The sequence below is a fragment of the Canis lupus genome, chromosome 1 (assembly GCF_048164855.1).
Source record: "Canis lupus baileyi chromosome 1, mCanLup2.hap1, whole genome shotgun sequence".
Lineage (NCBI taxonomy): Eukaryota > Metazoa > Chordata > Mammalia > Carnivora > Canidae > Canis > Canis lupus.
In genome coordinates, this window is record NC_132838.1 from 119,946,253 (window position 1) to 120,090,431 (window position 144,179).

Here is a 144,179-nt window from a genome sequence, read left to right on the forward strand (position 1 = left end):
AAATATCTGAGCCCCCACTGCCAGTTTCTTCTATCTGGAAGTGAACTAGTCTATTTCTGCTCAGAATTTCAGTATCTGCTTTGAATAATGTAACGGTCAAGCACATTTATCCATGAATTCTTACCCAAATATGGACTACCACCCATCTTCCTGAATCACTGAAGACTAATAATTTAATTGACAAGTAGAAACAATTCCGAAGGTGCAAACAGCTTTTACCTCTTTGAGGATAAATTGTGCTGACATCAGCCTTCTCTTTAGAAATACAAACTATAACCCTGAGTTTCAAGTGAAGCAAGTAAGCAGCTATCAAATTCCATGAAAAAACAAACTCCTTCGACATTAAGCAAGTCCAGCTGAGACCTTGGAACATCCATCTCTAGGGACCAGAATTTATGTAGCACGTATTTAATAACTTCAGTAGCTGGTTCCTTGGTTTCTGACCTTCAAAGAAAGGAAAAACACTCATCTTGTGTACTTTAAAAGAGCTTTATTTAGTATATAATCTCCGTACAATTCAGTACAACAAATTATAAAAGCTCTTCGTAAGATTTTACCCATAGGATGTTAAATACAGAAAATCAATTGCCAATTGCCACAAGAAAGCAAGCCACTCTCATCTTAAAAGCTTTTTTCCATCAACAGATAAGCACTCTCTTCTAGGCCAAAAAGGTTGTCATATATAAAGCATTTGGGAGCATATTAACCAAGATACATGATCTGGGAACATTTTGTATCTTCCTATTTAATTCCAAGGTTTCAATTGAATTTTAAAAATGGGAGTATTTCTATGTTAACTCAGGTAAGTTTTGGCCAAAGATAAGCTAAAATTGGTACATCTTAGACAAAGTTCACATGGAATGAGAGTAAACATTTTTAGTTAACTGTGAAGTAAAGATGCAGACCAGATGAAATATCTACATAAGTCCTAGCCCTCCGGCAGCACCAACCCAACACACGCACACGCGCACATGTGCACACACACGCGCACCCCTAGCTGACCTCACAAAGAAAGAAAATCGTCTGCAAGTGGACAACAGATGGCCTACTTAACACCTAATTATGCTCCTGGCCAATATATCTGAAATGAATCCCTATTTCTTCGGACTGTAATAAAAGTGACTGGAACCTTTCAACTATACTAGAATCTCTAATAGCCACTGTGATCAGTATCAGTCATTTAATGAAGCCATTTAATGAAGTAAGTAGATCTAAGTAGGGAATCGTAACTTTAAATGTGTAATAGTCCATTCATTTGCTAATCTTCTGCTGTGAAGCCAGGGTCTTTCCTTTGCAATAAGGGTTCAATGATTCCAGTTCTATTCTTGCATAAATTGTACCAGGAATGTGGTTTGGGTATGTTCTAATACCTCTGGTCAGTAGAGATGTTTTTAAAGGTGCAACAGGTACTTAAATCTATAAAGCAATCTGAGCTCTGAAATTTTCTTGAATTTCATGTTCCCAATATTTTATAATTTTCCCAACCACAGGTAATTTACTCAAAAGCAGTTTTTATTAGTGACTCAACCTTATCAAGCCTTACCAAAGCAGTCAAATTAATTTTCACAGAAATAACCCTTTTTACCCCATTTCCTATGCTTGTGTTGAAGTGTGTACTTACTATAAGAAGGGGAACTCGCACAGGGCAGTTTGGTACGAGTACAGAACTCACGGGAGGGAGCTCGGGAATGAGAGGACACTGGGGAGCAGCCTGGTTCGTCAGCTCACAAGACGGGTGGAGACAGTCAGGGAATCTGGGGAGTCACGTAAGTAGAGGATCATTAAGAGCACTTATTGTACTGAGAGGTTCTTCTAGCTAGCTAGCTCTGAAGCAACATCAAGGGGTTATCCTCCCCATAAAAAAACAGCCACGTTTGAGGCCACTACCAAACATTAACACAGCTGCTGAGATCTGTGTGGTGGGAGTGACGGCCCCCGGTGCCATGCTCTGGCCTGGTACAGAGCCAGGCATCAGCCACTCTTCCCCTTTCCTCCTGTGGACTCCAACAAGAAGATCATACAAGAGAATACTGATGAACGCTAAGAACGTTTAATGGGATTTGTTGACAGACTTGTTCATCAGCAAAGAAAAATGTCTACTACACATGGTCACAGTGTCTTGGAAAGAGTGTATGTATGGACTCTGTCTTGCAAGATTTTTTTTTTTTGGCACTTTGTATTTTTCGCTGAAGACTAAACACTAAATATCTTGGCAACAATGGCACCTACACTAGGAGAAAAAGATTCCTGCGTGCCATCAAGATGGTGATAAGCATACACATTTAAGGACGTGTTTCTTATGCTGAGACTCCACGTACGCAAACGCTTAGATTAGTGCATATAGAAATCTTTAAAATAAAACTGGAATATATCTGGAAGGTGATCGAGGACTTTAAAAACAAAACTACGTAGTCTAACATGTACCTTACGTGTGCTTCGTTTCAATGAAAAGTAAGGCACTCGCCGAAGGATGTGCTGACCCATGCTGTCAGCCACACCAGGCATGCATCATTCCTGGCTTAAAGTTCTCCTACTGATTAAAGTGTTTTGTTACTGTGTTACCCTAAACTGCAGTGGTCTCCAACCTTCTTACAGAATACAGGAAAGACATAATTCAGGAGTTTCAGCTGCATCATTTAGTAACCCAGCCATTTTTTTTTTTTTAATTTAAATAAGTTTGGATAAAAAAGCCGAGTATCCTGGAGTCCAACATGACAGTCTAAAACTTCTTTTTTTGAACACTGTTTAATAAGTAGTAACTGAATGTGAAATAACTTGAACGTGTGATCTGTCTAGCTTGATGCCTAGGGTACTTCAGTACAAGTGCAAGGAGAGACCTTTCCATCATTTCCAATTGGCAAGAACAGGGGAGAAAGTTAATTTCATTAGCCACCTTGATTTAGTTAAATGTGCAATATGCTTTTATCAGCAACTTTTACATGTCCCCCTCATTAGAAATTAATTAGAAAAGCAATTATCAAAAAATGTTTGAACAGGTATACATAATCCTCTTTGTTGTTTACAAATAAGCATGACTTAGAGGCACTTAGTTACCTTTTAGTAAGAAAAAGAATAACATTACCCGGGCCCTCACAGTTAAGATTGGAGACCACAAATCAAATTTGGTATGAAAATGCTCTCTGCCAAAAATATTGTATTCGTGAATTAGTTAAGATAGAACATTTTAAAAATATTCAGACTTTGCAAGGTTCTAGGCTGTAAAAAATACAAAGGCTAAAAACAAAAAGTTTAGAAAATTTTGCAAACCCAGTAAATTTAAATGAGTAAGAAATGAAGAAAAATTTTCTTACTTGCAGGATAGGCTAAATAGTATCAATAGATTTTAAAATAACACTAAACAGTAACAAATTCTGCTCGGCTACATAACATTTCTGCTCCTTTCATGACTTACAATAAGGAATTTGTCACACTTTTCTGTATCCCACATTAAAACATGCACCTGCATGCATGCGCGCCCGCCCGCACACACACACACACACACACACACACACACACATACTGAAGTGCTAAACTTTACATTTCAGACAGGGCACAACGAAAAGTTTTAGATATATATACAAAGACCTAACATGATTTTTTAAAAAAAATATTAAAAGCATGGCGATTGGAAAACATTATAAAATGTTTAGGTCAAACAGGACGATAAAGAGCTTTTTAAAAAGCTCCCCGTTGGTCTTCACTAGTGAAACGATACTGAAGAATTTAACTATGCATCCCCTTAATTCGACTCAACCGTAGCTGTCTGAAGTCAATTGAAAGTATTTCAAATCCCGAACAGCCTCTGGATTTCCTGAATGACGTGTGGCTGTTCAGGCTACCTGTGGCACACTTACGTTTCTCCCCAACAACAAAATCTGAGACCATTCCTAGAAAGGTGAGAACCTTTAGGCTAAAGAACATTAATGAAACGAGATAAAAAAGAGAAGCTTGTGTTAAGATACTTTTGAGGACGGTAACGCTTGTGTAAACATCTCTACAACTTCCTCCTATCACAGCTTTGTGGTACAGGCTACCTAAAGACATATGAAATGTTACTGTTGAGTTGCATTAGGATGGAATTTCAATATCAAAAATAGAGGTTGGACAGAGAGCTTGGTTACTTGTTTCTAGATAGCTTGTAAACATGGAACGTCTTGTTCTGGAACACTCTAGTGAAGTATGCTGTGTAGGGTGGCAGGTTTCTCTTTATCTCTTCGCAGAAGCGAGGGTGGCCTGCAAGTTTCAAGTCGGGATCGTTCTCTCCTGGGCCATCCATCATCTAAAGCCAAAACAAAACCAAACACGGTTTGGGAAACAAAATCGTATTGATAGGAGACGAGAGAAGTAGGAACAGGTGTTGGGTTTCTTTGAGAGTCATGTGTTACGGCTACGTAAGTTGTATTATTTCAATGTCGGCGGCTACTTCAAGATTATCTGGTCTACCTCTTCCCCGTCGGAAGTTTAAATCAAGGCTGAGAAGGGGAGCTGACGGTCGCACAGTGACCACCTTTAACTGCAAGGCGAGAAGTAAAACTTGGATCTCCTTGTTCTTCGGGACGTACTACACTGTCACTCTCACAAAAATGAGATGCAGAGTGCTCGCTTTGGCAGCACGTATACTTAAAAAAAAAAAAAAAGTGAAATGCAGAGAAGAATTACTATGACCAGAGGAAATCCTCCAACTCATCAGATGGTCTAGTTAGAGAAAGTTACACACAAATCAAAATTTAAATGCAAGTCTTGGGTCTGTTATCTCCTCTGAATTCAAGATAGTTATAGACAGTTTCTTTCCTTGGGCAGAAATTTGAATCTCATGTTCTCTTTCCCCCGGATTTACTGAGGCGTAATTGACTAAACTGCATACAGTTAAGGGCTACAACCCGATAATCTGATACACACATACATGGTGGAGTGATTACCACAATCAAGCTAATTAATACTTCCACGTCGGTCAAAGGGACAAACCTGCAGTAATAAGGTGAATTAGGTCTGAGGCTCTGACCGCACAGCATGGTGACCACAGTTCATGGTCCTACCCACATGCCTGACGTATGCTAAGAGAGGGACGCCCAGGTGGCTCAGCGGTTGAGCGACTGCCTTCAGCTCAGGGCGTGATCCCGGGGGCCGGGGATTGAGCCCCGTTTTGGGCTCCTTGCAGGGAGCTTGCATCTCCCTCTGCCTGGGTCTCTGCCCCTCTCTGTGTCTCTCATGAATAAATAAAATCTTTAAAAAAAATATGCTAAGAGAGTAGATCCTAAGCGCTCTGAGTCTCTAATTCTGTATGGTCAAGTTTTCTTTTCTGAGAATTTATTATTTCCAAATGGCTTATCATTTCTCCCCCCTCATTTTCAGCACACACGGCCTCTTGGTGCAACTCTTCTTCTGTGCTCTCATCTGAGGCCTGGCGGGGTTCTGAGGCCAAGTTCCTCCGGAGGGAGGAGGGAGGGGCAGCCTGCTGCTCGGGGACACAGGCTCGGGGACACAGGCTCGGCCACAGGAAGCCGTGTCTGAGGGCAGTGCCGGGAGCAGCGTGGGTGTAGCCCTACCGTCCCAGCCACACTCACGCGCCGGCCCAGACGATGCTCCAGAGCTCAGGTCTTTGGAGGCTGAGCTCTTGTTTTTAACGGCAAAGCCTTTAAAGATGAATTTTATGCAAAGCCCCAGGACGCAGATCAGCTGAAGGCAGAGCTGCTCTGCTGGACGTGAAGTTAGGGCCCGACACCTCCTTACCCGCCGCATCTGCCAGGCCCCAGCCATGACCCAAGCGCAGGGCCGCAAGTCCCACAGGATGCAGTGAGGCGGGGGATGTGGCTGGGGACATCCTTCTAGGAGGTACAGACACCCGGGTGGCCCCCGCATGAAGCGAGGGGACGACATGCTTACGTGCCCGTTGGCGACGTCCAGCAGGTCCCGCAGCCGGCAGCCCCGCTGGTGCCTGCGCTCGTAGCAGATGCTGTCCTCCAGGATGACGTAGTCGGTGCCGAAGGACCTCAGCAGGGCGTGCACGTCCTCCGGGGACCTCTTGGCGTATATCTGATACACCTGCGACGAGAGTGACGTGGAAGGGGCGGCAGTGGCCCTCGCTGCCGGGAGTGAGCCACGTGGGGGGATGGGGGTCCCAAGAGGTGGCTGTCGTCACGGAGCCTGGGCCGGGGGGAGGGGGCAGCCACCCCGCAGACACAGACTCAGGCGTCCCCGGGGTCCTGCGGCACGAGAGGCCAAGCGCAGGTGGCGCAGGTAGGACAGCGCTGCACCTTCACAGAGACGGTGGGGGGACGGGGCGCCTTAGGCATCCCGGGGGAGCGTGCAGTGCCCTCACCGCGAGGAGCCCAGCCTGTGGCCTGGCGGTCGCGCAGGAAGAGCGCCGTGGGCCTCGGTGCTAGGTGCCCGCTGCGTGGTCTGGGGAGCCCACCCCGCTCTCTCGACCTCCCGCTCGCCACCAGCGTGGCATGCCGGGTGAGCACCCACGAGGTGAGCAACCCGCCTTCTGGGACTCGGCACCGGGAGGACGTTCTGCGTGTGCACGTGTGCAGGGGGCTGGGGGAGTGACAGGGAGGGACACCAGCCGCTTTCCTGCACGCAGATGTCCACGGATGTGTCAGCCTGCAGGTGTGTGGGGGGGGCAGAGGGGGGCCTCGGCCCTGCGGCTGGAGGCCGTGGGCCATCCTCACGCCCGAGGCGGCCCTAGGACTCGAGGGCACCAGGACCTTGAGGGCGTGGGTTTTGTGAGTCCCCAGACGCGGGCTCCCGAGGCCCAGCCCCACGGGCCCAGCCCCAGGGCCCCCTCCCGCCTGAACTCTGGGGTTGAGCCAGGCACCCTCGCTGCCTCCTCGGCTGACCTGGGCATAGACAAGGGGCCAGGATGCACCCCTCGTCCTCTGCCTTCCCTCCCCGACGGGTTTGTTCTCAAAAGCCCCCTTGTCTACACCGCAGGCTGGGGCTCTCGTTACCCTTCTGAGCAGGAGGAGGTCTCCGGGCGCCTGTAGGGGCTGTGGGCAGGGCAAGGCCTCGACTCAGGAGATGCCAGGGGCTTCAGGCCCGCCTGGGCCGCCGAGCTACCCGGGGCAGGGACCCCCGCGCCCCCCCACGCCCCCCTCACCGCTTTGGTCCGCTCCCTCAGGCTGTTGTCTTCGTAGTGGGGGTGGTTGGTTAAGGTCCTGCCCGTGCACAGCTTGACCCCGGCCAGCAGCTGCATGCTCCCGGCGAACACGGCCTTCCTCGGCGTGTTGGAGCTGAAAGGTCGCGAGAGCCTGGTTAACCCCACGGCTGCGATTTCCTCACAGACGACAAACAAGACAACCGCACGCTGCCGGACTCACCCGGCTGCGTCAGGAAGGCCTGAGACTTGGGGGGAGACGCAGCACCTGGCTGCCTGACACTTGCACTCAAACTGTTTTATGAAACTTCCCCTGGTTGTGACAGCGGGCGGGACGCTTCTCCTTGACGCTTTGCTGGGCTTCCTTACAGTGGACGGCCCTCGGGCCTTCCAGGCCAAGTCCCCCGGTCCCCTCCTGGTCTCGCCCCGGAGGGGCAGATCCCGACCACACAGACCTCCACAGACGGTCATCGCCTTCTGTACGAGACTTAACTAAGAGGCTGACTTAACTAAGAGACTTAACTAACAGTCAAACGGATGACAAAGCCAGAGACTGCCGCGATCACGGGTTCCTCCCAACTTGGTTTTGTTCCAAACAAGAAAATGGACCATAGACACGTGATAAATTACTTTCCAGAGAAAGAGAATTACTAACAACAAAAGGACACAGAAGATTCTGGAAAGCAGGGAATGTACTACTCCGTTTGGGGATGTCCACCATTTGTGATGTGGCAACGCAAGTGTTTCCTACGTTCCTTTCCTTAGTCCTGATGATGAAAGTCCAAGGACTGTGGGGGAACACGGGGCACTCCTGTTGTTAAATCACGACCCCCTGGCTCTCCGAGGGCCACCAAGCTGCGATTCTCTGCCTCCGCGCGGGGCGTGAGGGACAAGGATGGTGGGTCAAGGAAGGACTCCCTGATGACAGTGAAAGCATTTTTCCTTCCCGCCCCCCGGAAAGAAAGAATCTTAGTAGTGGATTTTAATTCCCTTCCATTTTTTTGGGACATGGGAGTCTCTTGCAAATCAACGAGGTGCCGGTTTACTGTGAAGAACACGAGCGCCCTTCTACGACTCTCCGCTGAGGCCCACGGGGAGCACCGCAGCCCACACGGGCCCTTCCTGGGCTAAGGAAGAGGAGCCCCGGCCTGCCAGGGGGTGTTAAAAGACGGAGACGGTTTTGAGAAGGAGTCTAAGTGCAATCATTAAAACTCAGCATACTCTGTAGAAAGAACCAGAGCAGGCTGTTCTCAGCGAATCTGGAGATCAGGGCAGAAACCCCAGCGCTAGGTTTCTGGGAGAGGCTGCCATCGATCCCCATGTGGCACGAGCAGGTCTACGTGCGTCAGCGTAAGGCTCAGACCGCGGTGCGAGTGCCATCCAACGGAGGCCTCGGGATGCCTGGAAGACGTCCCGCAGTCCAAGCTGCAATGCTTACAAATAATTTCCTTGAAGAACTCGGGGTTTTCTAACCATGACCCCCTCGTTCACTTGGATTTCAAGGAGCTGTCTCACACGACGGAGCGTGGGTCCAAGCGCAGCGGGCACCCGGGGAGGACACACAGCCTGCATCCCTCCCGACCCTAAACCCCAGAGCCCGGCGCGTGGACTGCCACGGAAGAGCGTGTTCCGAGAGCGTGGCTGCGCTCGAGGGATGGTCAGTGTTCTGACAGGCAGGCCCAGGGGCCCGAGGACAAGCAGATGTTTGCTCCGTTGCCTTGAAGTGGCAACTTACAGGGAACTCTTGACATCGGCCCCATGTGGTCAGGGGGACAGGAGGGCTTCAGGGACAACACGTGAAGGTGGAGTGAGCGCTCCTCAGCAGGAGACTTAGCTTAATGCAACTGACCCTTATTAAGCAGCTCGTCGGGGCCGCCCCATCCCCGCATGCTGGAATTGCCAAAGACGGTGAGCACCGACAAATACTCATTACAGAGAATGTCAATGTTTTCCCAAGCCGTCCTTCGTTCCTTTTGTACACTCCGGACTGGCTTAAGCCATTCCACTGCAATAAATAATGCAGTTAATGCCACGTAGTAGATGGATGCCAAAAAGTGGCTCTTTGGGACCACGGAACCGAACAGACTGAGGATGCAGGAAGAAATGCAGTCTGGTCTCCCCATCTGGCAGAGCACGGGGTAGAGCGAGAGTGAGCGGTGGGGGGCAACCCCGGCCTCTCCAGTCCTACTGCCCAGAGGGTGCCGAACTGGCCTTTCTACCCAAATGACAAAGCCCGTGGCTGAGCTGAGAAGATCCATGCAAATCTTCAGACTCAGCATCACTATTCTGAATTCTAACGGGGGGCGGCAGCGGGGAGACGCAGAGCTGTTTCTAGTATCTATTTTGTAACTGTGGCACATACCGATGACTGGCCTGTTCTCTATTCGTGGCTCACGACCAAGGTTTCGTCTCCCTTCCTGGGCTATGATCCCACCACTTGGAGGAACTTCACAGTTCATAGAGGTCTGAGATGTCAAAAGGCCTGAACTGCTTGCCGGAGAGCTACAGGCTCATTCTCTGTCCAAACGACAGTGCTGAGGGCCTACTAGGTGCCGGGCCGCAGCGTGCTAGCTAGTCAGCCACCAGAGCCAGCCTCGGCTCCCTCTACAGGCAGACACTTCTGAACAAATGAGTCGGTGCGGCGCGTGTTTGCCAGTGCTCTGTGGGCCTTCAGCTATCCTGGGAAACAAAACACACAGACAAGGTCCCATCGTGGCCAATCTTGCCTCTCTCCTCCGGGGGGCCCGAGCACACTGGAGTGTCCCCTTGCCCACAGTGGGTGCAGCCCCCGGGAGGGCAGGGGGGTAGGTCACATGACTGCTTAGAGGCGCTGAGGGAAAAATGAAATAAACTGCACTCATCTGTCACATGTTTTAGTGTGTGGCCCCCCCATTAGTAAAGAGTCAAAGTTTAATGTCATCTGTTTCAACTGTTGGTGTAACAATCTTCTGGACTGTTAACAGTCTTTCACCAAGATCATTGGTTTTACTTTTTTTTTTTTAAAGATTTTATTTATTCATAAGAGACAGAGAGAGTGAGAGAGGCAGACTACACAGGCAGAGGGAGAAGCAGGCCCCATGTAGGGAGCCCGACTCGGGACTTGATCCCGGGACTCCAGGATCAGGCCCTGGGCCGAAGGCAGGCACTAAACCGCTGAGCCACGCAGGGATCCCCCTTTAGTTTTACTTTAAAGTAGCAAAATACAAGTATTCTAATGCCTATAAAATGGACTAGAAATAATACTTCTTTGAAAACTACTGACTTCCAAGCATGGCAGAGATGAGGTTTATTCGCTTTCTCCTACGGATTCGGTTTGATATGCCAGCCCCATGGTAAATCTGGGGTACACTTCTACTACTTTAAATATTTAAGTTTACTCATAAAGCAAAGGCAAAGGAAAACAAGCAAAGGGAAACAAAAAACAAGGACACACTTTCTGAACTTTAAAAGCCTAGATCCACTGTGTTTTCTATTTTCTGTGGTGAACTCAGCAGGCAAAGCGGAAAGGCGTTCTTTGTCCTTCAGATATGCAGCACGGCAGGTGTGACGCTGGCTACTCCTCCTTCAGAGATACTTCTGCTGACACAGTCTGTGGTCTGTGTCTAAAATAGCTAATGTGCTTTTAACCACTGAATGACACTTCTCTATTATAGGAAAACAAAGCAATTTTTACCAATGTTTGAACAAATGATGTATAAAATGAAAGGATAATTTGTTTTTATAGCTCTCTGCCAAGCTCTGTAGCAGGCTGCCCAACCTGCAAACAATTTATTCCGTAAGAAATGTCACTAAATAATGACAAGGACTCACAGGTCAAACGGATTTACATTACATAATTTAAATGTCATTCCAGGAAGACCTGATGGCATTTTGAACAAATAATCTCATTTATTTTTGAAGCTCTAAGCTTCAACAAGTTAATTACTGTTGAACTAATGGGTAAACTGAGCATTATAATATAATGTGTGAACATTTGCTTTATCTACACTTCAAAAATTTATAGAATTATGCAAATACCACAAAATGATTCATTAAATATAAAAGAGGCTTATAGGCATTTAAGGTCTGAACTTAACCTTCATCATATTTAAAATATCCAGTAATTCTTTCTGCTTTGATAAAATGCTAAGGAAGTTTGGGCCATTTTCTTAGTTCCATTGAGAAAATATGGCACATGCAGGCTTCATCACTGAAGAGAGCCTACTGCCAGTGGGAAATCTTCTAAAGCCCCATAGTTAAAATGTTACATCTCAAAATCTTCAAATCTATAGGAGTGTCTTAATTGCACCACGTCCAAGAAGAATTTCAGGAACCAAGAATGAAACCACTTGGGGTCACAAAGGAATGAGGTACGAAGCACTGCTGTTGTGGCATTTGGCCTCATGGAAGGAGATGTGCTTCCCAGACACACATAAAGCCCAACGAGCACCCCCTGAGTCCGGCTCAAAGTGATACCAGACCATTAAAAAAATTGACACCCCAAAACCAAAAGGCCAACATATTTGTATTTGGGAAACATTATCAGCAAAAGAGTTAATATGAACACGGGCAAAATCTGCTGGGGAGCAAGGCCTGTGGCACGTCTGTGTCAAGTGGGACGCAGGCCACCAGGTGAGCATGCCGCCTGGCGCCTTGCAAGGGAAGGACCGAGTGGCCTCTCCGTCCTCCCAGGGAAGATTCTGGGGCTGATGTCAACTAAATGTCCTCGCTGATTAATGAGAAATTGAATCTCAAAGTGTTCTTAATTTTATACTTAAAACTCCAAGGAACTGAAGCTTGGAAATTTCTATCACTAAAAATTAGAACTATAAAAAAAATTTCTCTTGAAACCCAGTAAGCCTCTAAAAATCTTTAAATGGAGTCAACAATAAGAATACAGAAGAAAAAAAAGAATGGAGACAATATAGGGCTGACATGAGGCTCAAGTTTTGCTTCAGTGAAGAGAGAGTTAAAGTGGATGGAGGGGCACCCGGATGGCTCAGCTGGTTGAGCGGCTGACTCTTGAATTTGGCTCAGGTCATGATCTCAGGGTTGCGAGGTGGAACCTGACTTAAGATTCTCTCTCTCCCTCTCCTGCCATTCCCCCACCTCTCTCGCTCTCTCTAGCTCTCAAAAAAAGAAAGAAGGGACAGCCACCCCATTTACAAACACTCATCATGTCCCGTGCTCCATAAACAGCTGTTGAATTGTATTCCTAAGTATACAGGTTCTGATATAACTTCATGTTGGGTGCCTGGGTGGCCCAGTCGATTACACATCTGCCTTCAGCTCAGGTCACGATCTCAGGGTGCTGGGATCAAGCCCCGCATCAGGCTCCCTGCTCCGTGGGGAGTCTGCCTCTCTCTCCTGCCTCCCGCTCTCCCTGCTTGTGCACGCTCTCTCTGTCCAACAGATAAACAAAATAAAATCTAAAAAAAAAAAAAAGATATGACTTCATGTATTAATGCTTTAAACATTTTCATAGAAATCTAATCCCTCCACTACAGCTCCTGTCATATTAATAAGTGGTATCCCAATATAATGCCCTTTACCTTCCCTGGAGGCTGTCTGGTTAGCCAATAAAAGGTCATAACTGAGCCCCTCCAAACAAAAGAGCAGAACCTACTCCTGCTGAGGTGATGGGATCTTTTTCCCATTTACCCGCCAAGCCCAAGAACCCCAAGTGGATCCTCGGCAAGACCTAATCTGCAAATGGAAGCTCAGCGTCCCTGGAGCATGAGCGTGATGCCTAAGGCAGGTGTGTGGTCTGCTCCGGCGTCAAGTATAGGAACCAGAGACCAGGACATGGCAGGTAAGCTTCTTCTCAACACTTCACAGGGGAAGTGCCCTGTGCCATCATGGAGGGTCACTTGAAGTGTCCCCCCAGGTTTCTCCAGGTCACTGTTTCTCATCCTGACCCATGAAGGGCAGCCACCCTGTATCAGAAGGTACATCCCCACCCCGGTAGAAGCTGTTGTGACCACTTGATGGAGGACAGATGTGTTGTCACCATGGTGGCTGTCTGACAACAGCAGCAGACAAAGTAGAGAGGAGGAGGCATTCCTCGCTGACAGGGTTGGATCCCCACCGGAAGCTGGTGGCTGCCTTCAGACAATTACAGACAGACTTTCAGATACACGTCATGTATCCTTAGGCCACGGCCTATTCCCCAGCACAACTCAGACCTACTAATGTCGTGGGCACATGTGACTAATCAAAGTACTAAAATGAAAGCTGAAGGTCATATTTTATGTTTCAAAAACAGAAGAAATCAAGGCAAGTTAAAAGAATATTAAGTACATTCCTTTGTGTTTGGAATTGAAGGCGACAGACCAGAGCCGACTTAAATGTTGATTTAAACAAATACATTTTGTGTCTAAATAGACCCTATTTTGGCATATATTCATCATCACTTAAGCTTATTTCACAAACATGCCCAGCAGCTATTTTTGCAAAAACAATAATTTGGATTTGAAGAATTTCAAGGGAAAACAAGCAGGATTAGATCACAATGGAACCAATATTTTGGAAGAATACAAAGCTTTCCAGTTGCTGAGGATTTTTTAGAAAGTAAAAAGAGGATGGTCTACATACGGGGAGAGAACCAGGTTAATGAGAGGAGAAAGTAAAGAGCAAAGATTGCTTTCCCAAATGAGAGAAATAACAGACTAACAGACTGCCTTCTTTACACCCGGAATATAATCTCTCATCCACAATTTTTCAGAACCAGAAATGTTACTTTAAATAATTTTCTGCGAGGACAAGCACGAGAATAGAGGCTCTACAGTAAGTATGCCCAGCCCGACAGTGCCAAACACAACCCCGGCTCTGCTGGAGTACATCTTTATCACCGACGCTACCGTTCGTTCCTGTAGGACTGGCCAGTGGAGGTGGGATGTTTACAACAACGATGTAGGTAGATCCACCAGGCCCCCCGGCCTCAGGAGTATACCCGACAGCGGGTGCCCTGCACCATTCGTAGCAAGAGTGCAATTTTAAAAACAGCAAATATCAGCCTCACCTTCAGATGTACGTGTCATAAATTTCTAGTTGACTACAGTTAATGCAAAGGTAATTAGCTTTTCTTTACATGAATAACCCTCTTCCCCCCCCCACACACAATAAATACTGAAGGAATTATTTACTCTATAATTGTCTGCCATGATTTAAAGTTAAATAAATAAATAAAGACAAAGCCCTGCTTTGTAATCTCAGCACTGGAAATATATGAAAAATTATACTTACCACATCTAGTCAGAGCCAGTCCGACATTGGGACCAAAGCCACATATATATATTTTAGGCATAAATCTCTATAAAACCCATGTATTACACTCAGGAGACCTAAGCTATCAAACATTTACCATCTCTTAATACACAAGCGGTGCTAAACTGTACTGGTTAGTAAACATTCGTCATGAGCAAGTGCCAATATGGCTACTAAAATTCTAAGTGATGGAGACGACACAGCCGATGCCTTTGGAGTATGTCACACAAGATTGGTGACATCTATTTACATGTGAATAATTACACCGCTGCTTTTTGGTTATAAAGCAGGGAAATACAGCAGCACAGGGCCCAGGAACAGTGCTCTGGGTAGAAAAGTTTATTTGTGCTGGTAGGAGGCAGGTTTCACTACCAAAGCTGTGAAGCACACAAAGTTCATCCTGATGCAAGTGCTGAGGCAAAGCAACAAAACGTGGGCAACGGTAAAGACCAATGTAATGCTGCACATGACTGTGTTCAAGAGAGAAAAGACTTTGCGTTTTCGGTTTCCTTAGGCCTAGGCTTGGGAAATGTGCTTAGTTGAAATGTGCTTGGAGCTAGTAGGACTCTATGGTTTACAGTGTAATTTTTAAATGATCAACAAGGAAAAAGAATGCTCTCAAGTGTCAGGCGTCACAGAAAATCTGAATGGTGTTAAAATGAAAGAAATGAGAAAGGTGGAATTGGCGGAGAGTGTAAAGCTTTCTTTCCATGGCTGTCAGCGGCCTGGAGTATGTCCTCCAGCTCAGTTTCCCTCTCCTTGTGGGTTTTTTCCCTTCATGAGATCGTGGCTAGAGAGACTATTTCTTAAATGGAAAGAAACTGTTGCCAAATAGAGTTTTAAAGAAAAACTTGAAAATGAATATATCTTCACAATTAGATTCAGAAAGAAGAAAACACCAAATGAGGTCTATAGTGACTCTTAAAAGGCACTTTACAGTTTAAAGGTTAAAAAAAATCCTCTTACTTAATCCAGTTCATCAGCTCCACTGTATCTGGATCATAGAATTCTCTCAACTCGGAGAGTTCATCCATCATTCCTGGCCAGAACTGAAATTAAAAACAAAACAAAAACAAAAACAAAATCCACCCCCACACCCACAACTATCACTAAGGTTAAAATGAAAGAGGAGAAACTGCATATGACTTGTGAACTAGACAAACAGGGCAGCTGCGGCGCTGGATCGACCTCACCTCCACAGTCCGCCCTCCTAGCGTCAACGAGCCAAAGTCCAAGACCAGCTCGCCAAACTATCTTGAGCCAAAGCTAGTAAGGCCTAGAGGGGTGGTCAACTTTTAAAACAAGAGCTTTCATTTTCTCTAGTAAAAATGCTGCCATAGGTGGGGTTAGTATCTAGGAAAACGTTAATTTGGATGTGACAGCAATGGCAACCGCGAGGAAGCTCACCGGGTACTGGAAACTGTGACTTCCACTGTGCCATCCACCCTTCAAGACAGAAAGTGCCCTTACAGGACAGCACTGCTTTAGAGCTGCAGACATGCGCTGGAACACAGAATCTCATTTCATCCCCGCAGCTACCCTGGGAGAAGGTGGACACAGAAGGCGTCCTCCCTACTGCTATTTCACTAGTCTGCAGACAGTGGCTCAGACAGATGACTTAGCCAGGTCACAAAGTGGCAGAGCTACCGCCTGCAGCCTGACTCCAAATCCATCCCCCCTTCACTGTGATTACACGGTTCCCACTAGAAATCTGGGCAAATGCCTTGTTGTATTTTAATATAATTACAGGTACAATGGAGAGAGGAGTATTTGAAAGTAGGACTCTCCAGGAAAATCTGGTGCATTTGAATATTCTATTTATGCCACTGGTGCCTCCTACTCAACTTGAGAGAGTTAGGGTGATGCAGAGAGAGTGTAAATATCCCACTCTGAGCCCACGGCTTTTCTAACATAATTGCCTGTTTAATTCAACAATTAATTATATGTTCACTGCTGTATCAAATGACAATTGGCTAAGAAGCCTTGATCATCTATATACATCCTAGAGTGAACAGCAGAATTCCTATGTTGGAAGAAGGCCATTGACGATGGGTCTGTGCTTCACTAAAGTGGAAAATGTAATAATTTTATTTAAGAACCAGGAACTGGAACCAGAGTGGCACCGACCGGTTGGTGGCTGTATTTTAACCCTGTCACTTTCCCTTCTTCTCATCTCATCTTTGGCCATTTTTAATGCTCATTCTCATCTTGTTTCCTGGGTGCATGAACCAGGAAAGATGCTGGTGATAGAAAATCACTGCTGGCTCCAAGTTTTAGAAGAGATGTAATCAGAGTGATTCAATGATACCTGTGTAATGTTCCAATTATTCCTATAAATTGGGATAATCAACAGAATGCCTATTTTTTAATGACACGTCCTCATTCTTTTGGTATAAAATATATTTCAAAATCTGTGAATTCAATGGATGTAAGATATTTTTCTAGCGTGGGAGTTGCTGTTGTTAATTCTGAAAATGTTCAAATCTAGTAATATCACCTGTAAACTTCTTAAACAATGTGAATATAAGTGTTAGATTAACTAACTGCTGTTTCTAAATGATAGGAGATTTCAGCAACACTAGTAAGTTAATCAACACGAGGGTAGTAATTTCACTAAACTCCCGACTTTTGAGTGAAGTGCATGCTTTTCCCTTTTAAACAGTATTGTCCTAAAGAGACATAAAGCAAAATTGCTACCATTAACAAGAAAATCTGAAATCCTTATTACAATCGCTCTGTAAAACTCAAAATCAGGCTTTGAAATATAGGAGTTCATTTTACTTAAAGGTAGTTCTGTTCAATAGTTGGAAAACAGCTTCAGTTTCAGGGTACTTCTTAATATACATAACATCTTTATTGTCTTTGTGATTTTAAATTTTGAGAGGCTGGAATATCTAAACCATTTCAACAGTCAAAGCTGGATGCATCGGTGTCTCTCCTGAAGTCCAGTACTAAGAAGGGCTATGTGGATCAGGCCAATCTTTGGAAGGAGTCTTCCAAGTTACTGACTCTCTTACTCAAAGAATGTCTACATAGATTTCCTGGAAATGACGGCTTTTTTGGTGCTATCATTTTTTTTTTTTTTTTTTTATAGTAATGGTTTTCAAGAGGGGTGGGTGGAGGAAAAGATTTTGCCCCACCCCTAAGGGGATGTTTCCCAATGTCTGGAGACTTTTGACTGTCACGATTGGAGGGAGGTGCTACTGGCACTTAGGTGGGTAGAAAGTAGGGATGTTGACACCCAGGACAGCCCCCTAGAACAAAGATTTATCTAGCCAGAATGTCAGTAGCGCCACTGCCAAGAAGCCCCGTTCTATGCATTAGCCCCCACCCAGAGGGCCATGGAAAACACATTTCTAGACTCCCAAAATTTTTGATTCAGTAGGACTGGTCTGGAGTGAGCCACAAACCTCTGTATTTCTAACAAGTTCCTAAGTGATGCTAATGCTGCTTGACTGGGGACCATACTCTGAGAACCAGTACTGTATAGTGTAATTTATTCTATACAGTCCTTCCTCAATTTCACCAAGAACAAGAGATTTAAGTCCCCAAATAGCTGTAAAAAAAAATCAATAAAATTCCAAATACATGGCTGAGACCTAAGAAGTCAGTCTACGCACACAGAGACTCAGGAAAAAAGATTGTGATTGTGTGCGTATATCTTTAGTGCGAGACAAGAAACATGATGAACTCAATCTTTCCTGCGAGGAGGGCGTTTTATCACTCAGAACCAATGTGAAGAGGTCAAGTTACCTCATTCGTTACTAAACATATATTCTATTTAATCTTTAGTTGTTGCCTTCCAGAGGTTTTAAGGAAGTTTCATTTATTTACATTTAGGGTAATAAAATTCCCAGGGGCAGGGTGGAAGAAATAACCTGTTTCTATGTTTTCTAGTATCTGAGTAGGCACAGTGCTCTACCTGCAACAGTAAATGTTTTGATAAATAGGAACATGATAAATCATACTTTTTGGAAATATTTACAATAGAATCATCCCATATTACCAAACATGACTTTTAGCCTAAAACCTTGGCTTCAGATAAAATCTTACGTGAAGGGCTAAGCAAATAAAACCAGAAGCTGAGCACTGCTCTAGCTGGGCCTCTCTATGGGGGACCCCCTCCTCCTTGTAGCCTCCGCCCAAATGAGGGGCTGGACACAGTAGAGTATGAAAGTAAGAAAACCCTAAACTTAGAAAAATATGTCAGATTCTTTAAAAAGAGAGGGTGAAAGCTCAGTTGTATAGCAAAGTCTGGGCTCCCTGCCCAGGTACAGATTCGAGCCTCTAAATCTCAAAGACATGACAAAAGGGTCACCAAACAGTCAGCCTGACTGGCGACTCCCTGTCTCTTACAGAAGATTCTCAGAACTGAAGCACACAGTTAAAGCTATTTCAGAAAGCAGTCAACTGAGAATATGAAGAATTTCACAATTTCCTATTGAAACTGAAGGACAGCTAACAAGGAAGGCTAAGAGGCTAATCTGGGACTGTACATATTTACATACGCCCAGGCTCTTACAAAGATGATCGTAAGCATCTAATAAAACATGCAGGTTAAAGTAAGATGCATTTCGGTATCTCTTACTCTATAAAACAGGTAACGGGGGTAAATTATTTTTCTGCTTTATTCATTTCAATATAGGTCAGAAAATACCTTTATTTTCAAAATTTGCATTAGCTGAATAGTTAAGTCAAAACCAAAATTAATTAGAAAAATTAAACTGGTTCTTTTTGCTATAATGTTTTTACTTGTTAAATTCTATTTGGGAAACAGATTGTTTTCCTGTCAGTGCCAAATGCCTTCATGAGAAGCGAAGGAGATGTCTGTGACCTCAGCAAACCATTCTATTTGCCAATAACACACAGAATACAATGAATCAAAGCAATTATTCTGCTAAATTAATGATGGCAAGAATGAGGAAAATCAGTCTTACCTTATAGCACAGATACAGCAGTATTAATATCGGTACTGAATATCGCATTATACATATCTATATAAGAAAGACATTATTTAGATCACAGGTATTTTTGCCTTACAGTGTTGCTTTGTAAACATATGACTTTTTTCTTTTTAAAACAACAGAAATGTACTTTAATAGAGCCCAATTCTCCAACTTGCCCACCATCTAAGTCAATGTAAGGGTTGGGTCCCAATCACTCATGAGATACTCACAGCTTCTATCATGTTGCCACCTTGTGAAATTACACGGGAGAACAACTCAAAACTGCATTTACAGCCTATTAATCATAACCATGCACTTATTAATATTTGTTCTAGGTATAACTTATAATAGTGATAAGTCTGGATAACTGTGGGGTTATTGGTGATTTTTAATTTTTCCTGGTGTGCTTTACAGTATTTCTAAATTCAGTATAATGAGCATATCTAACTTATGGTCTGGTTAAAAATAAAGGATTTAGAAATAAAATTAATAGTAAAATTATTTTAAAAATAACTCCTTATAAAATCATGTGTCAGGGCACTTGATTTTGGTTCAGGTCATGATTCAGGGTTCTGAGACCGAGCCCCACCTCTAGCTCTGTTGCTGGCCATGGAGCCTGTTGGAGTTTCTCTCTCTCCCTCTCCCTCTGCACCTCCCCCTTCCCCTGCTCACGATCACTGTTCAAAATTAAAAAAAAAAAAAATCATAATGTGTCCGTTATTTATTTTCAGCTTCAAACTTTAGTTTCTGTTTCATCAGGCAACTACTGAAAACAACAAGAATTGGTATGAAAGAAATCCTAAAACTCTTAGCAATAAAAGTGAAATGGCAAAGGGACAGCACTGACCCTCTTTGGTTTATAAAGATGGATTGACTTCAGAAGTAATTCCCATATTTCAGGGCTGCATAAACCAAACGACGCGAAGACACACATGTGCGACGTCCAGAGGTACTTCATTCTGTAAGAACAGAGACAGGCGAAGTTCGACAAGTGCCAGCTGCGGACAGACTGCAGTGTGACATGCGACACAGCTGTACCGTCTGTGATAGGAAAATCTGACTAAAGCTGTGCAGGAACCATCTGCCAAAGGGTTAGTTATGAATATTATTGCCTTTCGAGAAAATCATATAAGTAAAAAGAGAGGAATGTTGGTAATTAGGGGGAAAAAACTGGTTATTAATAATATTTTGTACTGGAGAAGATGCTAAATAAGGACATTTTTATGGGAAGCATAATTATCAATGAAGAAGAGTGTTAGTTTCCAAACCACATTGCAAAAATATGTCAGATAAAGAAAGGGTGGTCGAATAAAAGACTTAAGCAAACAGATAAAGCAAAATACCTCATTGTACTCAATGCCAGGAATCCAAACAGAATGGTATGTATTAGGTTGTAGGCAGTTTCTGGTTTCAGGATGATCGTGCACTTTCCCGTCTGACCCGTGGATTGCTGGCTTTTGGAGTCACTGAATAAAATAGCACACATACAAAATTAGAGCTGGATACATAACTTCAAGTTAGTTAAATCTTTTTTAGAGATAACAGAAACTTACGCCTTCGTGATTTAGAAATGTGTTATTGCTCTAAGATAAAATGAATCAGCATCACTCAATTCTGAATTCGTGAGGATAAAACTGTTATAACTTAATGCATTAATAACTAAACTTCAACCAATTTCATTTTAAGTAAAAATTTAGAATGTTCAACCCTTTAAGTTACAGGAAAATAGAAAAAATTCTTTTGGAATCACTTAAACTGCAAGGTATCTTTAAAGATACTTCATGAGTTACTAGCATTTTACAAGTTTTTACAAATAAGAAAAAAATAAAAATGAATCCATAAATGTGGAATTCACTTCCTTTATGAACAAATGATCACATTTTAACCAAACAATACCTCATTAAAGATGTCTAACATGATGTTTTAAATCAAACGTGGCTATATTAAAAGTAGACCCATAAAATAAACAATTCCTTATCACTTAACACCCAATTCTTGCTCCATTTTCCGTTGCCATTGTTTTTTTTTTTTTTCAGGGTTTCTTTGAATTAGGACCCACAGCTTTCACACTGCATTACATCAACATCTCTTTAAATTATTTTCAATCAATAAAAGTATCCTCCACTTGGAGGCCGTTTACTGGCTGAAGGAAACATATCATTTGTCCTTTAACTACTCCCACCTTCTGGATTTGGCTGATTGTCTCCCTGTGGCGGTGTTTAATACATTTCTCTATTCCCATGCTCCTTATAAACTTGTAATTAGATCTAGAGGTTAATTATTAGAGTCAAGTTCATTTATTCTGGCAAGAACACTGTATGGGGGATATGCTGTACTCTAAATTGCATCACACTGGGGAAGTGCATACTGTCCTATCTGGTTGTCTGAACTTTAGAGATGCTAAAATGGGCAAGTGGGTTTGGATGTTGTACCATTTGTTGTCAAGGGAGTGAGGAGAGAGCAAGAAGGGCTATCAATTTAAGATAAAAACAATACCTTTTACAGAGGCCTCACTTACCCTTCATAAAATCCCATAGACTTGGAATATGTATGATGGTTCCATGTAACTAGAGAACTCTTCTTTCCTAGAAATTCTTTCATCACCCTAGATTCACATGAAAATTAAACTGATATTCTAGGGTAATTTTCACCACTGGTAATAATCTTTACTTAGATGTTATATATTACAACCCAAACTCTGGCTTCTATGCTGCTACTAAAAGATTGCTCTAGACAAAGAGAACATATGTTCTCATCTTCCCTTGATACCTAAGAGAATTTCGCAACACCTCTCCCCATCTCCCCGACCAAGCTGGAAAGCTCTGATTAATCCCATAAATACAAAGCCCATGAGTTAATCCCCTTGCAATCCTATTCTTCACACTAATGCAGATGTGTTGCATAAACATAATAGTATCATCCTTCCTAGTACTAAAATGGTAGAAATACTTCAAGTACTTGGCACTGATAAAATATCCTTCAAATTATTTAAAAGCTAATTAAAAATAAGATACTATAAATCTTAAATTACTTTAATTAATGTAATGCTTTTCTTCTAATAAGGTTCCAATACCCCTACCTGGTAGATGAGGATGCTCTAAAATTTTTTTTTTTTTAATTTTTATTTATTTATTATTTAGTCACAGAGAGAGAGAGAGAGAGAGAGAGAGAGGCAGAGACACAGGCAGAGGGAGAAGCAGGCTCCATGCACCGGGAGCCTGACGTGGGATTCGATCCTGGGTCTCCAGGATCGCGCCCCAGGCCAAAGGCAGGCGCTAAACCACTGCGCCACCCAGGGATCCCTAAAATCTTTACCTACAATCATACACCAAGTCAGCTTGCAGAGACAGCTCATAGATTCACATTGAGCATGGCAGACATTTTCACAAAATACTGCAGGCCAACTGAACTTCCTGCTTTGCATGCAGTCTAGAGTCCTGTCGACACTTGGCGTGTCTGGAATAATATTAAATTACACTGTCTAGAATAATTTCCATCTATTTTCACAGGGCTAAATTTTATCTTGGGCTAGATATCGGGCTAAGAACACTTCTGAAAGATACTAAAATAGTTTATAGTCAATGAAATATTTTCATGGTTCAATGTGGCTTCACTCTTAATAATCATAAAACATCTCAACTGATCTGGACTCATTTTAATGCCCTTTCCCAGCACAGCTCTCTGGTGGCTGCGAATCACAGCTCACCAGCACCTTAATTGGCAAGATAACTACAGAGAAAAGGGCTTCCTTCTGAGCTTCATTAAGTTTTCACAAATGACAGTAGCTTCAATTTCTTACACTTAATTTTCTTTCAATTTAACATGGATAGTAAATGCAGAAACCTCCATCGGCTTTGTAGGTAGGTATTCTACAAGCTTTAAAAAAAGTCTTTATACTCCTGTGCTCTTTCTTTTAGCAGATTAGTAGACATGTGAGGTTTTTTAGACATAGTCAATTATTACTGAAGACTTTGGTGCATGCTAATAGTTATGGTCCACTCCAACTTTATAAGCCCCTTAACGAGACACAACAAAACAAACAATAGTTAACTCTCAATATTTCACGAGCAATAAAAAAAGGCAGCTAGATGAAAAGGAGAAAAAGAATGGGAAACTAATACTGAGAACAAAATGGAGACTATGAGTCAGTAATAATACCAGTTAATGACAACTAAAATCTACAAAATATTCTAGAAGTGAGGTACCATTCTAAGTACTATTGTTTGAACTTTCGTGTTTCTCACAAAACCCCATAGAGGAAGTCCTCTGAGTATCCTCATTCCATAATAAGCATAAGGCGGAACTGGCTCGAAGAGGACAGAGTTCCCAGACCTGTTTTTACTGCATTGCCTGCTGTCTGCTGTCCCTTAGCTGGTCGATCCTTAATTACTGAGTGTGTAGTCCACTCTAATCTGATTACAATCCCCTCCCTTGAGCTGGACAATACTACCCTATTTGTGTGTGATATTTTGAATTTCAACCTTGTAGTTTTTCTGCAACACAGACCAAGTTCATTAAGCATGGGATAGGTTTCTGGAACATGCCGTACCTGAGGTTATGGAAGGCAACCGCTAAGGCTGCTATCACTGTGATGCATAGAACAAATATGTAAGCATAAAAAAGGAGAGTATCTGAAAGCCTTCCGAATGTATTAAAAGGTAAGAGGCCAAATGCTTCTTCACACAGATACAGATTTGCATCAAAATCTCTAGGGAACAAATGAAAACAAAGCCAAGTATTAAATTCAGTACAAGACAAGTACACCACAAATTTTCCCTCAAAATCAGCTTGGAATTAATAGTTGAAGGCATAATGACAACTTAAGTTTTAAAGTCCCTGTAGAATTAATATAAAAAAGCAAATTTTAAATTCGGTCATACCTTGTTGCTCCAAACCCAAATTTTGCCTTCAGAAATTTAAATATGTGTTCGTCTGACTTCAGATTAAGAATTTTCTATCAGGGAGGAAGAAAATGAAAATTGTTATTAGTGCCTTATGCATGGTTTCCTGATAATTTCCCATTGAATACATGTATTTAGTGTCTAGTTTCACTGAACTGTGTGCATATGTTTATGAAATCAGCAAATATTCTCAATAGTTGTTAGAACTGAGGAATTCTAACACAGGGACTTTCAAGCTCTCTCCGTTCCTTTTTTCTTTTTTTTAAGCAGAATCATTTTTTAAAATATCTTACATGTTGAACTTAACATGTAAAATAGATAAAAGGTGAGCTTCTTTGGTCTCAGAGGGAGAGAGCTGAACCCCAGTAGAGTACAAATTTTTTGATCAGAAAACCAATAATATGATGATCTGAAACCTCAAACAGATACAGAGCCCACAGGGCCTGTCTGGCTTTGGGGTTTCTGTCTGCAGGCACGACTGACAGAAGATTTATCCACACAAAGACAACTAAAGGCCCCATGGTGGCCCTCAGGGTGAACTGACAAATGCCAGTGCCTATCATTAGTGATTGTAATTTTAATTCATATAATTTTATTTTTAATATATAGCTTATAAAAATCCATATAACATAAATGGGTGAAGAAATCCTGTCAGAAGGAAAATGAAGATAGAAAAGAAAAGAAGATGAACCCGGAAGTAAGGTTAGTACATAAAATACATTCACTAGAGATGATCCACAAATTTGGGCTTAAAACATTCAACTAGTAAATGCAGACAGAGATAAAAGCATAAGTTCTAAGATTAAAACAAACCAGTTGTTCAAAAGAGATGCTAGCCCTCCTAGAACTGAGACTCAAGAGAAATTTTCCCCATGGGTACAGTAAAAACAGCAGGAGTCTCAGAGAAGGTTTTTTTTTTAAATTCCTCTCATTGTATGTAGTTGGCAAGACATCAAGTACAATTCAATAGATGTTATTCTTTGGGAAGTCAAGAATCAATGGTCCAGGCAGGCAGCTCTCTACTGGCTTAATCCAGGCACAGATCACTGAATATCTAGAGCGGGGGAATGGATGAACTGCATATCTTTCAGCCAATCCTTCAGAAATGCTGATCGCTCAGCTCAAATAAGCTTTTGATAAGTACTGAACTGTATGGGGCTTAAGAACATAGTGGCAAGGACCCGGAGTGGTAGTGTTTAATGTGGCTGGATGAGTGAGAGCCTTTGATAGTCAACAGACAGGAAGAGGGACTGCCATTCTCTTATGGAAGAGAAGGAGTCTGTCTTGTACATGCAGATGTCTCCTGTTCTGAAACCAGCCTTCTAGAAGGGGCAAAATCATCTTAATAAATCACTGTGGTTCTGACAGTAAAATCAGTTTATTATCTCTCTTTTTTTTAATAAGTAATCTCCACGTCCAACATGAAGCTCCAAAGGGCCATACTGAGACCAAAAGTCGCATGCTCCACCAACTGAGCCAGCCAGATGCCCTGCCACGTTATTTACCTTAACCCAATAACAAAAGAGTCATTTTTTTTTGTACCAGAGTGCAAGAAAATGCTCTCTAAAAAGCAGAATTTTTAAATTTAGAGAAACACTTGTTTAATGCTTTTAAAGTTGAGCTTTTAAAAAGTTTAATAACTCACAAAGTGAGTTCAAGTTAGAACATATTAAAGAGTGAACAGGGGCGCCTGGGTGGCTCAGTCAGTTAAGCATCTGCCTTTAGCTCAGGTCATGATCTCACGGTCATGGGATTGAGCCCTATGTCAGGCTCTATACTCAGCAGGTAGTCTGCTTCTCCCTCTCCCTCTGCTCCAACCCCCACCCCGCTCATGCTCTCTCTCTCAAATAAATGGGTAAAAATCCTTTAAAAAAGAGTGAACAGAAATCCATGATTAAAATCAAGAAAACTGTTATTGAGACAAAGTTAAAGCAGAGCTTGTTACAAGTAAAACTGGTCACTCTGTAGTAATGTAAATTAAGGGTTGTTTTATTAACTTACCTTAATAATGCTGTTGAGAAAAAGTGTCAAACACAAAACTGCAAATAAATGTAACAATAGTTTCCCAAGCCTATTAAGGAAGCTTCCAGTCTTCAGATTTTTCTAGAAATTAAAACAGTTGAGTTTTAATTCTTAGATTATTTTATAAGCACTTAAAATGAGATTACTTAAGGATTTAAAATATCAGATCATGCAACATACAGAGAAAATATGTGGAAAATATAACCTAATTTCTATGAGGTTACAATGTCTTAGTATTTGTAAATTTCTAATATAATAGTAAATGAATTCCTTAATATGCTTCATAAGACCAGAGAACTGTCCTAGTCTTCCTTTTTTTAAAAGACCTTTGCAACCAGAGCATGGCGTCTGCCAGAAGGTACTCAGGATACACGGACTGAACAAATCTTGTGATCATTGATCCAGTAATTCAAATAGCACAGACATAGCCATAACCCAATTAAATAAAAGAGCTGTCAGTATTAAAGAAGGTAAATTGTGCTCTTTGATACATAATAGTTTTCTCATAACCCTTAGATAACTTTACAGATTATCAAATATCATCTAAGGAGTTAAATATGCATGATTTTTATTTATAATTAAAGTTAGAAGGATGAATGAGAACTACTGTTTTAGATAATCAACTAAAGCCTGTTTTTAAAAATCTTTGTGACAGCTTGTCCATGACAGCCTCCCTCCAAAGAAAAAGGATTTATTCTTCCCAAAGCAGAAAGTAAAACAGCTTCTTGATATAAAAGTGTTTATGAGAAATGTTTCTCATATGCTTATGAGAAAGAAAACAGGCTCTGTGACATTATATGAAGAAAAACAATGGACTCTTAATTAAATCTCATGTAACTTTAAGAAATTTGAATTATTTAATAAAGCCAAAAGATCGGGTCAATGTTTTCAAATGTTTTCAATGTTTTCAAATGTGACACTCTATGAAGTGTCCCCTTATTTCTAAATGTATGTATTTGGATTCTCAAAATTCTCAGAGTTAATTTTAAGTCACTTAAAAATGACCATGGTATGGAACGATGGGGTAAAGAGCAGTGCTCAGTGCTGTGATATCAGTAATAAGGTGTCCACCAACTTGAAGGACACTGTGATGAACATATTTCCCCAAGCAATGGGTTCTTTTTACTCTTGGATTCACACGCAAAGGTTAAAGATTTTTGCTCTTTTACCTTTATATCGATGGCATTCAAATAAGCTTTTTTGGTTAATCCCTGAACTGAGATTCCTAAATCTCTAAGAAAAGATGTCAAAACAAAGGGATGGCCCATCAGAAAGCTTGAAAACAGAAATGCTAGACCATGCATGTAAAAAACAAACAAACAAACAAACGACCCACATAACACCTAAATAATGTCCTCAGTGCTTTTTAGTAGGAATTTGGTCATAAATCTTCCTTTCTGCGCTGTATAAAAATAAGGCCCAACCAACCACACAATTAAAAAAAAAAGTTTGCTTTAAGGACCAAAAAAAAGTCCTACCTGAAGTTTTCTTGCAATTAATACTGAAAGATTAAAACTGATAAGCAATGATCCAAGAATCATAGAATTAAAAAACTGAAGAATGCAGACCAGGAGCAAACCTGTCATTTGGATGCCATACAGCCAGGTTGCCTGCAACAAGCAAAGATTAGATGGTGAAATGGATTTTACTAAGAGACTACCACATGCTGATATGTTTTGGCCACTAGCTGGATACATTTCAAATTACAAATAAAGCAGGAAACACACCTAGCTTCACATAAGTCAGTAAAAAAAAAATCCCCAAAACTAAATCATTTACATACTGTTTATTTTCTTTTAATTACACAGCACTTTAAACTTTGTAACTTTAATTATGGAGGAAACAAACAGATAATATGAGGTATAAGAAGCAACAAACAATGGCATAAATATATTCTGGAAATGGGCAAAGGAGTCTGTAGCATTCAATTTTCTTCTGAATTCTTTTACAGTTACTGTGTACGGTATTTTTTCTCATATTTTGTTATTTCTGATTTTTCCAATATTTCAGGACTGTGCCAAATACTGCTTTATTTTCTGTGTGTGCTTAATTCCATTAGACTGACAACTCCTCCCAGAGCAAGGCCTTTGACTTTCCACCTCATGGATCTAGAGCAGGTGGCAAAGAGCAGCAGTCAAGAACACAAGCCCTGATGTGAACGGCACCTGTGCTAGAGTGCTGACTCTGACATAAACCAGCTGTGGGTCCTTCATGTGCTAGAACACGTTCATCTGTAAGAGAGGGATGACTACACCTTCTTCGGAGCTGCCATAAGGGCCTGGCATAAGGACCAGATGTGGGGGATCCCTGGGTGGCGCAGCGGTTTGGCGCCTGCCTTCGGTCTAGGGCGCGATCCTGGAGACCCGGGATCGAATCCCACGTCGGGCTCCCGGTGCATGGAGCCTGCTTCTCCCTCTGCCTGTGTCTCTGCCTCTCTCTCTCTCACTGTGTGCCTATCATAAATTAAAAAAAAAAAAAAAAAAAAAAGGACCAGATGTGGTAATGTTTTAAAATGCCTAGCACATAATGAGCACTCACTAAAGACTGCTCTTGGTGTAGAACTGTTGACAGGCTGATACAGAGAGAAGCAAAGCTCCTAAAATTTGTATGGAACCAGAAAAGACCCTAAATAGCCAAAGGAATGTTGAAAAAGAAAACCACAGCTGGAGGCATCACAATTCCAGACTTCAGCTCTTCTGTAAAGCTATAATCACCAAGACAGCATGGTACTGGCACAAAAACAGCCAAAGATGAATGGAACAGAATAGAGAACTCAGAAATGGACCCTCAACTCTATGGTCAACTAATCTTCAACAAGGCAGGAAAGAACATCCAATGGAAAAAAAGTCTCTTCAACAAGTGGTGGACAATGGATAGCAACATGCAGAAGAATGAAACTGGACTCCTTTCTTACACCATACACAAAAATAAACTTAAAATGGATGAAAGACTAAAATGTGAGACAAAAATCCATCAAAATCCTAGAGAACACAGCCAGAAGCCTCTTTGATGTTGGCTGCAGCAACTTCTTGCTAGATACATCTATGAAGGCAAGGGAAACAAAAGCAAAAATGAACTATTGGAACTTCATCAAAATAAAAAGCTTTTGCACAGCAAAGCAAACAGTCAACAAAACCAAAAGACAACCTACAGAATAGGAGAAGATATTTGCAAATGGCATATCAGATAAAGGGCTAGTATCCAATATCTATAAAGAACTTATCACAACACCCAAAGAAGAAATAATCCAGTCAAGAAACGGGTAGAAGAACAGACATTTCTCCAAAGAAGATATACAAATGGCCAACAGACACATGAAAAAATGCTCAACATCACTTGGCATCAGGGAAACACACATCAAAACCACAATGAGCTATCACCTCATTCAGAATGGTGAAAATTCACAAGTCAGGAAACAACAGATGTTGGTGAGATGCAGAGAAAGGGTGGCCCTCTTACACTGCTGGTGGGAATGTAAGCTGGTGCAACCACTCTGGAAAACAGTATGGAGATTCCTCAAAAGAGTTAAGAATAGCACTACCCTGCTATCCAGCAATTGCACTACTAGATATTTACCCAAAGATATAAATGTAGTGATCTGAAGGGGCACCTGCACCCTAACGGTTATGGCAGCAATGTCCACAATGGCCAAACTATGGAAAGAGCCCAGATGTCCTTCAACAGATGAATAAGTAAAGATGTGGTATAAATATACACAATGGACTACTACTCAGCCATCAAAAAAAATGAAATCTTGCCATTTGCAAAGACGTGGATGGAACTAAAGAGTATTATGCTAAGTGAAATAAGTCAATCAGAGAAAGATAATTATCATATGATCTCACTGATATAAGGAATTTAAGAAACAAAACAGGATCACAGGGGAAGGGAGGAAAAAAATAAAACAAGAAAAAATCAGAGAGGGAGACAAACCGTAAGAGACTCTTAATTATAGGAAACAAACTAAGGGTTGCTGGAGGGGAGGGGAGGGGAAGGGAGGGATGGGGTAACTGAGTAATGAAAGGAGCACTGAGTATTATATAAGACAAGAATCACTGAACTTCACCTCTGAAAATAATACAATATATGTTAATTAAGTGAATTTAAATTTTTTAAAAAAGAAGCAAAACTCAACCAATGTGTACACAGAACACATGCCACACAAAAAAAGTGACAGCCCCTAATAAAGAGCTGACACTTTCACAAAAAAGATTTAGTTATTTACTTGACAGAGAATGCACGTGAGAGCATGTGAGTGAGGGGAAGGGCAGAGGGGGAGAGAGAATCTTTAAGCAGACTCCCCGGTGAGCATGGAGCTCGAGGCAGGGCTTGATCCCAGGACCCTGAAGTCATGACCTGAGCCAAAATCAAGGGTTGGACGCTTAACGGACTGAGCCACCCAGGTGCCCCAAGAATTGATACTTTCTTTCCTCTCTGAAATTGGACAACTCCATATTTTACTGGAATATGAAAAATTCTGCTTTTATTTAGCAGCAAATTAGATCTCCCTCATAGTTTTGTTTTCTTAACCTCGAAGGAAACAAACCTATTATCAAGCATCTAAGGGCACAGTCTGCAATGGTTCAGTGCTTTTGCTTGGTGTTAACAGAAACTCGGATGTTAAGATTATAAAGACACAATATTTTATTGTTAGAGATTTAGAAGATCTAGGGAAACATAAGAAAGAAACAATAATGGATAGAAAGGTGGGCTCTAAAATCGAAATCCAACACCATTACCTACAGAAATAATATTGATTTCAGAGTGGTGTATGATATTTCATGTAGCATTTTACTTATTTCACATTATATTGTATCCTTTTCTCACATCAATGACTATTCTGTGAAAACTTAATTTTAAATGGCTACATAACATTCTACCATATGCCATAATTTGTCTGCCAGTGGACCATTTGTTTCCAGCTTTTTATTACTGTCTAAATTAATGTTATGAACATCCCTTAAAAAACAAATCCTCAGATCATAGTATCTGATTACACTCATCCACCCTTATCTGCCATGGATATGTTCCAAGACCCCCAGGGGATGCCTGATATCATGGACGGTACTGAATCCTATACATAGTACGTTTTCCCCTGTACGTACATACCTGTGATAAAGCTCAACTTATTCGGCACAGTTAAGAGATTAACAACAATAATCAATAATAAAAGAGAACAATCATAACCAAATATGGTACAAAATTTATGTGAATGTTGTCTCTCTCAAAATCTCTACTTATGCTGTACTCCCTCTTCTTGTGAGGTTACGTGGTAAGATATCTAGGTGATAAGATGAAGGGAAGTGAGTGATGCAGGTGTGGTGACACAGCATTAGGCTACTACTGGCCATTTATCAGAAGGTGGATTATCTGCTTCTCACCGTGGCTGACTGCACATATGAAACCGTGGATAAGGTGGGGGGTGTGACTTCTGTAGCTACTTAACTTGCTCACTGTTGTATACTTAGTGCCTAAAACAACACCCACTAGATCAGTGTGGCTCAATACATAAGGAATGAATGAGTGAATGAATGAATGTATTTCCTTAGGAGAGATTCCTAAAAGTGTAATTACTGGTTAGTGAAGAAATAGCTTTTCCTTTTTAATAACTTTATTGATATAATTCATATACCACAAAATTCACCTATTTAAAGTGTACAATTCATGACTTTTAGTATTAATAGAGTGGTGCAAATATGACCAGAATCTAATTTTAAGAGATCCTCGTCGTCTCCCCAACACCCCACCCCCCACCACCAAATTCCATAGTCCTCCCTCCTTACTCTCTTCCCCTCATTCCTGGCCAACACTTACCTACTTTCTGCCTCTAAGGATTCGCATATTCTAGACATTTCATATAAATAGAACCCCACAATATTTGTTTTTTCTGTGCCAGGCTTCTTAGCACTATGTTTTCAAGGTTCATTCATCATGCAGTAGCATGTATCACTACTTCATTCTTTTTTGCTATTGAACGATATTTCATTGTACCACATTTTGCTTCCCCATTTATCAAGTGTTGGGCATTTGGGTGGGTTCCACTTTCTGGCCATTACAGTCATGCTTCTATAAACATCCATGTACAAATTTTTAAGTGGATGTGTTTCCATTTCTCATGGGTATGTACGTGGCAGTAGAATTGCTGGATCACATGGTAACTCTATGTCTAACACGTGAGGAGATGCTAAATTGTTTTCCAAAATGGCTGCACCATTCTGTAATCCCGCCAGCAATGTATGAGAGTTCCAACATCTTCACAACCTTGCCAACATTTGTTATCATCTGTCGTCGTTGTTGTTGTTTTTAGATTTTAGCCATCTGAGTAGGGGGGAAATGGTATCTTACTTTGGTTTTGATTTGTGTTTCCCTAATGAGTAATGAGGCTGAGCATCTTTTCATGTGCTTGTTGGACATTTACATATCTTCTCTGGAGATATGCCTATCCAATCTTTTGCCCATATTTTATTGTTGAAAGAGTTCTTTATATATTCTGGAAGTGCCTTATCAGATACAGGATTTGCAAATATCCTCTCCCATTTTGTGAGTTGTCTTTTCATTTTAATGGTATATTTTGAAGCACAAAAGTTTTCAATTTTGATGAAGTCCAATTCATCTATTTTATCTTTAGTCACTTGTCCTTTTGATGCTGGATCCTAATAAAAAGGCTTGGCTTGCTCCGAGGTCAGGAAAAATTATTTCTGTCTTCTAAATGTTTTATAGTTAAAAAAAATAAATGTTTTATATAAAGTTTTAGCTCTTACAACCAGGCCTATGATCTATTTTGAGTTAATTATTGTGTATGGTGAGAGAGAGGAGTCCAACTTCATTCTTCCGCATGTAGATATCTAGTTATCCCAGCACCATTTGTTGAAAAGATTCTTCTTTCTCCATAATTATCTTGGCACTCTTGTTGAAAATCAAATTGACTGTTTATTTCTGGTGAAGATTTATTTCTGGTCTCTCAATTTCATTCCAATGATTGATGTCCATCCTTCTACTAGGATCACACTGTGTTGATTACTATAGCTTCAAAGTAAGTTCTGAAATTGGAAAGTGTGAGTCTTCCAACTTTATTCCTCTTTTTCATGATTGTTCCAGCTATTCTGAGTCCCCTGAGTTTCCACATGAATTTTAAGATCAGCTTGTCAATTTCTGCAAAAAATTAACCTGAGATTCTGAGAAGAATCAAGTTGAGTCTGTACAACAATCTAGGAAGTACTGCCATCTTAACAACAGTGAGTGTTCCAATCCATGAACATGGGGTATCTTTCCAATTTATATAGGTCTTTAAAATTCTCAATGTTTTACACTTTCCAGAGCATAAGCGTAAGCACTTCTTTTGTTCAATTTATGCCTAAGTATTTTATTCTTCTTGATGCCTTTCCTTCTAGGAAATATTGGTATTTTTTGCTCCATTTCCTATTGGGGTATAAATATTTTTATTGATTTGTAGGACTTCTTTAAGGATAACAAATCACTCATGAATACATTTAAGAAAATAAATATTTTGCCTGCCTTTTTTGAGTTATGGTGTTTTTTGGTGCTGCCAGTTCTTTTTTTATATCAAATAGGCATAATTCTAGAAAAAGGAACAGTTTACGTTGCAACAAGATTGCACAGTTTTATAAATGTAATGATAGCCTAGGTTCATAAGAACATTGTTGGTGAGCAGACAATGTAAAATTGAGCAGTACTGTATATTAGAAAGTTCTAGATTATCAGCAGTAGACCTGATGTTTGACATCAGCTCACTTCGCAATTCCCCAAGTTTCTATCCTTTGCAAAATCTGGGAAAGTTTCATTCTTTCAAAAGTACTTTTTAAAATATTTTTTTTCAGCCTCATGTTCTCTTTCTCCTTTGGGGATTCTGATTATAAGAACATTAGAGTTTTTGTTAGAGCCCCACAGGTCCCTGAGGCTTTTTTTTTTTTTTTTTTTTTTTCCAGTCTGTTTTCTCTTGTTCAAGTTAGGTAATTTCTGAATTGTTCCATCTTCAAGCTCACTGGTTCTTTTTTCTGACCACTCCATTCCTCTGTTGAGCCCATCTATTGAGTTTTTAATTGTCATTATCAGAGTTTTTCAGCTCTAAAATTTCCATTTGCTCCTTATTTTTAGCTTCTGTGTGTTTGTTGAGAATTTGTTTTTCATTTGTTTCAAGTGTGTTTGTAATTGGTGAAAAATTTTTATAATGGCTGCTTTCAATTCCTCATCAGATAATCCAACTTCTGTGTGTTGGTATTGGCATCTGTTGATTGTCTCTTTTCACTCAACAGAGATTTTCCTGGTTCTTAGTATAAGAAGTAATCTTCAATTGCACTGTATTATGTTATGGGACTCTGGATCTTTTTTAAATTTCTGTGTCAGTAGGCCTCCTCTGATACCATACCAGCGCTACGACAGTGGGGGAAGAAGGATGCTGCTCCATTATTTCCAGATGGGGTTAGATGTCTGGGTTTTCCACTTGGCCCCCACTGACTTTTGGGAGACCAGGGAGAGGAATGCCTCATTGCCAGGAGATGGTGAAAGTTTAGGTGCTCTACAAGGTTTCTGCTGATACCATCCTGGCTGAGAAGGGAAGGGATGCCACATTACTGCTCTTCGCATGGACTTCGTTGACACAGTGTGGGGTAGGGAGGGTGAAGGGAGAGAGGGAGTCTTGTTACTTCTGAATGGTGGTTAGAACCCCAGCTTCCCTGTTGGTTCTTTTTTCTTTCTTTCTTTTCTTTCCCTTCCTTCCTTCTTTCTCTTTCTTTCTCTCTCTCTCAAATATTTTATTTATTTATTAAAGAGAGACACACAGACATAGGCAGAGGGAGAAGCAGGCTCCTTAAAGGGAGCCCGGTGTGGGACTCGATCTCGGACTCTGGGCCCACACCCTAAGCCAAAGGCAGATGCTCAACCACTGAGGCCCCCCCCCCCCCGCCCCAGCTGTCCCTGTTGGTCTTTTCTGACACCATCCTGTCCGGCAGGGAAAGGGATATCTCATTACCACTGGATGAGGGCTGAAGGTTCTCCACATGGCCTTCACTGATGCTTCTGGGAGATGGTGAAAGTGCTGCCTCCCTAGCCAACTCCGTCTGACAGAGCCCTAGCAGAAGGGGAGAACCTTGTTACAGGTGGGTGAGGGTAGAAGTCTAGCTCCCCACTGACCTCCTGCTGATGGAGGTGGGAGTGAAGCTGCAGTTTTTTCTGTGCTGTTTGCCTGAAGTACTGCAGTTAACGTCCAAATGTTTTCTATCTTGCTAGAGATGCCCTGCCTCCCTTTTCCCAGTCCTTTTGTTTTTCTTGGGCCTTCTGATGGAGTCCATTGGTGTTTCCTGGTTGCTGACTTTTCCAGCACCTTCTCTGGGATATGTGAGGCTAAAAGAAAACCCAAGCGCCTCACTGCCATGTTCTTCCCCTGGGCATGAGGGCTCTAAGCAGCCTGCTTTCATTTCTTCCCCACTCAAAATCTTCTTATGTGTGTTTTATATATACTGTCCAGGGCTTTTAGCTGCACTAAGTGGGAGGAACAGGGAGCAGTACATTCACTCCATCTTGTCTGTAACCATATGGAGTACTTTAAAATTTCCTCTTACGTAGTGATCATTAATGTGTCTTGCAGTTTTCACAATGGGTTAATAAAACTTCATTAGCTTCCATATTCTTAGTCTTTAATGGAGCAAAAGTATATGCTTTATAATACCATCTACTGTTCTGCTCTGTATTTAAAACGCCTATACACATTTCTAAGTGAAACTTGAGCTTTTGATGGTAAGAGATTTTCCATCACCCGTGAAGAGATAAAATGTACTAAAGAGGATACTACTTCTTGTCACATCAGACTCTGAATTTGCATTACCTTTTTCTATACCAACAATTCTGACTCTCCCATTTGACATGATTAGAGGTCAGTGATTCCAATTTATGAAGAAACTCCAAGAAGGCTCCAAGAAGGTACACTTCAAAGAGCTGGTTATTTCCATATCCAATAGTAGCAACTTGGTTTTACAATTTAGGATTCTTTCATTATACTGATCCTCTCAAATTTTTGCTACTTATAACTACTACCACTAATATTAACATAGTTTCAACTAGGAAAGTTCAACAAAGTGTAGAAGTGAATAGGACAGAAATTACCTGTATCATTCGTTAGTTTTGTGTGTTTTGTATGTGCCCAAACAGTATCTTTTATTGTTTTCTATTTTAAAAGAAAACAAAAGTAATATGTGTTCATTAAAGAAAAATTCATAAGATTTAAAGGACAAAAGGAATTTAAGAACATGAATCATATCAATCACAGTCTGCCTACTGCTAATACTTGGTTGTATATCTTTCCAGAAACTTTTCTCACTTTCCCTATATATGTTTTATTTTTATTTTTTCTAGTTTTATGGTTTTTAAAAATATTTTATTTATTTGAGAGAGAGAGAGAGAGCAAGAAAGAGTGAGCAAGCAGGGGGAGGAGCAGAGGGAGAAGGACAAGTAGACTCCATGCTGAGGGCAGAGCCCAAGGTGGGGCTCGACCCCACGACCCTGAGATCATGACCGGAGCTGAAATTAAGAGTCCCACACTTAACTGACTGGGCCACCCACCTGCCCCATATGTGTTTTACTTTTTAAAAAGAGAGAGGTAAAAGAATACTGTTACACTAATAAACCATATTTATTTAACAATACCCTATTGCTATTGACTTAGGTGGTTTCCAGCTAGCTTTTTCTTATTACAGTACAACTAAAACAAACATGTTTGATTATTTCCTTAGGCTAAATCTCTAGAGGTGAAAGTGTCAGTGAGAAGGAAAACACATTTCCAACTTTTCTGTGAAATCATGCTGCAGAAAAATGTTACATATTTGTTTTCAAAATGTCTCAACATATTTATTTTTTATGTGAAAATGTACAGAACTCTTTTGAAAGTACTTGGTAGAAAGGGAGGAAACGTGCTATTACATACAAAGAGAGAAAGGGAGACCAACCGGCTCAGGAGTGCATGCCATGGAGAAATACAAAGGCATCTAGGCTCCCCGTCCCCATGACCAAGCTACGAAGAGATTCCAAAACAGGAAAAGCAAATCTAAACAGACATCACTTCATTTGTACACAAGGCTTTCTGAGGCACCTGGAGCTCTCCTACCATCATTTAGTATCCTATATATGCACTTCACACACACCCACACACGACACACACATTAGTTTGCTCTAACTACTAACTACTTGCTTTCCTTCATTTTACCTTCAGATCTTCCCCACAACACTCCATCCAAATTCCACTCTTCTTATTTGTGGCCCAGCTGGAGCCTCCCACTTTCTAGCCTAAAAAGAACCTTCTTGGACTTCTAGCGCTTATTATTACTAGGAATTAGACATCTAATTGGTCTAGTGGTCCACATCCTTATTTCCCATGCTGGAGCACACACACGATGTCTCACACAGGTGCCACTGCTCTGTCGTGCCTCCCCACTACCCAGCAGATGGACAATGTCCACTCGCTGGTGGACTTCAATGTTTCCTAATTCAGATTCAGTCACTCTCTCTAAAGACTGTTGTATCTCTTTTGACATGGAATAAATGAATGCGATTCTTTTGCATTCAACTGTCTTGCTGCCTCAGAATTAGAGAGAATATTTTATTATACTGGGAAATACATTACGGTTACTTAAGAATAGTTACAATGAGCAATTTTTAAAACATACACAATACATTAAAACACGTTGCTGCACGTGAAAAATACTTTGCCATTAAATGACAGCAGCACACATGGCTGTCACACACTGTAAGACAAACAACGGCTCCCTGTGTGGCCTTTGGTCAGGCAAGAGGAATTCCCATCTCACACTTGATAAATGTCACTATGAAGATTTTATACAGTACCACAGAAAGGTGCTATGTACCCACTGATTTCCTTGCGGGACCAAGGCAATACATTGTAAGACATTTTATAAGAGCCATCTTACACTTTAAAATCTAAATCATCTCTGTAAAGGACAACTGATCTAGACATTTGTGCTCCAGATAAATCCATCTTTTAATGTAAAATAAACAGAATAAAAGTTAAGGTGGTCAGAGAGGCTGCACAGATTATTCAACTTCAATTGACCACAGCATATTTACATTACGGCTAAGAAGCTGCTTCAACTTTATTGTTCACGTGTGCACATTTTGAACTCATTCTGTGATATAAAACACTAAACAACGACTATCTTGAACGAGCAGAAAGCAAAGCTTACCTTCACTGCTGGCAGCATGTCCAAGGAGTCCAGTGTGAAGAGCACTAATGCTTGCATCAGCATCATAAATTGATTAAATTGCCATGTCAGACTAAAGAGAAAAGTTGATATGAAAATGGCAAGAAGTGTCAGCCTCTGTAAAAAGAAAACCTTTGTATAATTTCCACGTCTCTAGTAATAAAGAGCCCTGCAGACAAGTTCTCTCAAGAGCAGCCAATATCTCTATAAACCAAATAGAAAAACCATAAACTGTTGCTCTGAAAACCCTTGCATTTGTTATTTAAGCTCTAAATATCCTAAAGTGACACTGGGCATATAAATATTCACATAAGGTATGTGTACTCCACAGTATTATGGAAGCGATAATGCACCAAATCACATCTCAAGGGCAATGGCTTAAGGATTCTGACAGTTCTGCAGAAATTGTGTGTGGGTTTGCTGCAACTATTTGAGGGCACATTATGTAGAGTACATTTTTAACATCAAAAATGAAAACATTTTCTTTGCAAAGTAGGAAAGGGCTCAGAAAGGGAAAACTTAATTTAACTCAAGTTAAAAAGTCGGTCACGGAATAAGAACTATTCACATGCGCTGAGACACCATGCACATCACATTTTCTGAAGCTTCCTCAACAAAACTGGAGAATTAAAAAATATACGAAGTATCATAAAAACTTACTTCAGAAAGAGGCTGTAAGTTTGGTCGCAGGAAATATGTAATTGCTGCTATCTGAATTGCAAAGAATGGTAGAGCCCAATTCTCCCTCAGTGGGATGGTAAACTCAACTCTTGTAGTATCTATTCTGCACAGAGAAAACACAAATGGCCAAAGGAGTAATTTTTGCTACCATTACCTGAAAAGATTTCCTAAGATGAAAGATACAGGACATTAAATATGCTTAGATTCCGGTTATCAGTTCTCAACAATAAGGATTTCTCCTTACCGTTATCATTCCTGTAACATCAAATTGCACTGAGAAAATTTAAGGAAACTGTTCACAGGTACACGGCTAGCTAAGGAGTAGGACTGGGCTCCAAGCCATGGTAGGGTGACTCCAAGACCCAGGAATATGCACTTATTCCTAGCTGCCTCGAGCTTTTTTTTTTCAAGTTCATTAGTGCAAACTGGCAGCCTGTCACGTTCTCCCTCTCTCTAGTTCTTTGGTGCTTAAATCTGAATATTAAATTTGTCACTGGGAATAATTTGTAAAAGCTTCTTGTCCGTTTGGAATGTGAACCAACAAGATGGTCAAGCAGAGCTAAGTTTTCACCTTTGTCCACAGTACCAAGAAGCATCCCCACACAGATGAGGTATTCAATAGATGTCTTCTACTTCCTCCTAATAGAACAACAAATTTGGCTTTCATGTACTCTTAGCAATAATAATATACAAAAATGTTAAGAGGCAGCATAATGGTGTTTTCATACTCTGATTTCTGACTGAGACTTAGCTGGGTGAGTGTGTGTGTGTGAACGTATGTATATAAAACTTAACTTTTTAAGCTTTAATTTCATCATCATTCTGGAGTGCCTGGGTGGCTCGGTCAGTTGCACATCTGTCTTTGGCTCAGGGTCCTGGGATGGAGCCCTGCACTGGGCTCCTGGCTCAGCAGAGAGTCTGCTTTTCCCCCTGCCCTCCTGCTGTTCACACTCTCTCTCTCAAATAAATAAATAAAATATTCTATTAAAAATTAGTCATCTCTACAGTGGTTATAATATCTATCCTATAGGATTGTTAAAAGAATATATAAAAAAAACATTTTGGATTGGGGCAGCCCCGGTGGCTCAGCAGTTTAGCGCCACCTTCAACCCAGGGCGTGGTTCTGGGGACCCAGGATCGAGTGCCGTGTTGGGCTCCCTGCATGGAGCCTGCTTCTCCCTCTGCCTGTGTTTGTGCCTCTCTCTCTCTCTGTCTCATGAATAAATAAATAAAATCTTTGAAAAACCAAAACCAAAAACAAACAAACAAAAAAAACCCCAAAAATCATTTTGGAAAGTGGTTAGCAGTAAGCACTCAATTAGGTCATAATAAAAAGTAGTTTGCTTAGGATTATAAAATAAAATCAATTTAGAACTTAGTGTTGAATGTTTAGAACTTAGTGCTACTCAATGTTGTGTTGCTCCTGTATGTGGGTCAATAATTCAACGTATCCTATGTTTAAAAAAACACAAACCACTATTTTGGGCCACCTGGGTGGCTCAGTCTGTTAAATGTTTGCCTTTGGCTCAGGTCATGATCCCAGGTTCTGGCCCCATGTTGAGCTCCCAGCTCAGCAGGGAGCCTGCTTCTCTTTCTCCCTCTGCTCCTCTCCCCTCCCAGGCTCTCACTCTCTCAAATAAATCAATAGAATCTTTTAAAAAATGCTATTTTATGCTCTAGTATTTAGAATCATAGATATCACCTAAGTAATAGAAGAACTTCCTTGCATTTGTATAGTGCTTTATGCTTTGTTAACTACGAGCCCCACACAACCCTATCAAGATTGATAGTAAAGATACCATGTGGAGCTAGGTGGCCGGAGACATAATGATCACATGTCAAATTGGTAACAGGAATGGAATTATTACGATGATTGTCTTGACTTGTAATTCAATGTTCTGTTCCTCGGCTGGAAATAAATATACAAGTAGGACTATCTACATTGTTAAATAAGACAAATAAACACGGCTGGGGAAACCAGAGAGAGAACACTCTCATACAGACAAATGTGGCGGAACCACTTCCTCAGAACTGGAAATAAAGCATCTTCACTGTAACTTACATCTTAGAAAGGGAAGGGGGAATACGGATTCCAACTCACCTATTTGTGACATACCAGAAAGCCGCTAGGAGCCCTGACAGCCACGTACCACTGAGGAGCCAGCTGGTGACGTAAAGGGCTGTGACATAGATCGCCTGCAGTCCAAACAAGGTGTAAATATAAAAATAAACTGGCTCTAAATATTTCTGTAAAAAGGAACAATAAAAAAAACATTTGTTATGGAACCCTTAATTACCTTTTCATTGTCACTTAAAAAGTATGACAGTGGAGGGGCGCCTGGCTGGCTCAGTTGCTAAGATCACGTGACTCTTAATCTCAGGGTCGAGAGTTCAAGCCCCATCTTGTGTGTGGAGTCTACTTTAAAAAACTTTTTAAAAATAGGACAGTGGAAATTTAATATTTAGGAACTGGGTGTTAATTACCAGCAATAAGCCTACATCAGTCCTTTCTATGCAAAAGTGTGCTAGCAGGCTTTCTTCCTACTATGAGAGTAGAAGAGGGAAGGAAGCTCTTGAAGACTCTGGCTTCATTCTTTAGACAAGGTTTACATTTAACTTTGTCCAGTACTGGCTTATTTACATGAAGTGGTCATTGTGATTTGCTAATTTCCAATTTTTTAATTTCAAAGATAAGGGAGGCATGATTACACATTTCTAAATGAAAATACCTATCAGCCTCTAGACTGCACACACGTATCATTGGCCCGGAGGCATCTACACACAAAAAAAATCTTATAAAAACATAAATAAAAAACAAAGTTCACAACACATCTGGAGAAAATTAGGATTTTGTTGCTTTTCTACCAAGCCAGTTCAAGACCAGAATAACATACGTGAAGGTTTCAACTTTATAATAGCAGATTTTGACTTTCATGTGATATTAACAATTCAGTGTCACAGAATACAACATACCTGTATGGGCAGAACTCTATATAAAATACTGAGAAAAACTTCTTGGTAAATATTCATTCGCTGAAGAAGGTTAATTGTCCTCATAGACTCAGTTTTGTTATCATATATTAAGCCATGAAAACCTAAGGTTGAAAGGTTGATATTTGAAAAATCAGGAAAAAACAATTATAAATTACTCGTTCATTTAAAACTATTAACAGATTCTTTAGTGTGTGCCAGAGAATGTGCTAAGCACTGGGGATAGAATGGTGAGCAAAAAACATGGTTCCACCCTCAAGGAGCTTACTGTATACTAGATGGACATTTACATGTTTATACAAACATAAGTGAATTGTAGCTTGAGTATGTACGATATAAAAAACACCCATGTGCTCTTCTACAGAAATTTAGGTCAAGAGGATTTTATATCCCCACTCTGCCCTCTTGCCATGAGACCTATAACTATCCCTTTTGGGGCTATAAGTAGCCTATGGGTTTGGCCATTTGACTTGTCTGACCAATGGCACGTGAGAGGATGTGACATCTTTTACCAAAACATAATGCCTGTTTCCACCCTTCAGTGTGGCCTTTTCCCTCTGTCAGGACAACAGCAGGTTCCAAATAGGGGCTGGATAATAAAAGCAAGAAATAAACCTGTTTTTATAGAATTCCGTTGCTACACTGAGGTCATGTGCCTCTGTAACCAAGCTAAACTAATTAGTAGAAGGTTTGAAGAGACAGTTCATAGAAGAAAATATACGTACAGTCCTTATACATATGAAAAGATACTCAACTTCGCTCCTACTGGAAGTGCAAATTAAAACTACATTGATACCATTTCTCACCTCTCAGCTTGGAAAGGAAATTAAGAAATCTGACAACATCCTCTTTTTTATAGTCCTTATGAAATTAACAGATTTAGGTAATGATCACCAATGGTGCTAACCCATCAGGTGAAAGGCTAATTGAGAACTTATTAATGGATCAGTCTCAACCCTAAAAGAGATAGTACACATCATGTGCCCCCAGTGTGGAAGTGTACATCACCATGCAGGAAGGACTCTTGCTAAAACAGAACCTAGACCTGAGCAAGCCTCTAGATCTAATTACCAATTAATAGGAGATGCAGGCAACAGAGAATCATGAAATGACACCATGGTGCTCCAGCAATATCCAGAAAGTAAAAAACTGTCAGACAAATAAATCTGTGTTTTCAACAAAAAATTACAAGAAAAAATATGGAAAGAAATCTATAGATTAAAAGAAACAGCAAGGGGGGCCTGGCTGGCTCGGTTGACAGAACATGCAACTCTTGATTTTGAAGGTGTGAGTTCGAGCCTCATGGGGGTGTGTGTAGAGATTTAAAAATAAAACCTTGAAACAAAGAAAGAGAGAGAGAGAGAAAGAAAGAAAAGAATAAAGGGGGAAAGCAAGCAAACAATTGCATTGTGTGGACTTTATCTGGATCTCAAAAACATTTTTATATATAAAAACTATATTAAAACAAGTTTGACTCGTTGCTCTCAGTAGTTATGTTCCATAAAGTTGAAGTGAACACTGAATTAGCAATACTGAGCCCTGTAGGAAATACAGGGTTTTGTTCTTATGCACCTCTGGTCATGCATTTTCATCAACTGATCGACACAAGACCTTGAGTTACATGTTTCTGTTTAAAGGCACCTTCTTTAATACGTATTAGTGATTCATTAGCGCCGAACACATGGCCAACAGCACTCTAACTCGTGCCTGAACAAAGCTTATCTAACACATGTGTTTTCTCTGAATGCCCTCTTCACAGCCTGCGTGCACTTGGGAACTCCAGACAGCACTTTAGCGCTATGCTGGGAGCCATCTGAAGCTGCCAGGATCACCAACCAAAAGCACAAAAATGTACAAACCATGGCCCTAGGTAGACTGGGAAAAGGACACTGTAGAATGAGAGTTCAAACGAGACGGCAGTGCATCACCTTGTCCCACCTCAGCTGGGAACATGCAAGTCAGGTGCCTACCAGTTTCGCTGCTCTGCACAAGCCTGGGAATGACCACAAGAGCACCGCAAACACGGGTTCTGGGGTTATAAGCAGATTTTAGCGAGTAAGTGAATTTGCAAATATGGACTTCGTGAATAATGAGGATCAGCTGTCTGGGGAAAGAAAATCAACATCTATCCTGTCTTTGTTGTATAAATCGTTCCTCAGGGTCATCACACAATTGAGGAGAAAAAGGTTTCTTAAATAACAGAGTTCCAGCTGACAAATACAAGAGGGAGGCAGAAGGTCACTTTTGTAACTACTGATATAAGGGACAGAGGCAATAAGCATCAACGGCTGCTAAGACCATTAAGTGACAGGCTGAGGGGTAATTAACCTTATTACGGGGGAGCCTGGCTATCTACACAGGAACCAACTGATTAATACTTCTGGTGCAAAAAGAAAGATAACCAACATTTCATGTCTCCCACTGTGATAGAATTAGAAGTGCAAAACATCACCCATGACGGATTCTTGCCAAAAACGTATCCGAATCCAAGCAAAACCTAGCAAATGTCTCTGTCATGTGTGCTCGTGTGGAGCACAGCAAGCACACAGGAAGTAGGAGAGATCCTTTCTGGGGCTTCTATCAGCAGACTCAAGGTAAAGGTGACGTATGGGCTCTAAACCACTCACAAGCAGTGAAAATGGGAAAGTGGCAACTGCCAAATAAAGGACCGGATGGGGACACCGAGGACAACTGTAATTTTTGTTTGACCAAAGTGCCTCCTGTTTTTAGACAATACTCTTTTCCCTTGCGAAGACCTCTTCCAAACGACCGTGAAAAAAATCAGCAGCAAAACCAAGAAATTGCCAACAGATGAGTTTGGGGATGGAGTTGCCTGGAGGGGAGTTACGGGAGGTCTTGGAGAACTTCTTCCAGAGCAAAACGTTGGTTATGTTAGCAGGAAACACTACACGAATTTAAAGACAAAGTACACAAGTTCTATAAAGCATTTGAGATGCTTTAGTGCACAAGTAGGCTTGGCGGAAATAACTGAGAAGGACGAAGCAGGTCCCTGCAAAGCTCTTTGCTGTAATTACCTTGCATGAGCGTTGGAGCCTGCAGCATTTGCTTGTAGTAGGAGTAATACAGTCCACATTCTGTTCTGAATGAGATTTCTCGCTCCACTTCCTGAAATAAAGTTAGGTCTACTGGGTTTACATGACCTCGTTTTGTGTTTTGTTTTGTTTTTTTAAAACATCTATTGTCACAGCAGAAACAGGATCCAGAACTACAACTTCAAAGGAAAAAAAAAAAAACCCAAAAACCTCTCAAAACATAGTCTTACGAAATCTTGGCCATCCAAAACAATAGGAGGCTGGTCATCGCTGGATGGGATTTATAGGAGTTTATATTATGTGATTCTCTCTACTTATGTGGATGTTTAAGATTTTTCCATAACAAACTGTTTTACAAAATGGAGACAACTAGTTCCATTTACGCTGATGTTTCACAGTTAGCGATCTTCTTTTATTTCACACAAATTAAAACTTAAAAAATGCCACCAGTCTTATGTAATACTAGTGAGAATCAAAATAGGGACAGTATAAAAAAAACTTCCAAATGAAAAGAACTATAATTGCATTAGACACCTACCTGAAAGCTAATGGTATTATATAAGATTAATAATTTGGTTTATTCTAAGACTGTAAGGTATTCTTAGTGAAATGGGGCAGACCTTTTACATGTGAATTTTATATTGACAAGGGTCATCTCGCAGAAAGGTGCTCCTGTAGGCAAATGGATACAAGAAATATTAAACTACTTTTAAGTAAGTATTCAATTTTAGAAGAACTGAAAATTTAAAGTGACAGCCACTAGTCAATTTGGTTGTTAAGACGCTTTTATGAAATTTAAAAGTTAAATCATTAACTAAATCTGGAGGCAATTGGTGGTGAGGATGGGGAAGACATTCTGGAATAATCATATTAATATTCTTAGATACTGTATTTCATATACTTACAAAACAGTATAAATGAATGAAAATGATCATTTCTGTCATTACAGATTCTTTTACACCAGTGTTCAAAAAGCCAGGCTCTAGAATCTGGCACGCACTGTCTAATGTGTATTTCCATCTCTGTTTTTCCTACCATAGCAGATCCCGCTTCCATAAACCCAACCTTACTGGGGGAAGATGATAAAACACGAAATACAGTATGTTCTAGGGGATACGCTTCTTTTAACATACCTTTGTTATTTTTCCTACCTCCAACTATTTTTCAAACTGTAATAAACATTTCATGAAAAGAACCACTCATGCTATTTACCTTCAGGCCTGAAATTATTTCATGTATTGCTTCTACTGTTTAAATATTTCTCCTTTCCTTTAAAAAAAAAAGTACTGTGAGTTGACTCATGAATGAAGCACTGAAGAAGTACTCGGTTATTTGAGTATAAATACCCAATTATTGACCTTGAGAAACAAACTTCTGTTTTATCATTGTTAACTCTTTTTTTTTTTTTTTTTTTTTTAAACCCGGAGGGAGGAGCAGAGTAGCAAACCTTACATAATGAGCTGCCTTCCATGGGGAGCAGGCTTATCTTGGGGAAATCAAACATGGAAGAAAGGCCCAGCCAGGTTCTGAGGTTTACTTTCATTAGCACGCTTGCTAATAAAAAGGACAACATACAGCAACAGGGCTCTTTTAGCTTTTGCATTTGCTACTGTTTTGTGCTGTATCTTTCACAGTGGTAAAGGCAATTCTTAACAGTCATGTTAATCCATTCATCTTTAATTTTTGAGAAAAACTGCTCTAATGCTTTTCATAACATAAAACTAAACTGGTATCACTTGCTTCTACAATGTTCCCACTCCTACTTGGTCAAGTAGCCACAGAGGCTGTGAATAGACGTTAACTGAGCAAATGTTAGCTTTTGTTCATGCAAATAAGGAAAAAAAAAACCCATTAAGTCTAATTACATTCCTTTTCTTCTCTCCAGCTGCCTTAAAGTGTTCAAAGTATGGCCGTCTTCAATGGAATATTCTAATGTCAAACCCGTATCCCCAAATCAAACTAAAGAGCCAGATCAATCATTCACATGAAGGGGGGCTTCATATCCAACACAGTTCTAAGGATAAAAGAAGACTGACCTCATAAAGATGGAGAATAAAAGGTACAAAGGTAGAAAGCTTTGGTGCTCCACCCCTCTCTTTAATATACCCAGAATGTGTAAAGAACAGAGGGGGTCCTAATTAGTAAAAAAGCATTCAAACATGATTAATTGGTAATCTTGGCACCAGCTGTATGGAACCAAATGCTATACTTTATTAGACAGACACTTGCAAGTTTTACATCTGCTTCATGCTAAGAGAACATCTGCTTTACTCATTCAAACACTTTTCCAGTTTTACAGCAATTTATACTTTGCCTGGTGGATTGTGCCAGTGAAAATGTACACCAATAGAAGTTACCCTCTAAAGAATGCAAAATGAACAAATACTTCATATTTTAATTTGCATCGGTTCCACAGGGAAAGCAATGTTGGGAGAATGAAAACATCTCTTCTGAAGATAATGACAGAAAGAAATAGATGAAAGCATTGTGTCTTTACGGAACTGTACAGCTAAAAAGTAAGTAGTTATATTTAAGTAGTAGTTTATATAGTGCATTAACAGAAGTACTAAAAGGAAAAAGCGTTATAAAAAAAATGACTGCTCACAATTAATAATTTGCATCCCCTAGAAACACACAAAACATAACAACCCCTTGTAGACAAATGACATCAAAACCGCCAAAGGAAACCTCTCATTACCTTTTTTTTAAATCTCATGTAAGTAACTTCTGTTTACAAAAGCTTCACCCAAAATAACTAGGCTGCTGGTGGCGGGGAAGCCATGGAAAGATTAACTTTATACATGTAATCCGTCTCAGAATTAGGTAACAAATCATCTCACCAAGGAACAGTGGCTCACGATAAGACAGCTGTTCTTGAAGCTTTGTACTGGGAATCATGCCCTTAGCAAACACATTTATGGCGCGTACGTGTTTTATGGTCTGGTTAGATTCCTGTCCATCTGTTGGAATGGAATGATTCTTGCCCTAGAGTTGATTAATGCCTTGATGGGTGAGAGCTGCCAAGCAGCGTGTGGGAGGTTAGACGGCTGCTGAAGAGACCGTGCACCCACTGGGCTCGCGCAGAAGCCACCACCAGTCCTGGTACCACCACAGTCCCCGCTTCACGGGTTCACCCTCTTTATTCTAAAGAGTCTCTGCTTACTTAGCAAGAGCATTCAGTGAGAAGATATGCAGTCTGTGATACCAAGCAAATGTGACAATAACAGTGAAAATACTACCGTAAATTGTACAAGATTGGTAAAAACTGAGTGACAGGAGTGCTTTTTTAGCCAAATGAGAATGATCTTTCCTTATCACTCAACATCTATTTGCTGGGGAATCAAAGGTGTGAAACTTCGGTCTTTGATCCCAAGAGGTTTATGTTTCAATGAGAAGGAATAATGCATTTTTTAAAAAGGAAAATGACAATTCAAGGAAAGAACAACAAACCATAACAAACCATAACCTTCCTTCTATCAATTAGAAGGAAGGAAGAGCCTTTTGCCTGAACTATTAACCCAGCCCCAGTGGATTCTGTGCTTCTCATTGGTCTGTTTCCTCTATCTTCCCATTCATTCATTCATTCATTCATGCAACAGATAGATAATGACCAAAAAGTGACAAGCATTCTCCTGCTAGGAGACCCAGCAGGGAACAAAAGAAACACAAATCTCTGTCTTCACAGAATTTATAATGTAGAAGCGAGGGATGAATTTGCTTGTTTAGCAGACAGCAGAATATGAGAAGGCAGAGAAGGGGGTGGCGAGGGACGGGTGGTGCTGTGATCTTGCAGGTGAGGGGGTAAGGCCAGATCAACGCAGGGACAACTGAACAGAGATCTGAGGAGGCGAGGCAGTGAGCCACCTGCAGAAGAGCCTGCTCACCAGACAGAGCAGCCAACATACACCCTGGAGAACCACGAGGAAGGCAGTGTGGTCTGAGCTGGAGGGAGCAAGGAGGGTCAGGGCACCCGAGCGCTGGGTAGTCTGAGAGGTGACGTGGGCTCAGACACCGGGCGCTGGCAGGTGACAAGGACTGCAGGCTTGTACTCTGAGCTAGGTGTGTGTGCAGGAGTGGAGAGGGGAGGTCAGAGTGTGGCTTCAGACACGCAGAGGCGAGCTGTGAAGTATCCGAAGCAGGAGGGAGCTGCCGCAATAAGCCAGGTGGGGACTAAGGATGTGAGAGGCCATCACGTTCTAGATACCGTGACCTGAGGTTATAAGGTGGGCCTTGGGGACCAGGACAGTGCGAGGGCAGAAACCCCGAGCCACTGGAGGATGAAGTGCAAGTCACAGAGATGGAGCCACACGGAGGAGCACCAGAGGGCAGGGCCGGCCGGTCAGGTGCCTGGGGTGGGGGGTGTTAAGTCCGAAGTGCCCACCGGCCACCCGAACTCAGGCGGCCGAGGAGGCGGCGGGTATGCAAGTCTGGAGTTCAGGGGAGCGGCCGGGCAGGGGAGAGACATCTGGGTGCCATCAGCACAGAGACGGTATTTAAAGATTGCTCTCAACGCAGACAGAAGAACAGAGCCAAGTCCTGGGTCCTCTGCCAACGAGAAGTCAGAAGGCTGAGGAGGAGCCTGCAAAGGAGCCAAAGAATCAGCTGCGGAGGTAGGAGTGAATCCAGAACACGTGTCCCGGGGGCTGGGAAAGCCGCGGAGCCCGAGGAAGACGAGGACCGGGCAAGGACCACTAAATCCAGCAACCTGGAGGGCATCGTGACATTAGCCAGAACTTTGTGCCAAAGCCTGACCGGGGTGGGCTCAAGACAGGGCGCGGGAAGGGCGGACAGAGGCTCCCGGCCCACAAACTCTAGGCATCTGCATGGGAAGGGGAGAACAACGGGACAGTGGCTGAAAGGGAGAGTGGGGCTCCAACAGCCCCCCCCCCCCACACCTGCCACGGGAGAAGGCAATACAGACCCAACTGCTGGAGTGATGTAATTTGGGAGAAGGCAGGGGAGAGGGCCCACACCCACGGGGGCCAAGTCGGCACACGTCCACGCAGACGGGGGGTGGGTGCACGAGGAAGGTCTCTTCAGCTTGCTTCCCCTCCTCCTTCGACAGGACTCAGGAGCCGCTACCTCCTAATATGGCACGTTGGCATTGGGGATGTTTGAAGCTGAAGGGATTCGAGAAGTGGCAGGTGCAGGAAGGACCCTCTGACCTCTCCCCTGAAGCAGGTCCTAAGACTCTTGTGAAAGCTGTACTCCCCACACCAGGAGGAAAAGACCATCCTTATCTCCGGGGATGGAGAGGCAGGACAGGAGTCTGAACAAACAGGCCTTGCTAAGCTCGCCCCGCTGGACCACCCCCAGCTCATACCTTTTGGTCCTATTATATTATCCATGTCTTCCTAAGCTTGGTCAAATCTAGTATAAAAATGCGCGGGTTTAACCATTTCTGCAGGTCTCCATTTCCTTCTGAAGGTTCTAGTGTCACGTAGAACTAGTATTACATTTGTCTACTTCTCTCTTAATCTGTCTTTTGTCAGCTCAACGAACAGGACCCCACCAGAGGACCTAGGAGGGCAGCGGGTTCCCCTCTACAGTGAAACAGGGAAGCAGGGAAAGGTTCCCCTCTACAGTGAAACAGGGAAGCAACGCACAGCTGGCATTCAACACTGGGGACGGTCTGGCGGGGAGAAAAGAGGGAAGAAAGGGTTAATCACCCCGGGAGAGCTGGGGGGTAAACAGACAAAGGAAGTGGACTGGGACTGCCAGGGAGCACTTTTTAAAAAGCACATTTGAGGTCTTCCTTCCCTATTAGTTTCACTTTGACACATTTTAAAAATAAAATATTTAGGGGTCTGTGTATTTAATTTTGGATTCAGTCTCTGCTACTTTCTGAGTTTTCCTACTACTTGTAATAATTTTTATCAGATTATTCTTACGGTTTCCAGGTATGTAACGACGTGATCTGCAAATAATGTGACTTCCTCCTTTCCAATTGTTCTTTTTACTTCTCATGTTTACGTTGCCGGTACCTCCAAAGCCATGTTAAACAGCGCTAACAGGCAGCTTTGGTTTGGGATATGCTTCTAATGCCATGATGCCAACGACTTACTTAAAATGAAAAACGTAGTTTCTCAGTTCCTGAACACATTTAGCCAATGGCTAGAGCATGAATATAGCACGACGAACTTTTCATCCTCATAGAAAGTTCTACTAGATAGCACTGTTCTAGTGTTTCCCTAATGGGTAAGGTCTTAGCATTTGGTCTGAAATGTATGCATACTATATTTAAGAAAAGGATGTATCTATTTTTTTTTTTTTAAGTTTTACTGAGACAGAATTCACATACTATACAATTCACCCATTTAAAGTATACGTCATTGGCTTTTACTATATTCAGAAAGTTATGCGTGCATCACTAGAATCAATTTTAGACTACTCCCCCTAAAAAGGAACACCACACCTCTGAGTTGTCACCCTGGAAATCCCTCATGCTTTCTAGCCCTGGGCAATCACTAATCTACTTTCTATCTCTTTAGATTGACTATCGCAGGCGTTTCGTATTAATGAAATGATACAATACGTGGTCCTTTGTACCTGTTTCTTTCCCTTAGCATGTTTTCAAGGCTCCTCTAACGTAGCACGTATCATTAATTCTCTGCAAAACTGCCAAATAATAGTCCATTCTATGAATATGCCACATTTTACTCATCCATTCAGCCATTATTTGACATTAGGGTTGTTTCCCCTTTTTGGCTATTATGAAAAAAGCTGTTATGAATATTCATGTGCAAGTTTTTGTGTGGGTGTTTTCTCATTTTCCTTGCGTATTTCCTTAGGAGTAGAATTGCTAAGATCATACGATAACCATGTTTCGCTGTCTGAGGGCCTGCTAGACCATTCCCCAAAGTGTTTGCACCATTCTACATTCCCATCAGCAGTGTAGAAGGGTTCCAATTTCTCCACACCCTTGTCAACACTTGTTATTACATTTCTTTTTATTACAGCCTTGCCAGTGGATGTGAAGTGTTATTTCATCGTGGTTTTGATTAGAATTTCCCTGACAGGCTAAAGATGCTGAGCATCTTTTCATAGGCTTTTTGCCCATCTGTAGTTCATCTCTGGAAAAATATCTATCCAAGTCCTTTGTTCATTAAAAAAAAAATTAAGCTGTATTATTATTATTGAGTTATGGTTCTTTGTAGATTCTAGATTCAAATCCCTTACATGGCATATGATTTATAAATATTTTCTCCCATTCTAAGTGATGTCTTTTCATTTTCTTGATTGTATGCTTCAGAGCACAAAACTTTCTTTTTGAGGAAGTCCAATTTAACTATTTTTCTTTAATCATTTGTGCTTTTGGTGTTGTATCTAGGATAGCTTAGCCTAACCCAAAGCCATAATGATTTATTCATGTTTTCTTCTAGAAGCTTCAGTTACATTTAGGTCTCTGATCCACTTTGAGTTAATCTGTGTGTGTATACATGAGAAAAGGATCCAATTTCCTTCTTTTGCTCATGAATATCCAGTTATCCCCAGATCCTTTGTTGCAGACTATTCTTTCTTCATTTGTCTTGGTATCTTTGTTGAAAAATCAACTGAACATAAATGTAAGGGTTTATTTCTGGACTCTCAATTCTACTTCATCTATCCTCATGCCAGTACTCACTGTCTTGATTACTGTATCCTTATAGTGAGTTTTGAAATCAGGAAGTGTGAGTCTTCCAACTTTGTTCTTCTTTTTCAAAACTGCGTTGGCTATTCTGGGTCCTTTCAGTTTCCATATTAATTTTAAGGTCAGCTTGTCAATTTCTGCAAAAACATCCCTGGGATTTTGAGAGGGATCACGCTGAATCTGAACACCAACTTGCCATCTTAATACTGTCTTCTAATTCATGAACATGGTTTAAGTTTTGACTTCTTTTGCTCAAAGTATCCTATGCTTTTGTTGCTACCATAAATGACTCTATTTTAATTTCATTTTTGGTTTGCTCGTTGCTACTATATACAAATATAGTAATTAGTTTTTGTATATTGATCTTGTATCCTGAAGTCTTGACAAACCCATTTATTAGTTCTAATAGTTTTTTTTAGTGGATTCTATATAGAAGATCATGTTATCCAGAGACAGTTTTACTTCTTCCTCGCCAATTTGGAGCCTTCTGTTTCATTTTCTTGCCTAATTACCCTGACTAGGACCTCTAGTAGAATGTTGAATAGAAGTGGCTAGAACAGACATCCTTGTCTTGTTCCTAATCTGAGGGGGAAAGCTTTCAATTTATCACCATTAAATATGATGTTAGCTGTGGGATTCGGGACAGATGCCCTTTAGGAGGCTCAAGTTCTCTACTTCTAGTCTGTTGAGTGCTTTTTATTGTGAAGAGTTGCTGAATTCGGCCAACTGTTTTTTGTTGTTTTTTTTAAGATTTTATTTACTCATGAGAGATACAGAGAGAAAGGCAGAGGGAGAAGCAGGCTCCACGCAGGGAGCCTGACGTGGGACTCGATCCTGTGACTCCAGGATCACACCCTGGGCCGAAGGCAGGCGCCAAACCACCGAGCCACCCAGGGATCCCCCTGCCAACTGCTTTTTCTGTGTCTTCTGAGATAATTACATGGTTTTTGTCTTTTATTCCAGTGATGTAATGGGCTTATCTGGTCTATTCTTAATTTTAAGTTACATATGTTACAAGGAAATGATGTGAGAGTTTTTTTCAAATACCTTTTTTTGCATCTTCTGAAGTACTGACATAGCAAACAAGTATATCACTAGATTTCCCAACAACTTCCTTTAGTTTCCTGGCATAAAAATGACTTTTTCAAGGTACATTATACTTTTGATATGCAACTAGATTCTCTTTATTAGTATTAACTAGAATTTTTGGTTCAATATATATGTATGTGGGATTAGTCTCTGAGCTTTGTTTTTTTTTTTATATATTATCTAGATTATATGCAATTGATTCTCATTATTCAGATTTCTGGTTTGCAAATCTGCTTACTAGCTAAAATTTGTAACAACAAAATTGACAAAATTAATACTTGCTGTGCTTTTGCGGCCATGTGCGGAGCAGCGAAAATTTCCGTCCCTAATGTGCACAGTTCCCAGCTGTGCTCTGCCTCTTGTTCCAGCACTCACACAGAAATGATCAGAAGGGGACTACAGTAAGGGGCAGTGCAACACACCGAGGGAAGCCCCAGCTCTGGGACCAGATGGATGGGGTCTGAATTCAACTCTGATGCCTCTTAGTGGCGTAGTCTTAGGCAAGTCACTTAACAATCCTGAACCTCATTTTGTAAAACAAAGAAAATAGAAACTACCAGGAAGAGTTTTTAGAATTTAAGATCTATGTGATACACACACACACACACACAACCGTACTACCCCAGGAGTAATGGTTCAGTATTCTCTAATTCAGTGTTCTCAGTGGCTTGTAGAATAGAACTGCTGAGAATTAAGGAAAATTGACTGTAGTTACATTCTGATCCTTAGTTTTGGTATGTTATACCTGATTATAAAAATAATTTGGAAGTTTTCTTTTTGGTGTTCTAGAATGGCTGAATTAGAACTGGAATATTTTGGCTAAGAGTTTGGTAAAATTCCTCCATAAAATCAATGGGGTCTGCTCTTAAGGGGGTGTAGGATGGATAGCTCTTCAGCAAGTTTTCTCTAAAACATCTGCAAAAATAATTATATTTTCTGGGGCCACTTCTGATAATTTATATTCTAGAAAATCATGTTTCATCCCTTTATCCAACTTGCACTGAATCAAACAAAATAGACTTGTGTGGCTCTTTCCTATTATATGGTCTCTGTAGTTATTTCTCTGCTAGGACATTTCATGATCTCTATCTCTCTGTTACTTTTTATTTTGGTTATTTGTATTTCCTACCTCATCGTTACCCCTATTTTTCACTCCCCAAATAACCATTCATTTATTAATTATTTTCCTGCTTTCTGGTTGATCAATGTCTCCTTTTACCTTTTATCCTTCTTTCTGCCCCTAGATTTTTACTTTCCAACTTTGTAAGTGGAATTCGTTTATTCATTCATATTTCCTAATGTAACAGTTAAGACTACAAATTCTTCTGAATATTGCTCTAAGTTGTATTTCCTTTTTTTTTTTTTAATTTTTTTTTTTTTATTTATGATAGTCACACACACGCAGAGAGAGAGAGAGAGAGAGAGAGAGAGAGGCAGAGGGAGAAGCAGGCTCCATGCACCAGGAGCCTGATGTGGGATTCGATCCTGAGTGTCCAGGATTGCGCCCTGGGCCAAAGGCAGACGCTAAACCGCTGCGCCACCCAGGGATCCCTAAGTTGTATTTCCTAGTCCTGAAATATGGTTTTCATAATTTTCTAGATTTCATTTATAATTTCGATAAATTCAGTTTTAATTTCCCGTGACCAAAAAGTTATGAAATATTTTTAGATTTATAGAAAGTGACCTTTTTTTAAAGTTATCTTTAGTTTTTATTTAAATGAATGAATAAATTAAAAGTATAATGTAAGTCTATGACCATTATCTCCAAAGTCAGGATCAAGCCAAGTTGTGATAAAGAAATACTGTATTTTTGGATACAGTCTGTATTTCTGGATCTGAGATTTTCCCAATGTTTTAATATATCAATGTTTTAGTTAATTTTCTATGGATATTTGAAAAGAACATTCTGTCTTTAGATATTTATAGATTAGATCTCTTATTCATTATTTTTCTTAGGTTCTATATTTATATTTTTGATCATTTGCTTTTTTTTAGAAAGAATTAAAACCCAGTATTAATATGTTTCTGCTTCTTCTTTTATTTCCTGTGGCTTTTGCTTTATAAATATTGGCAAGTTATCTGACACATGGGTAGTCCTGTGGTCAGCATGTTTATCGCTGAAAAATTGTCCTTCTTTGCTTCATTTAACACTTTCTGAGACTCCCCAACCCCCCCCCCCCCTTTTAGGGAAATACTTCAGCAAGTCCTTATCCACCTCTGGTCTAAAGTCCTTCTAAGGAACTTTGTTCTAGAAGTACCTTATGAATATAGTATGTGATTTGCATTTTTCTTTGTGATAGAGTTTTTATCGAGTAAAACAGACACTTAATTACACAAAAATATTTTGACATATTTGTGTTAATACATTTTGTATCATATTTTTTGTTCACTTTTTAGAACAAATCCTTTAGTATATGGTCTGTGTGTGTGTCCTTTAATTTGGAAGGTTTATGTTTTTTGTTCTACGAGTTACTTTTATAACTTTGAAGGATAATTTAATTCTCTACTTCTTTGGAGAGTATCTACTGAGTTTCTAAAATAATGACGATCTCATGAAATTTATAGTTCTCCCTTACCCAATTTGAACTTGATAATTTTTTTTGGAATTTTCTTTTATATACACTATATATTTGTTTCTTGAGTATTTGATTGATTGACTTTTAAGTAGGCTCCACACCCAGCATGGAGTCCCAGGTGGGGCTGGAACTCATAACTCTGAGATCAAGACCTGAGCTGAGATTAGATGTTTAACTGTCTAAGCCACCCAGGTGCCCCTTGACTTCAGTCTGAAATGAAACTTGGCTTCTATCTATAAAAATAAATAGGTTCCTCCACCATCTTCTGCCTTCTTTTCTTTCCTCTCTAACTTATTACACTGTTATTCTGTTACTACTTCATAGTAGTAACATTGCTAGGTGTTACTACAATGTTTACATCATATATACTTTGTTCTGTAACTATTTAGTTCTACAGTTAAATATGTTTGCACCTCATGGATAGTCTTCCTGCCACTGTTTTGCCTTTTCTTTTTCAGCTGGATGAAGTTTTCCCTCTACGAATCTCTTCAGGTGTTCTTAAAAAATATGTATTTCTCAGAATCAAAACAATTTGTATGGTGCTTTTTATACATGATGGAATGACTGGAGTAAAATACATAAACCACATTCTCTTATGTGAGTCTTCCGCAGGCATCATTCCAGGTCTTTAAGCATTAAATGTTACCATGGAAAAGTTGGATGCCAGACTGATTCTCTCATAGTAAGATCTTCTGTTTGGATGTCCAGGGGTTTCTTACTGTTGACGCCCAGCAATTTCAGAACTATACCCAGCTAATGAAGTATAGGCCAAGTTTTCCTGGAGCCCACTGTGCCCTGTTCAGATTCAAGTCATCTTTCTTTTTTCTTTTTTTTAAAGATTTTATTTATTCATTCATGAGAGACACACACAGAGAGAGAGGCAGAGACACAGGCAGAGGGAGAAGCAGGCTCCATTGCAGGGAGTTTTCTTGAATTATATCTTTGAACATGATTTTCCCTGGTTTCTTTGTTTTGGTTCTCTTCTTTTGGGGCAAATTATGCATGTTTGCTGTTGTCTTCATCAGCTGTCAGTTTCTCTCGACTATTTTAACTGTAATTTCATTTTGTTTACTTTTATCAGTCCAATATTTCTCATTCTGTGCCTTCTGCAGATTCTAATCTTCTGCGTGTTGCTTCCGACACTGTCATGATTTCTGTTATGTCGTATCTTTTCATTCTATTTATTGTCTAAGTTCTGCCAATGCCTGTTTCATTTCCTTCGTTACCTTCCTGTGTGTCCTTGAAGATGGTATACGTACACCTTCTTACACTCCTGCTTTGAATTCATCTCCTATGGTGGCAAATGCTTATTATGTTTGTTTTTTAACGTGACATGTTTGGTCATAATCTTCATGTCTCTGCAATAAATGGTTTCTGGTGACTATTCTTCATCTGTTATTTGTTCTTGTTTTCCTCTCCCTTTTTTTTCTCGCAGTTCCGTTGTACAGATCCTGTGCTGGTTCCTTCCTGATTGTGAGCCATTTCTGAATGTGAGTTCTTACCAAACCAGCTAATTGAAGGAAGTTTATGTGGGCGAGAGGCCAGGGCAACCAGTCAGGCCAGCAAGAATTCTTGTGATACAGCGTGGTTTGCAAGACTGAGCTCTTTAGTCTTTTCCTCATCTTAGGCAACCAAGATCCGCAGCCTCAGAGTTGTTCAATACACAAGTTTTCTCCCTTTATCCCGGTCTTCTTAAATGCCACTTTTACAAAAATGGCTTGTCTCTGTGATTACTCCCTTCAGCCTCCCTAGCTGACTTCTCTTTCATACTAGCATGTCTCCAGGAAAGCTTCCGTTATTACTGCACACATTTGGTCCCTTGGGGACCTCAGTCTCACCCCTCAGGGTATGCCAGCAACCTTAGAGAAGTAGACTCTGGTGACTTCCTCTAAAACTCTGCAGCCCTAAGACTCCTCTTGTGGTACCTTTCCATACTCCTTTGACTTTTAGTGGGTTTGGCGGCCCTCCCTCATATACTGTGGTTCCAGACCATAGACCTTTCTTAGTTTCATCAAGGATGGAAAATGACTACCTGTTTTTCGTTTTCCTTAATTGCTTTGAGGTAATTCTAAAAAAAATGAAGGAACTGACATCTCTACACTGCCACTTCGAAACAGGAAGTAATAAGTAATTTGAACAGTTTAACCACACAATTAGGAACATCTACTCAAAACTGGGGAGCATAGCAATAGTGAAATAACTAAGTATATAAATTATATAAACATAATCATTTACATAAAATTGTGAAAGTTTATATAAATATGTAACTATATATGGGAAAAGCATATGATGCAACATCAAATACATGTGATTATAAAAAAGTATATTAAGTGTGAGTGAGTGGCTCAATCAATCCATTAAGCATCCGATTCTCATTTCAGCTCAGGTCCTGATTCAGGGTCATGAGTCATAAATAAAGTAAAATATATACACATACAGGATGAAGAATGGAGGAGAAAAATGAAAACTGGTTTTTGTTAAGGGTAAATGAATACTGAGTAATGTTTTTTATTTAAAGTTTTTTGTTGTTGTCACGGTATAGTTTGTGCAGTAACAAAACACGTGTTCAGAAAATAAAAAGAATCATGCTATATATATTTTTTACTCTTGCATCTACTAAACACAAATCACTAAAAATGCACTGACTGGCTCCCTACTTGCCAGTACTAACTATATCCTCTCCCTGAAGGCAAGCTCCCAAAGCTGCATCCCTCTGCTCTAGTTCTAGCCCAGATCTTTCACAGCAGCCGTTGTCTCTGTCTCCCTTCTCCCCTGCCTATACCGCCTCGCGCACCTGTAGAAGTTAACGTGACTCCAAACAGACCACTGTTACTCAGCACTGATGATGCACCGGGCACCATAAGGGTAGCACGGCAAGTAAGAGCATTGGCTTTGAATCCTTTTACTGTGTTTTGTTTATAACAAAGGGCAGCAAAAAAGCAGGTTGCATTTAAAGGACAATTCAGAGTTTAAATGTTGGGGTTTTGGGGATCCCTGGGTGGCGCAGCGGTTTGGTGCCTGCCTTTGACCCAGGGCATGATCCTGGAGACCCGGGATTGAATCCCACGTCAGGCTCCTGGTGCATGGAGCCTGCTTCTCCCTCTGCCTATGTCTCTGCCTTTCTCTCTCTCTCTCTGTGTGACTATCATAAATAAAAAAAAATTAAAAAAAAAATTAAAAAAAATTTTGGGGTTTTGGAGACAGCCAGATAAAATATGTTTAGAATGCACCTACAACATTGCTAAGCACACAGAAGACATTCCATCAGGAGAAAGGGGAACCCTCTTACACTGTTGATGAGAAAGCAAACTGGTGCAGCCACTCTGGAAAACAGTATGGAGGTTCCTCAAAAGAGTTAATAGCACTACCCTGCTATCCAGCAATTACACTACTAGGTATTTACCCACAGAACACAAAAACACTCATTCAAAGGGATACATGCACCCTGATGTTTATAGCAGCACTAGCTACATAGCCAAATTATGGAAACAGCCCAAACATCCAGAGACTGATGAATGGATACAGAAGATGTGGTGTGTATATCCAATGGAATATTACTCAGCCATAAAAAAACCAAAATCTTGCCATTTGCAGTGACATGGATAGAGCTAGAGAATATAATAATAAGTGAAATAAGTCAGAAGAAGTCAAATATCATATGATTTTAGTCATAAGTGGAATTTAAGAAACAAAACAAATGATCGTAGGAGGAAAAAGAGAGGGAAACCAAGAAACCGACTCTTAACTATAGAGAACAAACTGATGATTATCAGAGGGGAGGTGGTGGTGGGGATGGGTGAAGTAGGTGAGTGGGGACCAAGGAGGGCACTTATTGTGATGAGCACTTGGTGATGTATGGAAGTGAGGAATCACTAAATTGTACACCTGAAACTAATAGTGCCCCGTATGTTAACTGGAATTTAAATAAAAAACTAAAACTAAACAATATGCTAAGACAGGACAGTATATACACATTTTCTATGACCACTTAAAACGTCAAGTTGCTCTTTGGTCCAGAGTTTCCCACATTCAAATACTAACACTGTTATGATTAGCAACTAACATTAAAAATATCATTCTAAAGGCATGAACTCAATGTGTGATTTATCTATTTCAGAAGCAATGTTTTTACTTTCTGAATAGTTACAACTAATTCAAAGTATCTGGAGAAGATTAAAGTTATCTTCATAAAAAACAGCCTAGTAATTCTGGTTAAGTATAACCCACAAGTACAAAAGGAAAACAGGGTTACACTTCCCAAACATTCCCATAATCGCCCAAAATGAAAATGGTACAAATTATAGGAGTAAATTTCTAAAGGTGTATAAATTCTGAAAATGAGCTTTCCCCAATGTCTCTGATCACTAAGGGCTGGAATTTTCATTGGTTTATTCAAAGAAAATGTATACACATTTTAAAATTAAATAAAATATAAAATTTAGTTCCTCAGTTGCAATATAGCCACATCTCAAGTATTTATAACAGCTACATCTAGCTAGTGGCTATGGTACTGAACAGTGCAGAAGTAGATCATTTCCTTCATGGCAGAGAGTACCATTGGATAGCACTGGGTTTACATAATCCAAGATGAAAAATAAACCAAATGCCTATGCAGAGGTATCATCAAGTTTGAGAAATGGCTGAAACATCTGAGGATTCCTCTTGTGATACAGAGGGGGGGAAAAAAAGATCTGTGCTACAAGCTACTGCTTGAATAAAGAGAAAAAAACTGCAGTAAGATTGAGCTCGATTGTACGTTTCAGGGGACGGGGGTGTTGGTGGAAAGAAACCTGTTAGATTCGAGGATGTTCCTGTTTTATAGCTTCTCCCAGATGGTATCTGAGGCACAGACAGAAACTAGCCTAGGGTCTCTTTCTCACTCTGCACACTCCTCAAACATTCTTGCCCACACATCTACAAGCTGGTAATATGAAAATGTCCATTTCCAACACAGATGGAACTCCTGCCTCCAGATCCATGAATCCAGCTCCCTTTACTCCATCTCTCTTCTTGGACTGTTTCAAAAGTGACTCATAACGTATCCAAACAAGGATGTATCATTTGCTGTCTCGCTGTCCCCAGTAAAGAATTTGGCTGGCCTCTGTCACCAGTTCCTGGGAGGTAGCCAGTATATCCTCGAATTTCCCAAGTGAGAATAGTGTCTTTGTTGTTCACGGTGGGTTCATCAGGACCACATCTGACAGTCTGTTTTAAGGAGATGACTCAGGGTGGGGGCTGACGAAGCCAGAAAGACTAGCCATGTGATTAGAGAGCTGGGGCTTGGAGCCAGCTGATATTGGCCCAACCTCCGGGGAGGAAAGGGGGACTGGAGAGTGAACTCAAAGTTGTGGCCAGTGATTCGATCAATCATACCTACGTAAACTCCAGTAAAAACCCTGGACACCAGAGCTCGGGTGAGCTTTGTTGGTTGGCATACTCAACACATTGTCACATATCAATGTGCCAAGAGGACGATGTGTCCTAACTCCACAGGGAAAGGATCGTGGAAAGCCTGAGTCTGGGACCCTCCCGGACTCCCAATGAGTCTCTGCCTTTGGCTGGTTCTGGTTTATATCCTTTTGTCAGAAGAAAACTGGCAATCCTAAGGGTAAGGCCTTCCTGAGTTCTGTGAAGCATGCTAGCGAATTACTGACCCTGAGGAGATAGCGGGTGTCCCAAAATTTGTGGTGGTCAGAAGCGAGGGTAGCCTGAGGACCCCCTTACACTTGTAACTTGTGTCTAAAGTGAAGCCGTTTTGTGGCACACGGTGCCCTTAACCTGTCAAGTCCCGCTTACCTCTGGGTAGGAGGTGTCAGATCTGTTGCTCTCCAGATCTGTTCCTCCCACAGAGCTCATTATCACAGTGAATGGCATATGGGCCCATCCATTCAGCTGCTAATGGAAAGAAAGCTGAGGACTCTTCCTTCTCAATCACCATCCACACAAATGAGGAATCCCTGTATCTTTCCAGGTCTATCTTCTAATAAGCTTTGCCTCTGTTCATTTCTTTCCAACACCTGGTCTTTTCTTCTCTGGTTCCATTCTCCTCTTTGCTCATAAAAGTCTGGCCCCATGTGCCTTCTCTCTGATACTCAGGTTGACAGGTTTTGTCCTACGTAAGGGCCTTTGGACTGGTTCCCTCTGCTTAAGAGGTCTTCCACAGACCTTAGCTTAACTGGTTGCTTCCCAGGATTTAAGTGTTGACATAGGTCTTATCTTTAAAATGGTCTGCTTTCCCACCCGATTGTAAGTATCCTCCTGATAACTATACCCTGACCGGTTTCCAAAGTAGTACTTATTTTTTGTTAGTCTGTTTTCTCCCTCCTCATCAGAATGAAGTTCCATATGGTATTCAAAGGCTGTATTCTCCAGGCCTAGATTTGTGTCTGGCACACAGGAGACATGCATTTGCTGACATTCAGATATTACTGAATCCACTGAGATTAGATTTTCTTGGTGGTTTCCTCTCACTTTAGTGCTATTCCTCCTCAAATCCACTCTCCACACTGTAGCCAGAGCCACCTTTATAAAACAATAAGATGAGGACACTTGTTCCTTCATGACCTGGCCTCTCTGTTTACCATCCCAGTAGATTCTTTCCTCATCTCCTCTCTAGCCAGACTGAACTACTTCCAACACCTTGAACGCTCTCAATGCTCTTGCCTCTCAAAGTTTCTGTGCACATCCCTTCCCTGGGACATTCACCTTTCTTCCCCAATTTGTCTGGTTAACCCTTCTCATCCTTCAGGTCTCCTTAACCAGTACTTCCTCTAGAAAACCTTCCCTGATCTTCCAAAGTTGGGTTGGGCTACCCCTGTTCTGTGCTCCCACCATATCCTATCCTACCCCGACGGTACTGACGTTGGATGGGCTGTCATTGTCTGCCTACTTGCCTGTACCCTCAAGAGTGTAAACTCCCTGAAGGCAGGGGCCTGGTTTTAGTCGGCTCTATTGCTATGACTGAGCACAGTACCCGCTGGCATGCTACCAGTGCTCAGTATGTATTTACGGAATTAATGTATGATTCCGGAAAATCTGCTGGCAAATGCATTAGTCTTTGTTACTCTTTCCACGTTCCCCATGGTAACACTGCCACAGAAAAGGAGCTCGATAAATACTCGGTAAAAGTATAATGCCTACTGTAACCTGGCAAGATTTAAGAGAAAAATCAAGGGCACTCAGGTTTCTTGATGATGGGGTGTATTTATTTAAGGTTACTAGCAAGGCCACTTAAAAACTTTAAGGAGCTAAAATTACTATTTGAAATTAAGTTCTGTGATCTCTTTCACCATCTTCTCCTTACTACACAGTTACTAGTATTTAATTTCAGCTAAATATCCACAGGGGGGTATTTCAGTCTCTAGTCAAAATACTTATGTGGGTAGAAAAAGTAATACTTTTTAGTGCAAGGAAATCTGTTTATAAGCACTCCACTTTCAAGAAAAAAGATAAAATTTTTCTTGACAAGGAAAACTACCCATTGTCCCTGAAGAATAAGAATTATCCTTTTACCATGATAATTTGTATGAAGGTATATGCACACATACATACTATACCTATAGAGTAATATGACAGGTTTTTAAAATAAGCATATTAGAAGTTATTCCTCTAAATTAAATTTGTCATTCAAAGTAATCTCCCTTGGAGATTCAATCCAATAATGGAACCAAAGCTCAAAAAATTTTGGAAAGCTCTTTGAGGACTGTTTTAGATTCTGTACAGACTTTTTTTTGAATGTTCACATAGATGATAAATATCTGACCTCTGAAAGTGACTTTTACATTTATCAGCATCTAATCGTTAGAAACCATAGTAAATAAAATAAAAGATTATGACATTTTGGATCAAAACTAAATATATTTAGATGAAAAACAGCAGTGATGTGTTAAGTTTCCCTGCATAAGTGATATGCTTGTCCTGAAAACAACAGCAAGTTAAGATACCTAGAAATGTTTAAGAGAGAAAAGGGGATAAGGAAATTGGTGTTTAAGAAGTCACAAACCCCAAAAAGGGCAGCCCTGGTGGCGCAGCGGTTTAGCGCTGCCTGCAGCTCAGGGCTTGATCCTGGAGACCCAGGATCAAGTCCCATGTCAGGCTCTCTGCATGGAGCCTGCTTTTCCCTCTGCCTGTGTCTCTGCCTCTCTCTCTCTCTCTATGAATAAAAAAAAAAAAGAAGTCACGACCCCCCCCCCCCAAAAAAAAGTCACGGACCCTCCTGACGTGATGAAAATTATGGCTCCTTTCCTCAGAAAAATAGTGGCTTCCCCACCCTCTCACCACTGCATATACGATTAGAAAGGTATGACACACTGAGGTCATCTATGGAGACAGATTAAGACTCCATGGTTTAGAGCACTGGATTTTGGTTTCTTTTTTTTTTTTTTTACTGTACCCAACAGAAAAAAAATATCATACTGTGACCCAGTTTGCACATACATACATATATTGTTACACAAATAATTCTCAACCCTAGTGTATGTGATGATAATCTCTGGCATCTTATTTTAAGTAACAAAATTGTTACTCATGATTTACTGCATCAATTTCACAATGTATAAGTTGAAAAATACTAGTTTAGGGTAATTGCCGCATAACTGGAGCAAGTTAACGAAAATGAAAATAAATTCACTGATTACTAATGTTATTTTAAACTAAAAAAGTCTTTTTATGCTATGTCCAAACCTTTTAAGACATTAGATTCTTTATATGGCAAAACTGCATTATCTTGGTCATTCATCTATATGGTTAACTACTGGAGATACTGATGAGCAAATCACACAACGGTCATAGGAACCCCATACCTTAATATTAGAAAACCATAAATCGTTTTCATGTAAAGTAGCCAAGTAGACCGATGTTAGAAGTCCAATGCAAAGGGCAACGGTTCCACCAACTGTAAATGACAGAAGTTTCCATAACCTTCTACTCGCACAACCTTTTAGAAAAATAAAACAAATAGCTAAGTCAGTAGAGAATGTGGAATTTACTAGTTCTACTTCAGATTATCAGGTATGCTAAGTTCCTGCTGCCTGTCACTGCTGAAGCTTACCCTAGTCCCAGTAGACAAGTAGGGACTCTTTTCTGTGATTCTGGAGACTTGCTTTCATACTTTATTACAGTTTTTACCTGACTAATTGTTCACTTGTCCAGTTTGCCAGAGAGCATGAGCTTTCCGAGAAAAAGTACATTATCTTATTCATCTTAATATCTAGGGTCTGTGTTTGGCATAGTTTAATAACTGTACCTATTGAGTTCATTAAATGGAAGAGTAAATGGGTTGCATGTCTAGGATATAGAAAGTCTTTTCGATGGTTGACATATAATTTGTGGTGTATTCACTAAAAGCTACCAAAAAGCTTGACTACTTAAAATTCAAAAACACACAGGGGAGAAAAATCCATCACAACTCAAGTTAAAGGACACATAAGCTAGGAAAAATTATTTATAGCGCATATAAGAAAGTTTAATATCCTTAATATAGAGTGAACACTTTCAGGATTAAAAAAATGAATATTTCAGTTGGAAACAGATTTAACACACGAGTAGGCAATACACAAAAGAAAAAAATGGCCAATAAACTTAATAGACAAAAATATTCACGTTCATTGGTATTAAAGAAATGCAAATCGGGGTGCCTGAGTGGCTCAGTTGGTTGAACATCTGACTTTTGATTTCTCTGGCTCAGGTTATAATCTCAGGGATATGAGACTGAGCCCTGCATTGGGCCCTGTGCTGGCCAGTGAGCTTGCTTGGGATTTTCTCTCTTCCTCTCCCCCTCCTTCCCCGCTTGCTCTCTCTCTTTCTCTCTCTCTCAAAAAAAGAAATGCGTGGGGGATCCCTGAGTGGCTCAGCGGTTCAGCGCCTGCCTTTGGCCCAGGGCGTGATCCTGGAGTTCCGGGATCGAGTCCCGCATCAGGCTCCCGGCATGGGGCCTGCTTCTCCCTCTGCCTGTGTTTCTGCCTCTCTCTCTCTCTATCATGAATAAATAAATAAAATCTTTAAAAAAAAGAAAAAGAGGGATCCCTGGGTGGCGCAGCGGTTTGGCGCCTGCCTTTGGCCCAGGGCGCGATCCTGGAGACCCGGGATCGAATCCCATGTCGGGCTCCCGGTGCATGGAGCCTGCTTCTCCTTCTGCCTGTGTCTCTGTCTCTCTCTGTGACTAAAATAAATAAATAAATAAATAAATAAATAAATAAATAAATAAATAAATAAATAGAAATGTGAATCAAAACAATGAACTATAACTTTTTAGATGTTGGCCAATATAATGGCTTAAAAATGCTAATACTGTTTTAAATAAGGGTACAAAATAGGATTATTTTTCAAACACTGATGGTGGAAGAATAATTTGGAAACTCTCTGGAATGCAACATGGAAGTAGTAAAAAGCTACCAAAATGAGCATACCACTTGACCAATAATTCTAAATCTAGGCATAATAAAAGAAATAAAGTTTTAAACATCGGGCCACAAGGATTTTTATCATAGTTCTGTTAATATAGGTAAAGGGTTAAAAACCGTCTAAATATTCAGCAAGGAATTGGGTAAATAAATTAGGCTATCATCACACAATGACTACATTGGTAACAATTTTAAAACACATTGACTGACTTACTGTATGTTCATTACGTAACAAGAGGAATGTAGCAAGTTACAAAACAGTTAGGATCTCAATTTTGTAAAACCACACATGAATGCTTCCAGTTATACCCGGGCAGAGACATTTAGATGCAAGATCAAGTTTCAGGAGTGGCAGTCTCAGGGTGGTTTGTGGGAACATTTTTTTTTTCTTTTCTTTTCTTTACTTTTCAGGGTGTTTTTTTTTTTTTTTTCCAGACATAATACTACTTCAGTAAAATGAAGAATCCTCAAAATTATGTTTTAATCGAAAAAAAAAAACAAATTTGAAGTTACATTGTTTAAGTCTTCAGAAAGTACTCTCTCCCGTCCCAAACTGCTAAAAGTGGAGCTGGATGGCATGACCTCTCAATACAGATTAATTTTATTTTATAAATCTGTTCTCCCAGAGACACCTGGGTGGCTCCGTGGTTGAACGTCTGCATTTGGCTCAGGGTGTGATCCTGAGGTCCCGGGATCGAGTCCTGCATCTGGCTCCCTGAGGAGCCTGCTTCTCCCTCTGCCTCTCTCTCTGTGTCTCTCATGAATAAACAAAATCTTTAAAAAAATAAAATAAAAGTAAAATAAACTGTTCTCCCATATTACTAGTTCGAGCTGATAAGAATTAACATAGCGGCCATTAATGTAAATTCTATCAATCAAAAATGGTTGATAGACACGGAATTTTTCATGCTTATCTTAAAAAACCTTGACCATGCTTAGTTCAGAAAGCGACTCTGGAGCCAGGAAGTTGGTAATTAAAATCATTTGATGTACAGCTTTCCAAGAATCTTCAGCCTTATATAAGCAACTTACCAAATTCTGATCATTCTCCCTCCCCAAAGGAGAAAATGTCAGGAATTCAAAAAAGGGATAAAAAAAGTTTGATTCATTTTTCGATACCTTAATGAAATGAGAAAGTCTCCCAAGGTAAGGCTGTCTAGAGTGAACGGCATATACAAACCAGAAAAACTAGAAACAGACTAAAACCTGAACTGCGGGGGGGGGGGGGGGGGGGGAAGCATTATTCTAGAAAGTCAAAGATTGGCAAAACCGGAACCTACAGAACAGACAGCTGAGAAACAAGGGGTTCTTCTAATCGGAGCACTTTCCTCTTTTATTCTGATCATAACTATAAAGACAGTATTCTCAAATTGCCATCAGATCAATTGTTGAACCAAACATCAGGGCATTAGAACAAGTTTCGTCGAGCGTTAGGTCTCAACAAATTCTTACTCTATTGGAGAGTGATATTTTAATATGCAGAAATAAAAGCAATCCAAAGTGCTGCTTTTAATTTGAATCACCTACCAGATGGCAATTTATTTTCCAACTTCACATTGGCTTCTCGGGCCGCATAATCCTCAGAAACTTCTGTGGTTTTCACCCCTTTTCTTTGCCTGATGGATATCATGGTGTCAGAGACTTACACGCATTGTTCTTCCAACCACTCCTGCAAACGACAGAAAAGTGAAGCTGTGTGTCCATATGCCAGTCCCGTCTCCCCAACATACCCTGTGCTCATTTGTGCTTAGGTGACACGATGCCTTGTCCCTCCCTGGGCTTAGCATGTGCTCCCGCTTCCCCATCGAATCTTAACCGGCCTCCAAAGTTACCGTCAAGATGCAACACACGTATTTACTTAATACACACTATCAAGAGTTAAGAATAGGGATGGGCATCCCAGACAAGCCGGTGGTGGTGGTGGTGACCTTCTTCCGAGAAGCCCTCCTGTCTTTGGCCGTGCCAGCTACTGATGTTTCTCCTTCCTGAGCCCCTGCAGTTAGTTACCATGCATCTGACCCCATAATCGATGGATCATGCAGCTTTAGGTCACGGTGCACAGTTTCCTAGCACGGGGAGAGAGGAGCTCAGTAGTAAATCCGTGGACGGCCTGACTTTGAAGGAGTGGAAAAGACTTGTTTTGCCTCAGGTGCTTGCATTTTAATACCGATGTTCTTTAAAAACAATGCACACGCCCCAGTGTGTGATGGCAGCGGGGGTGTGCCAATCAGGGCAGCTGCTATCCCAGGGAGCAAAAGTGGGAGTGAAGGCAGGGTGCAGGCGCCTGGTTTGGAAGCGGCGAGTGGGAGGCGAGGGAGCGGTGGCGGTGAGTAAGCTGGCTGCAGTCCCCCGGAACATCTTGCTTCGCTCCTCTGCATAACGAACAGCGTTTCCCTAATTACTATTAAATACGACCAGTCTCCGGGCACCGTGGTTTGGGGAGGGGGGGGGGCAGCTTATGAATTCCCAAACGGAAACAACTTGCTTTAGGAAAAGAACCAACCAACCAACCGACACGATACGATGTATTCGTTCATTCATTCATGCAAAGGGTGGAAAAAAGGAAAAGAAAAAAAAAGTGAGATGCAAAAACACAGCTGAGTGCGAGCCATGAAAATGCGAGACCCTGGAGCAGCGAGGGGTGCAAGGCAGGGCGCGCTCGGCCCCGCACGACCTCGACCCCGGGCGGGAGCTCGCGGAGGGGCTGCAAACTCTCGGCAAGTTAGGGCCCGAGGGCGGCACAAACCCGCTCGGCGGCCACCGCCGCGACTGCAAACCCAAGTTTCGCCCTCAGATGGGGGGCGTCGCCCCAACGTCCGGGGGCCGGAGGGCGCCGCTGCCCCCCCCCCCGCCCCGGGCGCGCACCTGCTCGGCTTCCCGCCGCCCCCGCCGCCCCGGAGCCGCCGCGCGACCTCGCGGACTTGCCCCCGCCCCCCCGCCCGCGCGGTGCCCGGGTCCACCCCCCCCTCCCGCCCCGGCCCGGTCCTCGCGGCCGATGCCCCCGCAGCACAGACCTGCGGCCTCGGCCGTCCTGGCGCGCGGCTCCGGGCGGGGAGGGAGGCCGGCCCGACGCGGGGCGCCGAGGGCCGCGGGGGAGCAGGCGGCGGCCACCGGGCAGCGGCGGAGCTTGGCGCCGCACCCGACAACTGGGCGGCCGGGGGGCGTCCGCGGCCCCGAGGAAGGGGCGCGCCGGGGAGGCCGGGCCGCCAGGGCCGCGCCCATAGGCCCGGGGAGCCGTCCGTCAGCGCGAGACCCCGCCCCCTCCCGCGGAGCCCCGCCCCGTCTCGTGCGGCGCCGGCCGGAAGGAAGCGGCGCACTTCCGCTCGCCGCGCCGGCCCCGCCCCCGCCCCCGCCCCCGCGGCCCGCCCCGGCGGCCCCTGGGCGCTCGGCCCCCGGCCCGCGCGGTGCCGACTCGGAGCCTCCAGGCCGCCGCCCGCCGCGCACGCGCCCGCCCCAGGCCCAGGCCCAGGCCCAGGCCCAGGGGGCGGCTCCGACGGGGGCGGCTCGGGACCCACCCCCGCCCGAGCTGCTGGAGGCGGGCGCGCTGAGGGCCCGGCGGGCGGACGGACGCCGCGGGGACGCTCGGGCTTCGCCCCGCCCCCGCCCCCTCCGCCTCCCTCTCCCCCTCCCCCGGGGTCACGCCCCCCCGCGTCCCCCTCCCCCCCGGGGTCACGACCCCCCGCGCCGCCGGGGCCCCTCCCCCACCCCGGGTCATGCCCCCTCCCCCCCTTGTCTCGGCCCCCCTCCCACCTCCGGTCTCGGCCCCTCTCCACCTTCCTCCGCCCCCTCCCCATCTCTGTCCCCCAACCTTCACCCCCGGGTCCCGGCCCCCCACTTCTCTCCCGCCCCCCATCTCCGCCCCCCTCCACCTCCGTCCCCCCACCTGGTCCCGGCCCCTCCACTTCTCTCCCGCCCCCATCCCGGCCCCCTCCACCTCCGTCCCCCCACCTGGTCCCGGCCCCCCCACTTCTCTCCCGCCCCCATCCCGGCCCCCTCCACCTCCGTCCCCCCACCTGGTCCCGGCCCCCCACTTCTCTCCCGCCCCCCATCCCGGCCCCCTCCACCTCCGTCCCCCCACCTGGTCCCGGCCCCCCCACTTCTCTCCCGCCCCCATCCCGGCCCCCTCCACCTCCGTCCCCCCACCTGGTCCCGGCCCCCCCACTTCTCTCCCGCCCCCCATCTCCGCCCCCCTCCACCTCCGGCCCCCCACCTGGTCCCGGCCCCCCCACTTCTCTCCCGCCCCCATCCCGGCCCCCTCCACCTCCGTCCCCCCACCTGGTCCCGGCCCCCCCACTTCTCTCCCGCCCCCATCCCGGCCCCCTCCACCTCCGTCCCCCCACCTGGTCCCGGCCCCCCCACTTCTCTCCCGCCCCCCATCCCGGCCCCCTCCACCTCCGTCCCCCCACCTGGTCCCGGCCCCCCCACTTCTCTCCCGCCCCCATCCCGGCCCCCTCCACCTCCGTCCCCCCACCTGGTCCCGGCCCCCCCACTTCTCTCCCGCCCCCCATCTCCGCCCCCCTCCACCTCCGGCCCCCCACCTGGTCCCGGCCCCCCCACTTCTCTCCCGCCCCCATCCCGGCCCCCTCCACCTCCGTCCCCCCACCTGGTCCCGGCCCCCCCACTTCTCTCCCGCCCCCATCCCGGCCCCCTCCACCTCCGTCCCCCCACCTGGTCCCGGCCCCCCCACTTCTCTCCCGCCCCCCATCCCGGCCCCCTCCACCTCCGTCCCCCCACCTGGTCCCGGCCCCCCCACTTCTCTCCCGCCCCCATCCCGGCCCCCTCCACCTCCGTCCCCCCACCTGGTCCCGGCCCCCCCACTTCTCTCCCGCCCCCCATCCCGGCCCCCTCCACCTCCGGCCCCCCACCTGGTCCCGGCCCCCCACTTCTCTCCCGCCCCCCATCCCGGCCCCCTCCACCTCCGTCCCCCCACCTGGTCCCGGCCCCCCCACTTCTCTCCCGCCCCCCATCCCGGCCCCCTCCACCTCCGGCCCCCCACCTGGTCCCGGCCCCCCCACTTCTCTCCCGCCCCCCATCTCCGCCCCCCTCCACCTCCGGCCCCCCACCTGGTCCCGGCCCCCCACTTCTCTCCCGCCCCCCATCCCGGCCCCCTCCACCTCCGTCCCCCCACCTGGTCCCGGCCCCCCCACTTCTCTCCCGCCCCCGTCCCGGCCCCCTCCACCTCCATCCCCGCACCTGGTCTCGGCCCCCCACCTTACCCCCCCAGGCTCAGCCGCCCCCAGCTTCACACCCCCCTCCCCGACGGCCGCCCCCCCTCCTCCCCCCGGGGCCGGTGCCCGCAGGCACGTGCTGGACGGTGTTTGCTGACCACGTGCTGGACGGTGTTTGCTGACCACGGTGTGAGCTCCGCCGAGATTGCGTCCCGGGGCGCCCCCTGGTGGCGGGGCAGGGCGGGGCTCGCTCCCTCGCGGCCTCGGGGCCGTGGCCTTGCCCTGGGACCTAGAGCGGAAGCCTCGGAGGGCAGGGCCTGAGCTTCACCTGGGCGCGGGCACCCCAGGAAGCCCCCGGCCGGCGGGTGGGCCAGCCCTGTCTAGGGGACTTTGGTCAAGGAACGATCTGGCCGCCGGGGTGGGTCCTCCCTGCGCACACCGCCCACCTGGCTCGTCCCAACCCGGAATGACTTGGTCCTGGGAGCCCTTCCCGGTCACCCCGGTGGGGGATTTTCCCCTCCTTCCTGTGTCTGTTGCTATTAATAAGGAGCGCACATTCTGTGCCAACGGGTTGTGGAAGCTGCTGGGTGGCTTTAATAAAAATAAGTGTCAGCTGTCTTTTCAGATGGCATTTGTCATGTTTTAACTTCAGTGTTGGTGCCTTTGATGCTCCGGGTTTGAGAGCGGGGATTACGTGTAATCCGCCTCTTTCATGTCGAGATGCTCTACGTAAAACACATTTGGGCGCTTAATAAATACATATGCGAATTGATGCCTCCTTAAATAGAACTTTTCCCTTTGTGCATATAGGGTTTTGTCTAAGATTGTGTCACTCCGGGGAAGAACGTGTGTCTGTGGTGCAATGCGCATCCCCCGAGGAAAGGAAGTACTCCTCATTAGCAGCTGCTTGTTTTAATAGGAAATGGCTTTACCAGCGAGATAAAGCTTTGAGGCTTAGACAAAGTAGGCAACTGCGGAGAGTAAGGCTCCAGAATGAGTGCATCAGTCCTCAGGGCGCCTGGGTGGCTCGTGGTGGAACATCTACCTTGCACTCGGGGCGTGACCCCCGGGTCCTGGGATCGAGTCCCAAGTCGGGCTCCCCGCAGGGAGCTGCTTCTCCCTCTGCCTCCCTCTCTGGGTCTCTCTTGAATAAATAAATAAAATCTTTAAAAAATCAAATCAAACGATCCTGACAAGGGTTGGTAACTTGGATTAGGCAATAGAAGGGGAGAAGAGTCGGTCAAGTTCTGAGATATTTAGGGCCAGGCCCACCAGGACTCAGTGTTTGGATACACGGATTACACATGATGGGGGGTGGGGGGCGGGGAGCCACGTCTGGCTCCTAGGGTTTTCACCTTGAGCAATTAGCTGATTGGGTACGGGGTGGGGGTGGGGGGTGAAAAGCAAGTTTGGGAATAAAAAGTTTATTAAAAAAAAGGAAAAGCTTATTTTTTGATGAGTTGGAGATGCTTGCACACGTGGAAGTGTCAACTAGGCAGTGGCCACATGGGACCTGCGGGGCAGGAGACAGGCCTGGGCATTAAAACGTCGGAGCCACCAGGGTATGGTCCGTGGAAAGCGGGAGCCGAGGAGCCAGGTAATCGTTGCTTTGGAAAGGAAGAGTTTACAAGAGACCGAGAGGGCTGGAAATGTAGGTGGGAGAGGATGGAGCCCCGGAGAGCCCACTGTCGCAGAGGGTGGGGACGATCAAGAGCCCCGCGGTTGAGGCCTGAACGAACGTCATACGTCAGCTAGGAAGCAGACCGCCCAGACGGACAGCTCCCTGCCTCAGTCCCACGACAGATGCTCTCGGTGGGAAGGATGTGGTCAGCACCCGTGACCGGGTGAGGTGCTTCTCAAAGTGCCATTACCTACCAACAACCCGGGGACTATGTGCAAAGGCAGATTGTGGCTCCGTAGGATTTGGGGAGGGCCTGGGATCCCGTGTCTCCGAAGGAAGTCCCAGGTGACGCTGATCCTCGGAGCCCAGGGACACGTGGAACGGCAAGGTCTGCTGTGGCTCTCAACGTTTACTGAGCACAGACTCACACGGACGATGTCCTCAAACAGATGATTGGGCCCCACCCCTACAGACCAGGATTCGGTAGGTCTGGGGCAGGATCCGATAATTAGCATTTCTAACAACCTCCCTGGCGGTGGTGGTGACGGAGATGCCACAGGTCCCCAAGACCATAGTGTGAACTGCACCATTCTAGAGGCCCACGGCCCAGCTGCCGCTGGCCGCAACAGAAAGATCCGTTTGGGTTTCAGAACATAATGCAAAGAAGTGTTCCTGTACACCGCTGCAGTCCCTCGGCGACCGGAGCTCGGAGGGCGGCGCCCGCTCCTCGCATCCATCACCCTGAGCCCCCCAAGTGCCCCTTATTAGGACCATTTAGTGGCCTCCTAACCGATGGCCTAACCTCCATCCCTGCCGCCTGTCCCTGTCCCTCCTCCAAGTGATAACCAGAGTGATCCTACTAACGCAGCACTGCTGGTGGCTTGGCGGCTTTATATGAAAGTCAAGCTCCTTAACACAGCTTGGGATTCTTGCCAGCAGTCTGCCTCCATTTACCTCTCCAGCCTCACCTCTACTTCCGGTTCGTAGATTTCTCTCAAGGTTTTTGCAAGCGGGTCCTCGCACTCTTCATCGGACTTATCTGCTATTCCGCCTTTACATGTCAAATCTTTTTTTTAAAAAACGTTTATTCATGAGAGACACAGAGAGAGAGAGGCAGAGACCCAGGCAGAGGGAGAAGGGAGCCCGATGTGGGACTCGATCCCATGATCCCGGGATCACGCCCTGGGCCGAAGGCAGGTGCTCAACCGCTGAGCCACCCGGGTGTCCCTTTACGTAGTTCTTTAGGACATATTTCAGGAAACAGTTGCTAGGACTCATATTTTAGACGGTGATAGACACCGGCAAGTACATTCCAGAAAGGTTAACGTTTCTCTTACTCTGCACTTCCTCCGACGTATATTACGGTGCTTCTCTCTTCCCGCCCTGCCAGCCGTGGCTGTTGTTGATCTTTGCCAATCTTAGGTGACAAGTGAGAGATCCGATTAAATGCTATTTGTGAGGTGAAGACCGTTTGTGGGATGTCTGTGTTCCTTTTGCTAGGATTTGTCCTTTTGTGTTCTGTGACCAGTCATCGATTTAATCTTGATATGAAGGGATTTTTCAGATTATGGATTTTGGCCTGTAGTCGTACACCCACCCTGCAGGCTTTTCCTCACTCTCGTATGCCTCGTCAGGTGATTCGTCAGCAGTTTTCCATTTTTATATTGTCAAATCTATCACCTCTCCTTTATAGCTTCTGGGTTTTCCCATCATGCTTAGGAAAGCCTTTCCCATTGCAAATTGTAAAACTTCAAAAATGCTTTCTTCTAGTTTTTAATATGGGGCGAGATGGGGATGGGACATAATTTCTTTCCAGCTGGTTGCTCGGCGGCTTCACCATTGTTCTTAACCTACTGCTTTGATATACTTGTATCACATCCTAAACCCTCTATGTATATCCTATTTGTTAACTCACTACTATGTATAAATGACTTAAAAAAGGAACTCTATATAACAATTTTACATATTTATAAATACCGTTTCTTTATAGAAAGCTTTGATACTGGCAAGAGCAAGTGCCCCCTTGTTATACGTCTTTTAAGCACATCTTGTTTGTTTGCTTGTTTTTTAAAGATTTTTTTATTTACTTATTCATGAGAGACAGACACACAGAGAGGCAGAGACACAGGCAGAGGGAGAAGCAGGATCCATGGAAGGAGTCCAATGCGGGACTCGATCCCGGGACCCCAGGATCACGCTCTGGCCTGAAGGGAGGTGCCCAACCGCTGAGCCACCCAGGTGTCCCACACCCTGTTAAGTTTTGCATGTTTACATGCTCAGATTAACCTTATTATCATTTACTAGTTTTTTTCTTTCTTTTTGCTTTTTCTTTTTTTTTTTTCTTCCAAATTTTTATTTAAATTCTAGTAAACCTATAGTGTGATATTGGTTTCAGGAGAATTGAGTGATTCGTCACTTATATACAATACCCAGTGCTCATCACAAGTGCCCTCCTTAATGCCCCTCACCTCCTTAGTCCGTCCCCACCCCCCTCCCCTCCAACAACCCTCAGTTTGTTCTCCACAGTTAAAAGTTTTCTGGTTTGTCTCTCTTTCCTTCTATCCTCTATGTTCATCTGTTTTACTTTTTAAATTCCACGCGTGAGGGGATCCTTGGGTGGCGCAGCGGTTTGGCGCCTGCCTTTGGCCCAGGGCACGATCCTGGAGACCCGGGATCGAATCCCACATCGGGCTCCCAGTGCATGGAGCCTGCTTCTCCCTCTGCCTGTGTCTCTGTGCCTCTCTTTCTCTCTCTGTGACTATCATAAATAAATAAAAAAATAAATAAATAAATTCCACGCGTGAGTGAAATAATGGTATTTGTCTTTCTCTGACCTATTTCATTTAGTGTAATACCGTCTAGCTTCATTCACGTTGTTACAAGTGGCAAGATTTCTTTTTTTTTTTTTGATGGCTGAATAATATTCCATTGTGTATATTCCACATCTTTTTTATCCATTCATCTGTCGAGGGACACTCGGGCGCTTTCCATAGTTTGGCTGTCATTGATAATGCTGCTGTAAACATCAAGGTACAGGGATCCCTGGGTGGCGCAGCGGTTTGGCGCCTGCCTTTGGCCCAGGGCGCGATCCTGGAGACCCGGGATCGAATCCCACGTCGGGCTCCCGGTGCGTAGAGCCTGCTTCTCCCTCTGCCTATGTCTCTGCCTCTCTCTCTCTCTCTCTCTCTCTATCATTAAAAAAAAATAATAATAAAGTGGTACATTTAAAAAAAAAAAAAAAAAACATCAAGGTACATGTACCTCTGTGAATCTGTATTTTTGTATTCTTTGGGTAAATACTTAGAGGTGCAATTGCTGGATCACAGGGTGGCTCTATTCTTAACTTTTTGAGGAACCTCCACACTGTTTTCCAGAGTGGTTGCACCAGCTTGCATTCCCATCAACATGTAAGAGGGTCCCCTATTCTCTGCATCCTCACCCATATCTGTTGTTTCCTGTGTTGTCAATTTTAACCATTCTGACAGGTGACAGGTGGTCTCTCATCTTGGTTTTGATTTGTATTTCCCTGTTGATGAGTGATGTTGGGCATCTTTTCACGTGTCTGTGAGCCATCTGGATGTCTTCTTTAGAAAAATGTCTGTTCATGATGTCTTCTGACCGTTTCTTAAATGGATTATTTGGTTTTTGAGTGTTGAGTTTGAGAAGTTCTTCATAGATTTTGGAAGTATCCAAATCAGATACCAGAAGTACCTTTATCAGACATGTCATTAGCAAATGTTTCTCCCATTCTATAGGCTGCCTTTTAGTTGTTTCCCTTGTTGTATAGGAGTTTATCTTTTTTTTTTTTTAGGATTTTATTTATTTATTCATGAGAGACACAGAGACAGAGAGAGAGAGAGAGGCAGAGACACAGGCAGAGGGAGAAGCAGGCTCCATGCAGGGAGCCCGATGCGGGACTCGATCCCGGGACTCCAGGATCACGCCCTGGGCCGAAGCAGGTGCTCACCCAGGCATCCCCAGAAGCTTTTTATCTTGATGAAGTCCCAATAGTTCATTTTTGCTTTTGCTTCACTTGCCTCCTGCAACATATCTAAGTGAGAAGTTAATTATGGCTGAGGTCAAAGAGGTTGCTGCCTGTGTTCTCCTCTAGGATTTTGATGGTTTACTGTGTCACATTTACATCTTTCACCCATTTTGAATTTATTTGTGTCTGCTGTGTAAGAAAGTGGTCCAGTTTTCACTCTTCTGCATGTTACCGTCCAGTTTTCCCAACACCATTTGTTGAAGAGACTGTTTTTATTTTCCCCCCAATGGATAGTCTCTCTTTCTTTGTCAAAGATTGGGCGACTGTATTGTTGTGGGTCCATTATTCTGTTCCATCGATCTATGTGTCTGTTTTTGTGCCGGTACGATGCTGTCTTGATGATCACAGCTTTGAAGTACAGCTTGAAGTCCAGAATTGTGCTGCCACTGGCTTTACTTTTCTAATTCAGGATTACTTTGGCTATTTGGGGTATTTTGTGGTTCCATACAAATTTTAGGCTCATTTGTTCTAGCTCTGTGAAAAATGTGGTCTTTTGATAAGGATTGCATTAAACGTGTAGACTGCTTTGGGTAGTATAGACATTTTCACAATGTTTGTTTTTCCGATCCACGAACGTGGAGTGTTTTTCCATTTCTTTGTGTCCTCTTCAATTTCCTTCACAAGGGTGCTATAATTTTCTGAGTAAAGATCTTTCACCTCTTTGGTTGGGTTTATTCCCAGGTATCTTATTATTTTTGGTGCAATTACAAACGGGATCGATCCCTTAATTTCTTTTTTCTGCTGCTTCATTATTGATTATTTACCAGTTTTCAACAAAGAATCCACGGAAGTTTTTACTAGAATTGTACAAAATGTATAGAAACGTTTGGCTGAAGCGAGATCTTTCTAACACTGCGTATTCTTTTATGGGAACATGTATTTAGTTAAAGACAGTTTGGCCAACCACGTATGTTTTTTTAAACAGTGCTTTCATCCGATTCGTATTTTTCCATCTTGTCCGCTAGGGTTGAATTTTCAAGTGTCTTGGTAAAAAAGCAGACTTTTTGCTCTCCTACCTTTATTGAATAAAAATTGTTGACCTCTCCATGAATGTGTATACTTAATATGTATTTAGCTGAAGTAAATACACAAGGGAATCCTAGTGTGCTGTGCCTGCATTCCCCTGGATTATTTTATACAACAACAGTCCTTGTGTAAGACCCACACCAGACACCACAGAGGCAGGCAGTGCCCGCAGTACTCGTCTAGCCTGGCTGCGTCTTAGGGAGCCTGTGCCGAGTCCCAGGGTCTGCATCCTCAGTGCTCATGGGTCGTTATGGAGTTGCACAGGAGTGGTTGATATTACACTGGAGTCCTTACCTCCTTTAAGATATTTGTCCATATAGGGGCACCTGGGTGGCTCAGTTAAAGTTAAGCCTCCAACTCTTAATGGGATCAAGCCCCAGGACAGGCTCTGCTCTGGGTGTGGAGCCTGCTTAAGATTCTCTTTCCTCTTCCTTTGCCTCCTCCTCCTAACCCCGTTTGTGTGTGCATAGTGCACTCTCTTTCTCTAAAAAAAAAAAAAAAAAAAAGGAAAAAAAAGATATTTGTTACTATATGGCTCCTTCCCTATGAGATTCTTTAGAAAGGCATTATGAAATATTGTTAGTATTGATTTTTTCTCTTCCTTTGATCAACTTTAACTAGATTTGTAGTGGTTCAAACAGTGAAATTCAGGGGTGCCCGGCTGGCTCAGTTGGTAGAGCATGGGACTCTTGGTCTCTGGGTTGTGAGTTCAAACCCCACCTTGGGTGTAGTGCCTACTTAAAATAAAAAATAAAATAGTGAAATTCATAGACAGATTAGCACAGGTGCACAATTATCTGCCTCTTAAAGTGAACAGTACTTGAGCATTAACCAATTTTGTTTCGTTCTCCTTCTTAATACCTGCTACTCCTACCTCTACTTGTCTGTTGTTCCCACCTCCACTTTCTTTCTTTTCATTTCCATGGTTAGAATAACTGTTGCACTTATGTATTTCGAATGAGGACATGAATAGTCAAGTTATTCAATTAAAACAGATGGCGATGCTTTATCACATAAGCTTTTTGCCAAATGTGATGATTCCTAGATGTTGGCTGTTCTAGTCCGCAAACCGGTGGCCTTGGCTGGTCTTCTCGGTTTGTTTCTTTGGACCGCTCTAATGTCATTCCCTGCAACAGCATAACACAACAGGTGTCTAAACTCCTAGAAGTACACATTTCCTACCAACGGGTGCCAAAGCGTATTGTCTGGCTTGGGAGTTTTGGGTTTTTCTGTAGGAAGAAGTAGGACTTTGAGCCAGAAATGTATATGTTTCTAACACTCTCAAACGAAGTTATTTTATCCTGTCTTAAATTATGGCTAATGTAGCACTGGGCTGGATTGTCACTAAGTGTTCCCTCTGCAACCCTCCTGAGCCCACCCATGAATGTCAGTAAGCCAGCCTGAAGGGCTCCCTACGTGTAAGAACTCACAGGTGTGGTGGCGGCTGTCCAGGCCTCGCCAGCCGGGACTTGCACCCCCACCCCCCCCTGCCAGCTGTGTACACTGTACTGGGTGAATTCAGTACTTCCATGATCCCTACATGCTGGACCAGCAGATGCAGCCACCTCGGAGAGGTTTTTAATCAAAATCTCTAGGTGACCTTTGGAATTTTCATTCTGGGTACCAGAAAACGGTTTGTAGTGGTATCATAGTCTCTGTCGACCATCATCAACCAGGTCATTTATATAAAAGCATGCCTTGTCCATGGTAATATCCCCCCGACGGGGAGGAGACTGGCCGTGGGGGTTGAAAAAAATCTTAACTCTTTTTATGTATCAAGCACAAGATACACAGCATATGTAAGGTATTCAAATTTCAAGGATTGGGGCACTGATTACAGAAAAAAATGTCTAAGAAGGGTTCTTTATGGGGGGGTGATAATGAGAAAAAAAAGTTTGAGACACTGGAATGGGTTAAGTTTCGGTAGTGGGAGCTCTGTCCACACCCTGGAGGTAGGCTTTTCCCTTTAATGGATTTTCTCTACACCTAGATGGGGGGCGGGGAATGGGGGGCCAGGAATGAGGGCTGAGGACTCTGGATTAATTAGGATACGGGTTGGATTGCTGACACCACACCTCAAAAAACCATGGCTTCAACAAGACATCTGTCTCCATCATGTGAGCGGCCCAGCTCCGCAGTGGCAGGGACCCTGGGGCGGTCCGGCTCTGCTGTCCCCAGGGGTCACATCTGTAGTCAGCCGGGGCTCTTCACCAGGGTCACCAAACAGACAGCAGGGACCCGAAGGGAAGGGGATGGAGCTCAGCCCAGCAGTTTCCTGTCACTTCTGCTCCGGTCACAGGCCTCACCTCGCCGGAAGGGACATCGGGAAGGCGGCTAGCCGCGCGCACCCATCTAGACACCCTCCCGCTGCGGGGAGAACACGCGGGAGGCACTTTCTCCCCAGGGGCGAGGTGGGACGTGTGCCGCGTCCTGCACACCATTCGTCTCCTCTCTGAGGACCACAAGCCCTGGGAGCACGGGCAGCAGAGAACCCCTCTCCTTAAAAATAATTTTTTTTTTTTTTTTTTAAGATTTTACTTATTTAGTCATGAAAGAGAGAGAGAGAGACAGGCAGAGGGAGAAGCAGGCTCCATGCAGGGAGCCCGACGTGGGACTCGATCCCAGGTCTCCAGAAACTGCTGAGCCACCAGGGCTGCCCCAGAACCCCTCTCTAAAATGCACGTGGGGGGGGCGGGGGGCGGTCGGGGAACAGCTCCTGACAGGCCACCAGGAGGCGGGGCCAGACCAATTCACAGGTGTGAAGGGTCCCAACTCAATCCAAAAGGTACCCGGTTATCCAACTGGCTACTAAGTGCAGATTCCCTAGCTGTCATCCCCGCTCCCTGGCTTTATGGAAACCCATAGACTTCTTTCTTCTTTTTTTTTTAAATTGGAGATTTAACTTTATTGGAATAGGTTTTACCAGAAGAGCTCACTTGGGGGCATTTAGAAATAGTCAGTAGTTCTTAAATTACTTAGGGCAGCCCGGGTGGCTCAGCGGTTTAGCGCCGCTTTCAGCCCAGGCCGTGACCCCGGGGGTCCCAGGATCAAGTCCCGCTTCGGGCTCCCTGCATGGAGCCTGCTTCTCCCTGTCTGTGTCTCTGTCTCTCTCTCTCTCATGAATAAATAAAATCTTAAAAAAAAAAACTTAAAAAAATCACTTTAAAAAATTAGATGTTTGTTAAGTATCTGAATAAATCAGTTGAGAAGTGCCACCGGCTACTCTAAGGGTAAGATCTGGTGTCTTGGAATTTCAAAAACAAATGCTGAAGGTGTGGGTACAGCTAGGATTTGATTCTGCATTTCTACTTATACAAAGTGTTTTTTTTTTTTTAAACATTTATTTATTCATGAGAGACACAGACACAGGCAGAGGGTGAAGCAGGCTCCCTGCGGGGAGTCCCATGCGGGACTCGATCCCGGGACCCCGGGTCACGCCCTGAGCCAAAGGCTCAGTGTTATTGTTTTAAGGTTTGGTTTTAACTGGAAATCATGCCCTTTGTAGCTCACTCCCAGGCAAATGAGACGCAGAACTCGTACCTGGAGACGCGGCTACTTAGGCTCTTGCTCTGTTTACTCCTAAGCGCCAGTTAGAGCAGCGGCTACAGGTTAGCCCCGCGCGGCCTGGCCGCCTCTGCCCTCGAGCTATTGTCCCACGGGATCCCGCTCCGCCCGGTGCGACGAGGACAGGCCCGCGCTGTCCGGCTCCCGTAGCCGAGCTGCCATTTCCCATCATCTCCGAGGACTTCTGTCCCCGCAAACGGCCGGCGCAGGGCACCTGCTCCAGGGTGGCGCCCCCCCCCCCAAGCGCAGCCCGCTCTCCTGGGGCCCGGGGGGTGGCATCCGCTGGTGCAGGGCAAGGGTCGCTCTCGGGGCCTTGGTGGCAGCTTAGGTCAGCAGGGTCTATGAACCCAACGTCCTGGCGACAGTTATGTTCTAACGCTCTCTCTCGGATTGTTGCCTTTTTATTATTTTGGCGGGGAGCAAATACTTTTTATTTTTTAAGACAAGTACACCCCAAAGACTCCCACGGTGCGGCCAGTGCCGGATGCCATCCTGGGCCGCCGTCTGCGCTCCTTTGTGGCTGGTCCCGACTGCAGCATCCTTCGTTTCACCCTCATCACCGAGACCCTCACGTTATCCTCTAAAGAGGGCGACACGCCATCCTTTCTCCGGAGTGACCTTCACTATCCCTAGTTACCCGCGCCGGATGTGCCCTCCTTCCGAGCTGGCGTGCCCTCTTCACTGTGGCCATCAGGTCACCCCGACCCGCAGCGGGAGTCTGTTCAGTGGTCCCTCGGCCCCTGTCGCAAGGCCCACAGGGAGATGTGGGGCTCCCGTGCTGTCCGCACAGCCGATCACGGCTCCTTCCAGCAGAGCCGGGAAACTGGAATTCTGCGCCAGGGGACCCAACCACGTCCTCACTTTGCCATCTTGAATCCTGGGATGACTATTACCGTTTTAGATGAGATGTGAATTGTCCGCAATATCCTAGGTACCGAGAAACAGGTTTGCCTTTTGTGGGGTATATTCTAAGGGACAGGAGGTCTTGAGTAGCCTTCCTCAAATCACAAGCCAGCCTGGTTCCTAGGTCCCCTTCCAGGGCTGCCCTAAGGACCTTCGCTACCACGATTTATAGGGGCCCTCTAATCTCCAACCCCCTCGCAGTCAACGCCAACTGAAGGCACCGCTGTCCAGCTCCTAGACGGCCAGGCCCTCTATGCACGCACGTGGCTACTCACCTTCACAACCACCCAACGAGGTTGCAGTATCACCATCTGTCCTACTGATGAAGAGACACGGGCTCAAGAAAGGCACAAGGTCTTACTCAAGGTCACGTGGCTTGGAGCCAAGTTCTGTCCACAACTGCGTCACGACTTGACTATGTTACAGACGATCTCATCTGAGCCACTTAACTCCCCGAGGCAGCTATTAGACCGGCAGCTTTACGTCTCAGAAAACAGAAATAACTGAACTTGTAAGACATTAAAGAGGGTAAAGCCAGGCTGTGTTCCAAAGCGGCGGAGGCAGCAGTACCCAGTGCACGTGCGGCTCTGGCGGGCTGGCGCCCAGACATTCCTCCCCGGCTTTCGGATGGGACGTGGTGACTGCTTGCCTGCCCGCGACGCAGAGTCACACTTATTTTTTTCCCCTGCTATTACAAAGTTTCGTTTCGAAGACTGTCAGGCAGTGCGCTGGAGCTGCTTTATCAGCATTTGCGTACTGAGCACAAGGTGGCTCCAGCTGGGCACAGATTTCTGAAGAGCCTTAATTTAGATTTTTTGACCTATACGGTGATGCTCTGCATGGACTCCATGATCAGCATTCTAGAAAGACACTACCTCACCAACTGTGTTCTCATGCTTCGCACCAGAGAAGGGCTGAAAACAATGAAGGTAACCTTGAAACCACTGGTTTATTTAATTATTCCGGCATGACTGTTTTTTTTTTTTTTTTTTTTGTACAATGGTAGCTGTAGAAGAAGATCAGAAATAAATACAGCTTAAGATTTGAACCACGTCCTGCTGTACTTTTTCTCAAGCCTGAAATAGAATTTTCTAACACCTTTTGTGGTTGGAAATACTGAATTTAAATAGGACTGCAGATATAAACAAAAAGAGCAAGATGTGGATTGATGTGCCTATTCTGGTAAAATGCAGCCACACTATTTCTGAAATACAGATACAAAAATTGATAAAATGACAAGTAGAAAATAGGAAAATCTGGTGATGTGTGCTGCAGTGATAATAGGTCTTTAAATAACGCTATTAGATACTAATAAAAGACCTGAAAAATGAATAGCTTATGTGTTGAGGGTCTCTTCAGGTCACAATTTTTAAGATTAATAATTAAAAAGCCTATTTCATTATCACTGATATCTGTGGGAATGACACGGATAAGTATTCGTTTTTCTTTTTGACAAGGGATAAAGCTGAGAAATCAGAAAGATGAACTAAGTAGGGGAGTCTGAGCTCATGGGCAAGGATTCATTTTCCTCTGATCTGTGTTAAGTCCAACTCCATCTACCTAACACGCACTGTCCTTTCCAAGCAAAGGACCCAGGTACCTCAGTAATATGGTGGAAGTCCCCAACTTACAGTTTTGCAAACTGTTATGCAATGGTGCCTTTACTGTCTGGATTAAGTGGTAATCGGTGTAAATGTGGTTGAGTTAGGAAGCAAAAAGAGAGCAACATTTGAAAATTTCGGTAGGTAATGGTAAGAATTCATATTAGACGCCTAAAATTAAACTCTTTAATTTGAAGGAAGATCTATGATCATCTACTATTGTAAGCAAACCAGACACAGGGAGGGATTACCCATTATTGGCAAAAAAAGTAGACAAGAAAACCAAGTATGTTATAATCTTACAAACACTTATGGTTCAAACTGGAAAATGTCCCACCAGAAAATGAGGTCTAGTCTCCAACACAATATACAAACTGGGTTTTGCTGCACAGTTGGACTCTGGAAATGGGTCAACCACGTTACTTATAGTCATTTGGATTTGAAGATCTAAGCCAACCCACACTACCTCAGTAAGCCTGTCATGCGCCGCCAATTAAAAACTTTTCTAAGAACTTACAAGGCTGAAAATGTTCATTTTACATCTTTGCTGACTGATTTAGAAGAAATCTAGTAAGGAAAGTACTGTGAGACTTTTTCTTCTCTCTGCCAGTTTAGTGAACAGATCTACACTAAGGCCAACTACAACCTCCTTGAATTTGGCTTTAGACTCAGACCAACGATTGTCTACCACAAAGAGGTGCGTCAAAGTCTATTTTCTCTATATCCTGGATTGTTCAATCACTTGTCCCCAGGATGAGTGGATTAGATCCCACGGTTACCAGGTTACCCGGTGCACCAGTCAGGCATGCAGGAGGTCCTGCCCCACCAGCAGCCGAAGTGCCCACAGCATCGAAGGGGTGGAGTAGGAAGGGTACTGGCAACACTGTAAGGCTGTCAGGATGAAAACAAGATAATACTTTTTATAGCAGCATTATTTAATCGTGCACTGTTATTTTAAACAAATTGTGCGTGGCTTTAAATAGCAGAGATGATGAAATAGGTTAAAGTCATTAATTATGGATAAGGGCTGTGGAAGAAAAGGAAGACTTTATAAAAATTAGAGGGAGAAATAATACGATTTAGCTAGAAAACAGTGCTATAAAAAGCTTTCTCTATAAAAAGCTTTTTTTTTTTTTTTTCTTTTTTTTCTGGTAGCTTTCTAAAGCATGGATCAGACCATTGTTCCAGCTCAGAAGTCAGCCAACTTTTTCTCTGGAACTATTTACTACAAACAAAGAGTAAGCACTTTGGGTTTTGTGGGCCATACGGTCTCTGTCACAACGACTCGACGCTGCTGTACCTTGAAAACAGCCACGTGCCATATGGAAACCAATGGATACGGCTTTATTTACAAAACCAAGTGGCAGGACAGTATTGAAGCAAGGGCTGTAGTTTGGTCTAGACCAGCACTGTCCAATCCAAAAATTACATTAGCCACACGTGTAATCTAAAATTTACTAGTAGCTACACTAGAAAAATAAAAACAGGTAAAATTATTTTAATAGTGTATCTTATTTAACCCCAAATATCATTTCAACATATAAGAACTATTAATAACACACTTTACTTTTTTTGTATTATGTTTTCATAACTGTTGTGTGTTGTACATTCCTAGCATACTAGTCAGATTTCAGGTTGCTCAACAGTCACATGGGGCTAGTGGCTACCAAGGTGCAGCATCTCTTCTAGAACCTCCATGCTGGGATGTCCACAATGAATCTGGTTTAGTGACAAAGTATTGGCATTTGCTTCTTAAAAGGGGATGAAATTATGTTGCCACTAGGGAGCTAGGACAAGGGATTACAGCTATTGGGAAGAAGTATCTCGCCTCAGACATGTTAGGTTGAGGTGGCCCAGGACTGCTGGGGCACAAGTGGGTACAGGTGAATGATATTCAGGTTCACTTGTCAATCCAACAAACAAGTCTAATTCAAAAAATATCTGCTATAGACCACAAAATGACCCAGGTGTGAACACATCATTGTAATTTCTGGCCTTCAATACAGAATACTAGTAATTGTCATGAACACAGCTCTGGGCTTCAGGAACGGTCACTGTATCAGAACTGGAAGTGTATAAAAAAGGTGATCTGGAACATAAAATGAAGAACCGTGTAGCAAGGGGAAAGGAAAAAACACTTCAAAATTAGATTGGATTTTTAAAATGATTAAAATGATCTAAGCGCTTTTCCAATTATTTTTGTGTAATAGGGTTTAATGCTAGTTGGCAATAATTTAAACAAGTTACCGAAGGGTAATCTTAAGGCATAATTGTAAATTCAGGCCTTGGGAAGTTCATCGGCATTTAAACCTAACTTTCCAGGTGATCAAAATCAGCATTCCTAAGAAAAAAAACACAGACAGAACCTTTGGTAATAAAACATAGAGGCCAATGTTTTTAACAAAAAATTTATTACCAAAATACAATATTAAAGTCAATACATGACAAACTCCTGTAAAGCAAAATAAATTATTCTAACATTGTACAGTATTTCCAAAGGTAGTTAAAGAAGCACTATAGACCTTGCTTCACTGTTTGTTGAACAGATAAACTGTTCTACCATGAACACAATCCTAGAGTTTTAGGCTTTAAGGCATGCAGCTTGATGTGCAGGATAATTTTACAAAATGCAAATCATCCTATTTTAATAAGATACAGTGTCAGAATTAACTGTAGTCTTTACATGTCAGTGTTCCAGAAATTTTTAGACTTTGGCTATAGAAGCAATGCCATAGTGTTACACAATACTCATTTCTTAAAAAAATACATGTATTCATGTCCATGAATATCAAACTCAAATTTCTATTAAATATATTTTATAGAATATTACTTAGAGCACCTTGCTGTACAATAAAAAAAGATTAAATAAGTGTCTATGAAAACTAAAAATATAATAAGTCTCAATAGAGAAGCCTGTTGTCTTTGTCAAGCCAAGTACATTGTGGGAAGATACAATGTAAACATGGGTGCCCACCATCTGCTTTGTGAGAAAAGATGGAGAAAATAACAAAGCCACCAACAGCTACCTTGAATAGTATGAGAGATCTAGAACAAGGCTTCTGTCAGTGTCCCCACACTGCACTGGCTGGACACAGAACTGAAGTCCGCACGCAGCCACCATTGAGAACGCTGGGGCCACCAACCATGTTCTAGGCTATCAGAGGAGGAGAGAAAATGTTGGCCCCCTGGAAAGTATTACTTGTGACGATCAGAATGCGTCGTCTTGCCCCCTCCCCACCTTGGCCTCACATCCAGTATGTTTCTTTTAAAAACTATTTTTACTATCTTAGAACCATAAAGTGTTTGAGCAAATACTATGAGCTTTACAGGGCAAAAGATCTACTACCAGTAAGTAAAACGTTATGCCTATCAAGAGAATTCCTGCTGATTATTGTAATACCTATCTCTTCTACAACTAAACTTGCATACTTAGCCTTCATTATTACTTTTAGAAATGTTCAATTGTTCTTGGTAGAGACACTGTTCACTTAAGGCTTGCCGCAAAATGGCAACCAGAAGGTACAGAAGGTCCATGGTATATGGTTCCTCCTATAGCCGTAGAGGAGTTTAGGGATATTTTAGGGTAGAATCAGACGAACACTGAAAGGTTTTGAACTTCTGGGTTAATATTTTCCTCATGAGTTAGGTAAATTTTAAGTCCATGATTCTAAATGGAAAATTTTAGAATCAAAAGAAGTCGTTTAGGGAACTGAAGGTAATTTAAAAATTTACTATTGATGTTTTTGGGATTTTTTTGGTTATTAGTATTTTCTAAATGATTACATGCAATTAAAACCAAGGAAACTTTATAAAACAAAATCCTGCTACTAAAGGTTGTTAATTTTCAGAGTGAGTGATAAAAATGGAACTATTTAGAATATTTATTTAAATTTGAAATGAAATATAATTGTGTTTTAATTCTGAAAACAAGAAAACATATAAATCCACATGCAGTGAATCTGGATTATATAATTTAGTATATATAAATTCGTTTTATCTTTTTAAAGACCACTTATCAGAAACAGAGTAACTCTCATAAATAAATTAAAGCTACCTAAATCAAACAGCTGCGAAGTTACGGTCAATTCTGTCTGCTTAAATATCATCATCAAAATGAGATTTAAAAAAAAAACTAAACAATTTCAAGTTTCAAGATGGCCTGGCCCCACCTAAGGAGTTCCTGATGCTATCTTAAAAGTATTATTAATTTATTCAATCCACACCTGGACTTCGGGAAGGGAATTCCTTCCTAAAATGTGTCTGTAGAGTATTCCATTCAAAAAATTCTGTTTTCAATGTCTTCTGAGTTTATCAGAGTCTACAGCCTCAGCACTGGAAGGTGTTAGACATCAGGTTCGGAAAGAGCACCGTGAAGATGGTGCACTGTGTGGCGCACGGGCCTTTAGACTTGTACGCAGGATTTACTTTGACAGAATGATGCAAAAATAAATGATCAGTACTACAAAAGCCAAAACAAAAATAAAAACATCCCTGCTCTCTTCACTTTGAAATACATTTATAATGCAGAATGTGGAATTAATGAGAAGATGACATCTATTTGATGGCGAGTTTTAATGTGGAAGCACTGGTAGTTAACTCTCTGTACGTCCCACCGCGCACTAACAGGATGGAATACTCTACATGGGAGAAACCCTGCAGCCTTGCCAAATGTTGTTGGTTATCAAAAGCTTTATAAACAACCTGAATTTTTACTATAATTTAGCCACATCTGATTATACCTCTTATGCTAAGTACAACTAGATTGATAAACTCCAGGAAGTAAAATCTCAACAGCGGTACTCATTTTAAGGGGCTTTTGAATTTCTCCCCTCTTCCCTCAAATGATTTTTATTTAAGAGAGCCAAGTATTTCCAAGGTCTGATGATCAAGTGCAAATTTTCATACTGTGTTGGTTGAATAGACCTTGGCGGTAACACGCTTGGTCTAGTGTAGGAGACAGGATTATGAAGCCTGTGTAGCTGCGGAGAAAATTGCAGTGTTCTGTCAAACACTTGCAAAGAGCCTCTGGGAAATGTGCTGTGCCAAAGGAGTCCCCATCCTCACGAACCTTCCGATTTGGTTTGAGGCTGGTGGGAATTCAACTATTTTCTCCTTTGCCCACAAGAAATTCACTGTAAACTTAACACACTAATTTACTTCCTAAATGCCTATTTACAATCTGGATTTGGATTCAGAGGTCTCTTTTTTTAAGAAGTAATGTATCTTAGATTGAATATATGATTAATTCCTACTGATCTGGAGAAAGGTTTATTAGGTAGATCATTTCAAAGCCCTCCGGTGATCTTTTCCTTGTTGACTCTGTTGGTCTCCCATCCAAGTACTAACCAGGCCCGACCCTGCTTAGCTTCCGAGATCAGACGAGATCGGGCGCGTTCAGGGTGGTATGGCCGTAGACTGACTCTGTTGGTGATCATGAAAACCCCTCAGGGAGTGGCCTCTCAGCCCACACAAGGGGCCCGTCTCTCTAGAGTTGGCATGTCCAAGCTCAGAGTGATGGAGAAAACTAAGCTTTGCTTAAGACTGTGACACTTTTGTAACAAGAAGGTTTAGAATAGTTCTGGAAAAGCTCTTTCTTAATTCTTTTGCTTGCACTTCTACACTATGATAAGCTTTGAATAATAAATACACTCAACACTAAGAAGAGGTAACAGGGCTAACACAGGGTTACATCTTTGCTTCCTCCTCAACCCACTTCCTTCACTCAGAATATTTAAATATCATTACCGAGTAAACATTAGGAATTTTTTTTATTACACTGCAAATTTGGTTCCAAAGTCACATGCGTCTCTTCCTCATAAACAAAAAAACAAACAAACAAAAAAAAACAAAAAACAAAAAACAAAACAAAAAAACCCCAAACCCAAAACCCAAACACCACACCAACTATTTTTTCTGTGCCTAGCAAGTTATTTGATAGCGCAAAGGTGAAACCGTGCTTTAAAGGATTTCTCTTCTACCATGTTCCTCTTCAAGTATTCAATCTAATTTGTGTTTAAAGCAGTGTTGTGGTCTTTGTTTAGGATGATGTTTACGATCTCACCCTCATGCTCTTTCATATGATCCAGGAGATTTTCTTTGCTGGTAGATTCGAAGCCACAAATACAACAACAGAAGAGTAAAACACAATACTCCATACTGGGAGGGGCCAGACTGGAGTTTTTTTCTAAACTGTACGAGGTATTACTTGTAGGGTTCAATTTCTCATTGTCGTTGGAACCTACAACTTCACCAGGAGCCTGGGAAATCAGCTCTGAGGAGGATATCAAATTTTCCGAACTTCCAGTGACAGGATCGGCTCTTTCCTCACTGCTGTTTAAGAGCGTCTTTGCAGGGGACCTCCCCAGAACTCTTAAAAATAAAACAAAACACACCAAATCCTGAATTGGTTATAAGACTAGCAGGTTTAACCCTACCTTTCGTTTACATATAAGGGAAGGGGTAGCGTCAGGTACCTGCCACTCTGTGAAATGGCATCATTGATTGCCTTGTTCACTTGTTCATAGTTGTAATTTTGGTCACTCGCATGCTTCCACATGTGAGACTTCAAAGAAGGAGGATGGCTGCATACATACCCACACAGAGAGCACCTGAAAGACACGTGTGAGAGTCAGAATGGTCCTGTAACATCATTTAAAGAATTATAGGGTTTCTGCAACAATTATGAAATTCCTTCCCTGGAAGCCATATGAGACATCCTGTTTCACTGTATCTAAGATGTTAGTGATTGTGAGAGACGTATTGATTTCAGAGGCTAAAGTGTCCTAGAAGAGATATCCTAGGATCAATAAAATTAAGTATTTTCTATTATAGAAAATTTATTAGAATCATGACAAACATCCCAGATTACTTTGGCTATTACAGTATTTGGAAAGACTTTTAATATAGTAATATACAAAATCTTTGCTCTAAATTTAACCATACACAGAAAAAAAATGCACAAAATCAATACGCTATACTATTCTATTTCTTAAGGCAAAAAGGAGAGTGCCTGGGTGGTTCAGCTGGTTAAGCATCTGCCTTTGGCTCAGGTCATGATCCCAGGGTACTGGGATGGAGCCCCACATAGTGCTCCTTGCTCAGCAGGGAGTCTGCTTCTTCTAATCCCTCAACCCCTCCCTCCACTTGTGCGCGCACTCTCTCTCTCTCTCGCAAATAAAATCTTAAAAGAAAGCAAAAAAGAAACTAAATAATTTTAACATGAACTTATTCCTGTTATTTACACATCCACAGAAAAGGGAAGTAGTCCGGAAAAGCACCCACAATTTAGATTTCATAAATAAAATGGTTAATTAATAATCTTTAAAAAGTTTCAAACATTTGTTTCACATAATTGGTTACACTCGGTAAAATCTGAACTGAATGAAATATTTTTAAAAAACGAATAGACTTTTTTTGAAGAGACACTTAGAGCGCACTTTTAGGTTTATCCCCTTGCCCCTGCACCCAGTTCCCCCTTAGTGTCACATCTTAGTCATCATCTCCCCCTCCCAGTTCCCACATCTTGTGTCAGTGTGGAAGATCTGTTACACAAATGTGAACCAAAATGGATACAGCATTATGAAGAAGTTGACAGTTTACACTAGGGATCACTGTTCTTGTTACACATTCTGTGTGTTCTGACAATGCATAATGTCATGCATCCACCATGACAAATCATAAAGGATAATTTCCTCGCCTGAAATACCCTCCGTGCTCTATGTATTCACCCCCCGCATTAATCCCCGGCAACCAGTGATTCTTTTACTGTCTCCACAGTTTTGCCTTTTCCAGAATGTCACATAGTTGAAATCATAGTACATAGCCTTTTACGGCTGGTTTCTTTCATTTAGCCATATGCATTTAAAAGTTCCTTCACGTCTTTTCATGGTTTGGTAACTCTTTTCTTATCACCAAATAATATTCCATTGTCTAGATGTACCACAATTTGTTTATCCATTTACCAACTGAAGGATATCTTGGCTGTTTCCATATTTTTTGACTATTATAAATAAAGTTGTTATAAACACATGTGTACAGCTTTTTGTATACATAGGAGTTTTCATCTTTTGGGTAAATACCTAGGAGCACAACTGCTGGATGTATGGTAAAATTATGTTTATCTTTTAACTTAATTTTTATTTTTAAGATTTTTGATTAATCTCTATACTCCACATGGGCTTGAACTCACAACCCAGAGACCAAGAGTCGCATGCTCTACCAAATGAGCCAGCCAGGTGCCCTGTAAATGTACTTTGTGAAAGAAATTTTTGTTAAATATTTAAGTAGAAGCCTAACGAATCAGGGAACTTATCTGAACTCTTCACAACAATAGGAGACATGGAATAATGAAGCACAAAAGAAAGTAAAAAGGCATAAGTAAATATGACAAATAGGCAAGGTCTAACTCACTAACTCATCTTCAACTTTATGATGGGTGCAACAGTATTAGCTTTTATTACATGTCCTGAGGCATCAGATCCAAGGCCAGTGAAGGGCCTTTTACCTCAAGAAACACCAGGCCAGGGCAGCCCCGGTGGCGCAGCGGTTTAACACCGCCTACAGCTCAGGGCGTGATCCTGGAGACCCTGGATCGAGTCCCACGTCAGGCTCTCTGCATGGAGCCTGCTTCTCCCTCTGCCTGTGTCTCTGCCTCTCTCTCTCTCTGTGTCTCTATGAATAAATAAATAAATAAAATTAAAACAAACAAACAAAAACACCAGGCCATTTAAAGGCGATAAATGTGCAATTCTTGAAAGAATTCCCATAAATTCAAACATAAATTATCCAGAAGATGTACAATTTTCATTAATAAGCAGAAAAATGCATCACACTCACAAGCCTGACAAAGATAAGTCCGCTAATGCCATTTTTGTATAGATGTGCAGAAATGGAAATGAACAAATTGAATATATTTAAGTACAAACACTCTGAAGAGTAATTCTGTTAAGACTGAAGAACCACACATCTGTGACCTTGTATTCTAGTTCTAGGGGGCTACCCTAAAGATACTCTCATTCGTGTTCACAAGGGCACACATAAAAGAATCATCACTGCAGCCATGAACAGTTAAAAAAAAGACGCAACTCACAACCATTCCTTTCCCAAAGGAATATGGAAATTAAATGGTTTATTTTCATATAAGGGAACATTATACTGTGCCTAAAATGAAAGAACGAGATGTATACTTATCACCATGAACCAATGTCGATAATGATCAGTGAAAAGAAAAAGCAACAGAAAGATTTGTTTGGTATATCATTTAAATAAATTGTGAAAATACCAAAACAGGTATGTGTTGTTTTTATATATATATATGTATACACACACACACACATACACACACACATAGTAAAGGCTTGAAAAAATGCTAGGAAATGATACATATTAGTATCAGGACAATGGGAAAGAAAAGGAGAAGTTTTAGCTGTTCCTGTTTTATTTCTTCCAAGTGTGGTAAGACATTTGAAAGGTTTTATCACTTAAAATATTTTAAAACTATTATCCCATTCTCTTTAAGACTTTATAGCTTGCATAATAATTTTATTACTGGCCACACAAGAAAACTAACCTTAAATCATCTTGTTTTGCCCATTTACATCTGAGATGTAGTGTTTTTTTTTTCTAAGCAAACTCCACACCCAGTGGACTCATGACCCTAAGATCAAGACCCGAGTTGGACGCATGACTGAGCCACCACGAGATGCAGCATTTCTTTCGACATATCTCAATAAATCCGTTTCACTAACATCTAAAAAGGGCTGGCAGTTGGTGATCACTCCCATCTCCAGGCCATTAAACTCAGTGTCCATATCTGACTATACTCGTTACACTGTGAGGGGAGTGTGCTGTGGGTACGGTCCTTGGCTCAAGTGTTTCTGGACTGATTCCTTGGAAGGAGAGACTGCCCTGCACCACTTCGGCCTGGTGTCCAGGTCTACAATGAGCAAGTGGGAGTCAAACAGCCAAGGCCAAGAGATGACCACTTGTTCCCACCTACTACTTTCACCAACACAATGCCTTTATGCATGTCAAATACTTACACGGCAATTTATAGTATACACATATTTATGTTTATATGAGAAAAGGAAATATACATAAATTCATGACTCTTCAGATTACTTGTCTCCTTATATATATTAAGACTCCTACCCTGAAATCTCGCCGGAAAATTCTGTATGCAGAATGAACCACAGAATGCTGCACATCAAAGGGTCCTCTGAATGAAAAGTCAGTCTTTATTATACAAGGAGTTTCATACTTTGAGAAAAATGGGTCAAAAAATAAATGTCAGAAATTGCAAACTTATCCCACGGAACATATCCAATGTTACTCAAAACTTTTAAAAAATAAGAGTGGTGAATTATTCAATTATTTTTTTTAAAGCAAATTAACTTTAGAATAGTTTGAGTTTTAAAAAAAATGTTTCTCCTACTGTTAACATCTTTTATTGCTAAGACATATCTGTCATAAATATGGAGCCAAAGTTGATATGTTATTATTAACTGAAGTTCATACTTATTTCCTTAGTTTTGTCCTTTTTCTATTCCAGAATCTTCTCCAGGATACCACATTTGGTGATCATATCCTTTGGATCTTCTACATTTTAACAGTTCCTCAGACTTTCCTTGTTTCTAATGACCTTGACAGACTTAAAGAATACTGGTCAGGTATTCTGTGGACTATCCCTCAATTTGGCATGTCTAATATCTTTCTTATGCTTAGACTATGGTAATGGGCTCTTGGGAGGAAGACCAAGGGGTACAGTGCCATTTTCATCACATAATACTGTCATAACATGACTTAACATTGTTGATGCTCACCTTGACGTCAAGTTTCTCCACAGGAAAGTTACTGTTTCTTATCCCCTTTCCACACTGCATACTTTGGAAGAAAGTCACAAAGTGCAACCCATATTTCACTTAAGGAATGGGAATTATAGTCCATCTCCCAATAGTAGACTATCTATATAAATTATTAGGAATTCTGCATAGGAGCTTTCTCTATTCTCATCCATTTATTATTCAATCAATGTCAGTCTGGACTCCCGGATATTTTTTACTTCGGGATATAATACTATATTATTTATTTTATTGCTGAAATCACTAAGGGCTCCTCCAGTTGGCTCCCAAGTACTGCTGACACACTCCATGGTTTTGTCTACTGAGCACTTCCCTTACATTCTGGCACTCAAGATGGTCTAGGCTTACTTATCTACCTATATAGATCAATCATTTCTCTAAGCCATTTCTCTTGTTCAGTTTTATTGGTATTTGAGGCAAAGATGTGCGTGCTCAATGAAGTGCCCCCTTTTAAAGACTTATTTATTGTTTCTTTTTGTGGGGGGAGCTTGTAGGATGGGGCAGGGGGGGGACAGAGGGAGAGGGAGAATCCAGGCAGACTCCCCACTGAGTGTGGAGCCTGATGTAGGATTTGATCTCACAGCCCTGAGATGATGACCAGAGCCAAAATCAAGAGTCAGACACTTAAATGACTGAGCCACTCAGGTATCACTGAACTGCTTTATTTCTAAAAATAACTCACTTTCCTGATTTCAAAAATCCTAGTAGGAAATTAGAAATATAAAAAAATATACAAAGAAAGAAATCATTTATAGCTTAACCACTAGATGTAACCAATATTATCATTTTGATGGGTGTTTCATAGTCTTAAAATACATATATTTATAAAATTGGGATCATACAGGTAACTATTTTATCAATATTCCTTAATATAACTTAAATTTTCTACAATAAAATATTTATGGCTGCACAATTCTATTCTTGATGGGACTGGTGAAATTCCATCCACAATTCCCTATCACTTTATGAAAAAAAATATAATCACAAACTTCTGGTTTCTGGTCCAGCACATAAGATTGAAGTAATTGATGACTTGCTGGTGGCTAAAGGTATACAATGGTAAGAGTTAAAACTGTGAAGGGATGCAATCACTGGGGACCCTCCACACTTTTCTGAGTTTATCTCCTGGAGTTCTATCAAGTTCTTGGTGAATGCTGGAGAAAAATCCTTCTGTTTTGGCAGATGGAGGGGTAAAAGAACTTCAAAACATGCCATAGCATTCTGTCCTTAACAGGTCTACCTGTAGGATGAACTATTTAATCAGAGCCTCGCCTGCTGGAGTTTCCTGAAGCATCAGTGGCCAGAGAGAAGGGAAATACCCAACTCCAGCCCACTCCAGCTATCTTGTCCCACCAAAGGTGGGGGACTGAGAAGTGCATGTAAAGTTCAATCCAGAGGCACAGACTCATTAAAAAACTGACACCTAATCACAGACTACTGAATGCTTCCCTTCTCCGCCCGTATTACACATTACTAAAAGCCTATTTATAGCACTGCCTTTTACCTAGCACATCATGCCTGGCTATCAAGAAAAAATTATGACATACTAAGAGGTAAAAAAAAAAAAAAAAACCCCAAAGTTTAAAGAGACAGAGCAAGCATCAGAACAAGACTCATATATGGTAGAATATTGGAATTATTAGACTGGTGATTTAAAACAACTATGACTGAGGCACCTGGGTGGATCAGTCGGTTAAGTGTTTGCCTTCGGCTCAGGTCATGACCCCAGGGTCCAGGGATCAAGCCCCATGTTGGGCTCCCTGCTCAGCAGGGATTCTCGTTTCTCCCTCTTCCTCTGCCTGCCACTGCCTGATTGTGCTCTCTCTTTCTCTCTCTCATTCTCTGTCAAATAAATACAATCTTAAAAAAAAACAATGATTAATATGCTGAGAGTGCTAATAAATACAATATACAATAACAGATGGGTAATGAAAACAGTGAGATGGAAAGTCTAAGAACCAAAAAAATGCTAGAGATAAAAAATATGTAACAAAAACGAAGAGTGCCTTTAATGGGCTTATTAGTAGACTGGACATGGACTTATTAGTAGACTGGACATGATTGAGGAAAGAACTTCTGAGCTTAATGATATCTCAGTAGAAATCTCCAAAATTGGAAAACAAACAGAAAGGAAACTGAGAAAAACAAAATATACAACCAAAGAAAGGTGGAACATGTATGTAACAGGAATAGAAAAGAAAAAGAGAAAGAAGAAATATATGAAATAATAATAATTGAGAATTTCCCCAAATTAATGCCAGACACCAAACCACAAGTCCAGGAATCTCAGAGAACACCAAGCAGAATAAATGGCAGAAAAAGTACATCTAGGTATATCATTTTTGAACTACAAAAAATAAGAGAAAAAAAATCCTGAAAAGAAGCCAGAGGAAAAAAACACCTATAGAAGAACAAAGGCAAAAATTACATCTGATTTCTCAGAAACCAGGCAAGCAAAAGGATGGAGTGAAATATTTCAAGTATTGAGGGTAACAACAACCAACCTAGAATTCTACAGTTAGCAAAATTATTCTTCAAAAGTAAAGCAGAAATAAAGACTTTCTTAGACAAACAAAAAAACTAAAGCATCTTGTTGCCTGTAGACCAGTAAGAAATTATCTTGCAAGCAATGTTTTAAAAAGTTCTTCAGGGGGCACCTGGGTGGCTCAGTGGTTGAGGGTCCACCTGTGGCTTGGTTGTGATCCTGGAATTGAGTTCCTCATCAGGCTCCTCATAGGGAGCCTGCTTCTCCCTCTGTGTCTGTCTCTCATGAATAAATAAATAAAACCCTAAAAAAAAAAATTCTTCAGGAAGAAGGAAAATGATACAGGCCAGAAACCTGAAAATACATGAGGAGAAAGAGTGTCAGAGAAGGCGGAAGAGTAAAAAGAACTCTCATTTTTCTTATTCTATTTAATTAATTAATTAATTAATTAATTTATGATAGACATAGAGAGAGAGAGAGAGGTAGAGACACAGGCAGAGGGAGAAGCAGGCTCCATGCCGGGAGCCCGACGTGGAACTCGATCGGGACTCCAGGATCGCGCCCTAGGCCAAAGGCAGGCGCCAAACTGCTGAGCCACCCAGGTATCCCTCATTTTCCTTATTCTTTTTTTTTTTTTTAATTTTTATTTATTTATGATAGTCACAGAGAGAGAGAGAGAGAGAGAGAGAGAGAGGCAGAGACATAGGCAGGGGGAGAAGCAGGCTCCATGCACCGGGAGCCCGACGTGGGATTCGATCCCAGGTCTCCAGGATCGCGCCCTGGGCCAAAGGCAGGCGCCAAACTGCTGCGCCACCCAGGGATCCACATTTTCCTTATTCTTAATTGAGCTAAGAAATAAGTTTGTTGGGACACCTGGGTGGTTCAGTGATTGAGCATCTGCCTTTGGCTCAGGTTGTGATCTCAGGATCCCAGGATCGAGTCCTGCATTGGGCTCCCCGCAAGGAGCCTGCTTCTCCGTCTGCCTATGTCTCTGCCTCTCTCTGTGTGTCTCTCACGAATAAATAAAATCTTTTTCTTTTTTTCGAATAAATAAAATCTAAAAAAAAAAAGGAAGTTTGTCCACAGTAATAGCAACAATGTACCTGTTTATATACGCTTATGTATGTGTGTGTACACACACACACACATTCTTAGGTATAACTGAAATTTTAATGACAGAAATAATACAAGGGATGGGAGAGAAGAATTAGGATTATTTTATTATAAGGTATTTGTACTATTCATGAAGCTGGTATGTTATTTGAACATGGATCTGGATTAGTTGAAAATGTGTATTTCGAAGTCTAGGGAAACCACTAAAAAAAAGTAGAAAAAAGAAACGTAACTCACATGCTAAGAAAGGAAAGAAAATGAAATCATACCATATCCTCAATCAAAAACACAAACAGCAGAAAAAGAGAGGAAAAAAATAGGAACAAAGAACAAGGGCAACAAACAGAAAATAGTAATAAATATGGTAGATACAAATTCAATTATATCAACAATAATTCTGAATGTCAGTGGTCTAACAACACCAATTAAAATACAGAGGTTGGTGGGAGTAGATTAAAAACAAGAATCAACCATGTGCTGTCTATAATAAACCCATTTTAAATATAAATACACAGAGAGGAAAAGTAGATGGAAGGAGACACATAATATCATACTAATACTAATTAAAAGAAAGAGCAGCTATATTCATTTTAGACAAGGCAGACTTCAGTTAAAGAAAAGTAATCAAGGAAAAACGGGGCATTACGTAATGACAAAGGGGTCAGTTCTCCAAGACAGATGGTGGTTAGCATGGATGTGCCAAACAACAAAGGATAAAACCGTATGAAGCAAAAACTGACAGAACTGCAAGGACGAACAGATGAATCCACTATTGTAGTTGAAGACTGACGCATCTGTCTATCATAGAGATACAGCAGACATAATGGAACTGAATACCACCATCAATTAGCTGGATATAACCGACATCTATAGATGACTTCACTCAGAACTGTAGACTACAAATTCTTCTCAAACTCACATGGAATATTCACCAAGACAGACCACATTTTGGGCCATAACACACCTGAACAAATTTAACAGAAATCATACAATGTCTGCTCTCAAACCATAATGGAATTAAGGTAGAATAACAAAGGTAGTGGAAAATCTCAAAATACTTGGGAGATTGAACAGTACACTTATAAATAACACACGGGTCAAAGGAGAAATGTGAAGAAAAATTTTACAGTATTTTGAACTAATGAAAAAGCAACTTATCAAAATGTGTGGAATGCAGCAAAAGCACTGCTTGCTTGGAGGGAAACTGATAGCACTGAATGCATATAGAGAAAAAAATAAAAATCTAAATCAGTCATCTAAGTTTTCACCTTAGGAAACTAGGAAAAAAAAGAGCATTTTAAATCCAAATAAGTAGGGGAAAAAATAAAATTAGAGCAGAAATCAATGAAACTGAAATCAGGAAATCAATAGAGAATGCAACAAAACCAAAAGCTGGTTCTTTGAAAAGATCAGTAAGATCAAAAGGACACAAGTGATTAATATCAGAAATGAAAGGGGGGATACCACCACAGATCTCATAGACATTAAAAGGTAATCAAGGAATAATATGAACAACTCTATCTTCCTAAATCTGATCATCTAGGTAAAACAGACCTTTCCTTTAAAGACACCATCTGCTAAAACTCACACAAAAAAAGAACAATCTGAAGAGGCCCTGTATCTATTGAAGAATTAAATAATTTGGAGTGCCTGGCTGGTTCAGTTGGCAGAACATGTGATTCTTAATCTTAGGGTCATGAGTTCAAGCCCCACACTGGGCATGGAGCCTACTTAAAAAAAATAAATGAAATAAAAAGCAAAAGACAAAAAAACAACAAAAAAAAGAAGAAATTAAATCAATAATTAATAACCCTTCTAAAACAGAAAGCACTGCGTCCAGATGGGTTCACTTTTTTTTTTTTTTTAAATTAAGTATTTGGAAAGAAATTATGCCAGTTCTCTACAATTTCTTTCAGAAGCTAAGGGAGGCAACACTTCTGAACTCATTCTGAGTCTGGAGTCTGGCATTACTCTAACACTCAAACCAGACAAAGACATTACAAGAAAAAACAAAATAGAGCCCAATACCTTTCATGAATACAAATGCAAAAATCCTCAATAAAATGTCAGCAAACTGAATACAACAATGTATAAAAAAATCCCATACCACCACCAAGTTATCCCAGGTATGCAAGCCTGGTTCAGTATTTGAGAACCAATGTGATCTCATTAATAGGTAAAGAAAAATCATGTGATCACATTAAAAAAATTATTTATTTATTCATTAATCCATCTATCCATCCATCCATTCATGAGAGACACACAGAGGGAGAAGCAAGCTCCCTGCGTGGAGCTGGACTTGGGACTCAATCCCAGGACCCCGGGATCACGCCCTGAGCCGAAGGCAGATATCAACCGGTAAGTCACCCAGGTGCCCCATGTGATCATATTAATAGATGCTGAAAAAGCACCTGACAAAATCCAGTGCCCATTCTTGATAAAAACTTTCAGCAAACTAGGAACTTCTTCAAATGGATAAAGACTATCTACAGTAAACTATAACTAACATCATACTTGATGAGAAACTTGAAGCTATCCTGCTAAAGTTTAGGAGAAAGAGATGAATATCCCCCTCTCACCACTTTTTTCAACATTGTATTTGAAGTCCTAGCTAATATAATTGAGCAAGAAAAGGAAATAAAGCATACAGTTTGGGAAAGAAAAAATAAAAGTCTTTGCAGATGACATTATGGTCTACACAGAAAATCCAGAAGAATGGACCAAAAAACTCCTGGAACTAATAAGCAATTATAGCAAGACTGTAGGATATAGGTTAATATATATAAAAGTAATCACTTTTCTATATTCCTGTGATGAACAGGTGGTATTTGAAATTAAAAACACAATACCATTTACATTAGCACTCCCCAAATGAAATACTTAATTTTAACAAAATATGTATAAAATCTCTATGAGGATAACTACTAGACTGATAAAAGAAATCAAAGATCTAAATAAATGCAGAGATATTCTATAGTCATGGATTGGAAGACTCAGTATCATCAAGATGTCATTTCTTCCCAACTTGATCTACACATTCAATGTGATTCCAATAAAAATCCCAGCAAGGTATTTTGTGGTTATTGCCTCTCAAGTTTATATGGATAGGCAAAAGATCTAGAATAGCCAAAAAATATTGCAGGTAAACAAAGCTGAAGAAGTGGTACATAACTATGGAATCAGTTAAGAGATCAGTGGTCACTAGGAGTTTGGAGTATGTGTGGCGGGGGAATGAAAAGGCGGAGCGCAGGGGATTTTTAGAGCTGTGAAACTACTCAGCGTAATAGATTACTATATAATGGTGGATACATGTCATTATAAATTTGTCTAAACACACCAAGAGTGAACTATGGACTTTGGATGATGCTAATTTACCAGTGCAGGTTCATCAGTTGTAATGAATATACCACTCTGGTTGAGAATGTTGATAATGAAAGAGGCTATAAATGTGTGGGACATGGAGTATATGGGAAGTCTTTGTACTTCTGTTCAATACTGCAGTGAACCTAAACTGCTCTAAAAAATAAAGACTATTAAAAAAAGGTGGAGGGATCCCTGGGTGGCGCAGCGGTTTAGCGCCTGCCTTTGGCCCAGGGCGCGATCCTGGAGACCCGGGATCGAATCCCACGTCGGACTCCCGGTGCATGGAGCCTGCTTCTCCCTCTGCCTGTGTCTCTGCCCCTCTCTCTCTCTCTCTCTCTGTGTGACTATCATAAATAAATAAAAATTAAAAAAAATAAAATCTTTAAAAAAAAAATAAAAAAAAAATAAAAAAAGGTGGACAGTTATATATTAAGAATTTTAGGCATTTAAGGCTTTTGATACAGAAAATCAATGAGAACACACTGCCTATAAGCTCTAATTTTTGTACCAGTATATGTTCATTCTTTTAAAAGATACTTAGAGTAGAAATTAGGAAAAAATGAAATATCAATGCTCTTTTCAAAGCATGAAAAAAAAAAAACCAACAAAAACAAAAACAAAAAGACAAAAGCATGACCAGGTCCAATGTCAAAAGTCAATTAAAAATATAGCCAGTTTCTTTATATTCAAATTAGCTTAGGCCTTCAAGTTGCAGACAGATTTTTAAAAAGTTGTTTCAAGTCTTTATACTAAGTTAGAATCACACTGATACTGAAACTTGGCAAGGGCAATTGAAAAAAAAACTACATACCAAATCTCAGTTACGGATATCAATGCAGATTATCCTGAATAAAACGCTGGCAAAGAGATTCCCACAGTTTATTAAAAGAATAATATACCATGACGAAGGGAGGCTTATTCTAGGAATACAGAGAATTCAATATTAGGAAATTTATTATCATTCTTCATTTGAAAGAATCAAAGGAGAAGCCGTATTTTCACTGTTGTTACTGAAACTTAATCTAAAGAAACTCAATATCCACTTATTTATTTATTTTTAAATTTTTATTTATTTATTTATGATAGTCACACAGAGAGAGAGAGAGAGGCAGAGACATAGGCAGAGGGAGAAGCAGGCTCCATGCACTGGAAGCCTGACGTGGGATTCGATCCCGGGTCTCCAGGATCGCGCCCTGGGCCAAAGGCAGGCGCTAAACCGTTGCACCACCCAGGGATCCCTCAATATCTATTTAAACAAAACTTTTTACTATGGAAATCTGATTTTTTTTGAGACAGAGAATGTACATGTGAGTGGGGTGGGGGGAGGGCCAGAGGGAGAGGAAGAGAGATAATCCCAAGCAGGCTCCACACCCAGTGCAGAGTCTGATGCAGGGCTCAATCTCACAGTCTGAGCCAAAATTCAGAGTTCAAAGTTTAACTCATTGAGCCATCTAGATGCTCCCTCAATATCTTTTGATATGAAGAAGTCCTTAAAATTTTCCCTAAGAGAGGAAGAGAGAGAGAGAAAGCCAAAGCTGCATACGGAATGACTAAGTCCTAATTCTAGGAGCATTGACCTTAGGTCAGTATAAAGGCTATACCGAAGGGACACACTCACAATGGTAAATACTCATTGAAAGATCTACGTGTGAAAAAGTGGGAAAAATTGGTAAGGTTAAGCACTTATTAAAATGATTTTCAACTGATTAGAGAAGACGGATACTATAGGAGAACCTCAACCTCAAAGTAATGTACAGGCAGCTTATTATACCTATTTCTATCTGCTTTTTAATGAATAGGTTTCCTTTACCTAAAGCACTATTCTCCCACTTTCCATTCCCTCTGCACTCTGCCTATACAAGTCCATGGAGCAAACCAAATTCTCTTAGTTTACAAAAATGAGAGTGATCTATTATTACACCATCATCTTGTTTTATTCACTTTACTTACTATACATTTATTTTCTGAAATTATGTTGTTTACTTGTCAATCTTCTTTCATGAAGGTATTAACGTAAAAAAATAAAGCTGCCAGTTATTTTAGCACCCCAAAATGGTGCTTTATTTGGGAATAACAGAGAATTGCAATCCAGGGCAAGTGAGTTTGGCAAAACCAAGTCTTCTGAACAAAGGGCAGGGATGTCCTTTAACAGAGGAAAGTAGGAAGTTAGGAAGGCTGTTAAAAACAAAAGACCTTTATTTATAAAACAAAACAAAACAAAACCCCCCCAAAACTCACTGGGATAAACTGGGAGCTGGAAGCATAGTGGTTTTTCATTGGCTGAGCCGTGATCACCTCTCACTGACTGGGCTGCTGGGGGGCTGTGGTGGGGAGGTAAGCTTTTCTATCTCTTGCTGGGATAGTAAAGTAGTATCCACCTGTAAAGTCCTTCTCTTCCTACTGGGGTCTGCAACTGACAATGAGCGGTAGGGCAGGCATGAGAGCTCCCTCTGCTGAACCTGCGACTCCTTCTAGTGAGGCTCCCTTTATTAATCTTCATAGTATAAAAGTCATGAAATAGAAAATGAACAGGTGACCCTATACCAGCCTGACTAAAATACATGGTAGTACACCTAGAAAAAGCACAAAAAAATATATTTCAAAACAGAGGGCTATGTTTAACAGATCATTTCTTTTTTTAAATTTTTTTAATTTTTTAACTTTTAAAAAAATCTTTATTTATGATAGTCACAGAGAGAGAGAGAGAGAGAGAGAGAGAGATTGAGAGGCAGACATAGGCAGAGGGGAGAAGCAGGCTCCATGCACCGGGAGCCCGATGTGGGATTCGATCCCGGGTCTCCAGGATCGCGCCCTGGGCCAAAGGCAGGTGCCAAACCGCTGTGCCACCCAGGGATCCCTAACAGATCATTTCTAATCATTTTACCAGCAGATGATTAACATCCTTATTTCCAATTACCCTGTACACTAGACTGGAGATTTAACCAATCATGACTCTAATGAAGCTTCCATAAAAACCCAAAAGGATGTTCTGAGAGCTTCTGGGCTGGTGACCACGTGAAAATGCTGGGAGAGTGATGCCCAGAGAAGAGCATGAAAGTTCCGCCCCTCCTGGGCCTTGCCCTATAAACCTCCTCATCTGGCTGCTCATCTGTATCCTTTATAATATCCTTTATAATAAACTGGTAAATAAAAAAAAAATAAAATAAAATAAACTGGTAAATATAAGTAAACTGGTTTCCTGAGTTTTGTGAGCTGGTCTAGCAAACATGTGATTTCTAGTCAGTCATTCAGAAGCACAGGTGACAACATGGAAGTACGAACAGTCTTGTGGAACTGAGCCCTTAACCAGTGGGATCTGATGCTATATCCAGGTAGTGTCACACCTGGATTAAATTCGTAGGACACTCCCCCCCCCCAGTGTCTGCTGAAAATTGAATTAACTGCTTGATGGTGTAAAAAAAAAAAAACACACACACATCAGAAAACCCAATGCTTCTCAGGATCTAGCTAAAAAACCAAAGACTGAATTTTCCCATAGGCTTTCTTCTATTGCTCATGGGTCAGTTACTTCAGTCCCATAACCCTAGGAAAATAAAAATGTGGTTAAAACACCCTAATTCCCTAGCCTGAGACCTTACTTACCTTATTCCAGATCTGATTCAATTAGGAACAACTGCCTTGAGGGATTAGTTAGAAGAAACCAGAACCTGGATGTTCTATAAAATCTGAAGTGACCTGACTAGGATCTGAATATGCATAAAAAGATTTCGATAAAAATTTTGCAGTAGGGTTTGTCTTACCACATTTGTTTCCTATGGGGTATCTGGGTGGCTCAGTCAGTAAAGCGTCTGCCTTTGGCTCAGGTCATGATCCCAGGGTCCTGGGATGGAATCCCTGCTCAAGGGGGAGTCTGCTTCTTCCTTATCCTCTGCCCTTCCCTCCCTGTTCATGCTCTCTCAAATATAGCACTAAAATCTTAAAAAAAAAAAAAATTCAAAAGGCATTATTTGCAATAGGGAGAAAATCTGGCAATAATCCAAATATCTATCACTAGTAGAATGAATTGCTAGTCTTACAATGGAATACCATATAGCAACGAAAAGGAATGCGTTAGTACTACATTAAATTGTACACAGTGATGATGGGTAAAAAAAAGAAAAAAGCCAGACATAAAGTAATGTGCAGTGGGGTGCTGGACTGGCTCAGTTGGAAAAACATGTGACTCTATCTTGGGGTCATGAGTTCTGGTCCCATGCTGGGTATATAGCTTACTTAAATAAACTTAAAAAAAAAAAAAAAAAAAAAAAAAAAACCAAAAAAACCCAAAAAAACCCAAAAAACAAAACCATGTACTGTATGATTTCATTCCTATTAAGTTCAAAAAAGGGCAAAACTAATTTATGATGTTAAAAGTCACCTGGGTGGCTCTGTTGGTTAAGTGTCTGACTCTTGATATCAGCTCAGGTCTTGATCTCAGGGTTCTGAGTTCAAGCTCTGTGTTGGGCTCCACCCTAGTCAAGACCGTTAGGGGTAGAAGGCAGAGAGTAGTAGGGGAGGAGAAAGGTAGTTAGTGCCTAGAAGGCCCCAAAAAGAGGGAGCTGCAGAGGAGCTGGCAATGACTAATTTCTTGGTCTGAGTGGTAAAAAGGATGAGTTTCACTTGTGATCCATCCATCAAGCTGTACATTTACAGTTTATGCAATTTTCAGGATATATCTGACCTTAAATTATTAACAATTTTAAAGAGAGAAAGACTTAAGAGACTTACCAATAATGCAATGTTTGGAGTTTTTGTTTAGATTCTGATGTGAACTAATTAATTCTAAAAGTGTATTTTTGAAACATTTAGGGAAATATTGGGTATATTTTGCCTAGATATTAAAAATTGGACTAAAAAAACTCAATATACCCATCTGGGCAGCTCTTCTACTTAAGGAAGAGAAAGCACAGTAAGACCACTGTACATTTATTTTCAAAATACAATAAAAACTTACAGAACCAGAGCCATTTCATAGAGAAGAAAAACAGGTATAGAGATAAGCATCAGTCAACACTTACTGAGACCAAATACATGCCAGGTAGTGTACCGAGCACTTTAGGCCAAAGTCCATTCCTTTGTCGTGTTGCCCCTCCTGCCTCTCGCCATGCCACGGTGCAGTTTCAGAACATAAGGACCAATACAAGTGTGTTTATTTTGATTTTAATTTTTAATTTTTTTAGAAGGGGGAAGGGCAGAGGGAGAGGGAGAATTTTAAGCAGACTCCATACCCAGTGCAGAGCCTGACGTGGGGCTTATTCTCATGACCCTGAGATCATATCCTGAGCCAAAATCAAGAGTCAGATGCTTAACTGACTGAGCCACTCAGGCACCCCTCAAGTGTGTTTCTAAGGGAGAGCAGTTGAACTTCAGATAGTTAGAAGGAAACTTCGTAACCTGAGGAAAATGGTTTGTCATCCCATTTTGCATTACTAGCTAGTCAGTCACAAAAGTGATACCGGGGACTGGAAGCCAGAGGGAATTCTACAACTTCAATATTAAATGAAATGGAGGATGATTTAGTATTTGAAAATTCTAAATGGAGCCCTTTAACTGTGGGGTCAATGTTATAAACACCAAGTATGGTATAACCACAATTGGTATGTGGTTTATACAGAATGTTCCTTAATGAAGCACTGAAAAACAAAGTTTGCTGCGTTTGGTAGGACTGGGGTGGGATGATGCCTTTTTCATCTTTCCTTGTCCCCACGAAGGAATGGCAAATGGCTCTCTTCCTTCTGTGAAAAGGACAGTTTCTGAGATGACCTTACAAATGCAGAAGAAAACCAGCTCCTTCAATGCACCAGGAAATATGCTGGGTGCTTAATACACACGACTTCATTCAACCCTCACAGAGCTTTATGAGCTAGGCATTATTCTTCCCAGTTTCATATGGGAAAGGAGGATTAGCCTGGAACAAAAGCCAGAAGGTCACCTAGCTGGGAATAGGTTGTGGCTCAGGCCTGAGACTCTAAAGCGTGAATGTTACATAAGACACTGGGTTGCTTGTAAGGCAGGCAACACAGCATGGGGACCTCAGCTGTGGCAGTATTTCTACCTGGGTGTAGTATCTCTTTTATAAAAGAAATAAACTATGCTCATCTATCCAGAAACAGGATTACTCTTTGTTTCTCAAAATGAGAGGTCAACAGCATTTTTGGGGGTGGGGGAGGTGGTGTTAGACAATGCATCAGTCAGAGGGGATGAGGCTAGAAACTGGGCCCAGTGAGATTAGCTGGCCACCACTTACTGGGTGCTTAGTTTGTGCCAGTTACATATGGTATTTAATTTAGTCCTCACGTCTGTCCTGTAAAGCAGGTGCCTTAATTATCCTCATTTTAGAAAAGACGAGACCAAGCAAAGCAAGGTGAAATAGTTGCCCCACAGTAATAAATGCCGTTAAGTAAGAGAGCTCAGATTCAATCCCAGGGCTATCTGCCCCTGGAACCAGGGCTCTTAACCAGTAAGTGAAGCTTTATACTGCCCAGATCACACAAATGGGTTCCCTGAAGGATGAGAATGGTGACATAAAAAGTAAAGGCATGAACAAAGAATAGTTATACATACTGCAGAGAATCCATTACATAACAGGCACATTGAAACACCAATGCGTCTGTTCTGCCCTTGTGCCAAGACTAGAAGTTGTGCAACAAGGCACTCTAACTCTGTAAGGAATTCACCATTGCTCCTGGGGAGCGTGGTTCTTAACAAAAAGTAGGTAACCAGAAATGTGTAGGGCATAGATTCTGGGAAAATAAGGCCAAACTGATTATTAAGTGGATCAGGCGGCAAAACCGAATGAAGCACATATGCAATAAGCCAGAAAGACTACGGTGATAACTTAGATCAAATTAGATCTCGAGAAGGCAATGCTTACTAGCTTAGCTTAAGGCAAGCAGTATATGACAAGGAAGAGAAAGTCTTGAAACATACTGGAATAGAGCCCATTAATTCACAATTCCATGTGGATTTAAAGTATTTAAAGGAGGTTAAAAAATAGAGTCAACAAGACCTGACAATTTGAAAATAAGACTTAGGAGAAAATGTTGCTTATAATTACAGGGAGGGGGACATACAACATCTCTTCTAAGACATGAGCACTTAGGCCAAACCCAGTGACAAAGTATAGTGTGAATTAACCTGGAAAGTAACTGACCTGTGTTGTAAGAGGAAGAGGGTTATCATAGTGTGTTGCCCACTGGTACAAGACCCTAGGACAAGACCACTCAGGTAGATGTGATGTGTAGATTCTCTACAGACCCAGAATCTTTCATAAATTTATCGTAATTGTGTATTTGAGAGTTTACTTATTTACGGTTTATCTACAAACTTCACGATAGAGGCATAATATCCTTTTTTATCATGAAGTCTCCAGTCTAAGAGCCTACATAGCACCTGGAACATAGTATTTGCTCAGTAAATATTTTTCAATGAATTGGAATGAGGAGTCTAATTCTAAACCCAGAGAATGTTATTTTACTCTCACATGATTTGGCACAGGTCATTAGATTTAAAAATAAAGATATAGCTTTCTCCTCTTATCAGATGAACCAGTGTCCCCTGTTTCCATCATGTTCTTCTAAATACTTCCTAGAGTAAATCAGAAACGATACAAGCTAAATAACACCAATCACTCCTTATCTGTAATTTCTGGCATGGAGTTATTGTTAATGGCCTTCATTGTACTCTGGGAAAAAAAATCTTTCTCAGGGATCCTAGTGTTAAAAATGTTTGAAATAAAAACAGACACACTCAGGAAAGGCCATCACCTTTCACAGAGCTACAGGACTTTGAAAGTGGAGGGTGATTATAAATAAGTCTGTTGGTTAGCAAACTAAGCAAATGTTATATATTTAAAGCCATACACATACAGACACAACTACAGCATCAAGTAATGGCATTTTCAGGCACAGTCTGTCAGGTTTTCATTTAACTACTAATATAGTGACTTTCCCACACTCACTTGTGTCATACGTATACAAAGGCTGGGGAGAGAAATTAAGACGTGAAACAGGTTTTGATAAGCCATTAAAAAAGTTCATGTCTGTGGCCTGGCACAATTAGTCATGGTGACGGTCTCCGCTTTGAGTAGGAACCTGATACTCCATCAATCATGGTTGCGAGAACAGACTGCTCTGTGACAGCCTGACAAACTTCTGCAAAAATGTTTGTATCTTTACTACATGAACAACAAGCAGCTTATTCTCAAGAGCCAAAGTGTAATTAAGAAACAATGATTTCTATTTTTCTATCTTGATCACCTGAGAATGCCTTTATTTCCTGAAAATATGTATTACAATGGGTTTTTGTGAAAAATCGAGTAACAAATTTAAATTAAATGACAGCTTAATTTTCAAAGAGTGTCTTTCATTGGGAATTATATGGCTTTTAGGTTTTAGGCATCTTTTGGTGGAATATGGAGTACTTAAACCAAATTACTGAAATGTACCAGAAACACTGAAGATTGCTATAATTTATACCCACATGAAACAGAAAACATCAAACTGACAAAGATGTAGATATCTTTGTATTTCATCTACACAAAATGCCTATTGTCCTAAGACTCAAGCTTAAAGTTCATATTCCTTAACAAACTACACTTTTGAAACCAGTAGTGAGTTTCTTTGCGCTGAACTTGTGTTTAAACAAATGCTATGAATCTTCAATTATCTCATTTTTCTTTACTATAAAATATTCTACTACAAGCATTAAAACTCTATGATCATCACACTTACCTGTATGGCTTGTCAGAATTATGGATTCGTCTGTGGTTTCTGACACCAACGTATGTTGTACTTGTATAATCGCACACATCACATCTATACTGTTTCTGGACTGAAGACTTATTCCCTAGACAAGTGATTGGAGACCTTTAGTGACATCCTTTGATTAAATACAAATGACATAATTTCCACTGTAAATGAATATTTATAGCACACAGTATTAGTATTTCAATCAAGGCTTTCTCATTTAATAAAGTTAACAATTTTGAACATGGCTTTCCATATGAACTGAACATCATCTGAACTGTAAACATAGATACATTGAGTTGGTTTCTGCATAACCTTGTACAAAATGCTAAAATATAATAAACTTGATGCCAGCTGCCCTACTGTGTAGCAGCTGAATAAACCAGAGATATACTGTCAATCTCAAAGGTGTTAGTCTAATTGATATTAGATTCACTGTCTTAAGGAAACTCTGATTTGTCAACAAGCTGTGATTTAATACTGTAATATAATATTATACAGTCTGGCTACAAAGCATACAGAATAAATTCAATATAAAAAGCCTAAAACTGTTTTACCCTGTGGGTTGCCTTTGTTTACAACTGAAAAGTCAGCTGTCAATGCAACAACAGAAGAAAAAACACCAAGAAATTATTCCGTGCTGAATGATGTCGTATGATCATACCTAGCCAACTGCCAGGGACAAGGACAAGTGTTATCACTAATGCGAATGTGCAGCTCTCTGAAGTCCAGAATACAGGGATCCAATGGAAAAGAGGCCACGTTACCACACTCACTCTGCAGCGCCAGGGCTGGGCAATTTAAATCAGGGTAAGCCCGAGACAATACAAACTGGATGACTTGATCATGTAAAACTGTTCCTGAAGATATTCAACACTTTCTTTACTCTTCTGTAAGCACAAAGTCCGCAGGCCATTCACAGCCTGACTGCTTTATACTCAGAAACAAAGCAAGCATGGAAAGCTGGAGAATAAGGCAGAGCAGGAAGGAAGCTTAGGTAGACTGCTAGCACACAGCACATAATCATAAAATTGGTGGCACAAAAGAAACCCACGCTGAAATTGTAACAAAGAAAATCCTTAAGTTAAATTTAAGCTTTCTAAAACTGAAATTTTCTTTTGCCCAGAACTACTTTTGCCAGGCAGAACAAAATGTCCTAATTTCCTGGTGTAAGTCTGCAACATTAATGTATACACTAATCATAATTATAATGTAAGTATTACTCTTAATTGGTAGGTTAAAAACTTGGACTTGATTATAAGTGGCAGTGTTCCAAATACAGTTTTTAGAAAAAAACCTAAAAAAATGAAGTGTGAAATATTGGATAATGGTTTTGTGTGAGAAATATTACAGATCAATGACAACTAATAAAAATGACAGATGGAAAAACTTAATATAGCACAGAATGAGAGCCCGTGCTACTTCAAGCAACTGTTTCCAACAGAAAGAATATTAGATTTAAAGTTTAAAACTCTGGGCTTCGTCCTTGCTCTTCTCCTTAGTAGCAGGGTGATCACAGGCAAAGCATTTTATTTTGCCTCATGAGGACTCAGTTTTCTCGTCTACAAAATGGAAATTCTAGAACCTCCCAGTATGGTTTATTTAGGAAGCCCAGGAGAACTCTCTGTTCTTCCTTCACCGCGGTCTGCATGTCATCTGCATGTTGTGTCAGGTGTCTGACCCATCCTGAGCTGTAGACTCCCGGAGGGCAGGGATCTGTGTGTTTTGTTTACACTGAATCTCTAGGGCTTTGCGAATTGTATGTTTGCAATAAAGAACAACTTAATTAAATTTCAGGAAGGAACACCCTATGAAAGTGCTTCACTAATGGCTCTAGTTGAGCACCTGTGATGTTGGCTGACAACCCCTTCAGTTCGGTTCTGTCTTCCTCTCTGACTGGGCTCCTTACAGGCAGTGATGCCTTCACTATACTCCTAGCCAGCTAGATCAGGATGGGCACCCCATGCCTTTTGGTAGAACAAATGTTTGAAATACCATTACACTGGGTCTGAGTCAAAACATGTCCCAAGTTACCTGTGCCATCATAATGGGCAGAGGCTGGGGACCACTAAGACATACATCCTCTAACTTGTTCATTAACTTTACTAAATGGCTAAAGAAGTTTTAGTGAAACATGAATTACCCTGACTTTTTTGTGAGCTAAGCACTTGTTTTTTGGCCCGACAACCAGATTTCAAAAGATCTAATACTAATTAATAAAGTATCAGCGTAAGTGTAAGTATGCAGGAGGTTAACAGTCACCTGAACTGTTAAACTACTATGATGCAAAAAGCAAATGGAACAAAGTGAGGGAAAAACAGACATGGCAAGCAATTTAAAATCCATACATTTAACCCCAAGAAACAGAGGAGAATGCACAAAGAAAAGATGCTGTAAAATGGAATATGGTGGACAGATGCTGTCGCTGTAAAGCTCAAACTGGTTAATTTTGAGCTGACATTTTAATCTTTTTTTTATTAAAATTGTGAGTTCTAATTTGTTAACCCATTTGGACAGTTTTATAAATTACTACTTTTGAAGACGGTGCTAGAAAAGACATATTCCACCACTGGTATTAACCGCAGGTGGTGCCACTGAGTAGTATTTACTTTATTCCTTCATTAGGGATTTATGGTCCGATGACATCAAATGCTTTAATGTCTCCTTTAAAGGGGATATGGAAACATAATGAATTAAAATAAAAGGAGGCATTTAGGGCTATTTTGTAAAAAGGAAACAAAACTGCTTTAGCTCAGCCATCTATTGCAGAAACAGATGCTATGTCATAAACTCCTTTTGTTTTGGATAGTTTTACAGGGATGACATCTGTTTGACAAGGGAATTTTGGTGCTACAGTGGTGTCAAAATCAGTTCTTTCAGAAACATTCTTGAATCAGTTATGCTTTCTGGGGTATAATTTAATGAAACATTACGGTAAAACATTTTACTCTGCAGTTGTTTCTAACTTTAATTCTTAGGAAATCTAAAAAGGAAAGTCACCCCAATATGTTTTATTTCCCATAAACACTACATACCGCACTTGAGACATTTAAAGTATATCAATTTAAGAGAGCTGATGCAAGGAAGCACAGTTTATTACGCTTTATCCCTAATTCTCCGGATGTGGCATCCGCCTTTTCATGGAACTCTAATTAACTCTTTTGATTCTAATATTCCTATTAGCAGAAACTCAGCCGACTGGTACCTAACTAGCACATAAAAAGATTTTGCGTTTTTTTAAAATAATGCAGATGAAATCTGGCAGTCATACTTGGATAAGAATAAGATCACAGCAGGAAGCCTCACTTGAAGTTTGAGGTGGGGGCCTGCCATCTGCAAAAGCTGCTATGTTCTCAGTGGGTCAACTGGTGCTGAGAGGGAGGGCTTGCTTTCTGTGCTGCAGCTTCCCCGGCTTGCTGGTTTGTAACCCAAGGGTTTATGTTGGACTTGGCTCTTACAGGATAGCATGAATTTCAGCCTATTATCTATCTCTGCCCTTGAAGCTCAGTCCTTACTAATACATTATTTCATTTAGTATCACAGGACATCCTCAGGAACACAGGTAAGATTCACTCCACAGTATGAAAAGAGAATATATGCAGCTTGAGTCCTGAAATTAACCCACATGACAACTAAGGGCTTTTTAAGAAGGCTCCATATGATAGTCATGCAACCTGTACAAGAAAAAAAGCACAGATACCTTCTTGAACACATTTCCCATCAGCTGTATCAACGGCAATTCTCGACTCATTAGAAGTTGTTACTGACAAGGTATCTGGAAGACTGTGTTGCTCTCTCTCATGGTTCCTTAGTTGACTCTAAAAAATTGACAAATATTCACATGTAACTTTCAATAAACATACTTGCGTTGTTAAAGAGAGATGGTAGATGCAGTTAATTGCTTTCACAGCCCAGTACCTAGAACACATTACCAATATTTTAAAATCAGGTGTGCTAAAAGATTATCTGACTTATTTGACAGTTTATGGGAAGAAATACACTAGAGAAATCACAATCTCATCAAAAAGGCAGTTCTTTTCGCATTCCCCAAAAGGAATCTCCTGCTACCTTCCAGAGGTGTTTACACAGGGCATGTGCATGCTTACTGAACCGCTGACAGGCCCAGAGGAGGGAAGAGCAGAGTGTTCAGAATAACCCAATTGCTTTCACAAAAAGAGATCCAAACACCAACTGCTGGACTTCTGTTATTTTTTGCCTTTCAATACCAACTAAATGTGTAGAGGACCTAATTGAAACTGTTCCTCCACAGTATCTTCTTCCTCCACCCCCATCCCCACCAATCAAGAATGCAGGAGCCAAAGAAAGTTCTGGAACTTGCTTTTGCTGCCCATTTGGATGCGTTGCTTGTCTAGTAGCCTGGGGCCACTACAGAATTTCATGAGGGCAATCCAAGTAGGCAGTGAATCTCAAGACTCAAAAGCTTTTTTATTCCCAATTACCTTTTTACTACCAGCTAGACCCCAACTCTGAGAAATCTGAGAGAAAGTCTATATCCCAGTTACTCTTTTAGGACACTTTTCCCCCTTCCACCAAATACTGGAGAAGAAAAGTTCTAAACTAATGATTCAACGAATCTAGTTTCTTTTACAAAAACAGTATCTCATGTTGGTTGTTTGATTTAAGGTAGCATAAAAGACGAAAACCAGTCAAAATAATCCTTGAGAGTCCCTTAAACTGCCCATGAAACAACACATGTGGCTCTATTTCTACTTTACTTTCATTAAGTAAACATTAAGTACTTATTTTTCCTCCTGCAACAATATAGATCACTATTGGCTGGTTGTTTACCTGAAAGTAAATGATCTACATTTTGGGGACAATAAATAGTTGTGTGTTTTTTTTTTTTAATAAAAAAATAGTTGTGTGTGTTTTTTTTTTTTTTGCACCGATGATGTAGGATAACATTTGTGTAAATCAAATATGTGTATATCCCTCCACTGTACCTACGTTCCCTTGTAATTGCCCTGCAATTTAAAATCAACACACTTAAAAAAATATATCCACACTAAAGCAATAAACACAGAAACTGTTGAGGGGGCAGTTGGCAGGGAAAACAATCCTATGGCAGAAATTCTGATGACCTAGATTTCAGTCCCAATTTTAATACTAATTAGTTGCGATGTCCCTGGGCAAATTATCAAACTTTCCTGGGTCTCAGTTTCCTTATCTATAAAATGCAGTGGTGGGGTTCTCTCTACCAAGTGCCCTCCTTGCTCTAAAAGTTCTACAGCTCTCTGAATGATTTCATGAACCAGCGCTTACCTTATAATGAAAAGATTCTTCACATCGCTTGCATTGGTATATTCTTGTTTTACAGTGGTTGATCATGTGGTTCTCCAGATCTTTGCTGTTGTCAGCTATGTGCTCACAGATGGGACACTGATACGGCTGTCGCTGTCGATGGACTCGCAGGTGCTGCTTGATGTAACCTTTGTTACCACTGGCGTAGTGACAGAGGCGGCAGCGGTAGGGCCGATCAGCATTTGGGATGTATTCTACTACATTGCTTCCCGACAAAGTGGCATCGCTGTTAGGTTGGCACTGGGCATTGTCCTGCAACTCTTTCAAAATGTCATCATCTGAAGCATTTTGGTCTGTCCTCTCCCTCAACTTCTCGATTACAGTCAGTAAAGACATGCTGATGCCTGTCTTCACCTGCCCGTCTGACAACTCCTGCCTACCCTCGGGGAGCGCTACCAATGGAGAGTTGCTTTGGTTAAAAGTGGTTAATCCATCTGCAGAGTTTTTAAGTGGTGACATCATTTTAGAATATGCTGCCAATGTACTATCCACTTGCCTTTGTCCCGTATCCGGATCTAGAAGGTTTATATTCCCATAGTGCCCGAGGTTGGCCCTCGTCAGCTCTGCAGCTCTTATAGGCATCGTGACAAGGGCTTCTGCAGCTAACGAGTGTAGTCTGAGAGACTCCGAATTTGTTCTTCTTCGGCCTGGAGGGGCATTCTCGTCTGCAGCCAGTCCTTTGTTTATTAACTCACTGTCTTTCTTCTCCGGACTGCTCCAGCCTATGATCAGCCCCCCGATATCAACGGTACACTTATCAGCATGATAAACTTCATCTCGTCCTTCACACCCAATCTGGGATTCTGTTGGGCTCAGGTCTTTTCCCTCTTCGATTTCAGTATTCATGAGGAAATGTTTCTGTGAAAGAGTTTCTTCAGCACTTGGCAGACGCTCCACTATCACATTAACGTGACCTTTTTTATTTGGGCTACTACTAATGATCTTCTGTGCAGATGAGAGTAGACTATCAGCAATCAGATTCTCCTCTACATCAGAGATCACCTCCAACATTTCTTCCTCGTTAGGGTCAAGAGTAACTGACTGACCTAGATGAACTCTCCCTTCCGCACTCTGTTCTAAAGGAGATGAAGAGGATAAGGTTTCTGAGCTGCAAATCTGCACCTGTACTGAAGGCCCGTTGTGGATGCTCAGTTCATTGTCTCCAATAGCAATGACTACTGCATCCAGCCCACCGGGCTCAGCAACCACTGAAGAGTCCAGCAAGCCTAGGGGCTCATTTTCATTTTCGAAGATTGGATAGGAGCAATCAACCTCCCCGGCATGCTTCCAAGCATGTGTTTTCAACATTCTCTGCTGGCCACAGGTATAACTACAAAACAAGCATCGATACATGCCATACTGTTCGTATGCATACCACTTCCTCTTACCCATTTCTGCCACGGATGCATTTTGGGCAGTCTGAGTTTTCGGACTGTCTGCAGTCACTGCGATGTCAGAAGTGGTTTCATTCTTTCTTTCTGTCGGTCTCTGACATAAAGCGTTGGAGGGGCTTACACACTGCTGGGCTTTGGATTGAGCATGACTGTTGGCATCGTTTTCGTGGTCATTTACCACATGAGCTTCAAGTTCCTCTTGGCTTTTAGATGTAAGATGGCACTCTGAGCACATTAGTATCACTTCATTCTGCTGACCGTGCTGTTTGATATGATCTTTTAACACAGAGAATGATGATGACAGAAACTTGCAAAGGCTACATTGGTAAGACATAGCCTTCCCATCGTTCTGGGTAAGAGAGCCAGGGGTAAAATGTATCTGTGACATCTCAGCCCTCCTAATCTCGGCAGCAGGTGACTGGGTTACTTTAGCTGGAATCTCGCAAAGTTCTTGGGCTTCAAGAGAGTGTGTTGTGGCACTTGAACGTGAACGTTTTTTCCCAATTAAGAGACATTTTTGTGACTTTTCATGTTCTACTATCTTGCTTAACTTCTGGATAACGTGGATCAATGGATCTGTCTTAACTTTTCTTTGTTCATCAATTTCCAATGATGAACTGATGACAGTTTCAGCAGTCAATATAGCTTCCTGCTCTCCAATATCTGGCACCAACATGGCAACACTGCTGCTTTCTTCCATATCTAGAAAGGATAATATACAACGGAAAATAATCACCTGGTTATGGGTTTTCCAAGTATGTAATTACAGGAAATTGAAACAAATCTTCAGAGTTTAAGCTAATCTATTTATTTTCTAACCTGGAAGCTCCATATCAGTATATCTGGCTATCCCCAATACTTAAATTGTTCAGCGCTTCTCTTTGGAATGCCATTCCCTATCAAGACTGATGATGATCTTTCCATCCATTTCTTTCCTTGGAAATGACTTTAACAATTTGCATCTCCTTTTTCTTCGCTTTTTTTCCCCTAGACATCTAGCTGGGCTCAATCAGTACTCTCTCTCTTTTGAGCAATGCCAAAAAACAGGACTCCTATTCCTTGACTGAAGAAACACAGGCATTCCCAGGGCATGTGGAACCACCTCAAGTTACTACAAAATACCACTCTGCAAAGCCAGTATGTGTTCGACACAATTCTTGGCAGACAACTTCTCATCCCAAATATAATAGTAGTTTTATTATTAAAATTATAAATTTTTCGCCCCAAATCTTTGGAATTCTGAAAATATAGCCGTGAACCTCTTATAAACGGTAGAGTGAATTTTGAGAAGTACTATGCAAACGAAACTACATAAGAGCAATGATGTAGTTCCTTCTTTTATACTTCCTTCAATTTATCTTCCTGAAGAAAAACCACAAACTATGCTGTGGTTTTTTCCTAGAGGCCCTATTAGTGGTCAACTACTACTCATATGCGTATGTTTTTCTCTTTTCCGTTTTTCCTGAAAGGGAAAGCGGCACCAGAGAAAGAAAACAACTGATATCCTAGTTGTGCTTCAGGTCTAAATATCTGAAGTCCTCAAAAGGGGTCCTCTGTAAGTTCTAGCAATGAGTTACAGCCAAGGAAGTTACAACACAAAAAATACTCACAATATCTTTCCGCCTAAATCCTGAATCCTCTATTTCCTGGCAGTACTTTCATTTCAAACATTTCCTTTGGCTCAAAGTGAGATTAATTTGTTGACTTGGATCACATTTTTCAGTTTAGGCTTTTTTCCAGCAACAAGTTTTGTTTTTCCACATTTTAGGTGCATTCTGGAGTCTTACTCACAACATTCAATAAATGCCAGCAAAATTTTTAGTGGCACCAGCTATAGACCAAAGACCACACAATTCTTAAACTTTAGTCATGGGCTCTGAATTCTTATTTTAGGAGGTGAATAATGGCTTCTCTCCCCGCAGGTGGCTGAATCAACATGGAAGGGCCCTTCAATCCCCACCAAGACCAAACCTAACTCCTGCTAGACCCTACCAGCGCTCTGACCAGCTGCAGGGCCAGTCCTCCATATCTACTCTTGGCAACAGTATGGCTTTTCCTCTCTGATTTTTCTGCTCTTTCTGGCACATAAACTTTCTATATCTAGGTCCACATCAGGCAAAAATGCAAACATTTTACTCTCGGCTTCTTTAGTACTCTTTCTTCCCTCCTTCCCAATACTCTGTCCAATGTGATCAGCTTTCTTTTCTTTTCCATGTCCAAACTGCACTCCTAGCAGGGAATACACTTCCACAGCCATTACAACAGTGACTGCTACCCCCCCCCCCCCCCAGTTCCCACCAACCACTGGCCCTTTAGCCACCCTCTCCCTTACACAACCTGAGGGAAGTCTCTCTCAAAAGATTATGTAGTTCTTTTCTTTCTCAAACAGGAAGAACAGTATTTTTCAATCTCTACACTCAATCTTAATCATTAAAGAAGAGACTGGCGTGGAAACAATGTGTTTCCTCAGGAAAATCCTGTGTGACTTCCTAAGTCATGTCATTGCCGGAGAGTTTCACATTTTTAGGTCAAAGGGCACTATGGGTCTTGCCTTGATGACTGATTTGCCTTTAGGGTCACTTACTTAAGGTTTTATTTCTTTCAGTTCGATTGATAAATGCAAATTAGTTAAGTAATTGTTAATAAGAGGACTGCTTGAACATTTAATTTCTCACACAAGCTCTGGTGGTCTATGTAGATCTACGGTCTCCTTCTCCATGAAATGTGACATCAATGTAGGCTGATTGATAGTCTGCAGGTTAATGTGAGTATCTGCTCAACAGACTTTGCACACCCACAGGGTAACAAAGGTGATTCACATTATCCCTGTTCTACTTAACGATAGAATAGGAAAGAGAGCGGTGCAAATTGCTCCCTGTGGATATTTCACTGTGCATCCTGAAAAAAAGTGAAGAGGAGGAGGAGTTCATCTTATCTCAGGAAAAAGACTAATACAAAAGAAACTGACAAAACATTCAGATTTTAAAAGCTGTGTCTGCTCAGGCATTAAGAGCTAATGGAAATTTGCAGCAGATGCTCCAATTTTCCCTGAACATTTATGTAAGTATCTCATTTTAGAGGCTGCATACATTTGGGGATAAGTACAGAAATGGCAGCTATAAAACAGATATGACAACATAAAATACCTCAAGAAACACCTGAAAAACCAGTTTGGGCCCACATGGCACAATCGAGGTACAAGTTAAGTCCCATTAAAACAAAAGTCTCAGTTAAGAAAAGGTTAGATAAACAGTTCATAATAAAGTATACACAACGAGGGAGTTAAGCTTAAGGCCAGCCCTTGAAAATTTTCACAAAAATTTCAAAATATTTTACACAAAAGTATGTGCATACGTTAAGTGAAGTAAAATTTATTTGGGGGGGGGGAAGAGATGAAAATGAGTATGACCACAATTTCAATGGCTCAATAATGATGACAACATGGATTATGAACATCTGCATACTATCCATGGCCTTCAAAAGATCAACGTAAATGCAACTTTAAAAAATAATTAGGGTCAGGGACGCCTGGGTGGCTGAGAGGTTGAGCGCCTGCCTTCTGCCCAGGGCGTGATCCTGGAGTCCTGGGATTGAGTCCCGTATTAGGCTCCCTGTGTTGAGCCTGCTTCTCCCTCTGCCTGGGTCTCTGCCTCTCTCTGTGTCTCTCATGAATCAATAAATAAAATCTCAAAAAAACAAAAAACAAAAAACTAGGGTTGGGGGTGGTTGGAGGGGGTGGGGATAGAGTAGGAATGGCAAATTCTGTTAATGAAGTTGAACGATGAGTATCTAGGAGTACCTTGTTTCTACTGTGTACATGTTTAAAATGTTTCATAATAAAAAATATTGTAAAAATTGTTATGTGCAAGGCACTAAGCAAAACATAGTATGGAAAAAAATTAAAATCACAGTACTCATGGTTTAAAACGGAGTTGGCTGGATAGGTCAAACATATTTATAAGTTAAAAAGAATTAACAGCTTTTAAGTAATGCAACGGTACACAAGGTAAAATAGTCAGAAGGCAACGCTCAATGACCAAATCCTAATAGAAAATGAAGACCCAGTTTGTGTCTAGGAAGGTAAGACAAGGCTTTCCAAAGAGGTAAGATGTACACTGTATTCCAAAAGCAGCTGTGCCAGATGTCAACATTTGCCCCTCTGGGCTCATTGTCTCCTTTTCTCTACTCTGCACTCTGCCCCAGGAGGTATTACGTCATTAGACTCCCTTGCCCTCTGGTTTCTGGTGGCGTTATTTCAACTGGGAGCCACGAAAGGAGACCAGAGGGAGGTAACAGAGTGAGATCAGGATACTCATTTCCCTGGTTCCCTCCCTCTAGGTCACTGGAATGGTAATGTTCCTCAGTGGAAGGCCATTCTCTTCAGGCAGAGGGCTTTACAAGACTCCTGGTTCTGGTACCTCTTCCTTGTCCTGATGCTGCTAGCTGCAGATGACTGCATTATCCCTGTGGTTTGCCTATACAAGTCCTACACCTTTATTATGAGTAACGGTAAATACAACCTCCTTGAGTGCCTCAGTTGCTCTTCTGGAATTCTGTTAACAGCAAAGGTAACACTGACAAGGAAAACAACCACATTATTGTATTTTCATAAACAAGAATAAACCTGCTATCTAGTGGTGATAGAGCAATATGGCTGAACAGGAAAGTTTACAGCAACAGGAAAGACTAGAGGCATCACCAAAGTAGGAAGCTTCTTGTTTGGAACCTTTAGACAAAGCATTAGACAAAAATAAATCACATCGCTATAAATAAACAAATATAAGTTGTATCCCAAACCATAGAAGTTCCATAAATCTTTCTCACTGAGTCTCAAATCCTTCCCAGACAACAGGACAGGTTTCTCCCGCTATCCAAAAGTAGAACCTTCCTATGAAATCTTTCAGAAGCCAAAGCAATCTAAAGTGAAGGAGGAATTGCCGTTAATTTATATGGAAAAAGTTTTGAGTGTTCCTCAAACCAAAAAATAACCTAAGAGGCTTTTCTGATACCTTAGGACACATCTTGCTAACAAATGCACAAAATAAATCAAGATAAAGCACAGATGCTCACAGACACAGTTCAAAACTCTGGCGCCTTGATGCTGAGATGCTGAGCGTAGTTCCAGGGGAAGGAAAGGAGCTTGGCGGGGCCACTCTTGTTGCTTGGGGTATGTGCTGGCTCTATTAATGGCTCACTGCAAAACAAACATTGAAAACTATTTTCGCTTTTCATCTTTTTTTTTGTAAAAGTGAAATCTTCGGATTTCTTTCAGTTAGAGAAAATAGGTACTTTTGTAGGTCTCATAAAAGCAAAGTGGCAGAAAGCAAACTGGAAAAGTGGGGGAGACCTGTATTCCACAGGCAAAAGCTTATAATTAATGTCTTTTCCAAGAAAACCAAAGTATTTCAGTTGTCTTTCTTTCCTTATAATTTACTACTTGGTTTCTTTGTACATCTAATTAATTCCTTTCAGATGCTGAGTATGGTTATCGTAAGTAAAATCAAGTTGAACAATTCCTGTGGTGGTCTGGAAATAGGCTGTAATTTTCTGTGTATGTGTAAAGGCAGTTTGGTATGTTATAAACAATACTTTCTTTCGGACTAAGAATCTGTTCTCTCCCAACTAGACCAAAGATTGTGTGAAATAATGGCCAATTTCCCATTCTCCTAGATTATCGTAATTCTAAAATACAGAACATTTGTTTTGCTCCAGCTAAAAGGCAGAAGTTCCTCTTTTAGAGTACCCTCAGTTAGCGGTGTGCCCTTAGGCAGGTCACTGTTTCTGTAGGTTTTATTCAGATTCCTCAGATGTAAAACAAGAGACTGGTACTAAATGAACTTTCATGTACCTGAATTATAAACTGTCTATAAAAAAAATTACCTTGAGACTGCTTACATATTATTTATAGATTTATCTTACTAGTGTCAACTATAATTTATTTGAATTAAGATCTCCTTAGCTTAATGGGATTAATTGCCATGAAGAAAAAAACCAGTATAAATATCATGAGTACATGAATTTCATAACCTAAAATTTCTTAGCTGGCATGAAGCCCGAGAGAAGATTCTAATTTGGCAGCTACCGTGAAGACATAAGGCCTAACTAACATGAACCAATATTAAGATTTAACATTTATTGAGCACCTACAATGTGCCAAGCACAGTGCTGGAGACTATAGAAATAAGAAAGAAGAAATCCTTGCCCTTGAAGCGCTCACCACCCAGGGAGCAGTGTCTATGTAGGCTTTGTGTCTTATTCATGTTATTTCTGGTAATAGCCTCTTTTTTGCAGGTAGGGAATCTGAGGCTCACAGATGTAAAGTAATAACTGGTTTAAGAATTGGAATCCACGCCTGATTCTAATTCCCCCTTCTTAATACATCAATTTCCCTCTAACATCTGAGGGGGAACAAATGCGTATAAAGAATCTGTACTAAAAAGAACAACAGTCCCTTACAGCTAGGCCGTATCAAGCATGTTAGCGTGTTTGATCTTCATAACTGTTAGCACAGGCCAGGTGGGTGTTACACAATTTTACAAATAAGGAAAACACTCAGTGTGGTTTAAGGAACTTACCTAAGGTTACATGGCTGTTAAGTGGCAGAGCCAATGTCTTTCAAATCAATTCCTGAAATTAACACAGTCCTTTGGATCAATCTTCAGAATTCAGCTGTGGCCAAGAATGAAAGTATATAATATCAAATATTTCTCTTTCTTGGTGAAACAAAATAATGATTTCTTTTGGCAGCGAAAATTTCCCCAATATTCTATGCAAAGTGAAACTCGGAGGAATGTGTATCACCCAATCCAACCATGTGATGCAAATTTACATAATTTCTCTCACAAGTAGACTTTATGATTTTGCACGAGTCAGAAAAACAAAACAAAAAACCCCAAACCTGCTCTGGAAACTTCTCCCGATAATTGAGCATTTTGTTTTAGTTCAGGATTTTTATCTAATCGATTCTAAATGCTACTTGGTGTGACTGGTACTACTTTGTAATGGAGAGGAATACACTGTGTGTTATTTTAATCTCCACCAAAAACACGATCTAGAGGATGATTCTGCAAACTTCAGACAGTTCTGCAAAGCACAATGGGCAATGAAAAGATAGGACAGGGGATCCCTGGGTGGCTCAGCGGTTCAGCTTGCCTTAGGGTCAGGGTGTGATCCTGGAGTCCCGGGATGGAGTCCTGCATCGGGCTCCCTGCATGGAACCCTCTGCGTCTCTGTGTCTCTCATGAAATTAAAAAAAAAAAAAAAAAAAAAAAGATAGGACACAGTAGATGGGCCTGTATATATCCTCTGACGCGGGTTCCTGCCCTGGTCTTACATTTCATTGCTCCTGTGTGTGTCTTACACTGGCCAGGCTGAGTCTCAAAAAAAAAAAAAAAAAAAAAAATCGAAGAATGCCTATATTCGTTTCACCTGGAATGCAGCTGCCTTATCGATTATGGTTAAGTAAACGGTTCATCGCCGGGGCAGAAAGCACGTCTTTGGTCCTCCCCTGAAGTCAATTTTTAAACGAAGTTAAGTGGGGTGGAGGAAGGAGGAAGGGGGCCCAGGCTTTCTCTTTTTTTAATCGATAACGCAGCCCCGTACCCGGAGTCGATCAAAGCAGATCAGAGCAACTGAAGAAAAGTGCAAGCTCAGGGAAGGAGGCGATAAATCCCCTAACTGCCTGATAGCGAGATGCAGACTGATAGGAAGTGCCAGGCCCCCGCGGCCCCCACCGGGCTGGCCTCCGGGCTGCGGCCGCCGCCGAGTCAGTGGCCCAGGCCCCCCCCCCCCCGCCCCCGGCCCCCGCGTCCCCTCCGGAGGCGCCCGCGGCGGACGCCGAGTTCACCGACCAGGACCGTAGGTAACCGGGGCGGAAGCCGGGGGAGGGGTGGGGGGTGGGGGGTGGGGGTGGATTTTCGGTACCAGCTTTTTTTCTACACCAAGAACTGGGCTGGGGCGACGGGGGCTCGAGGAAAGTCATCAGAGAAAGGAGTGGGCACACCGTCGTGAGCTTTTTTTTTTTTTTTTTTCTTTTTTTTTTCTTTTTTTTGTTTTTCCTCCACCCCGGCGGGCCTACGGCGGATCACACCTGCAGAGCACCTGCAGCGGGGGGAGGGAAGCGGCCGACAGCTGGCAGGCCCGCCCGGGGACACTCCCGGAGGGCGCCCCCTCCCCGCCCCTCCCCCCGGGTCCCCGCAGGCCTCGCCGGGGGCGGCGCGGAGCCCTGGAAGAGCACGCGGAACTAGCGGCAGGTGCCGAGGGCACCGGGCGGGGTCGGCCGGCCGCAGGGGAAGCGGGCGCCGCCGGAGAGGCCCGCGGGGGGGGGGGGGGGAGGGCGCACATGGCCGGCGGCGGCGCTACCTGCGGGCGGAGGGGCGGCCCCGGGGCGCGGTACCTGCGGTCGGGCGGCGCCTGCTGCTTCCGCGAGCCTCCTCTGGCCGGCCGGCAGCCCGGCCGTGCCCTCGCCCTCGTCCTCGCCCGCCTCGCTCCCGGCTCTTTTCCCTCTTTTCCCCCCCGCTTTTCCCCCTCCTCATCCGGAGCTCCAAGATGGCGGCGCTGGGGACGGATCACGTGAGCCGCGGGCAGGTCAGGTGACCCGAGTGGCGGGCGAGGGGGCGGGGCGACGCTAGGCTCCGCCCACGGGCATCCTGGGGCGCGCGGGCGGGGCGGGGCGGGGCCAGGGGCGGGGGGGCCCGGCGGGCTGGGGGCTCGCAAGGCGTCGGCCCTGTGCGGCGGGGGGTCACCTGGGCCTGCAGGTCTGTGTCTCCCCGCGCGGCCCCATCCCCCATCCCCCCATCCCCTCCCAGGTCGGCTTTCCACCCTGAGCACCGGCGCTGTCTTCAAGCTCAACGCAAGCTCAATGCCTGTGGATTTGTTCCCGCGCTTGTTGGGCTCTGGTTGTGTGTTTTTTGTTTTTTTTGTTTTTTTGTTTTTTTTTTTTGTGGTCTTGGTGCAAATGTAGAGGCCCCAGCTAGGCTTGTGGCCGGACTTGGGGGGTGACTGGTGCAGGGCAGGGCTTGCCCTGGGTCATCTGTTGGCTTGCAAGAGAGATTTTCAGAGAAAGGACTGCTCCTGGGGGTTAGGGCCTGGCTCGGCCTCTGGACACAGTGACACCACCTCCGGCCTTCCCAGGGCACCATGGTGGTCATCACTTGGCTCTGTTTTCATCCATGATGCATGCACCAGGGTTGTGAGCAGAGCAAAACACAAAGGGAGTGAGGCGTTTCCTCCAACCTTGCAGAGGATGCTGGACTGTTGGGGTGCATTGGGAGCTGCACAGAAGGGTGTTTGGGTCTGGACTCGGTAGGTGGGCCAGGAGCAGTAGGAAGGGAGCAAACCTGAGATTCCCGCCATGGTCATGGTTGGACTGGCCCTTGGACAGGTTTACAGGTCTTTGCAGTAGGCTGGACTCTCAATTTTCAAGTACCTAGCATCACTTAGGCACTGTTGGGGCAGGTCAGGAACTCTCCTTACTGTACCTCGGGATACAAATTTACCTGAATTGGGGAGGTTGGGAAATCAGGGAAGTTAGATTTCTGTTAATCTACAGAATTAGACTCCTTTGCCATTTGGGCCAAACAGCTAAGAAGAAGGAAAAATAAAGCATTGAGCAATTTTTTTTTTTCAATGAAAGGGATTGAGTGGAAGACTACCACCAAAAGGTAGAACGAAAAAAAAAAATAAGGAAAACCAGCAAAACATGAAAAGGAGAAAACAAAAGCAAACAATTAATGTGCAAATTTTCTTCCTTTCCTGAGCTATACAAACAGTCTTAGTTTATAAATCTCTGAAGAGAAAATTTTCTTTGGTGATAACCATAACGTCCGGGAACCCAAAAGTGGACGGAAGTCAGAGAATTATTTGGTCAGGGAAGAGGGCAAAAATAAAGCAGAGAAGTTGTGATCGAGGGTAAAATAAGGGGCTTCCCAACAAGAGATAGAAGAGAAGTTTATCTGTCTGAAGTTTCTGTGATAGTCTTTTCTGGAAGACACCAGTTATTTTCCATTGCCCTTCTTGCAGGGCAAGAACTTCCTGGCCCTCTTTCTGGTTCAGAAGTGTGGCCTGTGACTGGTGTTGGCTCATGAATCGTGTGTGGTGGGGGTGTCACCTGTATCCCGGAGCATTTAATTGCCAGCGCGGTTGCCTCTAGAGAACCGTTTTCCCACTGACTTGATGACCCGCAATGTTCAAAACGGTGGCCACGCTGGCAGCCTACATCTTGGCGTAGCAGCGACCGAGCTGCCCACAGTGGATAAGTAGCGTGAGGAAGTCAGTGATGCTTGGAGCTGTTTGTTACTACAGCGTGGCATAGCCACTGCGGACTGACATTCTTCCTCCCTACCCTGCAGTAACTGGAGGAGGCAGAGCCAGTAGAAAGAAACCAGGCAGGTAGTGATGTCAACGAATCAGGACCTTTATTCTGTAAGACACAGAACCCAGTAGGAAAACCCTGGCAACTTCAAAAAGCTGGTGGAGTAACCCCAGTAGTTTTCTTTCCTGTGCGAGAGCTCTCCAGAAAATTACAGTCAACATTTTTGAGTCAGAGGAATGCAAAGACATTCAGATGTAGTGAATGTCTTTGAGCCATTGAACTTGGGGTCATCCCACCCAACTCTTCTGAGCGCCTTCCCCTTGCCACAGAGTGTTATTTATCATGATTTAATTAACTGATCATAGTAAGATTTAGTGTTACAGATAGGAAACTTGCTTACTCAGTTCTCTCACACCTACTCTCTGGAATCTGATTCTGTCTCCAGATGAGAGATGACCCGGATAACTGGATCCCTATCTCCACATATCTCATTATTCCAGTTTGTGATCATTAATTAGTGGATGAGGTGAAAGGTTTTGCTTCTACAAGTATCATGGGCCTGTATCTTCTAAAGTGACCAAGGAGTCTGATAATATGTAGTGTGTGCTTGACAACCTAAACCAGAGCACGGTTTAAATTTTGCGAATGCTAAGGGCACCTGCAGGTGAATAAGTTGCCAAGGTGATGACTGGCTGTAAACTGAATGAGACACCAAACCAGTCGAAACTTGAGACCAACTTGTTCCCAGCCACGATACTTATAAAGGACACCTTGTCTTTGGTGTAATAAGATTAGATTAGATTTCTTTTGACAGGATTAATCGTGTAAGTCTTTGGCACAGCACAGAAAATTGGAGGAGACGTGTTAGCCTGTATTTCTTTTAGTTGTAATTTTTATCTTGACCTTTAAAAAAATATCCCTTGCATATACTGCCTCAAAAAAGGGAGAGATTGTGCAGGGGTGACGGGAGGCGGGGGGGAGGGGGGCCTGAAAGGAGAAAACAACAGAGTAGTGGTGTGAACTGAGAAGATAAACACAAACATTACCCCGACTTTCTGTTTAGGTCCAGTGGGATTGTGAGCAGGTGGGCTCCATTTTTCTGATGTTTTCATCCTGCCTGTAAAATAAGAAGTTCAATTTATCTTTTCTTTTCTTTTTTTTTTTTTTTGAGCTTCAGATGTCTGGTATATGGAAGTACAGAGTTTAATTATAGGAGTCCTCCGGATTCAAAATGGGACTTCATCATTAAGAATAATGGCAAGGCTTGATTTTATTAATGAATGAAAGGATTGCTTGATGTAAGTCAGAAGGAATGTAAGATTAAAAGACATGATATATTATTATATATACAGCTGTCAGTAATAAATTAACATTAGCTCTAGGTTCCCTACACTTTGCATCCTGAATATACACCTAGAAATACTTCATAATTACAGTTCAGTTCTTGAGAATCATCATAAATTATCTATCTGTCATTCATTCTCTGCTAAAAGCCACAGACCTACATTATTTCCACAACGCATTGACATCTAAAATCTCTGGTGCGACGAGGCACACATACTAATTTATTTCTTCCCGAGGGCCCGAATAAAGCCAGAAGGATACACCGTGATGGGCGGTGGCTGGGGCGGTTGGAGGAAGAGCAGAGGGCACCTGTTGTGAGAGTTAGGGTGTCGCTCTCGCTAACGTGGCTCATACTTACTTTCAGCTCAGCTGTTTGGGGTCTGAGCCACTAGCTCCTGCGGAGGAGCCCAGACTGTTCTAGCATCTAAAGCGGCCCTGTGGTCCAGGTGGTGATGGAACTCTGTATAGCCAGCCTTCCCTTAGCCCCTGGGACTGGCTCCTCCGCAGGACCTGGGAACAAGGACAGGACTCAATGGTGGTGACATCTAGTGGCTCACCTGGAAGGTGCAGTCAAGCCACCGAGCACTCCAGTGGGAAGTGGGACATTGGGGCCTTGTCATGCTAACCCAGGTCCGACCCCTGGGCCCCTCAATCAGCCTATGAAGTTGGTTTCTGGCAGAGATTCCCTGCATTCATGTTGATTTATGGTTGGGCTCCAGGAAAGGCACCAGCAGGCTGGGAGTGGAGGTGGAGAGGGGCTGCTTTTGAGGATGTCGGGAGGCTCCTTCCAGTCTGGTCTGCATATGCACAGGCTGGTGCGGTGGCACAGCGTGGCTCGGTGGAGCTGCCACGGAGCAGGGAGCTCGCCTCCGCCAGACTGTCTCTGCTTCGACGCAGACTGGGTATTGGAACGCTCAAGTAATTTTGAGTCGTCTTTGTCAATAAAGGCAGTCTCTTTTCCACAAGGGGAATGAAAATGAGATTCTGAGGCCTCCGGAGGGCTGTCTCCTTTGGTCACTTTATCTGCCCAGGAGCGTCAGCTGGGTTGGGTGGCAGCTATTTGCAATGTCCCAAACCCCGTTGACAGGTAATACCACCTGCTCCTGAACCGGACAATGTGATTATAATGGGATACCGTTAAATTCTTCTCGGAGAAGCGGTTTCCTTAACGCAGTGACCTTTATTGATGAGACGGGCAGAGGAAGAAAATGAAAAGCAGGAGAAGAAGATGGAGAAGGCCACTAAGAGGAGAAAGTAACTGCTAATCAAACCAAGAGGGCCTGGCTAAGGGGTAATCCTGTGACCTAACAACGTGTCGTTTGTTATTTTGACAGCTCCTCTTGAGGTGATAGACTAGGAGAGGCCACTGGCACCATCATTAGCTGGCTGGGAGTCCCGCTTCTTGCTTCTCGAAGACACCAGCAAAGGGACACCCGTGGACAGCCAAGTAGTGGTCTACCTTCTAGGGTCTTCAGCTCCGAGCTCCTCACATATCGTGGAAAACCAAGCATAAAGAACATTCTTTAGTTTTTGACCTTCTGGGAGGCTTCTTTCATTGACAAAGAGACATGAGCGAGAGAGGAAAGGGAAGAGGCACGGGGCACCCAGAGATAGTCCATGCTGCCGTGTCCATGCCCTTTCTGGCTGCGAAGCTCTGGCAAGTCGCAAGGTCGGGAGGGCCCAGCGGCCGTCTGTTGTGAGTTGGAAGTGGCACATCCAGAATCAGGCATGGGTGGGGCTTCAGGGCCCCTGTGAGGTTCCCGAGCAGGTGGCAAGACTCCCATGTCGTCTACCTCTCTCTTGCAGTGGTTCACACATCTGGGCCTCATGGAGGGGGATCCTTATGACCCTTGAGCTAAGTCTGTTTGGTGCATGGAAGGAAATGGAGCAACATGAACGGAGGTGTGAAGTGGGAGTGGACACGGGGCGTCTGTGTGGGTCTGCGTGGGGTGGGGGTTTTGCAGTGGGGGGGGGCAGGGAGAGCTTTGGCTAGAAGGGCGCACCAGGGCTGGGGCTGGTCCAGGCAGAGACAGGCATCAAGCATCTGTCGACGGCCTTCCTGGGGCAGGGCCCTCTGTTCGGGGCTCTGTTTGTCTTATTTCACACGTCTTTGTGGACTTAGCTCCGTGGTCATTAATTACATATGTAGTCCCTGCCTTGCCATCTGTCTACCCTGGTGGAGAATGAGTTCCAGGAGCCCAGGGAGCTTGTTAGTCTTGTTCATGGATATTCCCCCCTGGCCTAGAATAGAGCTTGGAATATAGGTACACTCAGTAAACATTCATTGATTGAATGAACAAGTGATTTCATTCAGCAGACACGCTCCGAGGCGTGGACCGTACTTGAGAAACTCCTTGAAAGCAGCCTTTTGGATTCAGCATCAGATTGGGAACCAAGGGCTTGGGAGAAAGAAAGAAGATGGCATTAGGGACCCGAGAGCTGGCCTCAAAGAAGCCCTGAGAACCCAGGCTATATCCTGGGTTTCACCCTGAGCTTCAAAACCAATTAGTGTCCACTAGCTGTGTGTGCTAGGGCAAGTTACTTAGCCTCTCTGTGCCTCTGTTACTCCATCTGTAAAAATGGGGACGGTGACACCTATTTCACAGGGCTGTTGAAAAGCTTGAAAGGCATCATGCGCAGGGAGCCCTGATGCACCTGACCCATGGTAAATGATTAATAAACAACAGCTATTATTATTGCAAAAGTTCAGATTGGAATGATACAAAATAGAAGGGAGAGATGGAGACAAGGGACACTGAACGAAGAGCACACAGCGTTTGGGGATAATTGGGAACAGGGTGTGCAGTGGAGGGCCGGTGAGCATCTCTGTTCGCTCATTGTGCCCTCACTGGGAAGCACAGACAGCTCTTGGCTCCAGCGCCCATGACAGAGGCAAGCACAGAAGTCGGGGGACACACGGAAAAGAAGAGGCCAGAATCATCCAGCTACTCTAAAATCAGCTCATCAGTTGTAGAAGTTGATGTGAGCCCAGTTAGTCATGTCACATATGACTACGTGGGTTTTAAGCCTATTTTTCCTAAACGCGGATTTTCTTGGCAACGGCATGCGCGCTAACACCCTAAGATTTAGTTACATTTTGGTTAAGAAGTCCAGAAGACTTTGGACTTGGCTTTGAAAAATTGAAAGTGAATTGAATTTGCATTATTTAAGTGGCTTATTCAGATTAACACTGCTATCTCTTCAGATTTAAAATTTCAAAGACTCAAAGATTTGATATTTCAGCAGCAACAATGACATCTAGGGGTTGGTTTCTACAGGTTTAATCTTAGATATATAGCCTCTGCATTTTGAAAAATAAGGGTGCTAACATGTTGATTCAATCCAAAATGATGTTGATTCAATCCAAAATGTCTGGACTGTGTGAACTTGGTTGATGGCTAGGGCAATGTTGATGGATCAGAGAAAAGAAAAATCTGGAAGTGGTTGCTGCTGTCATCTGAGAAACCTACTTTCCTTCTAGAATCACAAAACCTCTCATTTTGCTTAATATACTCATTTATAGATTCGTTTCCCACCCCCCTGACCTTTTAGCCAGAAATATGCCATGTTCCACTTTTCCCTGTGGATGACAGAGTTGCCTTCACTGCATGGAGAGGGGCTGGGGCCCCAGCTTTTAGCTCCTTCCAGTTTTTTCTGTTTCCATTCTTTGATGAGCCAAAGGAGTCTTTGACAGTTCTCCTCATCTCTACCCTATGTTTTTTACCAGATTCTTTTAATATATTTTTAAAAAAGATTTATTTATTGGAGAGAGAGTGAGTGCAACTGGGAAGGGCAGAGGGGGAGGGAGAGAGAATCTCAAGCAGACCCTGTGCTCAGCACAGCGCTGGATGAGGGGCTCAATCTCATGACACTGAGGTCATGACCTGAGCTAAAACCAGGATGTTTCACCGACCGTGACACCCAGGTGCCCCATCCATCCACCAGATTCTTTTAAATGACGGCTGGATCCTGCTCTCGACTTTCTGGCTTTGACTGTCAGGTTCAGAGGCAGCTTTTGGTCTGTTCTCAATCAACTAACAGTGTTGACTGGACACCTTCTGGGCACACTCTTGTCCGTGTGTGTGCGTCCTGCTGGGGTTCAGGTGGGAACGAGAGGGACCTACAAGGCGAGACACGTAGGTGAAGCCCGTGAAAAACTATTTAGAGGACACCAAACATACATGTTAATAGGAGATAAATTATACATGAAAACATCTATGAACATACTGGAAAAATTCACAAATATTCAGATGATATTTAAAGTTCCTTTCAGCATGAAATTTCTGTGATTTTTGTGCAGATTAAAATTAGTACCCTGTTATACTGATGCATAATAATGTTGGTGTCAGCACAAGAATTACAGTTCGATGTTTTTTTTTTTTTTTTTTTTTAATGTTCTAGTGAAAGTAATGCCAAGTAGAACCCATCTCCATGGGTGAGTATGAGTCGACTCTCAGCGTTGCCAAGCTGGGAGGGTCGTGTCTGGTCTTCAGAACCGTATAGAGTGGCGTGAAGGTAGTGAGACCCAACTGTACCCCTCTGGGGGTGCACGCCTCACCATTTCACTTTCTGATGGGCTGGAAAATCCTTTTTGTTTCAACCCTGCTGTTGGCCTTTCCTTTGCTCTCTTAGCCAGTCTGCCTCGTGTCCTGCCTTAGCAAGTGGAGCCAACAGAAGTGATGCGTCGCTGGGCTGTCAGCGTCACCTTCTGAACAGCCCCTGACCTTTCCCTTTCCAGTGGTGTCCCAGATCTCCAACGGCTTCTAACAGAGATCTAGACCTTTCTCCAGCCTTAGCAGATGTCCCTGGTCGCTGCCCCATCCTCAGTCCCTCACACCCACTCATTCTCAGCTGTGCTTTTTCGTTTCCCAGCTACACCAAGCCTGGTGTCCTCCTGCCTCTTCCCAGCCCTCTCCTGGCCTCTGCAAAGAGCCGGTTTCTCAGGCAAGCCTTCGCTGACCTCCATGACCTTGTGAATGCATTTGCCCTCCCTTTGGAGCCTTGTGCCTTTTGGCTACCCTGCCGCTCTGACCTCGGCTCATTTATGGGTTATCTGCGTGGTTATTGCATTAACGTCCACCCCCGTCCATAAATGGCAAAGTCTGTGCTAGGTGCTGGTTGATGCCAATGACACAACAGACAATGAATGAATGAGTAGATAAGTGAATGAATGATGCGGATGCTGGGGTTTGTCTTGGGTGACCGAGACTCTGGTGCTGTTTCAGATTCCTCAGCCCCGGTATCAGATGGCTCCGTGATGACTTAGTGGTTCAGGCTGCTGTAACCGAAAACCCTAGACTGTACTTGTTTCTCATGCATCCGGAGGCTGGGAAGTTCTAGATAAGGTGCTGGCAGATTCAGGGTCTGCTGAGGGCCTGCTTCCTGGCTCATGGACAGTTGTCCTCACACAGTAGAAGGGGCAAGGGTGCTCTCCAGGGTCCCTTTTATAGAAAGTGCTAATTCCACTCACGAAGGCTCGGTCCTCCCCCAGGTCCCACCTCCCGATACCACCATCTTGAGGATAGGTTTCAACATATGAATTTGGGGGTAACACGTTGTTCAGCCTGTAGCATTCTGTTTGATCGTGTGAAAGGGAGAAGTAGGTGGTAGACAACACGGGTTATGTTTCTGTGGGTTCTAGGACTTAAATTCTGATTTAAGTGAGTACTTCACATTACATTACAGGGCCTCAGTGTTGAGTATAGAAAGTTCCAGTTCTTTGAGTGGTCTCATTAATCAAAGGTCCTGCTGCACATTAACGCTGAAATGATGTAGAATAAAAGGGCCCCTGGTATGGCCAATTTTGCACTGATGGAGAAGTTCATCTGTGTTAGCTGAGCACTCTTGTGACCCAAACCCAGGCGGGGCCCCAGCGTGGGCTTCCCTTCTCAGCTCTAGGGAAGAACTGCGTTCCGCTCCCTCACGGAAAGAATTTTCTGAATCATTTGCCTCACTATCCTCAGGTTAAGTATAGTCTTGATGTTTAATCTATAAGGGAAAGATTATCAAGTGACATCTTGATTTGAAGCAGAGGTTTGTAATTTGTAGTCTAGTTTGGATGAAAAATAGGACTCAACTCAAGGAGACGGAGTATTAGTGCCCAGAGGTTTCTCTTGGGGTATTTTTTCTAATTATTATTATTATTATTACTGTGGTATTTATCCTAGATTTTAAAGTCAAGAGAAATAGCATTACACGGAGCACAGAATCTGGGCTGGACTGCCCGCATCTCTTTCCTGGCTCCGTCACTTAGCCGTGTGACCTCGGGCGTGTCACTTTACCTCTCTGTGCCCTAATTCCTGACCTTTAACATGCAAAGGGCAATATTCCAAACTCACAGTCCTATGGCATGGGTTTTATGAGTGAATACCTTGGAGGGTGCTTTGAACAGTGCCCCTGCAGAAAGCACTTTTTCGGTGTTAACTATCATTCTTCCTTGAAAAGCAGTAGGAGATGTGCCTTCGCCAATTCCAATGCATGGATTGGATTTGTGATTTGCGACCTCCCTCATCCACTTGTGTAGGTTCTAAAGCACCTAAGGTGCGCATGGTGCTGAATAAGATGCTATGGGGAGCATCGCTGCTTTCCAGGACGTTATCTAGTTGAAGAGAGGAGGGCCCTCTAAGCACAACCTCGAAGCAGAAGGTACCGACTCCATTTATTCATTCAACAAATACCTCTTGAGCATCTACTGTGTGCCAGGGTCTGTGCTAGGTGCTAGGAACGTGGCGGTGGGGAGGGCGGACCAAATCTCTACTCTTGGGGACCTTAGAGTTGAATGAGGGAGATGGAACCAGATGGGTAATCAGGCATGGCCACAGCACTAGGAAGGAACGAGAGCAGTGGGAGGGTAGAAGGTACGGGGGGTGGGAGTCAGTCACTGTTTTAGAGAAATGGGATGTTCAGGGGAGGCTACCTGGAGGAACACCAGGAGGGTGAAATCCAGGAATTGGGAGACTGCAAGTGGGAAGAGCCCGGGGTGAGCTATACCCGGCTCAGGAAGGCCGAGAGGCAACCCAGAGAGTCTTGAAGACAATGGTGGGTGGGCATGGGTTGGCAGGGACGCAGGGGAGGGCTTTCTGTGCGGTCCGCCCTCACTTTTCCGAGCTGTGTTGTGGGGGCTGCAAGAGGTGCTTACAGCTCATGCCCTGGCTCCTCGCACTTGCCAGTTTCTGCAGCTGGTGCCATGTCAAGCTAAACCCCTTCTCGTCTCCCTCTCGGTTATTGGGAGGCTGAAGCAGGTGCGGTGACGCCAACCGAGAGCCCAAGAGCAAATGGGATTTTAAAGTTGTTAGGGCGTTTTGGCATCCAGTTCCCTGAGATGAACAAAGTGTCTTGTCTGGTAATTGCAATTAATGGCTCTGCTATTCAAGCATATCCGTCAATAAATCTCCTCTAATAACCGATTGGGCACAGTCGTTGCCATAGTTATGTCTCTAAATTGAGCCCAGGGTAGTTGGCCACGACACTGACCTTCCTGGGGTCAGGCCTACTTCCTGACTGTATGACTCCATATCGCAGGAATTAAAGTTACCCTCCAAATGGTTGGCTTTGAGCCAGCTGAAAGACTAGCTCAGCCCCTTGCCTTAACTGCCTGGAGATTTCCTGTAAATCTCTTAAAATGCTGAATAAAAGTCCTCGAAACCCCGTAACATCAACAGTTGTAGTAATTAACGCTGTCCAATCCACTTTTGTACCAGGCTTGGATGCAATCAGCAGGGGGACCACATGTGAGACCTGTGATCCCCGGGGTTATATGTATGACAGGCCTCACCTCGGATCCTGGCTGATGGGGTCAGTGCTTCACCATGGAATCTCTGACTTCAGTTCCTCCCTTCTAGAGAATTCCTTCCCTCACCCCCAAATTCTGTCTTCGGGAGCCTTTCGCTTCTCCCGTGGGCCCCTATTCCACAGTGACCACGCTGGCTCGTTGGGTTAAGGGCTCAGATTCCCGAGACCAGATCTGCTCCTTTTCCTCCTCAATCATGACACGCCTCGTGTCCTCAGGAGATCTTGGATTTCTAGAGTGCCATCTCGAAACCTGGTTGGGAACACCTGATGAGGTGGGGGTATTTTTAAGTGTGTCTATTTATATATTTGAGTTGATTGCAAGTAATTACGCAGAAGATAGAAGAAGAGATCTGGAAACAAAAATACTCAGCAAAATGGCCTCAATTCATATCTGTGTAAGACCCTGGGGGTGGGGGTGGGGAAGACACTGGAAACTTCTTTCCTGACTCTGAGGCTTGACTTAAGCTTTCCAAACTCTGGTTTCCATTTCTTTCCATTTTCCCTTCCTTCTCTGCCTTCGCTGTTGATCTCAGCGTGGATGCTAGAGATGTTTAGAGCCAGAGGACCTCGGGGAAGGCAAGACGGTGAGGTGGGGCCCCCACAGGTCACTCCTGGGGCGTCCCTGTCACAGGCTGCAGCAGGGTTAGCGTGTCCGCCCTCCCTCTGTGGGTCTCTGTGAGGACAAGGGAGGTGGTTTCCCTACAGCACCCCTTTTTACATGACCCCTGCCTATCATTTCGCCTCTTAACTTTTCCCAGGCAATGAGAATGATGGTGTCTTTTCAAAATGGATAAAGTCTGTAAAATTCACCGGGTCCGTGCAGGAACACTCCTAATCTGTTGAGCTGGGACATCTCTGGGTATTGCCAGAAGAGAGCTAAGCAGCCCACGTGTGGGTCCGGGTGGGAAGCGTGTGTGCTTTTCACGTGCTTGCCACTCCGTGCCGTAGCGTTTTGATGGATGTTTGATGAAATTTGAATGATTAAACAATGTCAAATAGAATTCCGGCTTCCCTGTTAATGATGTGTCATTGAAAAGAGTTATCAAAATAGCAAGAGGTTTGTTTTCGTAAAAGAAGAGAAAGGGAAAGGCAAATTAAATCCAGTCAATGCATGAGGCTCAACAGCTGGAGGCACCCGCTGCCTTTCCTCGCGTCCCTGCCTTTGAGCTGGGTGGGTGCTCTGTGCCACCGCTGCCGAGGCATCAGCACAGCCAGCCGGTCAGCCCTGGGTGAGTCCAGCCGGCCGCCAGGGGGATGGGGGTGGTGGTGGCAGGGGCCTCCCCACCCCATTGCCTTCCACCAGACGGTGGACCATCTCCAGGCTTCCAGACTCCATCCCCAATGTGTTTCTTCTGCATCCTTGTGCATGCTGGCCAATGCTGTTCATCGTTGCGGTACCTGGATGCAGGGAGGGCGCTGCATGCCCACAATTCTGTGCTGAACTTTGGGCTCCCGTCGAGGGCAGATGGCTGCTGGGGCTGTTGGGCGCAGCGCTGCGTCTCCACGCTGTGCACCTCGAGTGCCCGTGGCGTGCACCTGGCAAGCCCAGCCCCGTCCTGGCACCAGGAACAGGAGGGCTGGCTCTCATCCTCCTTGGCTTGGGGGCCACGGGGGCAGCGGGTCCCCAGAAACAGAACCGAAGACATCACAGAGAAATTGAAATGTGGATTTTTTCTAGAAGAGTCAGAGGAGAATGAAAAGGTACAAGGAGACCAGGGGAGAAAATGCAGGTTCGGGCTGGATCAGAGCAGGGAAACCGTGGAGAGGAAGGCAGGGCCTCCTGCGCGCATTCCCTTAACCTCCTGCGCTTCCCTCCTGGCTCCCTTCTTCCCGCCCTCCTCCCTCAGGGGGCTCCTTTGTCTTTTCTCCGTAGTTTTGATTTTCCCTTTGAACTGCAGTCTAAAGCATTTTTTTTAACATTTTGTTTTTATTTACACATTTCAAGTATGTATTATACTTACATATAGATGTATGTATACAGTAGAAAATTCGAGACAAAAATGGGTATACAGTGAAAATTGTCTCTCCTGCTCCTGTTACCACCCCCCCCCCCCAATTCTTCCACATGGGAACCATTGTTAAAGGTTTATTGTATTTTTTACAAAGAGATTCTAGGCAGATACATACACACAAAGCATACGATACACACCATTTTGCACATTGCTTCCCCCCCCCCACCCAACCATATGATGTTGGAAATCATGCCATATTGGTATGTATAGAGCTGCCTTGTTGATCTCAAAGACTGCAGTGTTCTATTTTATGGATTTACTGTAATTTACTTTACAAGTCTTCTGTTGATGGACATTTAGTTTGTTTCCAATCTTTTGCTGTAATAAATTTCCTTGTACAGACATCTTTGTGTCCATGTATGTATGTATCTAAAAAATAAATTTTTAGAAAGGGGATTGCTGGTCAGAGGGTACATGCATTTTAAAATTTGAAAAATATCACCACATTTCCCTCTCTTCTAATTTACATACCACCTTGCCAAACCAGTGTGATCAAAAGTTGATCTTTGACAATCTGTTAGGCAAAACATGTATCTCTCTGAGTGAGTCGGCTCATTGGCATTTCCTTCTCTGTAAACTGTTTGTTCATGTTAAGGGTAGTTTTGATAAATCCATTTGGAAGAGACTCAGGTTCATAGAGGTCACCAACTGGGAAAGATTTAAGAAGGAGAGGAAAGGAGCCAAGTGAGCTTTATGGAAGAAAAATAAGCTCAAGGACTATTTCATTTTCTAAAGAAACCACTGTGCCTGGATTATGCCCTGTCAATATGCCAGTTATGCACAGATGGCTCTTCTGTTTGATGAATTGACATTTCTTCCCCTGGACTGTGATGGAGGAGGCTTTTCTCTTGCAGACCTGGTACTCACAATGGCATCCTCCTGTTACTGGAGTACGTTTCCATTGCAAAGTGCATATAAAACCCATTGTTTCATTGCAAATAAAAGTTTATATTTACTGTGACGTGACCACAATGTGGTATTTTCATCCATAAAGTCCTCAGTTACTTACTTGCTTTAGTGCATTGGGCTGAAGGGAGCCACCTCATTTTCAGTGAGTGACCTTGAGGTGGCAGCAACATTACGTTCAATTCTGTGATGCACCAAGTCCATTACAAAGTGAAAGTAAAAATTGCAATAAATCAGAATAATACTGATTGTTATAATTTTATTATAGGAGCATTAAGTCAATAAAACTTATCTGAAATGTCATTTGCATTGTATACAATTTTTACTAGTTATCCAGCATGTCTTAAAAGCATGTTTAAAACAACAAAATGAAGAAATCGGTGATGAATTGTGCACGAGCTGGGGTTTGTCTTCTGCTCTGGTAAAACTAAATTCTCGTTTGATTCCTTGAATTGTAAAGTATCCCTTTTCAGACTTGAGCTATACTATAATGCCTTAAGTCTGCGCCACTGTATTTAGTGCCCTATTGTCTGATTACTTATTTCCCTGCAGGTTGTCTGGCTCTTTTTCATTTATGATTTTATATAGGAAGGTCATCTAATATATGGTATCCTTTCAGGAGAGGAGAATGTGGTTGTTTTTTTAAATAATGAGGAATAATGAAACTTATTTATGAAGGAAGTCAGAAAAATTTATTGAAGGATCACTATAAGAGAAACATGCAAATTAAAAAAAGCTGCTTAATAGCATATTCATTACCGGGGAGCTTCCAAGTAATGAAATAGTTGTGTAAAAGGCAGGATATTAGGTGATGTACTATTGCTTGTATCAGGTACAATACATGATTACTATGCATTTTAGTCTTGTCAATTGCTATTAGATTATCGTAGTATTACTGTGTAATTATTTAAGATGCAAGACACTAAGAATGTTTAGGCCTATGTTTTTGCAACTTTTTTTTTTTTTTTGGCATTTCATGCCATGCATTACTGACATATAAGTTATATGAAGTTGGAGAAATAAATTCTGAATGTGTCCCTAGTTGACAACATTAATGATGTTCTAGTTATAGCTTTGGGCTTGGTCTTTGATTAAACCTCTTTAAAAAAAAAAGATTTATTTTTTTATTTTTAGAGAGAGAGAATGCAAGTGTGCGCATCTAAGCGGTGGGAAGAGGGGCAGGAGGAGAGAGAGAATCTCAAGCAGATTCCCAGCTGAGCACAGAGCCTGATGCAGGGCTGGATCTCATGACCCTGAGATTATGACCTGAGCCGAAACCAAGAGTCAGGAGCTCAACTGACTGAGCCACCGAGGCACCCCTTGATTAAACCCTTTTAAGAAAATGCGAAGCTGTAGTGGGTAAGCACTGGGCTGGAAGTCAAAAGGCTTGGATCCTCCTTCCAGCTCTGCCACAGTTAGTGGCCCTGCCTCTCTGAACTTCAATTACTTCATTGTACAGTGAGCAGACATTGGAGTAAGTGCATATATGCAGTCATTCACTTACTCAACAGGAATTCGTGAGTGCCAGTGGTGGGTTGGGGATTGTGTTGGGAGCTGGAGATCCTAAGATGAATGAGACACAACCCATGCTGTGAGGGTCTCATAGTACGGTGGAGAAGGAAAGCGTGTAAACACAGCCTCATAGCAGGTGTCATGCAGGGTGTGGTGGTAGGGGGTCTCACTGGATGATCACGGCTCATAGAACTGAGCACTTCCTTTATGCCAGGTGCTTAGTGAATGCTTTGCACGTGTTATTTCATATAACTCTCTCTCTAATCCATGTTGCAGAGGAATTATGACCATCCCCATATTACAGATAAAAAAAACTAAGGTGCTGAGGATTGACCCTCATCAGGAACACACAGCTAATAGATGATGAGCTGGGAGTTCCAAACGGGCACTCTTCATCCACATGCCATATCACATGCACATGTTCCTCCCTTTCCTTCCCCTTTATTCTCACTTAGGAAATACCCTTTGTTTAAAGAGTAAGATGCACTGCCGTGTTATTTCTTATACGACACTCCTAGAGAGGGGGAAAACATCCTAGACAGAGGGAAACTGAACACCAAGAACAGTAAAGAGAAGTGACTTTGACCTTATTCAGGGACTGGGTCATCTGTTAGGTCCATTCTGGCATGACCCTCTGATTATTGGCTAACTCAGAGTGAAAAGGAATCTTAAAGTCATCCCTGCTGGGAATCACTCATGCCGTTAAGAAGTGGAACCAAGTAGTGGTTAGAAGCAGAGTTCTCGGGTCAGACTAGCTGGGTCAAATCCTGGGGATAAGTCACTTAATGTCTCAGACCCAGTTCATTATCCCTACACTGGGGATATCAATCATGGCTTCCTGGTAGACTTGTCTGAAGATTAAAGTAGACAATCCCAGTGATGGCTCAAGGCCAGAGTCTGCCATGTTAGAAGTGCTCAATAAGTGTTTTCCATAACTATTGTTATTGCTGATGGTCTTTTCCTCTTGGGCAATTGGCATAAAAAGATATGTCATAGGAAGTCCAACACAAAATTAAATTAGAAGCTCAAATTTTATCCACATGCAGCTGATACAAAGATCAAACTAATGTATAGTTAAATGTAAATAATTGAGAAAAACCTTTTGGTAATAGCAACCAGCATCGTGAATCTCAAATAAGTTGATTATTAAATATTTATTCATCTTTCACAAAAAGTATTGATTTAATTTTGGTGACAGCATCAATTTGAGGGGGCTGATTGAATATGTTGGGCAATATTTGTGTGAAGTGGTCTAATAAGACGAGTTCCTTGAGCCGCATGAATGGTTGTATGCATTTATACATTTCAGAATTGACCTGCCCTCTGGATGCTTTTGGGGCTGGGAGTGTGGCCATAACCCAGTCCTCTGTATCGGACTCTAGGGCAGCTCTTGTCTGTCAATTTTCACAAAGCTACATATTGCCTTGATAAAGCTTATTTTATATGTTATGGAACCATCTCACAAGCACATCACCAAACAAAAGATAAGTCCCAAATGGCTTGCTAATACTGGGTTCTTTGAGAGAGGCATTGGGGAAATATCCTCTTTTGGAAAGTGACGGTATTTGCCTGAAATATTAGACCACAGATATTAGATCACAAAACACGTGAAAACAATTCACAGCTCTCCAGGGCACAACTTTTCAATGTGCACACGTTGGTGTAAAACCAATGAGCTCTGCAACTTCTGGACTTGGCCTAAGGGGCCACAGTGTTTGGGAGGATTGTTTTGCTGTGCTGGGATCAGAAATTTCACTTTGATCAATTGCCAATGCAAGTTGAATCAGGCGCTCAGGGAGGCCTGGTGTGCACTTTCTGAGCTTCCTGACAATATTTTCTAGCTCATGGTCATCTTTCTGTTTTTGGTAGTTGAAAGGGACCATGCAGCTTGTCAGAAAATCAATGGATGGTTTGGCTTCTGGTACTTTGAAGGTGTCACACACACACACACACACACACTCATGTACACATATGCATATAACACTCACAAACACATCTGCATATGTGTGCACACACATTCTTTCCTGTCTTCTCCAAGCTAAGCAGGCCTCTAATTTTCACTGTAAGTCAAAAACACTAGTTATTATTGCCACCCAAACCTTTTATTATTGTCACTGAAGTTTTGTACATTGATGGAGTACAGCTTTTATCATCTCCTCTGAGGAGCCCCTGGTTGTGATTAGCTCTGTGCAGTTCTCACTGAAACTCAGAACACCAAGATTCATCTTCCATAG

The 144,179-nt window shown here is 42.5% G+C and overlaps 2 protein-coding genes and 2 long non-coding RNA genes across 20 annotated transcripts in view; 2 read left to right on the forward strand and 2 right to left on the reverse strand.

Moving 5' to 3' along the window:
- Positions 1 to 470: 470 nt before the first annotated feature.
- Positions 471 to 70,025, reverse strand: DPY19L3 (dpy-19 like C-mannosyltransferase 3). Of its 8 annotated transcripts, XM_072782779.1 has the most exons (19): positions 69,872 to 70,024; positions 68,385 to 68,526; positions 65,259 to 65,392; positions 45,145 to 45,235; positions 42,092 to 42,213; positions 41,220 to 41,365; positions 39,098 to 39,221; positions 38,420 to 38,554; positions 27,689 to 27,820; positions 26,190 to 26,291; positions 24,168 to 24,241; positions 23,837 to 23,995; positions 20,631 to 20,753; positions 20,135 to 20,246; positions 19,279 to 19,335; positions 15,308 to 15,390; positions 7,100 to 7,232; positions 5,884 to 6,042; positions 471 to 4,279 (listed from the first exon to the last, which is right to left on the reverse strand). In XM_072782779.1, exons 2-19 carry the CDS (start codon positions 68,485 to 68,487, stop codon positions 4,118 to 4,120), a joined length of 2,151 nt encoding a protein of 716 aa, XP_072638880.1. In that variant the 5' UTR covers positions 68,488 to 68,526; positions 69,872 to 70,024; the 3' UTR covers positions 471 to 4,117. The 8 variants fall into 8 exon arrangements, with proteins under 8 accessions (XP_072638880.1, XP_072638890.1, XP_072638889.1 ...); XM_072782789.1 differs by lacking the exon at positions 15,308 to 15,390; XM_072782739.1 differs by lacking the exons at positions 471 to 4,279; positions 5,884 to 6,042 and adding an exon at positions 6,073 to 6,989 and having other exon boundaries at positions 69,872 to 70,025.
- Positions 70,026 to 81,913: 11,888 nt separating this feature from the next.
- On the forward strand, positions 81,914 to 86,267 carry LOC140608049 (uncharacterized). The gene is made up of 3 exons (XR_012010002.1): positions 81,914 to 84,113; positions 85,396 to 85,482; positions 85,941 to 86,267. It is a non-coding gene; the product is annotated as an uncharacterized lncRNA (long non-coding RNA).
- A 912-nt stretch (positions 86,268 to 87,179) lies between these two features.
- ZNF507 (zinc finger protein 507) lies at positions 87,180 to 126,641 on the reverse strand. 7 transcript variants are annotated; one of them, XM_072782828.1, is made up of 8 exons: positions 126,464 to 126,641; positions 124,644 to 124,737; positions 123,139 to 123,262; positions 116,636 to 118,770; positions 115,053 to 115,170; positions 111,338 to 111,452; positions 91,259 to 91,393; positions 87,180 to 91,154 (listed from the first exon to the last, which is right to left on the reverse strand). In XM_072782828.1, the coding sequence occupies exons 4-8, from the start codon at positions 118,766 to 118,768 to the stop codon at positions 90,788 to 90,790; spliced, it is 2,868 nt and encodes a 955-aa protein (XP_072638929.1). In that variant the 5' UTR covers positions 118,769 to 118,770; positions 123,139 to 123,262; positions 124,644 to 124,737; positions 126,464 to 126,641; the 3' UTR covers positions 87,180 to 90,787. The 7 variants fall into 7 exon arrangements, 6 of the variants coding, with proteins under 6 accessions (XP_072638929.1, XP_072638934.1, XP_072638933.1 ...); XM_072782833.1 differs by lacking the exon at positions 126,464 to 126,641 and adding an exon at positions 126,430 to 126,454; XM_072782832.1 differs by lacking the exon at positions 126,464 to 126,641 and adding an exon at positions 125,497 to 125,749.
- Positions 125,512 to 144,179, forward strand: part of LOC140608044 (uncharacterized) — a 317,427-nt gene continuing 298,759 nt past the window's right edge. For all 4 annotated transcript variants that reach the window (XR_012010001.1, XR_012010000.1, XR_012009999.1 and 1 more), the window contains exon 1: positions 125,512 to 125,929. This is a non-coding gene — a long non-coding RNA (uncharacterized lncRNA). The remainder of the gene's footprint in view (positions 125,930 to 144,179) is intronic.

Excerpts from the sequence above, each read along its gene's own strand:
- DPY19L3 (XM_072782739.1), bottom strand. The coding sequence starts at position 68,487 with ATGATATCCATCAGGCAAAGAAAAGGGGTGAAAACCACAGAAGTTTCT. Across the intron at positions 42,214-45,144 it reads GGCTCCAACGCTCATGCAAG|GTTTTCATGGCTTAATATAT; the intron begins GTAATTACAGCA and ends TTTCAACCTTAG. Across the intron at positions 26,292-27,688 it reads TAATTGCAAGAAAACTTCAG|AAAAATCTGAAGACTGGAAG; the intron begins GTAGGACTTTTT and ends TTTAATTTCTAG.
- ZNF507 (XM_072782820.1), bottom strand. The coding sequence starts at position 126,602 with ATGAGGAGGGGGAAAAGCGGGGGGGAAAAGAGGGAAAAGAGCCGGGAG. Across the intron at positions 118,771-126,463 it reads CAGGCGCCGCCCGACCGCAG|ATATGGAAGAAAGCAGCAGT; the intron begins GTACCGCGCCCC and ends TATCCTTTCTAG. Across the intron at positions 91,394-111,337 it reads AATTCTGACAAGCCATACAG|GTGCTCTCTGTGTGGGTATG; the intron begins GTAAGTGTGATG and ends CGTGTCTTTCAG.